General features: G+C 40.8%; 2 protein-coding genes across 2 annotated transcripts; one reads left to right on the top strand and one right to left on the bottom strand.

Moving 5' to 3' along the window:
• Positions 1-11,874: 11,874 nt before the first annotated feature.
• On the bottom strand, positions 11,875-12,309 carry LOC124554932 (cyclic pyranopterin monophosphate synthase-like). Its single transcript, XM_047128628.1, has one exon. It carries the CDS (start codon positions 12,307-12,309, stop codon positions 11,875-11,877), a length of 435 nt encoding a protein of 144 aa, XP_046984584.1.
• Positions 12,310-63,881: 51,572 nt separating this feature from the next.
• Positions 63,882-125,768, top strand: LOC124554930 (molybdenum cofactor biosynthesis protein 1-like). Its single transcript, XM_047128627.1, has 7 exons — positions 63,882-64,010; positions 65,165-65,385; positions 69,542-69,797; positions 83,524-83,748; positions 92,953-93,098; positions 101,940-102,025; positions 125,713-125,768. Exons 1-7 carry the CDS (start codon positions 63,882-63,884, stop codon positions 125,766-125,768), a joined length of 1,119 nt encoding a protein of 372 aa, XP_046984583.1.
• Positions 125,769-144,179: the final 18,411 nt, after the last annotated feature.

Genomic DNA, 144,179 nt, shown 5'->3' with positions numbered 1-144,179 from the left:
GTCTTTCCGCTCCCGGGATTGGAATGACTCCTTACCCTCTCCCTTAAAACCCACATCCTTTCGTCTTTCCCTCTTTCCTGATGAAGCAACCGTTGGTTGCGAAAGCTAGAATTTTGTGTGTATGATTGTGTTTGTTTGTGTGTCTATCGACCTGCCAGTGCTTTCGTATGGTAAGTCACATCATTTTTGTTTTTAGATATATTTTCCTGCATGGAATGTTTCCCTCTTATTATGCGTTCAGTTAACTAAGTAGAAATCAGTAATATCTTATCTCAGTGAGGAACTTGAAACTTTCAGCACAGGTCAGGAGCATGTAGAGGTGCTCTTCCTCTACTTGAAAAGAACAGTTGACCACGCACTGAGTAGATAGGTTCCTAGTAGAACAGTTCATAATGGGATGGAACCTCCGTGGTATACAGTCACTGTAAAGAAAACTTCTAAAGGAACAGAGATTACTGCATAATAGGTGTAAAACAAAGTGTAGGATTATAGATTGAGAGACGCTGGATGAAACATGTTTGGCTGTCAAGAGAGCAATGCATGAAGCCTTCAATGACTACTGTAGCAGAATATTGTCAAATGACATTTCACAAAATCCAAATAAATTCTGGTCGTATGTAAGGCCTGTTAGTGGCAAAAAAGTTAGTGTCCAGTCCCTAGCAAGTGAGACAGGAACTGAAATTGAGGGTAGCAAAGTAAAAGCTGAAATTCTGAACTCGATTTTCAAATGTTCCTTTGCAAATAAAAACCCAGGAGAACTGCCCCAATTCAATCCTCGTACACTGAAAAAATGAACGAAATAGGTATTAGTGTCAGTTGTGTTGAGAAACAGTTGAAATCATTAAACAAAGCTCCAGACCCCGATGGAATCACAGTCAGATTCTATATTGAATTTGTGGCTGAGTTATCCTCTCTTCTCACTGTAATCTGTCCAAAAAACCTTACCTAGTTTTTGGAAAAAGTTACAGATCACACCCGTCTACAAGAAGGGTTGTAGGAGTGACAAAACTACCATCCAGTAGCCATGACATCAATTTGTTGTAGATTCTTAGAAAATATTTTGAGCTCAAACATAATGAGGTATCTCGAACGGAACTACCTTCTCAATATCAACCAGCATGGTTTTCAAAAACGTAGATGATATGAAATCCAACTCTCACTTTTCTCACATAACTTGCTGAAAGCGTTGGATCAAGGCAACAGGTAGATTGTGTTTCTTGATTTCCTAACAGTTTTTGATTCTGTTCCACACCTACACTTACTGTGAAAAGTACGATCATATGGGGTATCAAGTGAAATACGTGACTGGATTGAGGACTTTTTGATAAGAAGGACACAGCATGTTACCTTGGATGGAGAGTCATCATCAGATGTAGAAGTAACTTCAGGTGTGCCCCAGGGAAGTGTGGTGGGGACCTTGCAGTTCTTGTCCATTAATGACCTTGCTGTAAATCAGGATTTTTGCAGATGATGCAGCTATCTGTAATGAAGTGCTATTTCAGAGAAGCTGCATAAATATTCAGTCAGATCTTGATGAGATTTCAACATGGTGCAGTGATTGGGAACTTGCTCTGAATGTTTAGAAATGTATAAACTTAGTATCCTGTGACTATAATATTGGTGAGTCACTGTCGGAATCTGCCAACTCGTACAAATACCTGTGTGTAACACTTTGTAGGAATATGAAATGGCATGATCACATAGGTTCAGTTGTGGGTAAAGCAGGTTGTAGACCTTGGTGTATTGGTATAATAATGGGGAAGTGCAATCAGTCTACTAAAGAGATGCTTACAAGTCATTCGTGTGACCCCCCCCCCCTCCCACCCCCCCTAGACTATTGCTAAAGTGTGTGAGACTTGTACCAGATGAGACTAGCAGGAGACATTGAATGTATACAAAGAAACGCAGCATGGTCACAGGTTTGCTTAATCCATGGGAGAGTGTCACAGAGATACTGAAGGAACTGAAATGCAGACTGTTGAAGACAGGTGTAAACTATCCCAAGAAAGTGTATTAGCAAAGTTTCAAGAACTGTCTTTAAATGATTACTCTAGGGATATACCACAACCCCCCCCCCCCCCTCACCCGCCCCCACATATTGCTCTCACAGGAGTCGTGAAGATAAGATTAGAATGATTACTGCTCACACAGAGGCATTCAGACAAATTCAGACAATCATTCTTCCACGCTCCATACATGAATGAAACAGCAAGAAACCCTGATAACTGGTACAATGGGACTTACCCTGTACCATGCACCTCCTGGTGGATTGCAGATTATAAACGTAGATGTGAACTGACAGTCTTTTACATGTGCATAAGGGAAACATCTAATCACCTTTATTTTACCAAGACAAAATTTATGATTTTCTAAAGTTTCAAACCTTGACAGGAAATAATGGATTAGGCTGTCCATAAATTATAAACTAACATTATTGTGATGATGGAAAATCTCATATAAAGACGTGAAACAAATACTAACAAAGAGATAGAGGGGTTGGCCAGTACAGCCAATAGATACACAAAACATAACAGAAAATTTACGTATCCTAGCTTTTGGAACTTTGTTCCTTCGTCAGGGAGGAGAGAGGGGAAAGAAGGGGAAGAAGAGAAAGTGGATTCAGTTACTCACAACCCAGGTTATGAAGCAACAGGGTAGAGGTAAACAGGGAGGGTAGCAAAGATGGAGGCATGGGTGTATACTCTACAGTATGTCAACATGTTGCCTTGACCTGTTTGATAACCAGGTCTGGCTCCAATTTAGTGCACACGGGACATCATCGAACAACTCCAGTGTCTCCCAAAAACAGCATTAACCATCCCTGTTTTGATGACAATGTGAAACAGGCATGGAACTTCATCCCACAAACTCATAACCAGCACAATGCATGCACGTTTGCATGCTTACATTCGGGCAGTTACACTGGATTTCAATGCATTAGTGTATCACATTTGCAATGGTGTATCTCGCACTTATATTATCCTGTGATCTTGCAATGTTAATCACTTAAATAAGTTACTTAGACATATATGTTCCTGAAATTTCATTACTCTACGTTAATTACTTTTTGGTGTTGCAATTTTTTTTTTTTTTTTCAGTGTACATGATGACTACAATAATACATTATAATGTTTCTCCAGTGGTTTCAACATTAACTTTTTAACAGAAAAGATTTTGCTTACAGTTCATTTTTAAGTTAACATTTCTAAACTTTTTAACAATCCATATTAAAGCTAGCAATAGTAACTATATTAATAATTGCTACTGTAAACAGTTACACATATGGACATCAGTTTTGAATAATGGGTTTTGAGTGTAAATAATGTTTTATGTAAGTGTTTGTATTGATACTTAAAATTAAATGTCATGTAATGAATGTCCACTGTTTTGTTGGATCAAGTTATTTACGAACGCGATGTACTGTGTTCTTCCATTAGAGAATGAGACTGTATTGTTTATCGGTTTCATTAAAAAATGCTAATAAGCTTTTAGTTAGAAAACCTTCTATAACTAGAATTATTAATATGAGAAAAATAGGAACAATGAAGGAACGGAAGATCAGTTGCAGAAACAAGAGTAGCTCTGAGTTGCAATAGTGGTTGCTTTTCCCACCCATGTAATTAACTGGCATTATCACCACTATTAACTTACCGTGGTTTCACATCTCATCTGTTCATTGTTCCCCATGTCCTGCCCTTGTGTTCACCCTTCCTATTAGACCATATATGCCTCTGTTACTGTAATCGATATGTAAACAATATTTATCACATGACCTTTTTTTGTTACAGGTTGTAATATTTGACATTGCAGCTTTTGAAAATGGAGCAGGATGTTGTGCCCTCTTTCCTATTGGAGTGTTTCTCTGTGATCAGAATTGGAGGCAGACAATTCACTTGAACTTCCATTGCTGTTGTTGATGTCTTTGAATCATGTTGTTTCTTTGTGATTAATAAAAAAATTATACAATCCAATGGTTTCTTCACCTTGTCTTTAAAAATTCCAGACCTATTGTTCAAACACATATTTTGAGAGTTATGCATCTGAGCATTTTTGTGGAAAGTGCATTTCACACATACTTTCAAGATAAATTGAATAATGACCCCCATTTTGTGTGTTGGGGAAGATAATTTGATACAGCTAAATGCATATACAGGTACACACATTTGCTCGTGCCTGAGACAAAGTGAGAGTGATTCAAAGGAAGAATTCGCTACTTTTTACCTAATTTCTGAATAACTCGTACTTTCGTCAGAAATGTCACAATGCAAAGTTGATTAGATAAAGGGACAAAAATGAGAGCAAAATATAATTTGAATATCAGAAAAAATAACCAATTAGTGTTTGTGTAATACTTTACGGCAAGCCTAAAATTAATTTTTAAGCATTGGGATATCTGGGATGGAATAACAATAATATGGAATAGGATAGCTTTCTGCTCCCCACCTAGAGGAGACACTGAGTGGCAGACTGGCACATTGAGGGAAGATTTTTAGATATTAGAAAGTATGGGACAGTCCTCATCTAGCAGGTGTGGTGGTGTGAGGCTGGGGTGGGAGCAGGTAAAGGCCTAGATATGTGAGACAGAGAGACTAGCAAAGGTTTAGGTAACGGGGTTTACAGGAGTGAAGAATATGTCGCAGCTAGAGTTTCTAGGCTTCGTTCCTGTGGCCCCACACCTCAATGCCCTCCCCTGCTCCCATTCCAACCTCACACACTATTACGTCCCCCTAGTACACTTCTCTCTGTCTGTCCACCTCCACACTCCCAACCAGCAGAGACTCCCTATGCTGAGGTGGGCTCTGTCCATTAGATTACACTCGTAAGATGAAAATAAACATTATGCAGCATGAAAGAATTATCTGTGTGGGATGGAAATATGTAGATGTGATGTACGTGCACAGACAAAAAAAAAAAAAAAAATAAAATAAAATAAAATAAAAATTACAATGTCAGAAAAATTGAATGATTTATTCAAGAGAAAGAGCTTCACAAATTGAGCAAGTTGGTCCACCTCTGACTCTTGAGCAAGTTTGGCATTGATAGATTTGTTAGATGTCCTACTGAGGGACATCAAGCCAAATTCTATCCAAGTGGCACATTGTATTGTCTAAATCATGAGCTGGTTGGGTGGCCCTGCCCATAATGCCGCAGACATACCAGTTGGGGAGAGATCCCGTGACCTAGCTGGCGAAGATAAGGTGTGGCAAGTATGAAGACAAATTGCGTGTGGGCAGGCATTATCTTGCTGAAATGTAAGCAAATGATGGCTTGTCATGACGAGAAACAAAATGGGGTTTATAATATCGTCAACAGATGTCTGTGTTGTAATGGTGACACAGATGACAACCAAAGAGGTCCTGTTATGAAAAGAAATGGCACAGTAGACCATCAGTCCTCGTTTGGCTGTATGGCAGCCAGCAGCCGGGTCGGTATCGCACTGCTATCTGGTGTGTCCCCAGGCACGTCCCTGGTCTGGAATTGCATTGACTGGAATATAATTGGCTTCAGTGATGAGTCCCACTATGAACTGAGCCTCAATGATCATCACAGATGCGTCTGAAGACGCCCCAGACGGTGGGATACCACCGTGAATGCCACATCCCATACGGTCCAACTACCAGGACTGATGATCTGGGGTGCGATTTCTTTTCGTAACAGATCACTTTTGGTCAACAGACAACTATGCTGTAAGGGTGACATGGATGTCACCCCTACAGCATAGTTGTCTGTTGACAATACTGTACATCCTATTTTGTTTCCCTTCTTGGCAAGCCATACATTGCTTACATTTCAGCAAGATAATGCCTGTCTGCACACAGCTTGTCCTCATGCTTGCCAAACCCTACCTTGGCCAGCAAAGTTGCTGGATCTCTCCCCAATTGAGAATGTAAGGAGCATTATGGGCAGGGCCGTTAGACCACCTCGGGATTTTGACTATCTACAGTGACATTTGAATAGAATTTGGCATGATGTCCCTCTGTTGGACATCCAACAACTCTATCAGCCAGAGCCAAGCTTGTATAAGGGCCAGAGGTGGACCATCTCATCCAATTTGTGATGTTCTTTCTCTTGAATAAATCATCCAGTTTTTTCTGAAACTGTAATTATTTTTCTGTCTTCACATGTATGTCACATTTACTGATTTCAGCCCTATTTGGTATTTCGATAATTCCTTCAGTACCTAAGTGTTTTTTTGAGTATATAGTATCTGACAGTTTCTTTTTTTTCAGTATGCTTGTCTGCTGCCCATTGCCTGCTCTAACTGGTGAGTAGCAATCTGTCCTATTTCATATTGTTAGAATTATCTTTTGACACTCAATATTTATGATGCAAGCAAACTGTTATTGCCACTTGACATGATGGTGAATGGTACTCTGTTAGCCATTGGCACAAATGGATTGACATGATAAAACAAGGGTCCACAGCTATTACAAACTTTTTGAATGTGATAAATACAGCTTACTGCTGTCAATACTTCTGTTAATTACATTTTTGATCGTTTGTTATTTTCAAGCATACATGTCAGGTGCTACGACACCTTTGAATTACTGCAAATGGACAAAGATGACCAGACTCATTTCTCTTCAGTAGAAACAACTATCGACAAGAGAAGAAACTTAATGTCATTCAAATCTACTTTTTCATTGGTAGAGATCTTTCACTCATGGGATTAGCAGCAGAGATTAAAAAGAAGCAGCAGCAAACAGATCCAAGGCATCCATTGTTTGGAACTCATGTTCTTCCATCACAACTCCTTATAATAGTATCAGCTCTGGAGAACTAAGTCCCAATTCATTTTCTTGTAACAAAATAGATTGCCATTACCTTGCAGTTAAAAATGGGAAGCTTTACATGAATGTCCTACATGCAGTTTTTTTATACATGTGCTCTTTGAGTTCCTGTCCTAGAATACATTAAAATATTAAAAAATGTGTAAATTAATCTTTGAAACAATCCAAACCTTTCAATGGAAACCAGGAAAGACTTAGAAACATTATCATTAAAAAAAAAAAAAAATCAAGGAAAGATAATGTAAGGAACAATCAGGGAAAGTCTTCTGTACCCTTCCTGTTGTGTACTGTGTTATTGTTATTCTTAATTTTTTAAAATTTGATAATGGCCATTAAAGACCATGCAGAATAGCAATTGCACATTACTAGAAGCTGCCTTTGCATTCTTCCTCCAACAGCCCGTTGTATTTGCTCAGCGTAGAAGCCTTTAAAGTTGTAACTCTGGTCGGTCTGAGACGCCGCCTAGATTTAATCCAGCCTGTCAAAGATCCCTTTGTCATTCCCCTGAACTACGTCAGAAACTTAAAGGTTGTTATCAAGAGTATTAAAAATCTGTTTTGTCAACCTGACCTTCAAACTTTCGTCTTCCTGGCTCGACTGGTGCAGGCAGTATTTCTCGATTTCTGAACAGCTTTTGACTTAGTGCCAGATTGATGCTTATTATCAAAATTGCTACTGTGAGGGTTATCGAGTGAAATATGTCACTGGAATTGAGGATATTTTGGTAGGAATGACTTACATGTTATCTTGGCTGGGGAGTCATCATCTGATGTAGAAGTAACCTCAGATGTGTCATAGAGAGGTATGTTGTGACCATTCCTGTTCATGTTCATGTACATTAATGACTTTGCAGACAATATTAATAGTAAAGCACTCTTTTCACAGATAGTGCATTTATCTAGAATAAAGCACAGTCTGAAAGAAATTGTACAAACATTCGTCAGATCTTGATAATTTCAAACTTTCTTTTAAATGTTCAGACATGTAAAATCGTGCATTTTGCAAAATGAAGAAAACGCAGTGTGGTATGACTACAGTATCAGGGTGTCTTGCTTGGATTAAGTCTATTCATACAATTACCTGGGTGGAGCACTTTGTAGGGATATGAAATGGAACAGTCATATAGGCCCACTCAGGGGTAAGGCAGGCGAAAGACTTAGATTTTTTTTGGTAGAATACCATAGAAATGCAGTCATTCTACAAATCATTTGTATAATCCATCCTAGAATATTGCTCAAATGTGTGGGACCCATATCAAAATGGATTAATGGGTGATTTGAACGCATGCAGAGAAGGGCAGATCAAATGGTCACAGGTTTGTTTGACCCAAAGGAGAGTGTCACAGAGATGCTGAAATAACTGAATTGGCAGATGCCTCAAGATAAGATGTACACTATCCTAAGAAAGTATGCTTACCAAAAGACGACTCTAGAATATGTTACAACCTTGTAACTATTGCTCCCATAGGGACCGTGAGGACAATATTAGATTAATTACAGCATGCAGAGAAAGATTTAAATGGTCTTGAAACATGAACAAGCTTTAATATCTGGTACAGTGAGATGTACCCTCTGTCATACTCTTCATAGTGGTTTGCAGAGTGTGGATGAACATGTAGATAGCATCAACCAGAACGCAATCAACGTGTATCTGAAACTTGAGCTTGTCCTAGTGTGTAGTGTCACAAACGTTTTGACATTATTATACATACTTCTGCCACTGGGGCAATCATAGGTAATGACTAATTTGGCAGTAATATGCAGTGCTAGATTTGTTAAAAGAAAAAAAAAATAGACTTCTTAACATGTATTTATGGGAAGTAGCACTCTATCATTTCCTATATTTCTAAGTTCCTACCGAGAGTTTCCATAGTTTGATTTAGACTTCTGAAAAAGTTATAACACTTTTCTGAGCTTTTTAAAAGTGTGAATACAACATTTGTGTCTTACCGCTTCAACTAGAGCAAAAGTTCTATTGTACCACATCTCAAAATCTTTGGGTCTAATTTTTTTCGTCATCAGCGGTATACTGTCACAAATCAAGACTTGGTTATGTGTATTGTTAGATTTTGTTTATTATTATTTACGTGGGGTGCATGAGCAATGCAGCTGACTGGGATTCACCTGCTGCAAGTCATAGACTGACTGCTGCTGTGTTCACTGCCTGGGTCAAAGGTGCTGAAAGGATGTGCTCATTGATGCTATGGAGACACTGTTCTGTGTTTTACTTTAATGACAATTATAGTCAGTTTCTTTTTGTTTTGTTTATAAGAAAGGAATGAGGACATCATTAGATCTTTTGAAGAGTACACAACATAAATCACAAAATGTTATATCTGTATTAGCAAAAAATTGGACTACATTGTATGATAGAGATGAAAAAGAAACTGTGATTAAATTCTTTCTGTGTTAGATTCCTGAACCTGCCGATCTTTGAGAGAGAGAGAGAGAGAGGGAGAGAGACAGAGAGAGAGGGAGAGAGAGAGAGGGGGATGGGATTTAATTGTATCTCCCCATGCAGCTGTAGCATTTTGGCATGTCGTACATTGGTCAGATCATCAGTAGCTTGGAGGACTCGTATGTAGGGCATAAGCAACACACACACACACACACACACACACACACACACACACACACACACTTAATAATAGTCAAGAAAATTTGCAACCGCAAAATATTGCCTCGGTACAGGTCATAGAATCTAATATACAACACAAATATTTCAATATGCATATCCAGTTACTGGAATAGTGTTATTAAGAAATCTGTTGAGAGACAGAAGTTTTTGCTTAAATTCTTATAATTTACACCAGATGATGTACAAAATAAACTCCAAATTACTGTAACAACATAGTGCACAAGGCACATATTCATTTTCTAATTACAACAATCATACCCCAAACTATAACAATTAAAATATTGAAGACCAGCATTTAATTTTAGCTGCTACAAAATTATGTCACAGGCAACAATCATTTAATTCACTTTTTTAACATAACAATTTAATTTAAAAAAGACAACAAATAACATTTTTAAGACAATATTCAAGTTTAGGTGCTGCAAAGATGCATAACAATCATCTATGTTTCAACATTCTCATAAAAAATACAACATAAAAAAGAAGACCTGATTGTAGATCATGGGTGGGCTACGTAAAATAAATGACAAAAATCAGCAGCTGTAAAAGGCAGATTTTTTTTCCAACTACAACCAATTCCTCCATTTTACAACAGCATAAATGGATGCAGCTCTTTTTCCCCAAATTTGCTGCTTCAGATTATTAGTGTCATAATGAAGTCTTTTAAGAATTAGAGGCACAAACAGATTAATAAATACAAACAAAAGCAGGAATATTCAATTTGCTCAAGGCTACCAAATGAAGGAAGAAAGGGGGCTAGGGAGGAGAAAAAAGATCACATAACAAAGAAATAAACTGCTGATTGTTTGCATCATTCCTAGACTCAAAACCCTAAGCAAAAGAAACAGTGATGATAGCATTGATTTAAAATCATGTCAGAAAAGACGGCAGCTAATTCTAGGTGATGCTCCATAAAGCCATGGTCTCACATTGTCAAACCCCTGCAGGATTGTTTGAGGGACAATGATTTGACATTGATTGTTAAGTCAAAAAGGCAATGCATCTCTGACTGAAGAAACAATCAAAAATATATTCTTTTAATGGAATATTTACATTGCGGTGTACTGATCTGAGAAACATACTGAAAAGAAACATGACTATGTTGAGAAATTTTCATTTTGTATTTTCTTATATTTGTAACTGCAGTACATGAAAAAAGTGACACTCGACATTTGAGTTAACTGAAAGATGAAAGATTAGGGTTTCATGCCCTGCCGATCCTTGTCCCCAAACGGGGACAGCCTGCAAACAGAATTCTACCAACCAGCTTGGACTGAAAACATAACACACAAGAATCGTGCCCGTGAGTGTAGATGACACTCGGAATATCACGCAACACGGATACCCGAGGATGATGTCTGTCAGAGCAGATTGCAGATGAAGCACGAAGGCAGAGGGAACAAATTACAGACCTGCTCCATCTGACGGTCAGTCTCAAGTAGCACTTTGTGAAAGCAACAACTAATGTCACCGAAATATGCGAGGAAGACAATGATGTCCGACTGTGCAAAGGACAACTCGGGAATTTCAGCAAACTTCTGGAAAAACCTGAAGAATTAAATTGACAGAAACCTGTTCTGGATTGGTAACTTACAAAATAAAACATTTTCAATCTCTGGACAAGTCACACACAAGAAAGATAATAGGCCTTTAAAAAAGAGGATACCATACAGTGTAAAGCTGAAACATGTAAATTAGTCTGGCCAATATGCTCTACACCTGAGCAAAAGTGTCAATGAAGTGGTGCACCTTTTAGGAACTGTTAAAAAAGTGTCATTTTACATCAATGAACACAGCAATGACAACCTGATCCTAGGAGAAAAGAGCTGATACACACTATTTATTTAAGAATGAACACTTCACCTTAACTTTCACAGCATGGGACCATCAAAAATTGAGACAATAGAGCAACACAGAGGACACTACCACACAGCTGGGGGAGGGCACAGAGAGAGAGAGAGATTTGGAATTCGGTACAGTTACGTTGCAAATTTCAAACTCACAGTTATTCATCTAACAGATGTGCTTTTTAAAGGTACGGTTCAAGAAATGCTGCACATGCAATGCCTGGGATTGTAGCGACGCGACTGTACTTTGGGAGGAGAGTGACAAAAATTCTGACAGTGACAAAACAATGAATGTTAGTGAAGTTAAGAGTGTCTTACATGAAAACTGCAACTGAAAGCTTTGTTTTTGTGTGTAATTTATGTACAGTGTACTACAAAAAAACTGGTTAAGGGTAAATCACATTTTGAAAAGCTTTTGTAAATGGGCAACTTGACAAATTATTTTTAATTAAGTTTCTCTCTTTTTCGAAATTAAAGGTGAAACTCATATTCAGGCCAATTCGATGTGTATATAATTTATGATAACTATGAACAGACTTTGAAATTTGCCTACATCACACCAGGTATACTTAACTTATTTCACTGCCCCACACAGATGCTCATGTCCGGTGGAAGTCTCCTCTAGTTCCCCCACTTTTGGCCAGAAGCATTATTTCAGATATCACAATGTCATGACTCACAGCTTTGCACATATCGTACACTGTTAAGGCAGACACCGATACAGCAGTGAGAGCTTCCATCTCCACACCCGTCTGCCCTCTACACTTTGCCGTGCCAGTTACAATCACACAGTTGAGAGCAGAGTCCAGTTCAATGTCCACAGCCACAGAGGATAAAGATATGTTATGACACAGAGGGATAAGGCTGGACGTCTGCTTGGACCCCACAATTCCCGCCAGGCGAGCAACGCTAAGTACGTCACCTTTCTTCAGGCCATTTTCTCGTACGAGTTTCATCAGTTCGGGTCCCACAAAAACCTTTGCTCGTGCTGCAGCAGTCCGTTCTGTCACCAGCTTCGAACCCACGTCGACCATTTTCGCCCTGCCGGTCCGGTCAACATTAGTCAGACTTCCGGACTGTGCTCCCAAACTGCAGAAACGGCAAGAGAAGACAGAGGGCTGTGCTCTGTGTGTTTGTCTTGTTAGGAGTCCTGTATTGCACATAATGCTTGGGGTACAGGGAAGAAAAAGAAACTGTTTTCTAGATTCAGTCACTACACTCAAATTATGTGACAACAACTGAGACATCTGTGTATCCGACACAAACAGGGGCGAAATATTGGTATCTGAGAAGAAGTACTTTTGAAAATCTTGTTTCTGAAGGTTTAACAACTTCCGACTTTGTGCCTTCACAACATCACTACAGCCATCAAGTTCAGTGCCACCTGGAACAAAAATACAAGCTGTAACAAAGAACTCTTCATAATCTGAAAATAGGTTAACTACAAAAGAATTTTTAAGCATTCGTGTTGAAACACCCCCGATTAATTCCTTTACTGGATTTTGGGTAATTTACCAAAGCCACAAAACAGTTAATTATTATGATATATGACCGTGTGCTTACTGGATGAAAGGCTATTGGTTGTTCTGCGTTGTTCTGCTGTGGTTTCGGGAGTATTTCAACCGAATGCGGCTGTTCTGAGACGGAATAGCTAATGATTGAAAGTTTGTCTATTATTAAGTATCACAAAGGTTGCGATGTACAACTGATATATATTTCCTACTAACACACAAATTCTGAGGCTGTTGCTACCTTTGCCTTACACGTCTAATTGTGGTTATCTCTTTTTATTGATTGCTGATTTTCAGCACTTTATCACAGGCAATGCTGATGGTTAACATTCACAACAATCCTCACTGCAATCCATGGTTGTTGCTGGCTGACGCGGTTGACACGAAACACGTAATTTGGCACTTGTCACTTTCTGTTTCATATCACTCGCGAATCGGCATTAGTGAGAGTCAACCCCACGACGATCAGGGGGACGTGCTCACTCGTCATACTCCAGTGAATTTTACCGTTTACAACTCACTAGACGACCATTCTTGGCCGTCTTTCCCACTCTACTTCTCACTCGACACTCTACCATACTACTGCGCACTCAGCACTAGTCTCACTGCCTACTGCAGCGCTCGACAATCGACTCCTGTCCGCTATCGACCTGGGCGTCAGATACTAGAATCTGTGTTTGTGGGATCACGGATCCCTTACAGTGTTCAAGACAAGTTCTTTGGATCTTAATGATCTGTGATGATTCTTTTCTTTCCTAAGCTAATGTCGAAAATCTGTTTTGTCTGCAGAAGTGTGCAATATGAATATTACACAAAGTTGATAGGAACATCTCACATAAATCTCCTCAGTGGCTGTAGATTTCACAATCTTGCAGGAGTGGATATAAGGGGAGGTCATTGCAATGATGATAACTACCACCCACTTCCCAAACAACATATTATACTGGGGTGCCCTTAAGAAGGCAGCAGTGTGGTTCATTCCGTGCAGAAAGAGATGGGGAATGCTTTATGGTGCTGTCTGTGTGTTCTCTCTCTCTCTCTCTTTCTCTCTGTCCCACGACTCACATTTCAGCTACTTCCAACCCTCGTATCTGGCACAGGCCACTGTGTCTGCTTCTGACTCTGCCTAGTAGAATTTATGCGGTCGGAAAGCTATCGCTGTTGCTTTCTATTGTAATACTTGTCATGTTTCCTTTATGCCAGCCATTGTGAACACTAATGGCTAAGTAACCTCACCATACCTAAATGCCTTGTATCGTACACGCACCCCAAAATGCACACTACAGACAGATGTGGCAGAACGACACGATGTCTTTATATTTTTTACTTCACCAATTTCCAAATGCACACATAACTTTTGGAGAAGGAGGTAGCATGGAAACAGAAGTGTGTCAAAAATGCCAAGTTCTTCCAGCAATGACAAGCTACATGTAATAAAGGACACTTTTCAGTTGCTCGTGCTAGGGTCTGCCCACAAGGACATGCTTTTGGTCTGATTGACAACATTCCAGCCGGGTAAAGCTGCACACCACTGGGTTGAACATACCAGGTGTCAACAACAGATCCGATACAACAACAACAGAAAGAATGACTTCCCGAACACAGTTGGAAATCATTGATAGAAACAGTATTCCCCTCATTCACATGTGTTTGCAGACCTCTGTTCAGTCATAATGTTTATTGAAATGATGATGGTGAGCACACACTTTGACAGAGTTCAACTTGGTTGTTACGTGATTGTTCAGATTTTTCCTTATTTCCTCCTCCCTTTTCTCTTCCCAAAATCGTTTCATTCATTGACTGTGTTCTTGTTTCCTTTGATATGTACATATTTTCTCTGTTTTCTTCCTTCCCTTTACTTCAAGTTTTATGTTCATAATTTTGATTCTGAATTTGTCTCTTTCATTCATCATTTCCATTCTGATTCCTGCTCGTTTTAGCCTTCTTCTATTTCTTGAAACCAACTGGTTTTTTTTGATTTAGGCATTTACTACATCCTAAATCCCTTTGTGAATCTGTTGCTGTTCATTGTGTGTATGTGTCCACAGAATGTTTGTGGGTGTTTTCTGATTGTGACTGAGTCTGCCTCTGTGTTCTTATAATTCTCTGGTTGATCTCTTCATCCATATGCCATCTCTGTACACTGCTCCAAAAAATTTTCTGAGGATTTTGCATTGTATTCTTTCTGCTTTGTGGTGCCTGGTCCTCAGATTGTGGTCATTTCTGATGCAAAGAGTGCTTCTGATACTATAACTGTATTGTAGCGCATGTGTTTGCCTTGTACTGAAATGTTTCTTTTATTATAGTGTGTCCATGTCAGTTTCTACACTTTCTGAAGTTCTTTTGTTTGTCCTATGTTTTCTTTCTTCTTTGATCCACCTATTTGTATTGTTACTATTATATTGAATAATTTAATATATTTTTGTGTGTTTATTATTGTTATTAAAATTGTAGATGTCTGTCGTATGCTAACAGTGAGGTTGCTAGCGAGTTGCATTTTTGAGGGAAGCTGGGTGAGGGGGGTGGAAACAATAACAAACCATCACTCCCCCAACCCCCCCCCCCCCCCCAAATAACCAAACCCTGGGTGCCAATACATTTGCTCTGTATAGGTGTTTGTGCCAAGAAGTAAGAGTCAATTTAGCAAAAAAAGGCAAAGGAAAGCTTCATGTTCTGGCCCACATCAAAACCAGATGACCAACCACAGTGTAATCCTCTGCAATGGCATCACTGAAATCAGTATCGTGGGGGGGGGGGGGGGGTGAGTCAGCACACCCTGTTCTGGTCACTGCCAGCTTTCTTGACCTCAGAGTCACTACGCCTCAGTCCAACAGTTCCTCAATGGGCATCACAAGGCTTGGTGCACCTCGTTCCAGTCCTCCCACCAAGGAAAACTACGGGCAGTACTACGGGTGAGTCGCAGCTGAGCAGCTGCCTTCCCCCTGTACCTGCAGTAGCTGCGAGAGGATATTTGTGTTACATATACGCTAAAACTGGCGTAGATGCCACAGGACACTCTTTGGAGTGTCACTAATAAGCACACGCTGCTACACACTTGACAGTGCTAGGTGGCCAAGAGTTCTGGCTCAAAGTTCCTGCAACTGTGGTTGGAACTTCCCCAGTGTGACTCTCCCATTCTTTAATAGGGTATTTCAGTGTCCGGGGCACGTTCACATTGGACAACACTGTCCAGTACAGGCCTGCTGTCCACCACCCGTGCTCTCTTGCACTGTGCATTGCATCTTGCACAAGTGAGTCATAAGGACTCCCCTCTTCTGTATGTACACTAAAAAAGCAAAATTGTCTTTTCAGACGAAAAAGTAAAATTGTCTCATATCCACATTCTATCCTTAAAAGTATCCTTATGTCTGGGAGACGGCAGATCCACCGAGCAGATCCCACCCAACGACCCGTAGCAAGACTGCAGCACAAGAGGCAGGAGTGCCATCTGTTCCCTTCAATGTTTCTGTCTTGCTTTGCCACCTATCAGTAAGTGATGAACCAGCTAAATCTGGACTTTGCTGCCACAAATCAAGAAGCAATGGCTCGGAGACAGCATGAGCTCATTGTCCAACTGACGGGTGGAAGCAACGCAACAGCAACAGCAACACCAACACCAGTCACACCACCAGTGAATATACTAGAGAGGCCCTCAATATCACCGCAGTAGTCCTCGAGCTGGAAGTGACAGCTCCGTGGAACAAAGATGGACCTTCGAAGCTGGTGGGTCCAAAATGGAATCAGCAGCAACATACACGAACAACTGAGCCTACTGACTCACACGGCAAATGCAGCGTGCTTTTACCAACACCAGTTCTGAGCATCGGTAATATGAGCGCCCATACAAACAATTTTGCAGCACCTCAACTACACAACACTAACCCAGCCGCTACGCAGAACACTACACCGACTGGCTTCCCACTGGTCATAATACACAATTACACTTGCCCCGGCAAGCTAAAAAAGACATTTGTAGAATGTCACTCCCCACAATATACCAAACACAAAACTCACAAGGGACCATGTATCACTGTATGTATGCAACAAAACAGATTGCACAAATCTCCTGAAATTCGTCAAAGTTGGGGGAATTGAGTATCATAAATATAGCACCCAAGGGGGAAAAACTCGAATGTACATCATGAAAGGAGTTGACACCACAACCCTCAATGACATTCTTCATGGTATAATCACAGCTCTCAGCTGGGACTGTGAGAGCATGAGATGAATTCTGGGATTCGTGACACACAGACTGCAGCCAAACTATTTAGTGGATTTGGACGACACAGCTTACTCCTGCAACTTTCTGACGCAGATGCTCCTGCTTCACATGGTCGTAGTAGAAATATACACACTTCCGTGTGTCCCCCAACAGTGCCACCACTGCCAGCAGATTGGCCGTGCGGCACCCGATGTGAACTGGCACACAGTGCTGCAAATGCACTGGTAACCATGTAGCACAACACTTTAAACTTGGTACAACTATCAAATGTACCAAATGTGGAGGGGTCCATGTGCAAACTACAGATGGTGTGCAGCATACAAAGAAGCTCTAAGGTGCAAAAGTGCCAAAGACAGACAAGTGGTAACCAGAACAGCTCCAAGACACTCCCCACCCCCCAACCAGTAAGGTGTGGAATCTCTTTTACTGGCATTGTCAGTGGAAGTGGATGAACTGAGGATGCACAGAGCTCCACAAACTCATGGCACACTCCCACAACAACAGAACCACAACCCACACCTGCAATGCTAGAAACTGCCCCTGTACTGATGACAACACTGCCGGTCCCGGACAACACCAAGTCAACTCTGTCTAGGCCAGATTGTGACACTCGTGATATCACAGAAGACACACCCAAACTAGGGCAACCACAAACACACGAAATGAAACAGAGGTACCCAAAAAACAAAAGAGGGGACACTATCACACCACAACAAATACACCAACAACAGACCAGACAAACATAGGAACACATTAAAAGGAACAATGTAACCGTAACTCACACTCTTGCCCCCCTCACCACAGCAATAACACAGGTGACCCCAGATGAAATACGAACCATGAATAACACACAAGCCAGCCCATCCAGTACACCAACATAAGGACCACCAGCCACCAACACCACCGCCAACACTTTGGCTGACATAACAAACATTCTCACCACAATCAGAGGCATAGTGGAGACACTATTCCCCACTCACGTGGCTTAAGATCCTCTTGAGGCTCTTCATCATAACGCATGCACAAACTCATGACGGCTACACCCAGCCATTGCATGGCTGCTATACAAACTGCTATCACCACACCGCCCACACTCTTCCATAGATAATACACCACAAAACACAAACAACAGTACTTTGACTCAGATGCTATTCTGGAATGCAGATGGGATTGGCAACAAAAGGGCAGAGCTAGCTGCATTTATGGAGGAGAAGGGAATCTGGAATGCTCTCATGAACAAAGCTTAACTCCAGTCACACAAACAACTACTATTCCCAAGATATTACATCTACTGTACTGACCACCTGAAGGCACAACTGTGGGTGGAACAGCAATCATCATATATTGAGACAAAGAATACACAAATATTAAGATCCCTGAACCTGCAAGACTAGAAGCCACAGCTGTTAGGGTCAAGTCAACTGAGTGAACACTACATTGATATCGATATACAATTGATCTGGTAATATCATAACAAGCGATATCAGCACAATACTCAACATAGCATAGTGACTAATAGCCACTGGTGATGTTAATGCTAAACACTCTGCTTGGAACTAACAAAGATCAAACACCATTAGCAAAAAAACTATGCGAACATGCACTGCGCCCAAACTACATTACACTAGTGCCAGCTGAGGTGACACTTAAAACGGGGAACAGAGACTAAATGTGATAGACATTAGATGTGATTGGCATTATAGTCACAATCAACATTGAAATTATACATGATTTGGCCTCACCAAACACCTGTAATACTTTACTTGGAAGAAACACAGCAGTATGATGCATCTCACAGGATACTGGGCTACAAGCGTGTGAATTGGGCATTGTTCAAGGAAATGCTTGAAAAGTCATATCCCACAAATTCCCAAAATTACACAAAGCAGGAAACTTGTTGAAGCTGTCAAAGCCCTTACCACCGCCTTACAGACCAGCATACTCCATGGAGGAGAAGCATGAGCTGATGACCAGAACACTAGCAACATCATTCACACTGAATCTGGCTCCTTCCAATCCAGCACTGCTACTTGAAATGAACCAGGAGGTTACATGGCTTGTAACCCAGCCCACGTGCAATGTAACAATACATACTGCTACACATGAAATTACACAGGTTATTAAGCACAAAACAGCTAGAAAAGCTCCTGGTCCCAATCACTTTCAAAACCGTGTCACCCAGGAGTTCACAAATAAAGCTATAGAGCATCTCACACATATGACGAATACCATTCTAAAACATCAACACTTCCCTGTCCTGATGTTCAGGAAGCCAGGGAAATACCACTCCCTACCACAAAATTATGGAGCCATCAGCCTGCTGAGCTCCCTGAATAAGATTGTTGAGAAGATGATTCTCAAACATCTTACTATGCACTGCAACACCAATCACTCGCTGAGACTGGAGCAATTTGGATTCTGCAATCACCACTCCACAACACAACAACTCCTCGGTGTAGTAGAACATATTACACACACCCCCAACACCAACAAAGCTACAGGAGTGCTGTTCTTGGTCTTCAGTCATCTACGGCACAATCGTCTCATTCGCAAACTCTGCACTGCTAGTCTCTCCAACGAGTTCATGCATCTTACACACTCATATCTCACCCACAGAAGCTTCAACACCGACGTTCAGGGCAAACAGTCAACACAACACAGTATACAAGTGGGAGTACCCCAAGGAAGCATCCAAGGGCCCCTCTTGTTTAATCTCTACGTCAATGACTTTCCAACTGAACAAAACACAATGGCAACCATCTATGCAGATGACATTACCATCCTAGTGCAAGACTGGAAACCATCAGGCATAATTTGCAACTGCAAACAAAACTGCCTAGCTGGAACGACAGTGTGTTAAAGCAAATGCTGACAAGTGTGAAGCAGTTCTGTTCACTGACAAACCATAACAACTGCACAATCATTAAGTGTTCTGGCATACCCACAAGCTCTGGAATGAAAATTAAGATTGCAAGAGCTAAGAAGGCAGTGAACACACTGTCAGCGAATAGCCCACTGGCAAGGACCACACCACGACGGGAGCAGGCCCCTAGACAAAGAGAATATAAGTGCCGCTCCTGCCAGCCTCGGCCACTCAGTATTTGGACAGGATTAGGACAGTATACGGACAGGCCTAGCGGTGAATGCTACAATAACAGTTATTAGTGATCCACAAACTGTGTGTCAAACTTGCACGAACATTGTACATAGCAAAGGACTCGGATTTATACTGCATGTCGCCTATTGCTTGCGACACCATTGTAAATTCCAGGTTAAGCATTGTCAAACTTCTTATTTGTAATAAAAACTATTAATGTTGTTTGCTTGAATTGTTGTATAGCATTTTGAGAATGCAGCATCCTTTAGGCACCCTATATGAGATGAGTGGGCAGGACCCCACATTAAGACTGAAGACAAATAACACTACACACACGCCCAATACGTTTCAGTGTGAAAGTCAAATACTTCAGTGACTGGCCAACTGAGCAAATGCAAGGCTCAAACAGTGTTACTCTAAGCTCAACAGGTAAAGCACACTGAATAGGAGGGTATCGAGGTCTGTGTACATGATACTGATTAGATCCATGATGATACATGCAGCTGCAGTCTGGGGTTACGTGGCTCTGACCGCCTGTGCCGCCTACAGGTGATACACAACGAAGTGCACCACAGTCCACACACACTGTCGATCTTCACAGAGAATACTGCCTTGAGACTCACACACAGATATTCAAAAAACTCACCACACGACTGTAAAGGAACTTGAGACACTCTGACAATTATTTCATTCTTAACCTGGGAAACTACGACCACAACCACGGGTGAAAACACAACTGCTGAAAAACACTTCTATCTAGGGACAATTAATCACCTGTGGACAGCACAAGCTCACAGACAAAATAAACACTGGTGAATCCCTGCATTACAGCAAAACTAAATGGCATTGCCAGCTGCAAATATCTAGCTGACCAACTGGCAATACGGGAAAGCAGTATTGCACACTAAACATAAACATATCCAACCAAACCTCTTTATGGCCAATTGACCACTCGTATAACGACCTTGGCATGTTACAAGTACAGATGCTGCAGGTGGCCCAGGAGACACTGAGGTGCACAGCCCAGGAGTACCCCTCCTCAATAGGACTGACACTCGTAAAGAGTGTTTTAAGCTGCGACAATGGTATCGAGCATCGCACGATACCCAAAACTAACGACAACCTCACCCTTGCAGACAGAAAGAAACTGTTACTGCTCTTACTATCTGTCCAGACTATTGCAGAAGTTCTTTTCCTTTGGTGCTTGCCTCGGCACTTTTCTCCCTCTGCCCTTAAAACTGCTACGTTCTGCTCACTTCTCAACCACTTCTGTCGCCTCAAAGTGCCTGTATTAGTGGGTAATCCTACGGACAACATCATGACCCCACATCCTGTGCACTTCTCAATTGTAACGAAGCAAACGGAGGTGATGGTAGAACTTTGGTGATGGTCACCATGTCAGTGTGGGTGTGGAGTAGCTTCGCCCCTTAAAAAAAAAGGCATTACCACGAATTGGACCTGGGTCCTCCACATAGCAGCAAGATATGCTGACCTTGAGCTGCTGAAATGGACAAGAGAGAATTTAGCATTAATTGCAAAGTTTGCAACCATAACAATCACAATATAAATAATTTCCATAGAGAATATGCATTGAAGCTTAGGGTTAAGAAAACTGTTTTATATTCAGGTGCAACACCCTTTTAACATCTGCCAGCCGACATTAGGAGCAGTCGGGAAATCCCCAAATATTCAAAATTAAAGTAAAAAATGTTTTATTAGCCAGTACACCAATAATTTACCTGGATATGTGAATTTACCTACCTGTCCCACCTCAAATACACAACACACAAACACTTTCTAACAGAAGACCATATTTAGCCATGCAACATATTCTCTAGGAGCAGACAGGAATGCCTTTTGAAGCGGTGATTACATCATAATAATAGCCTATGTGCAGGTACGGTTGGTCCTCCACAGAACAGAAACTACTGTACCGGTCCCAACGTGGCATTGACAGCATAAAGGGCATTGCACAAGAAGGAAGTATATGAATTTATCAGAATAAGTTTAGATGACAGTGTCCTGTGAAAAATTAAATGCCCATTTAGCATGCAGTATTAAATCAAAATAGTGGCAGAGCAGTTTAAGTAGCAGAGCATTGGCTTTTTTCAAGTAGTTGCTTCTCTGTATATTTATAAAAATAAAATGATGTAGAACTGATCCTCTTGAATAATGATTAATGTGAGCAGATTAGTAGTAGATGAAAATGTTTGTTAGTAGTTCAGTGGCACTTCTCACTTACTCGTTTTACACCCCTGAAGGCTCTCATCGGTGATGGAGCTGTTGGAATATTACATGTGAATGGATGGCTGAACTCGATAATTTTCAAGGTATTCAATATTCTTGTACAGTGCATTCAAAACAAAGTTATATAAAAATGAAGAGGGATGTGTACTTCATAAACTGGCTTGACAACAAGTACACAACGAAGCAGTGTGATGTAGCTTACTCAAGGACCTCAGTTTCGCAGGAGACCCTGAGGCAACAAGTACACGCATCATGTTTGCTCACTGTTTTTTATTGCCTGTGCTCGAGCACAGTATGAAATGTATTAATTTTTATGGAGTCAGCTATCCGTCCAATTTCCTTCTCCAATCTGGGGCTGCTTCCCATCTCTAATTAATTTGTCGTTAACAGGATGTTAATTGTAATATTCCCTTTATTGAACCCATTTTCAGCAAATTGCTAAGCTGGTAATCTTCCTTTCTGTATTGAATAATAATAGTAACTCTGACATTTACATGAAGAGACATACCAGCAACAGCATTTAGCTGTCTTTTAAACTTCATTTGATGCATCCAGAACATTGGAGATATACTGCAAAGTCAGTAGGACATATTTACTGAGAAAAATCATTCACGACACACTTGCTTCCACTGAACGCATCCACACCCATTAATGTACAGGCAAAAATCCACAAAACCTAACATTCTAGAAGTGGAACAAAATGAATAATATTTTTCAAATACAGTGCTTAAAAAAGTTTCACACTGCCCCCACAGCTTGCAAACTTTGTTTTTAACCCATTTGTGGGCACATTTTTTGTAGCAGCCCTGTAAAGTTAATTGTTTTGGTATCATTTTAGAAGTTTCAACTAAATTTAATTTTTGATTATTTTATTTTTGTGATTTAGGAGCAAAAAACTATAGTAGTAAGTATACTTCCCACTGTCTTTAGTAAGCTGTTATGAGTTACTACTACATGTGAAAAAAAGGAATTTTCTGTTTTTATTTGACTATCTATTTTACAATCCTAGAAACTTCATTTAACACTACTTAAAGAAACGAGCTGAGGCAAGTCACAATAGCATATATTGCAGAATGAAACAATGTGTTCTGTTGTAACAAGTGACAACAGGACTGATGTCATGACAAACAGGTACCAGTGGTTTAGCATATTATCACAAAAGGTCAACCACGTCCAGAGGAGGTACAACATTTTCCCAAGAGCATAGTAAAACAACTAAATTAGTGGTAAGTATGGTCAGTTGGTGGTAAGTATCTTTTCTGCAGTCCAAAAAAGAAATTAATTTTGTGGTAAGTATATTCTTCTTGTATCATGGAAAAATTACTTTGGTAGTAAGCATACTTCCCAGTGGCCTTCAAAACAACATTATTTGGTGGCACGTATATTTGCAACTGCTTCTGAAAGGAACAAGTGACATTTAATGACAATTAAAAGCTACATTTCATAACAGACAGAAAGTTCAGCTGGTGCAGCAAACTAACATCAGGTGCCAGGTGCATACAGAGCTCATATGATGTGTTCTCAGGAATACAGTAAAGAAATACAGTTGATGGTAAGTACACGTCCCACATCCTGTGAAATGGTAAAATCAGGAACTTCTCTCAAAATATATCGAGCGAGGTGGCACAGTGGTGAGCTCACTGGACTCACATTCAGGGCGACTAACAGTTAAAGTCCATGCATTACTCTCCTGTGGCAACCTGTTCATCTCAGAGTAGCCCTTTCAACCTACAGCCTCAATTATCTGCTGGATGTATTCCAATCTCTGTTTTCCTCTACAGTTTTTGCTCTCTACAGCTCCATCTAGTCCACCCAGACTTGGGATTCCTGAGCTTTCTCTAAATCAGTACAGGCAAATGCCGAGATGGTTTCTCTGAAAGGGCACAATAAATAGCCTTCCCATCCTTGAAACAATCAGAGTTTGTGCTCAGACACTAAAGACCTCAGTGTTTATGGGACATTAAACACTTATCATCCTTCATTTCTCCTTTCTCAATATTCTTTTGTCCACCAGAAATCACTAAGTACAACTGACTGTGTAATGTAGGTGAAAGCGAACCTGCACTCTCATTTACTTTAGCAGAGTGCATTGTGTCTCCATTCGTTAATGGGACAGTGTGACTCACGTGGGCTGTACAGTCTGTCGACCTGCTGCAAAGAGTCACTTAAGGCTTTTACTGGTCATGAGAGATATACTTAGCAGTAGCTGTGTTTCTTTACTGCATTTATGGGAATATATTGAACCACTTCTGCATGCTCCTGGCATCCAGTGATAGTCCGCTGCACCAGTTTACTTTCTTTTTGTTATGAAATATAGCTTTTAGGGCTGTGAGAAGTATACAGCCCACCAAATAACAGTGTTTTAATGGCTCTTGGAAAATATGCTTTCCATCAAAATAGTTTCTCAAAATGGTTTGGGAAGTACACTTACTGTATTTACCCAAATCTAAGCCACACTGGAATCTAAGCCGCACCTGAAAAATGAGACTCGAAATCAAGGAAAAAAATTTTTCCCGAATCTAAGCCCCACTTGAAATTTGTGACTCAAAATTCAAGGGGGAGAAACGTTTTAGACCACATCTCCAAACCGAAACAAAGTTGGTCCATTTAGGTCGAATGAATGACGATACAGCTACAGTAGTTTGGTGCGTGTGGTAAACTTAGCAGTTAAGCTTTACCACGTAGTCATTGCTATGCGTCAGGCTCTCCGTCCGCATTTATACTAGAGAGTCTTTTTCAAGTGCTTCGTCTGGTTTGAATTGATTGCTTATTTTTCTTTGATCTGATAAGTGCCGTTCTCTTTGTTACATTACAAATGTAATGTATTGCGAATATATAGAAAGAAGGATCCTTTATTGTATGATTATATGATAGCGGAACAAACACTGGCAGCAGTTACTTCTGTAAAATATCTGGGAGTATGCGTGCGGAACGATTTGAAGTGGAATGATCATATAAAATTAATTGTTGGTAAGGTGGGTACCAGGTTGAGATTCATTGGGAGAGTGCTTAGAAAATGTAGTCCATCAACAAAGGAGGTGGCTTACAAAACACTCGTTCAACCTATACTTGAGTATTGCTCATCAGTGTGGGATCCGTACCAGATCGGTCTGATGGAGGAGATAGAGAAGATCCAAAGAAGAGCGGCGCGTTTCGTCACAGGCTTATTTGGTAACCGTGATAGCGTTACGGAGATGTTTAATAAACTCAAGTGGCAGACTCTGCAAGAGAGGCGCTCTGCATTGCGGTGTAGCTTGCTCGCCAGGTTTCGAGAGGGTGTGTTTCTGGATGAGGTATCGAATATATTGCTTCCCCCTACTTATACCCCCCAAGGAGATCACGAATGTAAAATTAGAGAGATTAGAGCGCGCACGGAGGCTTTCAGACAGTCGTTCTTCCCGCGAACCATACGCGACTGGAACAGGAAAGGGAGGTAATGACAGTGGCACGTAAAGTGCCCTCTGCCACACACCATTGGGTGGCTTGCGGAGTATCAATGTAGATGTAGATGTAGATGTATAGGTGTTTCCATCACTCTAAGCTCAAAATGCATTATAGGACTGTGCCATGCATTGTTTGTCGCATTCTGATTATGCGTGTTTACGGCCTGTCGCCGCTCGCGGGATGGCTTGCTTTTGCGCACGCTACCGCCGCTTACAATTAAAAAAAAAAAAAAAAGAGAGAGGAATCGTCTCATCAGTGAGACAATGGCAAGAGACTGCTATTTGTTGTTACTTACACTGCTGGTTTCTTTGATAATGATCAACAAGAACCATATAATAGACTGCATATGATAGATGTTCCAAACGAAAGTTTAGCGAAAAATTTTCTCCGTTTGAAAATTTTTGCAGACGCCTCTTTAGTGCATTACATTCTGCACAGAAATTAGAGCCATCTTAGGTTTAAAAATCTAGTCAGTTGCCGTGCTTCATTTCTGACTGTATCACTATTCAGCATAGGAATAATACGAATATAAACATGACATGATATATATATTCTTCCGCGTTTGCTGTTGTCTCACTCTAGTTTCGTAGTTTATTAGGAAGACAGGATTTAAATGAGATAGCAGGAATCACGTAGGAATACATGGCAAAATGTTTACATTCGTATTATTCCTATGGTGAAGAGAATACTGCATGTGATTCACAATTCATAAAAGTAGCTATTAACAACCATCTCTTGTCAGAGGTAGGACAAAAATTCAGAACGTAGACTTGGCCATATTGACAAACATCCCAAACAGTCTTCCAGTCGGATTTTCATAGTACATTGAAAGGCTGCAACATTCAGAGATGAAGAATATGGAATTTGTATTTACTTTGTTGGATAAAGTATGAAAATGCAGTGGTCGAAACTCGGGGCAGAGAAAAAAGCTCGTCTTCCACCCCCCCCCCCCCCCCACCCTCCACCGTTTTTTTTTTAATTTGTTTACTGACGCAGAGGTTTTGGCGCCAGTATTTATCTTTGTGCCTGCAAAGCATGCCTGTGTAGTGCTACATATATTCGACGGCAGAAGTTAGTTGTGGCGGCACCTACCAACATTTTTCAGAACTTCCGCTTACTTTGCACTTGATTCTAAGCTGCAGGTGGTGTTTTGGATTACAAAAACCGGAAAAAAGTGCAGCTTAGATTTGAGTAAATACGGTATTACACAATTATGTCTTTTGTGAATCTCGGGAAGCACACTTGCCAACCACTTAGTGGTTTTACAAAGGTTTTGGGAATATATATTACCATCTGTTGATGTACCTGGTATCTTGTGATAGTACACTGTACCAGATGCATAAAAATTGCTACAACAAACAGTTTTTGTTTGTTGTCAGATCACTACTATCGTCACTTGTGTAGTTGGAAAAAAAAAAATTGCCTCATTTTCACAGTGGAAAATAGCAGCCCACAAAAGGGCTCTAGGAGAAATACACTACCACTACAGTTTTTGTCCTAAACCACAAAAATAAAATTACAAAAATAAATAAATAAACAAACTGATCACATGTCAAATATAACATCAAAAAATTTGACTTTGCAATGGGATTAAAGCGTTAATGCTTAAAGACTGCCCAAGCATTGTTACTTTACAGTAAGAATTTTTGTCAGCATGCAAAGTTACCACACAATTGGCAAAAGCTGCAGCGACGTCATATGAACATTCCACAGCCTTTGCAGTAACAAAATGTTAAAAATCGGCACTACAGAGATTGCTCAGAGCCAACAACAACTGACGACTGCTAACTTCAAATTATAGCTGACAGGTAGTACCTCAGGAACTTACTGTAACTGCACTGTGACTTTTTTGCAGATAATGGGGAGAGCTGTGTTGACTCACACGGTACACAACCATCTCGACACATTCAGTGGGGTCTCTAGGTGTCCATTATGTACTACAGTACAAACCCCCGGGAATGTAGTGCACAAAGAATCGTGGTGTACATGGAAACCGGTGGATGGCAAGCGACAATCTTTTTAAGGAGCACTAGTGAGAAAATTTAGAGAAATGGCTGTTGACGCTGACTGCAGAACAATCTACTGCGACTAATGTACATTCCATGTAAGGTCCATGAAGACAAGTTTAGAGAGATTAGGGCTCATTCAGAGGCATATAGACAAGTCATTTTGCCCTCACTCTGTTTGTGGTGCAACAGGAAAGGAGATTACTAGTGGTGATACAGGGTGTCCTCCAGCGGAACTTGGATCAGTGGTATTGTATTCCTTTCACAATAAGTGAAGCATTTCTTTGATACCTGATGATCCTTGTAGAAGGGTGCGGAAATGGCCAGGTACCAATGCATGTCTCAAGTGTGAAGACCCACAGATTCAGCACATAGTTGAGTCAGTCTGGTTTTGGTCTTGTGTCACCTATGGAGATCAAATGCCTCTAATAACTAGTAAGTATAATTTGAGAGCTGTGCAGTATCAGAACTGAATCCTCCAACCTACTGTTTAGCCAACAAAATGTCAAAATTTCAGCAATGGGTCTCTCGACAAATAGTGCACTATGGCATAGGTCCTGTTCTTAGCATGCATTTATTGTAATTTCCTGCTTAATGCAAAGTCATAAGCAATTGGAAAAAAGCACGGTAATTCCTGTATATAAGAAGAGTAAAAAAATGGACCCGCAACATTACAAACCAATATCCTTAACACTGGTTTGCTGCAGAATTCTTGAATGTATTTTCACTTTGATTTCCACGAGACAGAAAAGCTTCTGTTCACAAATCAGCACAGATTTAGAAATCATCGTTCGTGTGAAACTCGACTTGCTCCTTTCTCACAAGATATCCTGCAAATCAGCAATGAAGGGAACAGGCAGATTCCACATTGCTGTTTCCAGAAAGTGTTTGCCACAGTGCGCCACTGCATACTGTTGATGAAGGTCTGAAATTACAGATTAGGTTTCAAGATATGTGAATGGCTCGAGATGACTTCTTGTGTAGCAGAAGCCAGAATGTCGTCCTTGATGGTGAGTGTTCATCAGAGGCAGGGATATTGGGGTTATTCTCAGGAGTGCCCCGGGGAAGTATGATGGCACCACTCTCATTCTCTATACAGGGTGTTACAAAAAGGTACGGCCAAACATTCAGGAAACATTCCTCACACACAAATAAAGAAAATACGTTATGTGGACATGTGTCCTGAAATGCTTAATTTCCATGTTAGAGCTCATTTTAGTTTCGTCAGTATGTACTGTACTTCCTCGATTCACCGCCAGTTGGCCCAATTGAAGGAAGGTAATGTTGACTTCGGTGCTTGTGTTGACATGCGTCTCATTGCTCTACAGTAATAGCATCAAGCACATCAATACGTAGCATCAACAGGTTAGTGTTCGTCAGGAACGTGGTTTTGCAGTCAGTGCAATGTTTACAAATGCAGAGTTGGCAGATGCCCATTTGATGTATGGATTAGCACTGGGCAATAGCCATGTTGCGGTACGTTTGTATCGAGACAAATTTCCAGAACGAAGGTGTCCCGACAGGAAGACGTTCGAAGAAATTGATCGGCATCTTATGGAGCACGGAACATTCCAGCCTATGACTAAGCGACTGGGGAAGACCTAGAACGACGAGGACACCTGCAATGGACGAGGCAATTCTTCGTGCAGTTGACGATAACCCTAATGTCAGCGTCAGAGAAGTTGCTGCTGTACAAGGTAACGTTGACCACGTCACTGTATGGAGAGTACTACGGGAGAACCAGTAGTTTCTGTACCATGTACAGCGTGTGCAGGCACTATCAGCAGCTGATTGGTCTCCACAGGCACACTTCTGCGAATGGTTCTCCAACATTGTGTCAATCCTCATTTCAGTGCAAATGTTCTCTTTACGGATGAGCTTTCATTCCAACGTGATCAAATTGTAAATTTTCACAGTCAACATGAGTGGGCTGATGAGAATCTGCACGCAATTGTGCAATCACATCATTGACACATATTTTCTGTGAACGTTTGGGCAGGCATTGTTGGTGATGTCTTAATTGGGCCCCATGTTCTTCCACCTACGCTCTATGGAGGATGTTATCATGATTTCATACCTGTGCTGCTAGAACATGTGCCTTTACAAGTACAACACAACATGTGGTTCATGCACGATGGAGCTCCTGCACATTTCAGTTGAAGTGTTCGTACGCTTCTCAACAACAGATTCGGTGACCGATGGATTGGTAGAGGCTGACCAATACCATGGCCTCCACACACTCCTAACCTCAACCCTCTTGACTTTCATTTATGGGGGCATTTGAATGCTCTTGTCTACGTAACCCCGGTACCAAATGTAGAGACTCTTCGTGCTCATATTGTGGATGGCTGTGATGCAATACGCCATTCTCCAGGGCTGCAACAGCGCATCAGGGATTCCATGCGATGAAGGGTGGATGCATGTATCCTCGCTAACGGAGGACATTTTGAATATTTCCTGTAACAAAGTGTTTGAAGTCATGCTGGTACATTCTGTTGGTGTGTGTTTCCATTCCATGATTAATGTGATTTGAAGAAAAGTAATAAAATAAGCTCTAACATGGAAAGTAAGCGTTTTTGGACACATGTCCACATAACATATTTTCTTTCTTCGTGTGTGAGGAATGTTTCCTGAAAGTTTGGCAGTACCTTTTTGTAACATCCTGTATAGACTGGTGGTCCAAAACATTATGACCTGCTTAATAGCTTGTTTGTCCATCTTTGGGACAAAATACATCACTGATTCTGCGTATCAGGGATCAGACAGCTTGTTGTTAGGTTTGAGGAGGTAGGAAGCATTAGATGTCTACACACAGGTCTTGTAATTCACTGATTTGCATACGTGGTAATGATGCCCGATAGTGATCCAGATGGGTTTTTTAGGTTTACATCAGGCAAATTTGGCCACCAAGACATCAACGTGACGTCACTATAATGCTTTTCAAACCTCTGTAGCATGATTCTGGCTCTGAGACACAGACATTTACACTGCTGAAAGATGACATCGCTGTCGGGGAAGACATCAAGCATGAAGGGACACAGGTGATTCACAGCTGTCGGCATGTCTTTGATTACTACATGCAAGTGCAGGAGAATGTCTCCCAAGCATAATGCTGCTCCCACCAGCCAGCATCCGTGGTGTGCTGCACATTTGGAGCTGCCATTCACCTCAATGATGGTTTTTGTGGAGACACCTATCAACCTAGCGTAGCAAAAATGGGATTCACCCAAAGAGCCAACATTTCCATTGATTGATGGTTTAATCCGAATGGTCCTGTGCCCACTGCAATCACAACTGATGATGTTGTTGGGTAGACATGTGAACATGTAGGAGTGGTCTGCTGCGGAGATCCGTGTTCCAGAATTTACAATGAACAGTGTGCTATGGAACACTTGTGCGTGCACTAGCATTGTGCTCTTTCAGCAGAGTTGCTACAAATCACCGTCTATCCTACATTGCAGCCAGACATGCCGCCAAACCCCAAGTACTGTGAAGAGTCATGGATGTCTAACCATTTAGCACCTAGTGATAGATAGCACATGAACATTTGACCAGCATTGCCGCTTTTGAGATGTGTGTCACAGGCTTAGCATAATAATAATCTGCCATTTATCAAAATCACTTATCTCAACTGATTTCCCCATTTGCAGCCCATATCTTACCTAAGTGAGCCCCCACCCCCCTCTGCTCTATTTACATATTTTTGTTACCGCATCACATGCCCGCAATGCCACCAGGCAGCATCCAACTTGCAGTGGGCAGTGGTCATAATGTTTTGGCTAATAAGTGTACATTAAGGATCTGACAGCCAATGTGGCCAGCACTATGAGGCTGTTTGCTGATGACGCTATTGTGTATGAGCAAATGTCGCCATTGAGTGACTATAGGAGGATATAAGATGACTTAGACAAAATTTGTGATTGGTGAGATGAATGGAAGCTTACTGTAAATATAAAAAAATGTAGGTTAATGCAGATGAGAAGGAAAAAAAATCCCATGATGTTTGAATACAGCATCAGTAGTATGCTGCTTGACAGTCACGTCAATTAAATACCTAGCCATAATGTTGCAAAGCAGTAAGACATGAAACAAGCAAAATTGGTTGTAGGGAAGGCAAATGGCCAAATAGGTTTATTGCAAGAATTTTAGGAAAGTGTAGCTTATCTGTAAAGGACACAACACTAGTGTGACCCATTCTTTAGCATTGCTTGAGTGTTTGGGATCTGCATGACATTGGATTAAAGGAAGACATTGAACCAATTCAGAGATTTATCACCAGTAAGTTTGATCAGCACATAAGTATTATAGAGATGCTTCATGAACTCAAATAGGAACCCCTGGAGGGAAGATGATATTCATTTCACAAAACACTATTTAACTATTTAGGTACCTCGTACTTGAGGTTGACTGCAGGATGATCCTACAGCCACCAATTTACAATTAATGTAAAGGCCACAAGGACAAGAGAAATTAGGGCTTGTACAGAGGCATATAGACTATTGCTTTTCCTAGCACTATTTGTCAGTGGAACAGGACAAGAAATTACTAAGGTGGCTTGTGGGGTATGTACGTAATTTTAATCAGCATGATAGATACATTTTTGTACATGTTTACTTTCAAGGAACTTTGTTGTGCTATTCTTTTTTAATAAAAACAAATACAAAGCTCGTGTGGGGTATGTACATAATTTTAATCAGCATGATAGATACATTTTTGTACATGTTTACTTTCAAGGAACTTTGTTGTGCTGTTCTTTTTTAATAAAAACAAATACAAAGCTCGTGCTTATTCACTCCATTTATGGCTGATGAAAGTATCTAATGTAATTATCATCTTTCTCATGTTCCCAGTACCTCGGAAACTCTCTGTCAATTGTATTTCTTTTTATTTGGCATTTATGGCGTGGACATCTTGGAATTCACGAGCATCTATTCTGTTATCAGAAACATTACATTCTCTTCAGACCATTCTGCTGCTCAAAGATCTTGAGTTGAAGACAAAAGTTCACTGATGAAACACCAGAATTTAGCTCCTTCTCTCCTGCTCTCACCAATGCAGAGATGATGGAGACTTCGTTTGACAGTTCATCGAAGGACTGATAATGGGCAGAACATGAGTGAACACCTGTGAATGCTAACCAAATGCAACAGAATGGTGTCTGCTTGTGCTCAGCTACTGTTCAGAGCCATAGATAATTCTTGTTCATTTGTGTCCGCTCCAGTGAAAAATGTGTTTCAGACCTGCAGTCCAGTCTTTTAAGTTTAGCAGGCAGATGGATCGGTCATGTTTTGGGCCAGTATGGTGTACAGATGTCTGACACATCTCATTTCTAATAAGGCTATTTGAGGGCTGTGCAATATGATGATAGGATCCTCGAACCTACTGTCCTGTCATATAGTCGACATTTGGATGATCATTGGTTGTGTTTCAAGATGCCAATGCACAAGTACACCATGGGATACGAATGATGGAGGAAATCAAAGTCAAAATGAGGGCAGCTCAGTCTGTATTATTGTAAAATATTAGGAGAGAGAGAGTCACAGACATGATATGCGAGTTGAGATGGTAATCACAAAAAGAAATACTTTTTCGCTGTGGCAAGATCTTTTCACAAAATTCCAGTCTCCAACTTCATCCTCCAAATGGAAAAACATTTTAATTTTCATAGCACTCACCTTCATAGGGAAAAATGATCGTTATAATAAAACACAACAAATCAGAGATCACACAGAGCAATTTAAGTGTTACTTTTCCCCACACATTGTTCAAGAGTGGAACGGTAGAGAAACAGTATGGAAGTGGTTTGATAAATCCTCTGTCAGGCACTGAGCTGTGAAATGCAGAGTAGTCATATAGATGCAGACATTTCATATCCCATAAGCACGGTGGTTGTGGAGGTCTAGTGGGTAGCGCACTAGACTCCAATCAGGAGGTCCTGGGCTCGATTCCCCATAAAACATAAAAGGTGGGGAATTTTCCTTGTTCCAGTGACTGCAGGATGGCCCCCAGGTGACGCCAACCTGCTATCAGGTGACTCCTGGGGATATTTCCCAGGGGTAAAAGGAAGCTGGGGTGATAGGCCATTAACCCTCTCCCTCCTAGTGCCACAGTGAACAAAGGCTGCACCCTACCTGCTGTCAGGACAACAGCCCAGTCACTGCCTGTCATCATAGACCTTACTTTTACTTTTATGTTGTATGCATCTGAACAATTACTTTAACACAGAACAAATACGGAAATGAACAAGACCAGAATAATTAACATATTCTGTTGGATTTTCTGTTGCGGCTATATCATAAATTAAACAACAGCAGAAAGACATCTTCAATCAATTCTCTAAAATTCATGACATAAAACTATTGTATAAATCATTAAAACTCTACTGTACTCTATCGAAATTGTAATACTCCTGGGTAGATGCCAACGTTAGCATGCAGCTAGAGCCAGTGTGGACATGGTTTTTAGGCTGTTGTCAACATCCGACTAGATGAATAGCAGACTGGTATGCACACCCCACATCAGTTACATGATCCTCAAACATTTTGAAACATTCTCACACTTTCACACACGATAATATTAGATACATACAGATACAGGGTACATAACTTTCACTCTGGTGTGGGTTGGAAGGGGGGGAGGGGGGGGGGGGAGGTGGCATGGAAAGGGCATCTGGCCACAATTTACCACTAATACTGCCAAATCCACATTAACATGCTGAGACTGTGATAGCAGGGGATAAAGACTAAGAAAAAGAAAAAGTAAAATGTATCAAAGTTGTGAGGTAAAAGTCTGTGCCCACTGCCAGAAGAAAATTCACTCTAGATTTAATGTTGCAACAGTGCATATGGAGTACATGAAATGATCACATTTACAGATCAATACTGCAAATGCTTCTCAGCTAGCATGTATCGACCCGTGCCAAAACACACACATTAGTACGTGGTGTAGCCCTCACTGCTGACAGTGCAGGCACTGACTACGGCATTCAGCCGGCCGAAGTGGATGTGCGGTTAAAGGCGCTGCAGTCTGGAACCGCAAGACCGCTACGGTCGCAGGTTCGAATCCTGCCTCGGGCATGGATGTTTGTGATGTCCTTAGGTTAGTTAGGTTTAACTAGTTCTAAGTTCTAGGGGACTAATGACCTCAGCAGTTGAGTTCCATAGTGCTCAGAGCCATTTGAACCATTTTTGACTACGGCATTCAGTCGATAGTACAGATGGCAAAAACTGTCCTGAGATAAATTATGTCACACATGCTCAATCTGTTCAGATAGTTATGTAAGAGTTGTTGGTTGACAAGTTGCACGAGTCACTTCTCATCCCATGTTCCCACATGTGCTCGGTTGGAGACAAACTCGTAGAACATGCTGGCCCGGGAAGTCACTGCTCATCTTTCTGAGAACACTGAGTTTCATGGGCAGCGTGTGGGTCCTCACTATACTGTTGGAACAGTGCATTACCTTCCAGTTACAAGAATGCAAAAATAACAGGTGTAACATCATTCTGCATGTACCAAGTGCAGAAACACCACAGATGAATGAGAGTTGTAGTTTATCGCACCACAGACCATAAGGCCTGGGGTGGGGCCACTGTATCTTGGGCAAATGCACTCTACAAGAGAGTGCTCACCAGATTTATGTCATTTGCTGATACGACCATCACTTGCGTGTGAGCGGAATCTGCTTTCATCACTTACAACCATGGCGTGCCATGCCATCCTCAAATAGATCCTCTAATGGCACCACTCGAACCATGCATGTCAGTGCTGAGGCACGATTGGAGGACAGGATAGATGTGTGCACGTCCGTAACGCAACTGGCAATAACTGCTTCGCAACAGTTTGTGTTGACACATCTGGGGCTCACAAGACCTTTTATCTGTGCTGTGGTAGCCGTACGATCTGCAACTGCTGCCCTTTCAGTACAACAATCCTAGTGAGCATCTGTGCTGTGTGGATGTCCAGAACCTCGATTACGTGTGTGAGAATGTTTACGTGACTACTGATACTAGCAGCGTTGCATAACTGATGCAGCACATCCAACTTGTGTGGAAATTCCCCCGAAAGGACCATCCTGCCACTCGGAAGCCCACAATTTGACCCCTTTTTAAACTCACTCGTTGGCTATAAGAATCACGAGTGTGCCTTCCTGGCATGGTTGCCTGCTTGCTTCACATGTCTGCATCACACTGGCTATGAGCATTTCCTATTAAAGGGTAGACACATATAGCACTCTGATAGCTATGCCATTACACTATCTGTTGGCGGATGACACTGAAACCATTGCCAGTACATCTACTACTCCCAGGTGACATACGTTGTCATCGGAACAAAATTGACATTGTATTTCCAGGCGTACAATATAAGCTGTATCAGCAGAAATATGTGACTAAAAAGATGCTAGCCTTACATTATTCTTGCACATTATCATTATCTTTGATGTTAATATGACAAGAAACATGAAAAATGCAATATCGAAAGTGAAGTTCATGGGAGAGATCCATGAACTGTTCAAAGTAAAGACAGGAGTGAGGCATGAGGAGAAAATAATCAGGACATGGGACAAAAGAGACAGATGGGTGAAGACTGAACCGTCGCCCTCCAAGTGCCGTGCCAAACAAAGAAAGTTGATGATTGAAATTTTAAGAACCTGCTCCAGCAAAATGCTTTTGCTTTATTGACTGCCACCATAATTCACATGCGATATCTGTGGCATGCACTTTCCTGTTTGCTAATAATACAAAATGAGCTGCCCTTCTTTGAACTTTTAAATGATGTCCTCTGTCAGTCCTATCTGGTAAGGATCCCACACCATGCAGAATACTCCAAAAGAGGACTGACAAGTATAGTTGTAGATAGTCTCTTTAGTAATCCTAATCTTCTAAATGTTTTACTATTAAATCACAGTCTTTTGTTTGCTTTCCCACTGCATTATCTATGTGAGCATTCCAATTTAAGTTATTTGTAAATGTAATTCCTAAGTATTCAGTAGACTTCACAGCCTTTAGATCTGCGTGAATTATCGTGTGACCAAAATTTAGTAGATGCCTTTTACTACTCATGCGGATGACATAACAATTTTTATTATTTAAGGTCAGTTACCACTTTTTGCATCATATGGATAGGTAGCCTAAATCATTTTGCAGTTCATTTTGATCATCTGATCGCTTTACAAGACAGTAAATGATTTGCAAGACTGTAAATGATAGCATCATCTAAGAGGACTGCTCAGATTCTCTCTTAAATTGTTAATGAATATCAGCAACAGCAGGTGGTCTATAACACTTCCTTGAGGAATGTCAGATATCACTTCTGTTTTACTTGACGATTTTCCATCAATTAATATGAACTGTGACCTTTCTGACAGGAAACCACACATCCAGTTGCACAACTGAGACAATACACCATAGGCACACAATATGATTAGAAAATGCTTGTGAGGAACTGTTTCAAAAAGTCTTCTGGAAATCTACAAATATGGAATCAATTTGAGATCCCCAGTCGACAGCACTTATTACTTTGTGTGACTAAAGAGCTAGCTGTGCTTTAAAAGGTCGATATTTCTGAATCTATCTTGGCTATTTATCAATGAATCATTATCTTTGAGATAATTCATAATATTCAAACACAATATATGTTCCAAAATCCTAATGCAAATCAACATTAGTGATATGAGTCTGTTATTTAGTAGATTACTCCTCTTTTCTTTCTTGAGCATTGGTGTGACCTGAGCAACTTTTCAGTCTCTAGGTATGGATCTTTATCAAATGAGCGGCTATATATGATTTCTAATGGAGCTATTGTATCAGCATTCTCTGAAAGAAACATAATTGCTTTATGGCACTGAGGAGAGCTACTACTAAGTTACTCACAGTTGCAGTTGTTCTTGATTTGAATACTGCAATATTTACTTTGTTGTCTTTGGTGAAGAAATTTCAGAAATCCATGTTTAGTAACCCTGCTTTAGTAGCACTGTCATCAGTAACATTACCACAGCTATTGCGCAGTGAAGGTATTGGTTGTGTCTTGCCATTGGTGTACTACACATGCAACCAGAACCTCTTTGGATTTTCTTCCAGATTTCAAAACGAAGTTTCACTATGGGAACTATTAAACACATCTTGCACTGAAACCCACCCTAAGTTTCGAGCTTCAGTAAAACATTGCTAATCTTGGAGATTTTGCATTCTTTTAAATTTTGACATGCTTTTTTTCATTGCTTCTGCAGCTGAGTTTTGACATATTTTGTGCACCACCCTTTTAATTTATTTGGTATCCTTTCAATTTATTTGGTATATATCTCTTAATTGATGTCGATACTATTTCTCTGAATTTAAACCATCTCTGGTCTACACTTACATAGTCAGACTTGAAGGAGTAGAGACTTAGTAGAGACCGTCTTCTTGGAAGGCATCAAGTTAATTTTTATCTGCTTTCTCATTAAATGCCTTTTGTGTAGGGCTGGAAATTAATAGAGATAAGGCAAACAGAATGTGCAAAGTAAGTGGAAATTACTCGTCTCTTCCCCGATTACAGTGCAATAGAAGATATTACAAGATGTTGACAGATTGCCATATCTCGGTAGCTTTATATGTAATAATGAGGTCACAGATGCAGAAATCACCAGCAGAACTGGAAAATTGGTCCATATGGCAATTAGGTCTGTAATATGTCAACAAAGCTTTGACTGTACTCCTTTATCGTTTATATGTGTGAGACTTGGAAAATGTCAGTAAAATCAGCACACAGTCTCCATATTTTTCACCAACAATGCTATAGATGAATTCTGAAGATGTTAACCCAACCAAGTTACAAACGATGAAGTGCTGAGAATACGAGGTCTACACAGCCTGCACAAACTTAATGTTGAAAGAAGACTGAAGATTGCAGGTTATGTTCTACGCATGTAAGGTGGAAGAATCCCAAAATCAACACTGTTGTGGAAATCAATGGACAGATACAGATGTACAGGAAGACCTGTTAACACCTGGATCTTTTGCAATGAATCTTCAATGCATGGACACAAACTTGGAGGAAGGTGAGAACTTGGCAGCTGATCGAGTGAACTCTGTGAAACCAGTTCCTTGTATGGTACACAGCAAATCTGAGTAAGTTAGTAAGTAAGTAAGTAAGTAAGTAAAGTAAGTACAACTGGGGATTTTGCAAAACTGTTGGATGATCGATATTATTGTCTAGATTTGACACTGTTGGACTTCTACCTTTTCCTTGATGTGTATTCTTCAAATTGTGAGTTTTATGAGAAAGCTGATAGGTACTTACCAACCAACCTTCCCTCACATGAACTGACATTGTCTCTTTATAAATTCTACTGTGCTAACAATCATCCACTGAGAATCCTCGACTAGGTCTCCGCAGCTCAAATGAGCCAGTTTCTTTTAAATTTCTGTCTTTGGCTATAATTGTCTTCCAAGTATGGTGACACAACATCCTGTCATGAAACTTTTGCCTTTACACTTTTTTACTTTTCTGGACACTGCCTTTTTCTGCACTGTGCACTAAATACACTATGTGAGTAACGCCCAATCTCCAACAACCAATCGTGAACTGTAAACAGTTGTAAACTCTACCAGGGCACATAACAAACAATTAACATTTGTGTTTTAGTGTTCTAAGCTGTGAGGTCATCAGTGGACAAATAATTTAGTACTTATTCCTGGACAGCCAGAGTGGCCGTGCGGTTCTAGGCGCTACAGTCTGGAACCGAGTGACCACTACGTTCGCAGGTTTGAATCCTGCCTCGGGCATGGATGTGTGTGATGTCCTTAGGTTTGTTAGGTTTAATTAGTTCTAAGTTCTAGGCGACTGATTACCTCAGAAGTCGCATAGTGCTCAGAGTCATTCGAACCTATTCCTGACGTGCTGTTGTTTGGAACAACAACTGACATGATCCAAAATATTACTTTCTTTTATTATAGCTTCACTTTTATTTTGTCTAATGATTACTAATTTCAGTATCAAATTCCATCATCAAGCCACTATATGATCAGAAAGCATAGTGTATCGTTAAAATATTGTTTAATAAACAGATTACCGTTATATCATCATTCCTTAAAATAATGTCCAAAGTGGAAGGACAGATGATTAATTTTGAGTATATACAAAAGTCAGAGTACTGAACCGGATATGAAAGAAGGAAAACCAGAAGGGCAGTGAGAGACGGGTGCCTTCTATCACCTTACTTCCTTAATATGTTCATCAAGGAAGTAATAACAACAACAAAGAAAAGATGGCCAGAATCAAAAGGTAATTTCTGGAATACGCCAAGGAAATGTGATAGGATCATTACATTTACAATGTATATAAATTATCCAGTAGAAAGTGTCAGAGGCTCCTTAATATTGTTCACAGGTACTACACTTGTCCATCAGAAAGTAGCAACAACAGATGGCAGTATCAATTTGCACAATGACCTGCAGAGGATTGGTGGCAGTTGACCCTGCACATAAATAAATGTAACATATCACACACACACACACACACACACACACACACACACACACACACAGAAAAAGAAATCCAATACTGTACAACTACACTATTAATGACAAATTGCTGGAAACAGAATCTACCATAAAATATCTAGAAGTAACTATCCAGAGCAACCTTAAAGTGGAATGACGACATAAAACAGCAATAGAAAAGCAGATGCCAGACTAAGATTCTCAGGAAGAATCTTAAGTGAATGTAAATTACCCCCGTGTCCTTACCCAGTAGGACTGACAGAAGAGAGAAAGAAGATCCAATGAAGTGCGGAGTGTTTTGTCACAGGATCATTTAGTCACTGTGAGATCATTACAGAGATGCTCAGCAACTCCAGTGGTAGATGCCATAAGAGAGCAGTTGTGCATCACGGAAAGATTTACTACCCAAATTTTGAGAGAGTAGTTTCCGAGAAGAGTCTGACAACATAATAGTTTCTCTCATATACAATTCACGAAATGATCACGAGAAGAAAATTTGAGAAGTTAGAGATAATACAGAAGTGTACTGACAGTCATTCTTCCCAAGCACTGTTCACAAGTGGAACAAGGCAGAGGGGATCAGTTGGTGGCATGAGACGTACCCCCTGCCACACACAGTTAGGTGGTTTTTGGAGCATGATGTCGATATGGAAATTTAATTGCATGCATATACACTGCAGATTGATGACATCACAATAGTAAATCAAAGTAGGAACTAAATAAAATGTTTCAGGCCTTAAATCAAGAAGTGGTAAAACTAAAGCTAAATATGAATACAAAGAAGACAAAAGTTATGGCTACGGACAAGAAAGGAGGTGGAGGTTGAACTGACACAAGAACAGGCAATGAGCAACTCAAGAAAGGAACTGAAATTTAGTATCTCAGTAGCATTTTGCAAGAAAACAATCAATATTTCAAAGCATTCAAGAAAAGAATAGCACAGGTGAAGAGTTCCTTCCAAAATAAGAAGAAGCTGCAACTGAATAAACATATCAGCTTCCACATTAACAAAATATTTGTAAAGACCTTTGTGTGGAGTGTTCTGACACACAGATGCAAAATCTGTACATTAGAAAAGCCAAAGGAAGCTCGCCTCAAACCTGCTGAAATGTGGTTCTGGAGGAGAAATACAAGAACTAGCTGAATTGACAGAAAAATCAAAGGAAATAGGAGAGAAGAAAGAACCACTGAAAGTTATAATCCAGGGCAAAGCAAAATACACTGGACACTTAACTGGAGATGATAATCTTTTAAAAAACATTTCTGAAGGCAAGATCGTAGGTAAGAAAACAAGGGGATGACTGAGAACATCCTACTTAAACAATATGATCAATGAATGGTATTTTCATCACGCATGGAGATGAAGACAACTGCTGGAGAGAGGAAGCTGTGGCTGCAGAGACAAGGTTTAACCTTTTGGAAGAGTAAGGACAAACTAATACAAAATATGAGTCTGCATGGTAGCTACATATGGAATAAATGACAACTTCTTGTGTGCAGTCATCTAGTCTCTTACCCCAGTAGGTGTCTTATCTACTAAAAGTAAAGGTCACTGTTATGCTTTCAATAGATGTGAACTGCACCCTGAAAATGGTATGTCTAGTTTGCAGTTGTACAGAAGCTTTTTATTTTGCAAAATGGTTCAAATGGCTCTAAGCACTATGGGACTTAACATCTGAGGTCATCAGTCCCCCAGACGTAGAACTACTTAAACCTAACTAACCTAAGGACATCCCTGCCTGAGTTAGGATTCGAACCCGCGACCGTAGCAGCAGCACGGTTCCGGACTGAAGTGCCTAGAACCGCTCGGCCACAGTGGTCAGCTTTTATTTTGCAAAGAAATTTTTGATAATAAGATGAACTGATGCTGGTACTCGCTACTGAAACCAGTAGTACTTAGACACAACAAAAATGTGACTACAGAATTAAGAATAATTTTTCCAAACTATGGAGTATTTTTTTCAAATCAACACCACAATAGAGGAAACTTATTTTAAACTAAAGACACAAAAGAAAAAAAGAGAAACTGTAAAGATCTTGAGTCTCATAAGACTCTCCTGGGAGGAAAATATAAGATATTTAATTGATAAACTTGCAAGGCACACTTTTTTATGTTGTATAAACTATGAAACTGTTAGCATCGTCAGCTAAAATTTACTTCTTCTGTCTTAATATACCTTCCTTCACTTACAGCTGCAGTGTGGAGACAGGGGTGAGGGTGGGAGCAGGGATGGGGGTGAGGGTGAGGGCGTATTGCTTTAAAATGGTGATTATTGTGTTGATATTCTTAACAACAGATTTATATCTTTTGCTTATGAAAGTCTGCATGCGATGACAGCTGCACTAGTAATACCTTCACAGGGTCGTATTCAAGTTGCAAGGCTAGATCTATGCCAGCCATGACACGCTCCCAGCCTTTCCTCCTCATGATCTGGTTGTAGCGTCGGGTCTGCAGGGTGTCTAAGCTGATGTTCAGACCGTCAAGCCCTGCCCTCTGCAAGGCAACCAGCTGTCTTGTCAACATGAGGCCATTGGTTGTCATTAAGACACTTTTGAGATCTTTCATTTCCTTCAAGGCACCTGTGAAACAGCAAATTATTCTAAAGAAACTGAAACAAATAATTTGTAACATTGCTGCTGCATATGAAACAAAACTCCAGTTGATAAATTGAAAATACAAATTCCTTAAAAGTCAACTGTACATTTGCCCTAATACCAAGAGATATGAAGGGTAAATAAACTGAAGTGAAGAATGCAAGTTAAGATAGCAATGAAAAAATAATTAGAGGCATAAGATCACCTACTGCAACAGGGAAATGGGAATCAATATGAACCATTACCCATCTACTGTCAACTCATTCCATGTCTCCATGCACACTGTATAAACCACTGTGGGTTGTACGACAAAGTACATTGTTGTACCACACATTACGGTTTTTCCCCATTCAATGCTCATGTGGAGTGTGGGAAGAATGATTCTTTAAATGGTTCTGTGCATGCTGTAATTAATCTTGCCTTCATGGTCCCTATAGGAGTGATACATATGCGGTTATTGTATAATCCCTAAATACCTCACTTAATACAGGTTCCTGAAATTTCATAAGTTAGGTTTTGTCATATATTTGGCATCTATCTTCACTTGTCTGGCATTTCCAATTTTTAGTAGCTTCTTGATGCTCTCCCATGCATCAAATAAATCTATGATCAATCATGCTACACTATTTTGTATACATTCAATGTCTGCCATTAGCCTTATTTGTTATGGGTCGTACTTAAGCAATATTCTAGAATGGGCCACACAGGTATTTTGTAAGCAATGTCCTCTACAGACTGATTGCATTTTCCAGTATCTTACCAATGAATTGAAGTCTGCATTCTGCTTTGCCTACAAGTGAGTCTATGTCACCATTTCATTTCATCCAGATATTTGTATGAGTTGACCAATTAAAACTGTGATTATTTGATAATGTAGTCATACAGTACTGTCTTTTTTTTTGTTTTGTGATGTGCTCCAATTTACATTTCTGATAACTTAAACTCAGTTTGCCTATCTTTGGACCAAATTGAAATGTTATGATCTGACTCAAATTTGTGCAGATTTTTTTCAGGCAATAATTCATTATAGACAACTCTATCATCCAGGAAAAGTATGAGGTTCCTTATAATATCGTCTTCCAGAACATTAAGGTACAACATTAATGTAATGGTATAAATTACTATAACTGTATAAATAAGTTTATAAGTGTGTAAAATACATTGAACTATTTGTTACAACAAAATATTGTACCAGTATACTCAGCAAGATGTTAAATCAGCAGATAGCTACATTTTATGTTCAACATTTTGTGTACAACATATATGCTGGAAAGGATTTATACCCAAATTAAATAAATCTGAAGAAATGGTAGTGTGTGTCTGGAAAAAAAATCCGTAAAAACTCATACAGTCCAATTTGCTATTATGTCACTGTTACTGAAATATAATACAAAGTAACTGAATTTGATGAACATTCTCAGAGTGCAATATGCCTCAGAGTGAAATGCACAGTAATGTCAACATTATTTTTGAAGGCTATGTTTGTGAAAATGGATGAAAGCAAACCACACATTTTGTCCTCAATCTGCGGAAGCATTATGCACTGTGAAACACTGTACTGCTGTTCTACATAAAAGCTGTCTCATTGCCAACATCTTTCCCCTGCTGGCTGTTCTACACTTCTCATCATTGATTCAACACGTTGTAAGATATTTTATGCTGTATGACACCACAGTCCAGTCTGGTTAGGACAGCATAAAAATAATATATGAATTTCAGTATTGAAACTGGAACAGCAGAACAGTTCTCATCACACTGGATATCAAATCGAGGTTGGATTACAGCCATGGGTACATCATTTCATGCTACTCAACTGTATGTCATATGTCCGAGTTCTTCAACTGTAGTGGCTGGCGACTGGTGGCTGGCGACTGGTGGCATACCCATCTCTTGGCATCCTGTGAACAGACGTTCTCCACAGGTGACAGATTTGAAGAAAATGCTGGATGCGGCAACAGTGGAACACTCTCTGTATCGAGGTAGCTCAGTACAGCTCAGGTGATGTGTAGTCTTGCATTATCTTGTTAAAAGATAACATCACGGAGCCCTTGAAAATAGGGCACAGCGATAGGCCTTAACAAAACACAAATGCAATGGCTGCTGTCCAAATTACTGGCTATGTGAACCAGAGGTTGTGACATGTATCCAGTTGCACCCCATACCATCACATCACATGCTGGACCCGCATGGGAATGACAGGTACAATCTGGCCAGGTCTGTTGGCATCAGAGCCTCCACACACAAGTACATCAATTGTGATGATGTTGCAGAACCGAGACTCATCTGATACAATGACACAGTGCCATTCCTGTGTCTGGCATTGTTGTCAGTTGCACCGCTGTCAGTTCAACTCTCTCTAGAGCTGCATTAATGGCTTGACAGTCTGTGCTGCTCCAGATGCCATCACATTGTATGTGTGGATACTTGTCTCACTGTATACAAGCCCACTTCCTGACTAAATGTACACAACTTCACTGCAGGATCATGTACGCATGAGCAAACACTTGTCTGCCCTCTCAGGTGCTAGTTGGATGGCACTACGGAGGCCCTGCAAGGCATTTAGCATGGCCCTCCTGAACCTACCAATTCTATGTTCGCACAAAATGAGATTCTGAGCAATGCAAGCAGCAATATAGTGAAACAATAAACCAGAGTCTCACCAGACCATGAGCCTGCCACTGCCAAATCTGGAATGCTGATAAACATTTCTCCTTCTTCCATTATGCTTAACACGGTCTTTGTGTACACAACCAACACTGAAATAGAATTTCTGAATGAGAAACCGGCTTTCTTGCATACAGAATATGCATGTTAGTGCTGAAAAGTAATGCCTCTGAATTTTTTATTCTGTTCTCAATATCGGTCGAGGTATGACACGTCACGCATATTACTTGGTCAACTTTCCCACTTCACTGACTCGTGGCACACCCCCCTCCCGCTAACAGATGGAGTCGCAATAGGCAGCCCACTCTGACCAGAGATTGTGAATATGTTTACGGTGCACTTCGAGGAAGAGGCCCTGATGTCATCCAAATGGAAATCCATCTTCTTCTTCTTCTTCTGTTATGTGGATAACACACTTGTCATCTGGCCTCATGGAAGAGACAAACTTCTTGACTTCTTTGTACATCTGAACTCCACACGCCACAAAATCAAATTCACAATGGAGACCAAAGAAGAGGGAAGACTACCATTCCTGGACATCATAGTCAGGAGAATAACGGATAGCACCTTGTGCCACAGCTTGTATCTGACTCTATAAAACACATAAACGCAGTTCTCCCTATGTCACTGTGAATAATTTCAATAACAAAAAGTGAGATGAATGTTGCAGCGTACATTTAATTTCCACTTTGGCTTTGCATTCAAGATCAGTCTTACCTTAGAGTGCAACATTACATCTTTGGTTAATTTAATTATATGTTCATTAGATTTTGGTTATAAGGCACGTTTTGCTGCCTAATGTTTCATCTCAAAATACTGGAAACAATCCATGGAGGAAGAGGAGTATGTAAGACTTTGGTGGACCAGGTTGGAAGAATCTGTGAATTTCAATACTCTGTAGAAGAGCTCAATCATTTGAAAATAACTTTCAGACCTTGTGGCTATTCTAACAGATATACATAGGGCACTACATTCTAAAATATTTGCATCTTTCAGTGAGAAACAAGCAACTAGAGGAAAAGTTCTGTTGCCATTTGTAAAAACTGTCGCAGATAACGACCTCCGTGTGCTATGAAGAGAAGGTATTGACGCAGTGCTTAAACCAAACTGAAGACCACAACAGCAGCCATACTCAAGCAAATTGCTATGCAGTAGTTTCAGTGAATTTGACAATGATGTGGCTGCTTTCATTGTGGCCCAGTCATATTGTGGGGTAGGGAATGCCAGTGACTGGGCTGGATTTGTAGGTGACAGATGGATTTTTGGCAAAGCCTTGTATCAATACCTCCTTAATTATTGAGCTGAAAAACTCTAAAAAACATTCATACAGTAAAATCGCACAAAAAAATTTCCTATTTCAGCAGGTATTGTGCCTTCTGTTTCTTTTTCATTACAAAAACATATTGATTCAAGTTTATAGAGTCACAACTATGTCACTGTGATTTGTGTAACACACATTCTGGAACATGTTCCAAGAATGTCATGAAACAGACAGCTTTAAATACTTACTCTAGCTCATCTTTCAAGACTTGCATGCCAACAACAACACCATCTATCCAATCTGTTTTTATTTCACTTTCATGTTAAGATTTCTCCACAAAGGATGTCATCTGCCATGTAGGCAGTGCAAGAGGAAATTCCACACTCACATTTGGGTAATCAAGTGGATTCTGTGTCTTGTCAGAACCAAGTACAATCAACCCAATATCATCTTTACCACTGGTAAATATCTGGAAACATATTAAATGGTAAAAATAAGTTTTGTTTATAACAAGTTGTATACCAATAAAAACATGACACACAGATACTCTTTATAAAATTATTTAATTGGATAGATAAAAAATCTACTCACCAAGCAGTGGCAGAACACACACATAAAAGACTGTTGTGATAGGCAAGCGTTTGGAACCAGTGACTCCTTCTTCAGGCTGAATGGTTGCAGGGGAAGCAAGAAGGGTGAAGGAAAAGGACTGGAGAGGTCTAAGAAAAGGGTTAGATTTTGGGAAAGTTACCCAGAACCATGGCTCATGGGTGACTTACCGTACAGGATGAGAAGGAAAGACTAATTGTTGGAGACTGCATCGGGCAAGATTCGGAAACCTGAGAGCTTAAAGGTGGAAGACAGGGTAATATGCAAGACAGAGATTACTACTAAAACTGTACATGATTTAATAAGAGTGAGAAGCTAAGTGTATTGTATGCAACAGCTGTGGGAGGGGGCAGTGAAAATAGACGGAAAAGACAATGAAAGATGTAGAAAGCTAAAACGGAGTGAAGCAAAGAGTAATTACAGTGAAGAAAAGCTGAGACAGGAGAAATTAACGTAAATTGAGGCGAGGTGGGTGGTGAGAACCAAGGACACATTGTAGTGCTAGTTCCCACCTGCGGAGTTCTGAGAAACTGGTGTCTGGCGGATGAATACAGGTGGCATGTGTGGTGAAACAAGTGCCGAAGTCATGTATGCCATGTTGTAGAGCATGCTCTGCAACAGGATATTGTGAGTTTCCAGTATATACACTATGACTACGCCAATTTATCCTAACTGATAATTTGGTGGTAGTCATGCAGATGTAGAAAGCTGAACAGTGTTTACATAATAGCTGGTATATGACATGTGTCGTTTCTATTTCTCGCCTGATCCGCAGTTCTGTGTGACTTTCCCAAAATCTACACCTTTTCATGGAACTCTCCAGGCCTTTTCCTTTACCCTTCTTCCTTCCCCTTCAACGCTTCTGTCTGGAAGAGCCACTGTCTTTTATGTGTATGTTCTGCTGCCGCTTGGTGAGTAGATTTTTTATCTATTCAATTAAATAAATTTATCAGTAATTTATTGTTTTTGTTGTTATAGTTACTCTTTATAACCTACTTAAAATACATCACGTACCCTCCTCTCCACAATTCTTCGAACACATAGTTTTGCCTTTTGTAAAAAATCACTGCGTTTCTGTATAACATACTTGGAGTCAAAGTGTCCAACATCTATTACAATTATAAACAGATGAAAGAAAGTCATTGTATTTATTGGCAGTATTACGCAATCAAATATTTTGAAAGAGTTCCAGTGGTATAAATTTACAATATCTTACAATTAAATATATACGTTTATTCTTTATATCAATTCTTAGCAATAATATAATAGTATAAATTGCAGAAGCAATATAGCCAATTTTAATGTAATGACTGCAATACAAATACAAAATAACAGCGGTAAGTTATAACAAATGAGAGAGAGAGAGAGAGAGAGAGAGCGAGAGAGAGAGAGAGAGAGAGAGAGATAGAGAATGAGGCATTTAGACAATGTTTCATTACAGTGTGAAACTTATTAGAATTAAAATGAAGCCATAGTGAATTATTACATTCCAAAAATAATAATTATTGTGTTCTTTCACCCCAAAATAATACATTCATTAGGCAATGTATACTTTTAATTTCAGAAATTTTTACAACAGCTCTGAACTTCACAGTTTCGATGAATTTATTACATGTGTCAATGAATGAGGGTTGATAACATTGCTTTAGTCATTCAATTGTTCATCATGTGATATTCGCAATGTTCTTAATAACTTCTTATGTAAAGTTCTATCATCAAAAAGATAATCTACGTAAGTTTTAAAAGTCGCGAATCTTTAAACAACAACTTGAAAATGGGTATATCAGAATTTTATATACATTCTAGCATTGCTAGATTTACTTTTAAATTTTAAAGTATATGAGCAGATTGAGCGACTTTCCATCCAGAAAATTTGCTGTTGGCAAGACCTCACTACAAAGAAGAATGGTCTTTCCGGAGTCAAATGCTAAAAAATTCATAAATACCAGCATTGTAAGTGATACAAACAGGTATTAAGCACTGGGCATAAATATCGTTCTGCTTGATTTGAAAAAAAGTAGGTAGATGAAAGAGTAAATTGGGTGCAAGGATTGAACATAAACTCACCCAAATTGCAAAGGTTAAAAAAAAAAAAAAAAAAAAAAACAAGAGGGGTCACTGCTCAAGAATTGAGAACTGCCCCCCCCCCCCCCCTTTTCTTTTACAGGCCTGCTTTCACTTTTCAGATGAGACCATGTCCCCCATATGTGAAGAAAATAGCCAATATGTAAAGAGAATTACAGATAAAGCGTTTTCTAGAGTGAGATTTTCACTCTGCAGCATAGTGTGCACTGATTTGAAACTTCCTGGCAGATTAAAACTGTGTGCTGGACCAAGACTCAAACATGGTGATCGTAAACACAGACCTGTGCTGCCATTTTGGGAGGTAGATCTCGTATCTGGAAAGAGGAGATGACAGTTAGGGTACTATGGGTGACAAGCTGCCATCAATTTTTGATGGTGCAGAACCCACAATAGTGGAACTGCTGCCTAGTCCAAAGTCACCTGTTACCAGTCTTACCCCACAATAGTGTATCGAATCCAGATGTAATGTCGAAGCTGATAAAAAGTCATATGAGAGATTCCTGTAATCTAGGTGTGACTGCACCAGTGCTGCATACAGCCATATCAAAGTAGAGTGGAACACACCGTGGTCGGTGTCGCTGAGGCATAGAAGAGCATTCAGGTGTGACATACATGTCTGCTTTAGTTGACAAAGACGGGGAAGCCATGTCAACTAGGCATCAAAGACCGGTCCTAAAAAACACAATGACAGAAATGCATAACGTAGGTCATGGCAGCCAAGAAATGGAAGCTATGAGTGAAAGCCCAGGATTGTGCTTGGTGTATTGCTAGCTGCATTCTGCCTCCAGCAATAGCCGTCGCGGATGAACAGAAAAGATGGGGACACCATATGTCATGCAGCTGCCGCCAGATCATTGATAGCCACAAAAAGGAGAGTGACACTCAAAACAGAACCTTGTGAAAGCCCCTTCTCCTGCAGGGGGGGGGGGGGGGGGGGGGGATGCTACAGGAGGCACCAACCTGTACCCAAAAAGTGTGACATGGAAGAAAGTTCTGGATAAAAATCAGGAGTGGGCCATGGAGGCCCCACTCCTTTAAGGTGGCAAGGATGTTATGGCACCATGTTGTATCATAAGATATATATGCAGATCAATGAAAACTGCAACAAGGAACTGATGCTGAGCAAAAGCTGTTCAGATAGCACACTTCAAGTGGACTAAATTATCTTCATTAGAGCGCCCTTGGCGAAAAGCACCCTGGATCGAAGCCAAAAGATCCGGGGATTCAAGGACACAACACAGCCTTCGACTAACCATATGTTCAAGTAACTTGCAGGACACTGAGTAAACAATCTGGACGACAACTGTCCGTTTGAAGAGGCAATTTATCTGATTTCAAAATTGGAATATCGGCATTTTCTCGCTACTGGGAAGAGAATTCTGCATTGCACCAGGGATGGTTAAAGAAAGGCCAGGTACACTGATGGAAAAATTTGCAACACCAAATAATAATTTATGTAGAGTAATGAAATACCAGGAATATGTGGTGTCACCACCAGACACCACACTTGCTAGGTGGTAGCTTTAAATCGGCCGTGGTCCATTAGTACATGTCGGACCCGCGTGTTGCCACTGTCAGGGATCGCAGACCGAGCGCCACCACAAGGCAGGTCTCGAGATGCGGACTAGCACTCGCCCCAGTTGTACGGACGACGTAGCTAGGGACTAGCAAGTGTGGTGTCTGGCGGTGATACCACATTAAGAAGCTTTGGCTCTCGTGTTTGGTGTTACTAAGTTCCATGATTTCTTGTATGGTCGTCACTTTACCATCATCACCGACGCACAAACAGTTTGTAAATATTGCTGAAACAATGCAGGGGCGGATGCACACCCGAATGGCAGTCTTTTGAATCGGTACAAGCCAAGATGCGTGTTAACCACCAAGACGCGCTGGGATTCGGCGTCCACTGGGATTTGCAAGTACGCATCTGCTAGGTCCAACTTCGAAAAGTATTTACCCCGTCCGCTGGGCGCACTGCACGGCCCAGTAAACTGCCCTCGCACGCGTCCGCGCAGCTGCCGCCTCGCTCTAAAGCAGGTGTGCCGTGACAGCATACAACTGCAGTGAAATCATGCCCGCGGTGTGCTACTAGACATTTGCGTGAAAATTGCCCGTCACGCCAAGCTATTTGTTTTTACTGTAATAAGAAAGGACATGTTCAAAGTGTTTGCCAGAAAAAGCTCAGATCAGACACTCTTAATCATTCAAAGCCCTTTGCTTCGCACCGGAATCGAACCAAGAATACTCAGGCTCGTGCACCTTCGCCCATGGACATTCATGTAGTTAATTCCACTTCGTCCAGTGCCACTGTCTCTAACAGTGACTGTGTTCGTCCCACAAATGCTGTGCGTCGACGTTGCCGGAACTCGCGTCAAGTCGCAAGTGCTTCTGTACCAGTGTCAGTTCAAATTGCATGAGACAGTCGCTCTTGTCGTCACCAGGACACTAAACTTTTTGTAGATTTGGACTTAAATGGCAAGGTCATACCATTCCAGCTTGATACCGGAGCTGCAGTTTCATTGCTCAATCATGACACGTACAAACAACTGGGCAAACCTCTGTTGCGTGCCGCAAATGTTAAGTTAAATAGTTATTCAGGTCAGAATATCCCTGTGTTAGGACAGTGCACCCTTCTTGCAACATACAAGGGGCAAACAAAACTTGTGTCATTTTACGTTCTTCGTTCTTCTACTGCAGTGAACTTGTTTGGTTTAGATTTATTTCAGTTGTTTAACATGTCTATAGTAAATCAGGACCTATCAGTGAACCAGCCTGTACCTCCGTGTACAGCGCAGAAATTCATTCGCTGGTCTATTTTCCTCTCGCATTACCGCTACGATATCTTTTATCAGTCCACTGCTAAGCACGGAAACGCCGATGCGTTGTCCCGTTTGCCTGTTGCTGAGGATAGAGCATTCGACTCTTCCGAACTTGCTTGTATGCTCATTGATTCGGAAACCGATGACGTGGTCAAATCGTTTCCGATTGATTTTCGTCGTGTAGCTACAGCCACAGCTGCTGACCCGGTCCTTGCTACCGTTTTGCGTTTTGTTGCTACGCAATGGCCTTTGTCAAAGTCTCGGATCGAGGATCCGTTGGTTCGCCGATTTTTTGCTCACAAGGAGAGACTTTTTGTTCGACGTGGTGTTTTGTTGTTGCGTTCTGATAATGATCAGTCCAGAGTCGTGGTCCCACGTTCGTTACAGTCCTCTGTTTCACGGCTTCTTCACCAAGGACATTGGGGTATAGTGCGAACGAAACAACTTGCTCGTCAGCACTGTACTTGGTTCGGCATCGATGCTGCGATTACGAATATGTGTTCTTCTTGCATGGCGTGTGCCGAACAACAATCAGCACCGCCGCGGAAAATATTTGCATGGCCAAAAGCCACTTCCCCTTGGCAACGCTTGCACATCGATTTTGCTGGTCCATTCTGGAATGCTCGGTGGTTTATTCTGGTAGATGCCTTCAGTAATTTTCCTTTTGTTGTCCGGATGTCTTCCACGACGTCAACTGCCACCATCCAAGCGTTGTCTGCTATCTTTTGCATTGAAGGTCTTCCGCAGACTATTGTTTCTGACAATGGCCCACAATTCATGTCCGCAGAATTTCAGTCATTCTGCCAGGCCAATGGTATTCAACATCTGACATCCGCGCCGTTTTCGCCTCAGTCAAACGGTGACGCTGAACGATTGGTCCAGACTTTCAAGTCACAGATGTTGAAGTTGAAAGAGTCGCATTCTCGGGAGGACGCGTTGTTGCTCTTTTTGTCTTCGTATTGCTCGCAGCCCCGAGATGGTCGCTCGCTGGCTGAGTTGCTCCACGGTCGTCCTCATCGAACCTTGATGTCTTTGCTGCACCCGCCGGATCAGGTTCCTGTGCAGCGGCAGACTTCTGCTTTTGCTCCAGGCGACGTTGTATTTTATCGCAACTATCGAGGTTCACGGCGTTGGCTCGCAGGGCGCATTCTTCGCTGCCTCGGCCGCGCGATGTATTTGGTTTTGGGGGCCTCTGGTGAGGTGCGTCGGCATCTCAATCAGCTGCGCCTCTGTCGTCGCACGGGTTCTGCCGCTCCCCGTCTGCTTTCAGCGACGGTGCCGTCCGGTCAGCGCCCTGGGGACCCATCTACTGGCTCGCCTCATCCCCAGGTGTTACCGACGATGAATTCCATTTTGCCCCATGGCGACGCGCCGCTGCCGCCTCCGCCGCCGCCGCCGCCTGTCCTCCAGCCGGCGCCGCCCACAGTGGACGCTTCGCTGCAGCCGCCAAGCGCCTCCCTGGGTCACGCGCCACCGATCGCTTCCCGTGACCAGCTGTCCTCCACCATGGAACTCTTGCCCGCTCCGGACCACATGGCGTCTTCGCGGTCGACCCTTCAGCCCCTCCTGTCTCTTTATGGGCACATACACTGCATGTTGACGTGCACCCTGGACTAGGTTTTCAGGCGTTTCCTAGATCCCCTCGCACCGAATGGCTGGGTGCGGGTGGCACAGCCTCGCCTGTTGTTAGTTTCCCCACCTCATCGCATACGTCAACATGGGGTCCTCCCCACGGCGGGCGGAAGCCTTATAACACGACCGTTCGCCGATTTGCGGGGGAGGAATGTGGTGTCACCGCCAGACACCACACTTGCTAGGTGGTAGCTTTAAATCGGCCGCGGTCCATTAGTACATGTCGGACCCGCGTGTCGCCACTGTCAGGGATTGCAGACCGAGCACCACCACAAGGCAGGTATCGAGATACGGACTAGCACTCGCCCCAATTGTACGGACGACATAGCTAGCGACTATACTGACGAAGCCTCGCTCCTTTGTCGAGCCGATAGTTAGAATAGCCTTCAGCTAAGTCAATGGCTACGACCTAGCAAGGCGCCATTAGTAACATTGCATGTATCTAAAGAGTCTCACTTGTATCACCACATTCCCCAGATGTACCAAAAGGATGGATTAAAGTTAAGTATTACAGAAGCTACGTACTTTTCTGTATGGCATTCATTACGTATCCTGTTTCAGATCTCACGCCCATCTGCATGAGCGTAGCACATGCCTTTCGGCTTCCTCTCATTGTGTCTAGGCTGTCTTGTCTACACACAACAGAATATATTTGTTGAGTCAACGTATGTAAAGTGATTAACGTTGCAGGATCAGAGATCAATGTGAGTGTGAGATAAGCCACTGCAAATGTAAATGCAAATGCTGGTACGCCGTTGTACACTTGTCATGTGTCAGTTTGTGGGATGGAGTTCCATGCCTGTTGCACTTGGTTGGCCAATATAAGGACAGTTAATGATGTTTGTGGATGGGTTGAAGCTGTCATCAGATGATGTCCAATATGTGCTCGATTGGAGGTAGAGCTGGTTACCGAGCAAGCCAAGGCAATATGTTGACACACTATAGCATGTTGGCTTACAACAGCAGTATGTGAGCAAGTGTTATCCTATAGGAAAACACCTCCTGGAATGCTGTCAGCGTTCGTGGGATTCATACAGACAGTTTTGTCAGTGGAAAAGCGAAAGCCATTGTTGATGCTCCAGGAGTGCCACTAAGTGAGACAGGTTCATAGAGAACTGCAATAGAAGGCAAAATCGTCAAAAAAAAAGGGAGCCGGAAATGCCCAGTGGGAGACAGGCCATTATAGGGTTAATGGCGATAGCAAAGAGAATGACACTCAGAATGGAACCCTGAGACACACCATTTTCCTGGATAAAGGTGTCCGACAAGGCAGACCCTTCATGCACCTCGAAAACTCAGTCTTTTAAAAATGTCTGAAGGAAACAGGGTAGGTGGCCATGGAAGCCCCACATGTGAAGAGTATGGAGGGTACTAGCTCTCTAGCAGGTGTCATAGGCCTTCTCCAAATCGAAAAACACGGCGACAATCTGGGATTTCTGCAGAAATCCATTCATGACTTTGGTGGGCAAAATAATGAGACGGTCCACTGCAGAATGCCGTGTTGAAAGCCACACTGTGCATTCATCAAAAATTGTGATACTCGAGCCACCATATCATCCGGGCATGAATCATATGTCCCATCACCTTGCGAACACACTGGTAAGAGAGATGGAGTGGTAGCTAGAAGCTAATTTCGGCAAGAGCTGGATTTCCATTAATAAATTGAGTTGAAGTCTGCTGTTGTGGTCTTCATCCAACTACTGGTTTGGTGCATCTCACCAGCCTATTCCAGCCTTTGTAAGCCTCTTCATCTCTGCATAGTATTTCAACCTAAATCCACTTAGAATGGTGAACCACCATTCAGAGAATAACTTTTTAACAACACAGTTTGACTTCTGTAAAGGCTTCTATACTGAGAATCAAACATAATATCTCACAAATTCAATTCCAGTAGAATTAAATAGTGGAAATTATCCCCTCTGTAATCTTGCCAAAGCCTTTGACTGTTTAGATTAAAAAATTCTGTGAGGGGAAGCTAAAATAGTATGGCATTAAAAGTCTTCCCCTTGCATGGATTGAGTTGTACTTTAACTACAGAAAATGGAATGTCACATTAACAAATGATAAGACAGGAATAAGATTAAACTCAAAAAGGGAGAACATAAAATATGGTGTGGCACACAGTGTTTGCTGCCAAGTCCACAAAAATGATTTACTTCCGGCACTGGAGGGCTTAGGAAAAACTCTAATGTTTTGCAGTGCCACAAACTTATTGATGCAAGATCTAAGCTCATCCATACCAGAAACATCCAGGAGAATAACAGAACAGGCGTGTACTGATCCACAGGTACCAGCTTAATGCCTAAAAACTTGTATTGTGCAGTTCTAAAGAAATAAAAGTGACTTATAGATACGAATATCAAAAGTAGGGATAAATGGGCAATTAGGCTCCCGTGTTCTAAGTTCCTGGGTATGCAGATACCACTCACGTGTGAGTTTAGGATGAACTCAGCAATTCAGAACTGCAATACTAGAAGCAAAAATAATTTCCATATATGAAAACCTAACATCAGGGTTGCCACAAGTTTCTCCAAGTGAAATTCCCTGATATCTCTGATTCCACAGACACATTTTAGAATTTTTCCCCGACAAATTTGAGGTCTCAAGGGGAGGTAAAGACATAAGTCGACAAAAGAATGTAAGGGCTTTGTATTTATCCCCCATTTTGTTTTAGGGCGCAAAAACAACTAGGGTCATATGTGTCCATGCCAAAACTGTGAAACACAAAGGTGAGGAGAGGAGTTAAAAATGATTACATGTCAATGTTTAATGACAGGAGAGAGGACAGCTACAATCAGGGATGTGGAGAAAGGTCTATGAAGTACGCAATAGGTAAATGGAGGCCCAGAACTAAAAGTTAAATGGCCTTCACCATATTGCTACAACTGATAAGAAGTAAAACACGGTCGACAGCCCACGCATTGTTCACTAAAACGGCCAAAAACTCAGATGGCAAACCCAAACGGGAACGTAAACGGTAAAAAAAAAGGGCACCCTCTCAGGAAACAGCAGACAGTTAAAAGTTGGGTGCAATGTACACAAAGTAGTGGGGGAGCACCACTTAACAAATGGTGATGGCTAAAAAGGCAGTGCCCAATATGCAACCTAGTTAAAATGACCTCCTCGCCGCAGGACGACTGAGAGGAGGTTGTCCAAGCCACTGGAAGAGGCTTAATAACCCAGAGCTTATTCCTATGAATGGAGGACCAGTGGCGATGCCAAAGTGACACCACCTCCTGACAGAAAGCAACAAGAGATCATCAGAGGGAATGCAAGAATTATTGGGCTGAAGTACGAGGAATGCAGCTTTGGCAGCAGTGTCAGCAACCTCTTGGACCGATATGACCTGGAACCGACGTAAACATCACAGTGGCTCCATAAAAAGTGAGCAAGTGGAAGCTTTCCTGGAACCGGTGCACTAAGGGATGGACAGTCTACAGTGCACAGAGGCTTTGAAGGGTGCTGAGAGAGTCTGAGCAGTGACACAGTTGAAAAGAGTATGTCACCAAATGTACTCCATGATCTGATACAGGGTGAAGAGCTCTGCTGTAAATACTGAGCAATGTGCCGGAAGTCAGTACCAAAAAATGTTGGTTGACGTTGAAGGCACACCTGACACCATGGTCAGTCCAAGAGCCATCAGTGTACACAAAGATACTGTTGCAAAAATCCATGCATAGGTCGTGAAACTGAAGGCGAGCCTGAAGGTCAAGGTGAAGATGGGCTGCCGCATGAAGCCAAGATGGTGAAGGGTTCACACCCATCGAAAAAGCTGCAGGGAGCATGAAGTCGGAGGACCAAGATAGTTTTGTATAAAGCAGGAGCCTCAGGAATTTTGTAGTTTCAATGAATGGAAGAGCAACAGGCCTAAGACGTCCGGTGGCTGCACGAAAAGCATTATTCGACACATTGGCATTGCTGTCAGGCTTCCTCAGAGCCATAATCCGTTGGTAGCAGGCACCCACTGCAGTAGTAGCCCTCAGGTGGCCTGAGCAAGGTATGTCACTGATAGTTCCTGTCCCTCTCTATCTCTTCCATGTCCGAACAACATTGCTACGGTTCACTCCACGATGTCTGGACACTACCCTTGCTGAGAGCCCTTCTTGGCAAAGTGTAATAATGCAGATGCAATCGAACTGCAGTAAGGATCATCTAGGCATTGTTGAACTACAGACAACGTGCCCTGGATTCCTCATGTCGACAGCAGAAGAAAGCCGACACTTCTGTAGGACCTCATGGAGCAGGATCCTCTTGCCTCTGTGCCCTGTAGCAGTGAGTTTTCGCAGACTGACACTTGGCAGCTGCCGAGGTGACACCCCTTCCTATTGTCCTCATCGTGACTGTCCTCCAATGGAACTTTTGCAGACTTTGATCCAACAAAGAGGATTTATGACTGCTTTTAGAATCGCAGCTTCTACTTGTACTCTGCCTTCAGGAAACAAAATTGCATCCTCACGACTGCTTTGAGCTTTTGTATTTCTTCCTGGTCTGTTTTGACCTTCCGCTCGAGGTTGGCATTCTGTCTCATGAAGGAGTCATGCTGCTCATATGGGATGACATTCATAGTCAACCCATCCATCTCCCTGACTACCTGTCATCAAGCTGTTGCAGTCTGTCTTTTCCTTCCTCACTTGAACTTTTCCCTTTCTACCATTTACATCCCTCAATCATTTGATGTCACCAGGTTCGACTTCCTCCAGCTTATTGGACAGCTTCCTCGCCGATTTCTGCTGCTTGGGGACTTTAATGCACACCATCCCATTTGGGGCTCTTCCAGAACCTATCCGAGAGGTGCCCTCTTCGCTGCCATTCTTAATCAACTTAACCTTTTCATCTTTAACACAGAAGCACCCATGTTGCTTTCAGACTCGTCGCACTCCTATTCCCATTTGGACCTTTCCTTCTTCACTGCCCGTCCTGCACATCATCTTGAACGGTCCGTTCTTTCTGACACCTACTCGAGCGACCATTTCCTGTGTGCTATCCATTTGCTGACTCCTACCCCACCTCCGTGCACATCGAAATGGCAGCACACTAAGGCTGACTGGAGACTTTACCCCGCCCTGGCGACCTTCAACGAACATGATTTCCACAGTTGTCACAGGTGGAATTTCTTACAAACATTATCCTTACCGTCGCAGAACATTCCATTCCTCACACTTCCTCTTTACCATGCTGTGTCCCAATCCTTTGGTGGACTGAAGCCTGCTGTGATGGAATTCGCATTCTTCAGGATAACCAAAAAGGTAGCTGAACTTCATTCACTAGTTCTTTTAACAGTTTCACCCCCCTCTTCCATCGTGTGCACCAACTTCCGATGGTTCTCTGGGAGCAAGATCCATTCCCCAATTTTCATCCTGACAGTAGCAGACAGTATCATCGTGTACCATATTGCTATCTCCAACACCTTGGGTCGCCATTTTGCAGAAATTTTGAGCTCCTCCCACTATCATCCTGCCTACCTCTATTGGAAATGGGCAGAGAAGACTCAGGCAATACCCTTCTCTTCTCAGAATCGTGTGTGTTACTGTGCTGCCTTTACTATGTGGAAGCTAGCTCACGTTCTCACTTCATCTCAATCCTCTGCCCTGGACCAGACACTGTTAATTTTCAAATGTTGCAGCACCTTTCTCTTGTGGGCAAGCACTTTTTGCTTAATACGTACAACCGAACCTGGGCAAGGGGCATGTTATTAAGCCACTGTTGTGAAGCCACTGTTATACCCACACCTAAGCCCGGTAAGGACAAACAACTTCCTTCTGGCTATCACCCACTTTGTTTACCCATGTCATGAATGGTTTTCTGTGGAAATCCCAGACTGGCTGTGTTTTTCAATTTGGAGAAAGCCTACGACATTTGTTGGGGACTAGTATCGTTTGTACTCTCTACACATGGCGCCCACTTCCTGTCTTATCATTTGTTAATGTGACCTTCCATTTTCTGTAGTTAAAGTACAACTCAATCCATGCAAGGGGAAGACTTTTAATGCCATACTGTTTTAGCTTCCCCTCACAGAATTTTTTAATCTAAACAGTCAAAGGCTTTGGCAAGATGACAGAGGGGTTAATTTCCACTATTTAATTCTACTGGAATTGAATTTGTGAGATATTATGTTGGATTCTCAGTATAGAAGCCTTTAGAGAAGTCGAACTGTGTTGTTAAAAAGTTATTCTCTGAATGGTGGTTCACCATTCTAAGTGGATTTAGGTTGAAATACTATGCAGATGAAGAGGCTTACAAAGGCTGGAATAGGCTGGTGAGATGCACCAAACCAGTAGCTGGATGAAGACCACTACAGCAGACTTCAACTCAGTTTATTGATTGAAATCCAGCTCTTGCCGAAATTAGGTCTCTGTCTCTCTCTCTCACTCTCTCTCTCTCTCTCTCTCTCTCTGACACACACACACACACACACACACACACACACACTCACACACACACACACACTCTTCCTTCTAGCTACCACTCCATCTCTCTTACCAGTGTGTTCGCAAGGTGATGGGACATATGATTCATGCCCGGATGATATGGTGGCTCGAGTCTCACAATTTTTGATGAATGCACAGTGTGGCTTTCAACACGGCATTCTGCAGTGGACCGTCTCATTATTTTGCCCATCCATGTCATGAATGGTTTTCTGCAGAAATCCCATATTGTCGCTGTGTTTTTCGATTTGTGAGAAGGCCTATGACACCTGCTAGAGAGCTAGTACCCTCCATACTCTTCACATGTGGGGCTTCCATGGCCACCTACCCTGTTTCCTTCAGACATTTTTAAAAGACTGAGTTTTCGAGGTGCATGAAAGGTCTGCCTTGTCGGACACCTTTATCCAGGAAAATGGTGTGTCTCAGGGTTCCATTCTGAGTGTCATTCTCTTTGCTATCACCATTAACCCTATAATGGCCTGTCTCCCACTGGGCATCTCCGGCTCCCTTTTTTTTGATGATTTTGCCTTCTATTGCAGTTCTCTATGAACCTGTCTCACTTAGTGGCATCTTCAGCAATGTCTTGATTGTCTTTACTCCTGGAGCATCAACAATGGCTTTCGCTTTTCCACTGACAAAACTGTCTGTATGAATCCCACGAATGCTGACTGCAAATTTGTATGTCCATCTGGTTATTTGACCTGTTGTGCTGCCATTCACAAACAGCATTCCAGGAGGTGTTTTCCTACAGGATAACACTTGCTCACATACTGCTGTTGTAAGCCAACATGCTATAGTGTGTCAACATATTGCCTTGGCTTGCTCGATAACCAGCTCTACCTCCAATCGAGCACATATTGGACGTCATCTGATGACAGCTTCAACCCATCCACAAACATCATTAACTGTCCTTATATTGGCCAACCAAGTGCAACAGGCATGGAACTACATCCCACAAACACACACACATGACACATGTACAACAGCGTATCAGCATTTACATTTACATTTGCAGTGGCTTATCTCACACTCACATTGATCTCTGATCCTGGAACGTTAATCACTTTACATACATTGTCTCAACAAATATATTCCTGGTATTTCATTACTCTACATTAATTATTTTTGGGTGTTGCAAATTTTTCCGTCAGTGTACCTGGCCTTTCTTTAACCATCCCTGGTGCAATGCAGAATTCTCTTCCCAGTAGCGAGAAAATGCCGTTTTTCCAGTTTTTAAATCAGATAAATTGCCTCTTCAAACGGACAGCTGTCGTCCAGATTGTTTACTCAGTGTCCTGCAAGTTACTTGAACATATGGTTAGTCGAAGGCTGTATTGTGTCCTTGAATCCCCGGATCTTTTGGCTTCGATCCAGGGTGCTTTTCGCCAAGGGCGCTCTACTGAAGATAATTTAGTCCACTTGAAGTGTGCTATCTGAACAGCTTTTGCTCAGCATCAGTTCCTTGTTGCAGTTTTCATTGATCTGCGTGTATATCTTATGATACCACATGGTGCCATAACGTCCTTTCCACCTTAAAGGAGTGGGGCCTCCATGGCCCACTCCTGATTTTTATCCAGAACTTTCTTCCATGTCACACTTTTTGGGTACAGGTTGGTGCCTCCTGTAGCATCCCCCCCCCCCCCCCCCTGCAGGAGAAGGGGCTTGCACAAGGTTCTGTTTTGAGTGCCACTCTCCTTTTTGTGGCTATCAATGATCTGGCGGCAGCTGCATGGCATATGGTGTCCCCATCTTTCCTGTTCATCCACGACGGCTATTGCTGGAGGCAGAATGCAGGGAGCAATACACCAAGCACAATCCTGGGCTTATACTCATAGCATCCATTTTTTGCCTGCCATGACCTATGTTATGCATTTCTGTCATTGCGTTTTTTAGGACCGGTCTTAGATGCCTAGTTGACATGGGTTCTCCGTCTTTGTCAACTAAAGCAGACATGTAGGTCGCACCTGAATGCTCTTCTATGCCTCAGCGACACTGACCACGGTGTGGTCCACTCTACTTTGATATGGCTGTATGCAGCATTGGTGAAGTCACACCTAGATTACAGGAATCTCTCATATGACTTTTCATCAGCTTCGACATTACGTCTGGATTCGATACACTATTGTGGGGTAAGACTGGTAACAGGTGCCTTTGGACTAGGCAGCAGTTCCACTATTGTGGGTTCTGCACCATCAAAAATTGATGGCAGCTGCTCACCCATAGTACCCTAACTGTCATCTCCTCTTTCCAGATACGAGATCTACCTCCCAAATCGGCAACACAGATCTGGGGTTAAGATCACCAAGTTAGAGTCTTGGTCCAGCACACAGTTTTAATCTGCCAGGAAGTTTCATATCAGTGCACACAATGCTGCAGAGTGAAAATCTCATTCTAGAAAAAGCTTTATCTGTAATTCTCTTTATGTATTGGCTATTTTCTTCACATATGGGGGACATGGTCTCACCTGAAAAGTGAAAGCAAGCCTGTAAAAGAAAGGGAAGGGGGGGGGGGGGGGGGCTGTTCTCAATTCTTGAGCAGTGACCCTCTTGTTTTTTTTTTTTTTTTTTTTTTTAACCTTTGCAATTTGGGTGAGTTTATGTTCAGTCCTTGCACCCAATTTACTCTTTCATCTACCTACTTTTTTTCAAATCAAGCAGAACGATATTTATGCCCATTGCTTAATACCTGTTTGTATAACTTACAATGCTGGTATTTATGAATTTTTTAGCATTTGACTCCGGAAAGACCATTTTTCTTTGTAGTGAGGTCTTGCCAACAGCAAATTTTCTGGATGGAAAGTCGCTCAATCTGCTCATATACTTTAAAATTTAAAAGTAAATCTAGCAATGCTAGAATGTATACAAAATACTGATATACCCATTTTCAAGTTGTTGTTTAAAGATTCGCGACTTTTAAAACTTACGTAGATTATCATTTTGATGATAGAACTTTACATAAGAAGTTATTAACAACATTGTGCATATCACATGATGAACAATTGAATGACTAAAGCAATGTTATCAACCCTCATTCATTGACACATGTTATAAATTCATCGAAACAGTGAAGTTCAGAGCTGTTATAAAAATTTCTGAAATTAAAAGTATACATTGCCTAATGAATGTATTATTTTGATGTGAAAGAACACAATAATTATTATTTTTGGAATGTAATAATTCACTATGGCTTCATTTTAATTCTAATAAGTTTCGCACTGTAACGAAACATTGTCTAAATGCCTCTCTCTCTCTCTCTCTCTCTCTCTCTCTCTCTCTCTCTTTCTCTCTCTCTCTCCCTCTCATTTGTAATAACTTACCGCTGTTATTTTGTATTGGTATTGCAGTCATTACATTAAAATTGGCTATATTGATTCTGCAATTTATACTATTATGTTATTGCTAAGAATTGATTTAAAGAATAAACGTATATATTTAATTGTAAGATATTGTAAATTTATACCACTGGAACTCTTTCAAAATATTTGATTGCGTAATACTGCCAATAAATACAATGACTTTCTTTCATCTGTTTATAATTGTAATAGATGTTGGACACTTTGACTCCAAGTATGTTATACAGAAACACAGTGATTTTTTACAAAAGGCAAAACTATGTGTTCGAAGAATTGTGGAGAGGAGGGTACGTGATGTATTTTAAGTAGGTTATAAAGAGTAACTATAACAACAAAAACAATAAATTATTGATAAATTTATTTAATTGAATAGATAAAAAATCTACTCACCAAGCGGCAGCAGAACATACACATAAAAGACAGTGGCTCTTCCAGACAGAAGCGTTGAAGGGGAAGGAAGAAGGGTAAAGGAAAAGGCCTGGAGAGTTCCATGAAAAGGTGTAGATTTTGGGAAAGTCACACAGAACTGCGGATCAGGCGAGAAATAGAAACGACACATGTCATATACCAGCTATTATGTAAACACTGTTCAGCTTTCTACATCTGCATGACTACCACCAAATTATCAGTTAGGATAAATGGGCATAGGCGTAGTGTATATACTGGGAACTCGCAATATCCTGTTGCAGAGCATGCTCTTCAACATGGCATACGTGACCTCGGCACTTGTTTCACCACACATGCCACCTGTATTCATCCGCCAGACACCAGTTTCTCAGAACTCCGCAGGTGGGAACTAGCACTAAAACATGTCCTTGGTTCTCACCACCCACCTCGCCTTAATTTACGTTAATTTCTCCTGTCTCAGCTATTCTTCACTGTAATTACTCTTTGCTTCACTCCGTTTTAGCTTTCTACATCTTTCATTGTCTTTCCCGTCTGTTTTCACTGCCCCCTCCCACAGCTGTTGCATACAATACACTTAGCTTCTCACTCTTATTAACTCATGTACAGTTTTAGTAGTAATCTCTGTCTTGCATATTACCCTGTCTTCCACCCTTAAGCTCTCAGGTTTCCGAATCTTGCCCGATGCACTCCCCAACAATTAGTCTCTCCTTCTCATCCTGTACGGTAAGTCACCCATGACCCATGTTTCTGGGTAACTTTCCCAAAATCTACCCCTTTTTTTAGACCTCTCCAGTCCTTTTCCTTCATCCTTCTTGCTTCCCCTGCAACCCTTCAGCCTGAAGAAGGAGTCACTGGCTCCAAACGCTTGCCTATCACAACAGTGTTTTATGTGTGTGTTCTGCCATTGCTTGGTGAGTAGATTTTTTATCTATCGAATTAAATGATTTTATAAAGAGTACCTGTGTGTGATGTTTTTATTGGTATACAACTTGTTATAAACAAAACTTATTTTTACCATTTAATATGTTTCCAGATATTTACCAGTGGTAAAGATGAAATTGGGTTGATTGTACTTGGTTCTGACAAGACACAGAATCCACTTGGTTACCCAAATGTGAGTGTGGAATTTCCTCTTGCACTGCCTACATGGCAGATGATATCCATTGTGGAGAAAGCTTTACATGAAAGTGAAATAAAAACAGATTGGATAGATGGTGTTGTTGTTGGCATGCAAGTCTTGAAAGATGAGCTAGAGTAAGTATTTAAAGCTGTCTGTTTCATGACATTCCTGGAACATGTTCCAGAATGTGTGTTACACAAATCACAGCGACATAGTTGTGACTTTATAAATTTGAATCAATATGTTTTTGTAATGAAAAGGAAACAGAAGGCACAATACCTGCAGAAATAGGAATTTTTTTGTGTGATTTTACTGTATGATGTTTTTTACAGTTTTTCAGCTCAATAATTAAGGAGGTATTGATACAAGTCTTTGCCAAAAACCCATCTGTCACCTACAATTCCAGCCCTGTCACTGGCATTCCGTACCCCACAATATGACTGGGCCACTATGAAAGCAGCCACATCATTGTCAAATTCACTGAAACTACTGCATAGCAATTTGCTTGAGTATGGCTGCAGTTGTGGTCTTCTGTTTGGTTTAAGCACTGCATCAATACCTTCTCTTTATAGCACTCAGAGGTCGCGATCTGCGACTGTTTTTACAAGTGGCAAGAGAACTTTTCCTCTAGTTGCTTGTTTTGTCACTGAAAGATGCAAATATTTTAGAATGTAGTGCCCTATGTATATCTGTTAGAATAGCCACAAGGTCTGAAAGTTATTTTCAAATGATTGAGCTCTTCTACAGAGTATTGAAATTCACAGATACTTCCAACCTGGTCCACCAATGTCTTACATACTCCTCTTCCTCCATGGATTGTTTCCAGCATTTGGAGATGAAACATTAGGAAGCAAAACGTGCCTTATAACCAAAATCTAATGAACATATAATTAAATTAAACAAAGATGTAATGTTGCACTCTCAGGTAAGACTGATCTTGAATGCAAAGCAAAAGTGGAAATTAAATGTACGCTGCAACATTCATCTCAGTTTTTGTTATTGAAATTATTCACAGTGCCATAGGGAGAACTGAGTTTATGTGTTTTATAGAGTCAGATACACACTGTGGCACAGGGTGCTGTCCGTTATTCTCCTGACTATGATGTCCAGGAATGGTAGTCTTCCTTCTTCTTTGGTCTCCATAGTGAATTTGATTTTGTGGCGTGTGGAGTTCAGATGTACAAAGAAGTCAAGAAGTTTGTCTCTTCCATGAGGCCAGATGACAAGTGTGTTATCCACATAACAGAAGAAGAAGAAGAAGATGGATTTCCATTTGGATGACATCAGGGCCTCTTCCTCGAAGTGCACCGTAAACATATTCACAATCTCTGGTCAGAGTGGGTTGCCTATTGCGACTCCATCTGTTAGCAGGAGGGGGGTGTGCCACGAGTCAGTGAAGTGGGAAAGTTGACCAAGTAATATGTGTGACGTGTCATACCTCGACCGATATTGAGAACAGAATAAAAAATTCAGAGGCATTACTTTTCAGCACTAACATGCATATTCTGTATGCAAGAAAGCCGGTTTCTCATTCAGAAATTCTATTTCAGTGTTGGTTGTGTACACAAAGACCGTGTTAAGCATAATGGAAGAAGGAGAAATGTTTATCAGCATTCCAGATTTGGCAGTGGCAGGCTCATGGTCTGGTGAGACTCTGGTTTATTGTTTCACTATATTGCTGCTTGCATTGCTCAGAATCTCATTTTGTGCGAACATAGAATTGGTAGGTTCAGGAGGGCCATGCTAAATGCCTTGCAGGGCCTCCGTAGTGCCATCCAACTAGCACCTGAGAGGGCAGACAAGTGTTCGCTCATGCGTACATGATCCTGCAGTGAAGTTGTGTACATTTAGTCAGGAAGTGGGCTTGTATACAGTGAGACAAGTATCCACACATACAATGTGATGGCATCTGGAGCAGCACAGACTGTCAAGCCATTAATGCAGCTCTAGAGAGAGTTGAACTGACAGCGGTGCAACTGACAACAATGCCAGACACAGGAATGGCACTGTGTCATTGTATCAGATGAGTCTCGGTTCTGCAACATCGTCACAATTGATGTACTTGTGTGTGGAGGCTCTGATGCCAACAGACCTGGCCAGATTGTACCTGTCATTCACATGCAGGTCCAGCATGTGATGTGATGGTATGGGGTGCAACTGGATACATGTCACAACCTCTGGTTCACATAGCCAGTAATTTGGACAGCAGCCATTGCATTTGTGTTTTGTTAAGGCCTATCGCTGTACCCTATTTTCAAGGGCTCCGTGATGTTATCTTTTAACAGGATAATGCAAGACTTTACATCACCTGATCTGTACTGAGCTACCTCGATACAGAGAGTGTTCCACTGTTGCCGTATCCAGCATTTTCTTCAAATCTGTCACCTGTGGAGAACGTCTGTTCACAGGATGCCAAGAGATGGGTATGCCACCAGTCGCCAGCCACCAGTCACCAGCCACTACAGTTGGAGAACTCTGACATATGACATACAGTTGAGTAGCATGAAATGATGTACCCACGGCTGTAATCCAACCTCGATTTGATATCCAGTGTGATGAGAGCTGTTCTGCTGTTCCAGTTTCAATACTGAAATTCATATATTATTTTTATGCTGTCCTAACCAGACTGGACTGTGGTGTCATACAGCATAAAATATCTTACAATGTGTTGAATCAGTGATGAGAAGTGTAGAACAGCCAGCAGGGGAAAGATGTTGACAATTAGACAGCTTTTATGTAGAACAGCAGTACAGTGTTTCACAGTGCATAATGCTTCCGCAGATTGAGAACAAAATGTGTGGTTTGCTTTCATCCATTTTCGCAAACATAGCCTTGAAAAATAATGTTGACATTACTGTGCATTTCACTCTGAGGCATATTGCACTCTGAGAATGTTCATCGAATTCAGTTACTTTGTATTATATTTCAGCAACAGTGACATAATAGCAAATTGGACTGTATGAGTTTTTATGGATAATTTTTCCAAAGACACACTACCATTTCTTCAGATTTATTTAATTTGGGTATAAATCCTTTCCAGCATATATGCTGTACACAAAATGTTGAACATAAAATGTAGCTATCTGCTGATTTAACATCTTGCTGAGTATACCAGTACAATGTTTTGTTGTAACAAATAGTTCAATGTATTTTACACACTTATAAACTTATTTATACAGTTATAGTAATTTATACCATTACATTTATGTTGTACCTTAATGTTCTGGAAGACGATATTATAAGGAACATCATACTTTTCCTGGATGATAGAGTTGTCTATGATGAATTATTGCCTGAAAAAAATCTGCACAAATTTGAGTCAGATCATAACATTTCAAATTGCTCCAAAGATAGGCAACTGAGTTTAAGTTTTCAGAAATGTAAATTGGAGCACATCACAAAACAAATAAAAGACAGTATTGTATGACTACATTATCAAATAATCACAGTTTTAATTGGTCAACTCATACAAATATCTGGATGAAATGAAATGGTGACATAGACTCACTTGTAGGCAAAGCAGAATGCAGACTTCAATTCATTGGTAAGATACTGGAAAATGCAATCAGTCTATAGAGGACATTGCTTACAAAATACTTGTGTGGCCCATTCTAGAATATTGCTTAAGTACGACCCATAACAAATAAGGCTAATGGCAGACATTGAATGTATACAAAATAGTGTAGCATGATTGATCATAGATTTATTTGATGCATGGGAGAGCATCAAGAAGCTACTAAAAATTGGAAATGCCAGACAAGTGAAGATAGACGCCAAATATATGACAAAACCCAACTTATGAAATTTCAGGAACCTGTATTAAGCGAGGTATTTAGGGATTATACAATAACTACATATGTATCACTCCTATAGGGACCATGAAGGCAAGATTAATTACAGCATGCACAGAACCATTTTTGAATCATTCTTCCCACACTCCACATGAGCATTGAATGGGGATAAACCATAATGTGTGGTACAACAATGTACTTTGTCGGACAAACCCACAGTGGTTTATACAGTGTGCATGGAGACATGGAATCAGTTGACAGTAGCTGGGTAATGGTTCATATTGATTCCCATTTCCCTGTTGCAGTAGGTGATCTTATGCCTCTAATTATTTTTTCATTGCTATCTTAACTTGCATTCTCCAATTCAGTTTATTAACCCTTCTTATCTCTTTGTATTAGGGCAAATGTACAATTAACTTTTAAGGAATTTGTATTTTCAATTTATCAACTGGAGTTTTGTTTCATATGCAGCAACAATGTTACAAATTATTTGTTTCAGTTTCTTTAGAATAATTTGCTGTTTCACAGGTGCCTTGAAGAAAATAAAAGATCTCGAAAGTGTCTTAATGACAACCGATGGCCTCATGTTGACAAGACAGCTTGTTGCCTTGAAGAGGGCAGGGCTTGACGGTCTGAACATCAGCTTAGACACCCTGCAGTCCCAACGCTACAACCAGATCATGAGGAGGAAAGGCTGGAAGCGTGTCATGGCTGGCATAGATCTAGCCTTGCAACTTGAATACAAACCTGTGAAGGTATTACTAGTGCAGCTGTCATCGCATGCAGACTTTCATAAACAAAAGATATAAATCTGTTGTTAAGAATATCAATACAAGAATCACCATTTTAAAGCAGTACGCCCTCACCCTCACCCCCATCCCCGCTCCCACCCTCACCGTTGTCTCCACACTGCAGCTGTAAGTGAAGGAAGGTATATTAAGACAGAAGAAGTAAATTTTAGCTGACAATGCTAACAGTTTCGTAGTTTATACAACATAAAAAAGTATGGCTTGCAAGTTTACCAATTATTGTCAACATGAGGCCATCGGTTGTCATTAAGACACTTTTGAGATCTTTTATTTTCTTCAAGGCACCTGTGAAACAGGAAATTATTCTAAAGGAACTGAAACAAATAATTTGTAATTGGTATCTTATATTTTCCTCCCAAGAGAGCATTATGAAACTCAAGATCTTTACAGTTTCTCTTTTTTTCTTTTGTGTCTTTAGTTTAAAATAAGTATCCTCTATTGTGGTGCCATTTTGAAAAAAATACTCGATTGTTTGGAAAAATTATTCTTAATTCTATAGTCACACTTTTGTTGTATCTAAGTACTACTGGTTTCAGTAGCAAGTACCAGCATCAGTTCATCTTATTATCAAAAATTTCTTTGCAAAATAAAAGCTGACCATTGTGGCCAAGCGGTTCTAGGCACTTCAGTCCGGAACCATGCTGCTGCTACGGTCGCAGGTTCGAATCCTGCCTCAGGCAGGGATGTCTTTAGGTTAGTTAGGTTTAAGTAGTTCTAAGTTTGGGGGACTGATGACCTCAGATGTTAAGTCCCATAGTGCTTAGAGCCATTTGAACCATTTTGCAAAATAAAAAGCTTCTGTACAACTGCAAACTAGACATACCATTTTCAGGGTGCAGTTCACATCTATTGAAAGCACAACAGTGACCTTTACTTTTAGTAGATAAGACACCTACTGGGGTAAGTGACTTGATGACTGCACACAAGAAGTTGTCATTTATTCCATATGTAGCTACCATGTAGACTCACTTTTTTCGTATTTGTTTGTCCTTACTCTTCCGAAAGGTTAAACCTTGTCTCTGCAGCCACAGCTTCCTCTCTTCAGCAGTTGTCTTCATCTCCATGTGTGAAGAAAATCCCATTCATTGATCACATTGTTTAAGTAGGATGTTCTCAGTCATCCCCTTGTTTTCTTACCTACGATCTTGCCTTCAGAAATGTTTTTTAAAAGATTATCATCTCCAGTTAAGTGTCCAGTGTATTTTGCTTTGCCCTGGCCTATAACTTTCAGTGGTTTTTTCTTCTCTCCTATTTCCTTTAATTTTTCCGTCAATGCAGCTAGTTCTTGTACTTCTCCTCCAGAACCACATTTCAGCAGGTCTGAGGCGAGCTTCCTTTGGCTTTTCTAATGTACAGATTTTGCATCTGTGTAACAGAACACTCCACACAAAGGTCTTTACAAATATTTTGTTAATGTGGAAGCTGATATGTTTATTCAGTTGCAGCTTCTTCTTATTTTGGAAGGAATTCTTCACCTGTGCTATTCTTTTCTTGAATGCCTTGAAATATTGATTGTTTTCTTGCAAAAAGCTACTGAGATATTGAATTTCAGTTGCTTTCTTGAGTTGCTCATTGCCTGTTCTTGTGTCAGTCCTACCTCCACCTCCTTTCTTGTCTGTAGCCATAACTTTTGTCTTCTTTGTATTCATTTTTAGCTTTAGTTTTACCATTTCTAGATTTAAGGCCTGAAACATTTTATTTAGTTCCTACTTTGATTTACTATTGTGATGTCATCAATCTGCAGTGTATATGCATCCAATTAAGTTTCCATATCAACATCATGCTCCAAAAACCACCTAACTGTGTGTGGCAGGGGGTACGTCTCATGCCACCAACTGATCCCCTCTGCCTTGTTCCACTTGTGAACAGTGCTTGAGAAGAATGACTGTCAGTACACTTCTGTATTATCTCTAACTTCTCAAATTTTCTTCACGTGATCATTTCGTGAATTGTATATGAGAGAAACTATTATGTTGTCAGACTCTTCTCGGAAACTACTCTCTCGAAATTTGGGTAGTAAATCTTTCCGCGATGCACAACTGCACTCTTATGGCATCTACCACTGGAGTTGCTGAGCATCTCTGTAATGATCTCACAGTGACTAAATGATCCTGTGACAAAACACTCCGCACTTCGTTGGATCTTCTTTCTCTCTTCTGTCAGTCCTACTGGGTAAGGACACAGGGGTAATTTACATTCACTTAAGATTCTTCCTGTGGATGTTAGTCTGGCATCTGCTTTTCTATTGCAGTTTTATGTGGTCATTCCACTTTAAGGTTGCTCTGGATAGTTACTTCTAGATATTTTATGGTAGATTCTGTTTCCAGCAATTTGTCATTAATAGTGTAGTTGTACAGTATTGGATTTCTTTTCCTGTGTGTGTGTGTGTGTGTGTGTGTGTGTGTGAGTGATATGTTACATTTATTTATGTGCAGGGTCAACTGCCAGAGCCTGCATCATTCACCAATCCTCTGCAGGTCATTGTGCAAATTGATACTGCCTTCTGTTGTTGCTACTTTCTGATGGACAAGTGAGAGTACCTGTGAACAATATTAAGGAGCCTCTGACACTTTCTACTGGATCATTTATATTCATTGTAAATGTAATGGTCCTATCACATTTCCTTGGAGTATTCCAGAAATTACCTTTTGATTCTTGTCATCTTTTCTTTGTTGTTGTTATTACTTCCTTGATGAAAATATTAAGGAAGTAAGGTGATAGAAGGCACCCGTCTCTCACTGCCCTTCTGGTTTTCCTTCTTTCATATCCGGTTCAGTACTCTGACTTTTGTATATACTCAAAATTAATCATCTGTCCTTCCACTTTGGACATTACTTTAAGGAATGATGATATAATGGTAATCTGTTTAATAAACAATATTTTAACGATACACTTTGCTTTCCAATCATATAGTGGCTTGATGATGGAATTTGATACTGAAATTAGTAATCATTAGACAAAATAAAAGTGAAGCTATAATAAAAAAAAGTAATATTTTGGATCATGTCAGTTGTTGTTCCAAACAACAGCATGTCAGGAATAGGTTCAAATGGCTCTGAGCACTATGCGAGTTAACTTCTGAGGTCATCAGTCACCTAGAACTTAGAACTAATTAAACCTAACTAACCTAAGGACATCACACACATCCATGCCCGAGGCAGGATTCGAACCTGCGAACGTAGCGGTCACTCAGTTCCAGACTGTAGCGCCTAGAACCACACGGCCACTCCGGCTGTCCAGGAATAGGTACTAAATTATTTGTCCGCTGATGACTTCACAGCTTAGAACACTAAAACGCAAATGTTAATTGTTTGTTATGTGCCCTGGCAGAGTTCACAACTGTTTACAGCTCACGATTGGTTGTTGGAGATTGGGCGTTACTCACATAGTGTATTTAGTGCACAGTGCAGAAAAAGGCAGTGTCCAGAAAAAAAAAACAAGTGTAAAGGCAAAAGTTTCATGACAGGATGTTGTGTCACCATACTTGGAAGACAATTATAGCCAAAGACAGAAATTTAAAAGAAACTGGCTCATTTGAGCTGCGGAGACCTAGTCGAGGATTCTCAGTAGATAATTGTTAGCACAGTAGAATTTATAAAGAGAAAATGTCAGTTCATGTGAGGTAAGGTTGATTGGTAAGTACCTATCAGCTTTCTCATAAAACTCACAATTTGAAGAATACACATCAAGGAAAAGGTAGAAGTCCAACAGTGTCAAATCTAGACAATAATATCGATCATCCAGCAGTTTTGCAAAATCCCCAGTTGTACTTACTTTACTTACTTACTTACTTACTTACTTACTAACTTACTCAGATTTGCTGTGTACCATACAAAGAACTGGTTTCACAGAGTTCACTCAATCAGCTGCCAAGTTCTCACCTTCCTCCAAGTTTGTGTCCATGCATTGAAGATTCATTGCAAAAGTTCCAGGTGTTAAAAGGTCTTCCTGTACATCTGTATCTGTCCATTGATTTCCACAACAGTGTTGATTTTGGGATTCTTCCACCTTACATGCGTAGAACATAACCTGCAATCTTCAGTCTTCTTTCAACAATAATTACGTGCAGGCTGTGTAGACCTCGTATTCTCAGCACTTCATCGTTTGTAACTTGGTTGGGTTAACATCTTCAGAATTCATCTCTAGCATTGTTGGTGAAAAATATGGAGACTGTGTGCTGATTTTACTGATATTTTCCAAGTCTCACACATATAAATGATAAAGGAGTACAGTCAAAGCTTTGTTGACATATTACAGACCTAATTACCATATGGACTGATTTTCCAGTTCTGCTGGTGATTTCTGCATCTGTGACCTCATTATTACATATAAAGCTACCGAGATATGGCAATCTGTCAACATCTTGTAGTATCTTCTATTGCACTGTAATCAGGGAAGAGACGAGTAATTTCCACTTACTTTGCACATTCTGTTTGTGCAATTGAAAGGATACCAAATAAATTAAAAGGGCGGTGCACAAAATATGTCAAAACTCAGCTGCAGAAGCAATGAAAAAAAGCATGTCAAAATTTAAAAGAATGCAAAATCTCCAAGATTAGCGATGTTTTACTGAAGCTCGAAACTTAGGGTGGGTTTCAGTGCAAGATGTGTTTAATAGTTCCCATAGTGAAACTTCATTTTGAAATCTGGAAGAAAATCCAAAGAGGTTCTGGTTGCATGTGTAGTACACCAATGGAAAGACACAACCAATACCTTCACTGCTCAATAGCTGTGGTAATGTTACTGATGACAGTGCTACTAAGGCAGGGTTACTAAACACGGATTTCTGAAATTTCTTCACCAAAGACAACAAAGTAAATATTGCAGTATTCAAATCAAGAACAACTGCAACTGTGAGTAACTTAGTAGTAGCTCTCCTCAGTGTAATAAAGCAGTTATGTTTCTTTCAGAGAATGCTGATACAATAGCTCCTTTAGAAATCATATATAGCTGCTCATTTGATAAAGATCCATACCTAGAGACTGAAAAGTTGCACAGGTCACACCAATGCTCAAGAAAGAAAAGAGGAGTTATCTATTAAATAACAGACTCATATCACTAATGTTGATTTGCATTAGGATTTTGGAACATATATTGTGATTGAATATTATGAATTATCTCAAAGATAATGATTCATTGATAAATAGCCAAGATAGATTCAGAAATATCGACCTTTTAAAACACAGCTAGCTCTTTAGTCACACAAAGTAATAAGTGCTGTCGACTGGGGATCTCAAATTTATTCCATATTTGTAGATTTCCAGAAGACTTTTTGAAACAGTTCCTCACAAGCATTTTCTAATCATATTGTGTGCCTATGGTGTATTGTCTCAGTTGTGCAACTGGATGTGTGGTTTCCTGTCAGAAAGGTCACAGTTCATAGTAATTGATGGAAAATCATCAAGTAAAACAGAAGTGATATCTGAAATTCCTCAAGGAAGTGTTATAGACCACCTGCTGTTGCCGATCTACATTAACAATTTAAGAGAGAATCTGAGCAGTCCTCTTAGATGATGCTATCATTTACAGTCTTGCAAATCATTTACTGTCTTGTAAAGTGATCAGATGATCAAAATGAACTGCAAAATGATTTAGGCTACGTATCCATATGATGCAAAAAGTGGTAACTGACCTTAAATAATAAAAATTGTTATGTCATCCGCATGAGTAGTAAAAGGCATCTACTAAATTTTGGTTACATGATAATTCACGCAGATCTAAAGGCTGTGAAGTCTACTGAATACTTAGGAATTACATTTACAAATAACTTAAATTGGAATGCTCACATAGATAATGCGGTGGGAAAGCAAACAAAAGACTGTGATTTAATAGTAAAACATTTAGAAGATTAGGATTACTAAAGAGACTATCTACAACTATACTTGTCTGTCCTCTTTTGGAGTATTCTGCATGGTGTGGGATCCTTACCAGATAGGACTGACAGAGGACATCATTTAAAAGTTCAAAGAAGGGCAGCTCATTTTGTATTATTGGCAAACAGGAAAGTGCATGCCACAGATATCGCATGTGAATTGGGGTAGCAGTCATTAAAGCAAAAGCAATTTGCTGGAGCAGGTTCTTAAAATTTCAATCATCAACTTTCTCCTCTGAATGTGAAAATATTTTGTTAGAGCCCTCTTACATAGGGAGAAATGATCATTGTAATAAAATAGAGAAATCAGAGCTTGTACGGAAATATTGAAGTGTTTGTTTTTCCTCAAATGCTGTAGGGGAGTGGAATGGTAGATAAAGAGGTTGAGGGTGGTTCTCTGAACCCTCTGCCAGCATTTAATTGTGAATTACAGACTAGTCATGCAGATATAGATTATGTAGATAGGCTTTCAATATTGTGCACTGATTCTCTAATTTTATACATTGCTCAAATACTTTCGTGGCGCTTTGGAGTGACCTCTTTAAAATAACACTTTACCAGTGTTCTTAATATGTATTTTGGTAACCAGGTTGATAAGAAGTTACAACAATACTCTCTTATTACTCCCCAGTTTTGGGTTTTGTTAATGAACAAAATCGCCACAGTGTTCCATAACAATTACGGGCTGAAGTTTCCTGCTGATGGAACCAATATGATTTTCTGTGTTTCTGAGCATACAGGTTGTGTACGCTGTTTGGAGTCTGGTGTATGCTGAATCAAATGTTTTTATTGTTGTGATCTTCCATCTGAAGATTGGTTTCATGGAGTTGACCATGCTAGCCTATCCTGTGTGACCCTCTTCACCTCTGCATAACTACTGCAGCGTACAATAACTTGAACTTGCTTACTGCAGTCAGTTTTTGGTCTCCTACAGTTGTTACCCCCATTATATTCACAGAGGACCACATATTGTGGAAATTGCATATTGTAATGTAGGATGCAATAATAACGTACGGAAAGTTTCTGTTGAAAATTACGAATTATTTAGGAATAAAGGAGATGGCTCACCAAAAGGCAGAAGCACTGTCTCATCGATAGGCACATGAACAAAAGATATGTAGAATGAGATTTTCACTGTGCGGTGGAGTGTGCACTGATATGAAAATTTCCTGGCAGATTAAAACTGTCTGCCGGACCAAGAGTCGAACTTGGGACCTTTGCCTTTCATGGGCAAGTGCTCTACCATCTGAGCTATCCATGCACGACTCACAACCCGTACTCACAGCTTTACTTCCACCAGTACCTCGTCTTCTACATTCCAAACTAAAAGGTACGTTGCTTGGCGAGCTTCCAGAATGCACTTTCTTTTTCTAGCTGTAGGAAAAACATGCGCACGAGCACACACACACACACACACACACACACACTCACACACACACACTCACATGCGCATGCACGTCTCCTTATTTTGTGGTCGCTCAACTGCCAGCTCTTTACTGGCCCACGGTGAGTGTTCTGGAGTGAGGTGGGGCTTTAGAGTGGGGTAGGATGGGGTGGGTTGAGGCAATGTGAGGGATGGAGAGAGATGGGAGGGGTTTGGAGGGAAGCATTTAGTGGCTCGTGGGAGAGTGGGGAGCCATCTGTGGGCTAGCTAGGGGTGCAGGTAGAGGGGTCAGGTGACAGACAGCTGGGTACTCATAGATTAGGGTGTGACGTGAGATAACAGCACACAACTAGCTGATTGGGAGGGGGGGGGGGGAGAGGGGGGGGAGGGGCGTGTGTGTGTGTGGGGGGGGGGGGGGGAGGGGGCTGGGAGTTAACTTGGATTTAGACTAGGAAGCAAAGGATGTGCTGTAAGTATGGCTACGAAAGTTGAGTATTCTTAAATAAGACCAGCTGGTGCCAATGTATTGGAAAGTAACTGGCACACAAAGTGCAATTGTGGCTCCTTTTTCTTTATGAATTTTAAATAGTCTGCAGAGCAAATTGAATTAGGAGGATCAGGCATTTGTGTGGGTCTAGGAAAGTAAATTGTAGGGCCAGATAAAAGGCGCGCAAGACAGGAGGGGTACTACTGCTCATCACTGCTGTATCGTGCTACTAGTACGTGTCTGTGTGAGTGCACCGAGAGTGGTGTTGCCGTACTTGCGTCTTTAAATTGGTCACCAACTGATCATTGCAGGCTGGCTGCTGGAGGCCGTCTCTGGGAGCCAAGCGTGCCGTGCGGTCCCTGCCATGCCATCTGCTGGCGACTTGCACATATGTAAGTGTGGAACAGTGCTGACTGACTCTCTGTGTGATTCTAGTTTGTAATGTGCACATCAGCGTTCTGTGTCTTGTTGAGTCCTTAGAGGCATATTGTTCGGAGGTTATTATTAAAGCCATATTTGTGCAACTTGGATCACACTTCAGTATTACTTGGTTAGTACATCACCACAAACATAAGGACCGGGGATGTACATGCTTTGACAGTTTGCTACGTCTCTTTCTTCTAGGACTGACATGGTAGCTGCCTTGCATTTCTTAATGACTCTGACCTTGTCAACCACAAACCGAATCGTAGTACAGTCATGATTTCCCTGAAGAGATTACATGACAGCAGAGACTTGTAAAATTGTGTTACCCATTTCTCTAGCCAGTGAAGATTCATTCTATACCTTCAGATACAGTGTCATGTAGGAGTAGAACAGCAAGAAATACGTAGCTCCTCTAACAGTAATGACAGTTTATCACCTCCCAACACTACATGTGCCAATGTTTCAGTGCATTTTTGAATATATTTGTTAACAGATTCATCAACACAAGAAAAATTTATGATCTCAGTAGCATCTTATTTCTTAACTCATACTTTACTATTCATCAGAATCTTCATCGCTGCTCTTTGATTCGTCAGAGTTCCCTGCTGTACTTTGTTTTATTTCATAGTCAGAATTAGTTGAAATACCACCTATCGTATTTACTCAAATCTAAGCCGCACTCAAACCTAAAAAATGAGACTCGAAATAAAGGAAGGAAAAAAAAAAATTCCCGAATCTAAGCCGCACCTGAAATTTGAGACTCGAAGTTCAAGGGGAGAGAAAAGTTTTAGGCCGCACCTCCAAATCGAAACAAAGTCAGTCCATTGTAATATGAGACACAATTTAGTTCGAGTGAATGACGATACAGCTACAGTAGTTTGGTTCGAGTCGTAAGCGTAGCACTTAAGCTTTACCAGGTAGCCATTGCTATGCGTCAGGCGCTCCGTCCGTATTTATACTGGTACCCTTCCTTTTTCACGTGCTTCATCTGGTTTGAATCGATTGCTTATTTTGCTTTGATCTGATAAGTGCCATTTTCCTTGTTATAGGCGTTTATGTCACTCTAAGCTGAAAATGCATTACTGTACTGTGTCATGCATTGTTTGTCGCATTCTGATAGTGCGTGTTTGCGGCCTGTCATCACTCGTGGCATGGCTTGCTTTTGTGCACGCTACCGCTGCCTACAATTAAAAAAAAAAAAAAAAAAAAAAGAGAGAGAGAGAAATTGTCTCATTAGCGGAACAATGGCAAGAGACTACTATTTCTTGTTACATACACTGCTGCTTTCTTTGATAATGATCAACAAGAACCAAATAATAGACTGCTTATGATAGAACATGTTCTGAACGAGAGTTAGGCGAAAATTTTTCTCCATTTGAAAATCTTTGCGGCCGCTTCTTTAGTACATCAAATTCTGAACAGAAATTAGAGTCATCTTAGATATAAAAATCTAGTCAGTTGCCATGCTTCATTTCTGACTGTATCACTATTAGGCATAAGAATAATACGAATATAAACATGACACGATACGTATATTCTTCCGCATTTGCTGTTGTCTCACTCTAGTTTCGTAGTTTATTAGGCAGACAGGATTTAAATAAGATAGCAGCAAACACGAAAGAATACGTGGCAAAATGTTTATATTCGTATTACTCTTATGATGAAGAGAATACTGCATGTGATTCACATTTCATCAGGTTCCTATTAGCAACCATCTCTTCTCACAGGTAGGAAAACATTCAGAACGTAGAGTTGGCCATATTGACAAACATCCCAAACAGTCTTGCCAGTCGGATTTTCGTAATACATTGAAGTTCTGCTACATTCGAAGATGAACAATACGGAATTTGTATTTACTTCTTTGGATAACGTATGAAAATTGTCTTCCACCTTTTTTTTTTTAATTTATTTACTGACGCAGAGGTTTTGGCGCCAGTATTTATCTTTGTGCCTATGAAGCATGCCTGTGTAGCGCTACATATATTCGACGGCAGAAGTTAGTTGTTTCAGCACCTACTGACATTTTTCAGAACTTCCACTTGCTTTGCACTCGATTCTAAGCCGCAGGCGGTTTTTTGGATTACAAAAACCGGAAAAAAAGTGCGGCTTGGATTTGAGTAAATACTTCTTAAGTATTATCTTTCAAGTCAACACCTGCTAATCTGTGAGACCGAAATGATGAGCCATACTACTCTATTTCACTGTGCCTGTTTGTTTCATTTGTATAACATTTTATTCCATCATAGATGCTGCACTTACAGTTTCATAGATGCATTGCAGCAGCAGACACAATAAAAGTAGCAATCAGCAGTGCTTAGTTTGTTGAATGGGTAAAAAATATGCCATTGTCCCAGTTCCACATATCCCCAAAATTTGATTCTGCCAAATTCTGTACTCTCTGAAATCGAATGTTTAATCCAAAGATGAAAGTGAACAAGTTTGATGCAGTATTGCTAATATTGTTTATTACGCATCTTGCTGAATGAAGAGCATACCGTGTCTTTTCTGAAAGGTTTGGAGAAGTAATGCACATACCAGTTTTCTAAAAACTTACATTGAGATTGTGCTCTCCTTCCTCTTGTACAAATTAGTAGAGCCCTTTGGATTACTCCACAATATGCCTCTTGGCAAGGTGGTAACGACAGTATTATGAAAAGGATAGATTGGCACTCACTGTATAGTGTAGATGTTGTGTTGCTGGCAGGGGGGGGGGGGGGGGGGGGGAAACACCACCTATTAAACACGTAAGCTTTTGGTGCAAACCCCCCCCCCCCCATTCCCACACACACACACGCACACACACACACACACACACACACACACACACACACACACACACACACACACACACACACACACACACGCGCGCAAATGCAGATCACACATACATGACCACTGTCTCTGGCTGCTAGGGCCAGACTGGGAGCAACTGCGCATAATGGGAGAAACAACGGTCATGGGTGTGTGTGTGTGTGTGTGTGTGTGTGTGTGTGTGTGTGTGTGTGTGTGTGTTTTGTCCACTTTGGAAGAAGACTTTCTGATCGAAAGCTTACTTGTTTAGTAGTCTTTTTGTTGTGCTTGTCTGTGACCTAACATTTCCTGTATACAGTGAATAGCAATGTATCTTTTTTATAATATGGTCATTATTCCAGCCTAGATTTTCTATTGTTTGTTTCCTTTTAAGACCTTATAAAGACAGTTACTGACAATTTCTTTTTTTCTTATTGGAGAAAAGTAAAACCATATGGGGGCCAGACGTAGATTGTAAATGAATATGGAATAGAGTATTTTTATTCTCCCTGTATGCAGTGTCAATAACGTCACCTCACACACTTCGTTTCTGGCAGCACCTCCTTCTCAACACATGACTGTCCCCCACCACCTCACCATAGTCTTCAAGTTATATCCTATAGCACTTCTGGGTGGACAAATAGATGAAGGATGTAGTTTAAAACAGTATAACTAAACTTAAAAGTCAAACTGCCCTTTTATAGAGACTGCCATCATTATTTAAACATACTAAACAACATCAAAACAGTCAAAAGAAATTTTTTTTCAAAAGAGCAGAAAATTGTAGTGAAATTCATGAAAGGATTGTTTTAAATTGTTATATCTTAAATCAATAAGTATGTCAGCATTTCCCAGGATTTTCTGGCTTAATTAAGACTAGGTCATGCCACCACAGTGGTCAGACAGTGGACTTGCCTTCGAGAGAACAACGGACCCGAGACCCATCGGGCCACCAAAATTTGGGTTTCCCTTGATTTCCCTAATTGATTTAAGGCAAATGCTGGGATGGTTCCTTCGAAAAAGATGACATTCGGTTGAGGAAGCTAATTTCTGTGGCAGGTCTGATGACACAGTGCTGGTGGAAGCACGAGTATTTCAGAGCACACCAATCATTGCACATTGTTAAACATAGGGCTGTGCTGTAGACAACCCCTGTATGTTCCCATGTTGACAACACTGTTGAATTACAATTTCTGTGGCTCAGGAGCATTGAGATTGGGCAGTGAATCAATAGAAATGTGTCATCTGGTTGAATCATTTGTGTTTCGCATTATACCTGCTTGACGGTTTTGTGCACATACACTGTCAACAGAGTGAATTGGTGCTTGAAAGGTGCACTTTGCTACAGACTTAGGCCAGTGGGAGCAATATTATGCTATGGAGGACATTCACCTGGTCTTCTATGGGTCCTGTGGTAGTAACTGAAGGCTCCATAACAGCTTTGTTCTGTGTGAACATTATTGTGCACTGTCCGCACTCTGTCCCTAATGAAGGTGACATGTTTCAACAATATGACTTTCAGTGTCACGAGGCCAGAATCAAATTCACCCCTTCTGAATCTGATGGAATACATCTGCGATGATATCAGATACCAGTTCTGCACCCAGAAACCACTGATCTCCAATTTATGGGAATTACATGACCTGTGCTTAGACATGCGGTGCTGCATAATGCTGGGAACATACCTCACATAATGTTGGGAACATACCTGAAATTTATTGAACTTGTCCCACACAAAATCACTGCTGTATTGTGTTCCAACAGTGGACAAACACATTATCAAACAGGAGGTCATAGTGTTTTGTCTCATCAGTTTATATATTCAATGCTTGAATGAAAGGTGTGCTCTTTTCCTTTTTTCTGCCATTGCGTGTATGTGTAAAGCAGGATGTTCTACTATATGGGCTTGTTTATATGAAGGCTGTCAGTGTTACTACCTGCACAGATACTAAATGCTCCTTTTGTGAAGACCTTTTATCTTGAGAACACTTTTAACTTTGTTTCACAAATGGCAGCACAGTTTCAAGAAAGCTTCATAATTTAATGTAATAGTTAAAATAATACCTTCAGCAAAAGATGTGTGCGTTGGAGTGGGAAAAAGGATTGGAGATGTATGTAGTTTAATTTTCTTAAATTGTTAAGAAGGTTAACAGTTTGGCATGCTAAGATAAATTCCCACATTCTCTAAAAAGAGAGAAAAAGATTAATTTAACAGAATCAGTGAGGTATACAAATATAACAACAGACTTGTAGAACCATTATTTTGTAGGTTAGATTAGATTAGATTCAGCTTTTGTTCCAAGACCCAAAACATGAGATGATTCTCATGGGTGAGTAACATGCCAGAAAGTATAACATAAAAAATATAAAACATTTGAATACCCTGATCATTTGTCAGGAGATTGTCAAACTAGGTGAATACAATACAAACTGTAACAGCTAATATTTTCAGAATTGATACGCTGTCAGACCGAAACATTGTTATGCACTATTCATAAATTTATCAAACAAAAAGTACATAATCTTGACTGTTATGACAAAGTGCTCTCAGAACTGAAATCTAACAGACATTCTTATTTAAGCTGGCCTAACAGCCACTGTTAAGATATTCATGTATAGAGTAGGATGAGTTGCCTATCAAAAAGTCTTTCAAACTCTGTTTAAACCATGCTTTATCTGATACCAAGTTTTTAATGGTGTCTTTCTTCCACAGATAAATTGTGTTGTAATGCGAGGTTTTAATGAAGATGAAGTGTGCAGTTTTGTGGAGTTAACAAAAGAGAAAAATGTTGATGTAAGATTTATCGAGTACATGCCTTTCAGCGGCAACAAATGGAATGATGGGAAGATGGTCTCCTTTAGTGAAATGCTCCAAATAATTAGAAAGCAGTGGCCTGATTTTGATCCTCTTCCCAATGGGCCCAATGATACCTCAAAGGTACGTGCAGTATTACATATGAACATACATTGAAAATAATTTAATGTTTATGACTTACTACCGATCACAAGAATACTTCACATCTGCTGGTGGTATGAGAGATGGACTGGTTTAGTTACATATTTCTCATCCCATTCAGTAAGTCTGTCCTGGCCTGGGTTTCTCTGCAGCTTCTCTGCAACTCTCCCCATTTCCTAAACCTTGACAATCCTTTTATTTCTTCCCTTTTCCTTCCCCTTCATTGTTTCTGCCAGAAGAAGAAGCCACTGACTCCAAAAGCTTGCACATTTCCATAACTTTAAGGGGAGTTAGAAGGGGAAAACATTCTTTTTCACTTTTTTGGGTTTTTATCTGATTATAAAATTTGCAATTCTCCAACTAAAATGATATGTATATTACTTATAAACTTGTGTGGGAAGTATTTTATTTTATTTTCTAAAATATAATCTACACCAGTTGAAAATGTTAAAATTTTTACATGCATAACGTGAAGACCTAATAAAATCGGTAATTTCTTATATACAGGGTAGTCCATTGATTGTGACCGGGCCAAATATCTCACGAAATAAGTGTCAAACGAAAAAACTACAAAGAAAGAAATTTGTCTAGCTCGAAGGGGGAAACCAGCTGGCGCAATGGTTGGCCTGCTATAAGGCGCTGCCATAGCTCAAACTGATATCATCTGTGTTTTTTTTTAAATAGGAACCCCATTTTTTATTACATATTCGTGTAATACGTAAAGAAATATGAATGTTTTAGTTGGACCACTTTCTTCGCTTTGTGATAGATGTCGCTGTAATAGTCACAAACATATGTTTCATAATTTTAGACGAACAGTTGGTAACAGGTAGGTTTTTTAAATTAAAATACAGAATGTAGGTACATTTGAACATTTTATTTCGGTTGTTCCAATGTGATACATGTACCTTTGTGAACTTATCATTTCTGAGAACGCATGCTGTTATGGCGTGATTACCTGTGAATACCACATTAATGCAATAAATGCTCAAAATGATTTCTGTCAACCTCAATGCCTTTGGCAATACGTGTAATGACATTCCTCTCAACAGTGAGTAGCTCGCCTTCCGTAATGTTCGCACATGCATTGACAATGCACTGACGCATGTTGTCAGGCATTGTCGGTGGATCACGATAGCAAATATCCTTCAACTTTCCCCACAGAAAGAAATCCGGGGATGTCAGATCCAGTGAACGTGCGGGCCATGGTATGGTGCTTTGACGACCAATCCACCTTTCATGAAATATGCTATTCAATACTGCTTCAACCGCACGCAAACTATGTGCCGGACATCCATCATGTTGGAAGTACATCGCCATTCTGTCATGCAGTGAAACATCTTGTAGTAACATTGGTAGAACATTACGCAGAAAATCAGCATACATTGCACCATTTAGATTGCCATCGATAAAATGGGGGCCAATTATCCTTCCTCTCTTAATGCCACACCATACATTAACCTGCCAAGGTCGCTGCTGTTCCACTTGTCGCTGCCATCGTAGATTTTCCGTTGCCCAATAGTGCATATTATGGCGGTTTAGGTTACCGCTGTTGGTGAATGATGCTTCATCGCTAAATAGAACGCATGCAAAAAATCTTTCATCGTCCCGTAATTTCTCTTGTGCCCTGTGGCAGAACTGTACATGACGTTCAAAGTCATCATCATGCAATTCATAGTGCATAGAAATATGGTACGGGTGCAATCGATGTTGATGTAGCATTCTCAACACCGACGTTTTTGAGATTCCCAATTCTCGCGCAATTTGTCTGCTACTGATGTGAGGATTAGCTGCCCCAGCAGCTAAGACATCTACTAGGGCATCATCATTTGTTGCAGGTTGTGGTTGGTGTTCCACATGTGGCTGGACGCTTCCTGTTTCCTTAAATAATGTAACTATCCAGCGAATGGTTCAGACACTTCGATGATGTCGTCCAGGATACCGAGCAGCATACATAGCACACGCCCCTTGGGCATTTTGATCACAATAGCCATACATCAACATGATATCGACCTTTTCCGCAATTGGTAAACGGTCCATTTTAAAACGGGTAATGTATCATGAAGCAAAAACCGTCCGCACTGGCGGAATGTTATATGATACCACATACTTATATGTTTGTGACTATTACAGCAGCTGGCCGGAGTTGCCGAGCGGTGCTAGGCGCTACAGTCTGGAAACGTGCGACCGCTACGTTCGCAGGTTCGAATCCTGCCTCGGGCATGGATGTGTGTGATGTCCTTAGGTTAGTTAGGTTTAAGTAGTTCTAAGTTCTAGGGGACTGATGACCTCAGAAGTTAAGTCCCATAGTGCTCAGAGCCATTTGAACCATTTTTGACTATTACAGCCCCATCTATCACAAAGCGAAAAAAGTGGTCCAGCTAAAACATTCATATTTCTTTACGTACTACATGAATATGTAACAAAAAATGGGGGTTCCTATTTTAAAAAAATGCAGTTGATATGAGTTTGACCTATGGCAGTGCCATCTAGCAGGCCAACATAACGCCATCTGGTTTCTCCCTTCAAGCTAGACGAATTTCATTCTTTGTAGTTTTTTCATTTGATGCTTATTTCGTGAGATATTTGGCCCGGTCACTATCAATGGACCACCCTGTAGAAAGCTGTGGATTGCTGTGTTATAAAGGTTAAATTATGTGTTTGCATTGGTAGCACTGTCAAAAATAGTATCGTATCTTTTCATAGTATAAACATGCTTTGTATATCGAAGTGCTAACGTTCTTCCGAGGAAAAGTGACGAATAGACTGGTAAATCTCTCAAAAAGTATGACTCCAAAATGAAGTGTTTTTAAGAAATGTGGGTTTCATGGTAATAAATTTTTGTATAAAGAGAAACTTTGCGTTCAGCATGTGGTGTGTGAAGTTACAGACAACGAAATACTGGCAAACTCATGAGTATCTAGCGAAACACCCATTAGTGCTTCGAAGATTAAAATGAAACATATTGATAACACAGTTATCTCAAAACAAAACTCATGTAAACGGTAGGTTAGGTTATATTCTGATACATTTACACAACCTAACAGGGGTGTTATGTGAATGTGTGTGCTGTATGTATGTGGAGGGCCAGTTAGTTTACATGAAGACATTGAGGTATCAAATGGACTAGCCAGGAAACGTATCATTAATTCTGCCAGTTGTAAATATACTCATTCATTTTGGAATTCTGATAAGTGTAAAGATAATTATTTTGAAATAAATGTTAGGTGGTTTTATGTATTGAGAGCTATTGGCAAAGGTTACACTGCAGCAGAAACAATGTGTGTCATGATGTATATGCCACGCCCACTTTTTAAAATGGACAAGTATGCAGGATTTATTGGAGCTGCTGTGAAATCTGCTGCATGTGAGTCAATTAAGTGTGCTGCAAATGAAGCTGCTGAAATAAACGATGGTATGATTGACATATCCGTAGCTTTTGGGGCGCTTGATAGTAGCGCAGCTGCATTTCTAAGAATTCTGTTGCTACAGTGACCAGTGTGGATACTGGAAAGCTAATAGATTTCCAGATTTTAACCAAACATTGTTATAAGTATAAATCAGGGCATGAAGAAGGGCATATCTGTGACAGAAATTATGAAGGACAACTAGTCGTACGGAGGCCTGTGCAGCTGTTGAAATTTATAATCGATCTGTAAACTAAAGGGGAGTGTGTTACACTAAGTTCTTAGGTTATGCAGACTCAAATGCATATAACAGTGTAGTAGCCACTCAGCCTTATGGTGAGAAGCTTATCACAGAACTGGAATGTGTTCGTCATGTCCAGAAGAGGATGGGTACCAGATTGAAGAAGTTGAAACAAAGTTTGAGAGACAAGAAACTTTCAGGTGGTAAGACCATAAGAAGCAGGCTGACAGACAAAATGATTGATCAACTACAACAGTATTATGAGATTGCCATTAGAAATAATACTGAGGATTTGTTGAAATTGAAGCAGGCAGTACGGGCTACCTTCTTCCAGAGACTGTCAGCTGATGATAAACCAGTACACCATCTTTGCCCTCCTGGATCTGGTTCATGGTGCAATTACCGCAATGCCCAGTACTCAAACAGGTCATACAGCCATAAACATTCTATCCCAGCAGCAGTTGTGGATATCATAAAACCTGTTTACAGAGACCTGGCAATCTGGAATTATTGAAGAAGTGTCTGCATTGTCAGACTCAAAATCCCAATGAGTCGTTCAATAATCTTATAGTGTCAGTGTTGTCGTAACTGCCGTCTGCGTCATGTCTGCTGTGCAGCGAGTTACGCTAATTTAAGTATTAACTCTATTTTTCTTACTTGTCACTTCTTCTTCCATATGTTTTTGCTTTTAGGAAGCTTTTTATTGTCGAGTGCTAGTAATAGTGTTCCATAGATTTTGTGTTTGTTTTGAATACAGTCAGAGAGAGTCCGTTTAGTAAGCCATAGTGCCAGTAGTGCTAGTGTTTGTTTTCAATACAGTCCAGAGACAGGTAGGGCTATTTTCATTGTTTTCTACAGGAAGTGTCTAGTAACCACAGTTTAGTCAACTATCAGCCACCTTTAGTGAATTAGCAGTCTAGTTATAAGTTGATTAACTCTCTACAGTAAATTGATTTCTTAGGATGGATAGGATGTGTGACTGCTGTGTATGGACACAGGTGGAGCTGGCCACTGTTCGCGAAGAGCTGAACGTGTTGATGGCCGCGGTTACCCGTCTTCAGGCTGCTGCCTTGGAGTGTAGCGGCAGTGGGGAGTCTGGTGCTTTGCATGGTACACCCCAGGTGATACATGCTTCACCCACTGACCCTTCTGTCGACACATCTTTGCGGGTACCGGGCGCGGTTGGGCCACCCTCTTCCCAAGGGGAGTGGTGGGTTCAGCAGCATTCGCGGCGCACGAGGCGGAGGGTCAGTGTGGAGGCTGGCTGTGTGGCATCGCCCGTTCTGCCTGTGAGTGGACATGTGGCCACTCCTTCAGCAAGGTCTGAGCAGGCACATGGGGGGAGGGGTTTATTAGTTATTGGGAGCTCCAACGTTAGGCGGGTGATGGAGCACCTTAGGGAAATAGCGGAAAGGTCGGGGAAGAAGGACAGTGTTCACTCTGTCTGCTTGCCGGGGGTCTCATCCGAGATGTGGAGGAGGCCGTGCCAGCAGTGATAGAGAGCACTGGGTGCACCCGACTGCAAATTGTTGCTCATGTCGGCACCAATGACTCCTGCCGTCTGGGTTCAGAGGTCATCCTCAGTTCATACAGGCGGTTAGTGGAGTTGGTGAAGGCGGAAAGCCTCGCGGGGTGGAATCTCAGCTAGCTATTTGTAGTATCGTTCTGAGAACCGATAGTGGTCCTCTGGTTTGGAGCCGAGTGGAAGGCTTAAACCAGGGGCTCAGACGATTCTGCGGAGATCTGGGGTGCAAATTTCTCGACATCCGCTATCGGGTGGAGAAATGTAGGGTCCCCCTGAATAGGTCACGCGTGCGCTACATGCAGGAAGTGGCTACAAGTGTAGCGGAGTATGTGTGGAGTGCACATGTGGGTTTTTTAGGTTAGAGAATTCCCTCCCTAGGCCCGACAAGACACCTCCTGAGATGCGGCAAGGTAGGAGTAGACAAAATGCAACAGGGAATAACAATATTAATGTGCTAATAGTAAACTGCAGGAGCGTCTATAGAAAGGTCCCAGAACTGCTCTCATTAATAAACGGTCACAATGTTCACATAGTACTAGGGACAGAAAGTTGGCTGAAACCCGATGTAAACAGTAATAAATTCTAAACTCAGATTGGAATGTATACCGCAGAGACAGGCTGGAAAGTGAAGGGGGAGGCATGTTTAAAGTGATAAGAAGTGCAATAGTATCGAAGGAAATTGACGGAGATCCGAAATGTGAAATAATTTAGGTGAAGGTCACGGTTAAACCAGGCTCAGACATAGTAATTGGATGTCTCTATAGGCCCCCTGGCTCAGCAGCTGTTGTGGCTGAGCACCTGAAGGATAATTTGGAAAATATTTCGATTAGATTTGCCCAACATGTTATAGTTCTGGGTGGAGATTTTAATTTGCCCGATATGGACTGGGAGACTCAAACTTTCATAATGGGTGGCAGGGACAAAGAATCCAGTGAAATTTTTTAAGAGCTTTATCTGAAAACTACCTTGAGCAGTTAAACAGAGAACTGACTCATGGCGATAACATATTAGTGACAAACAGACCCGAACTATTTGAAACGGTTAACGCAGAACAGGGAATCAGTGATCATAAAGCGGTTACTGCATCGATGATTTCAGCCATAAATAGAAATATTAAAAAAGGTACGAAAATCTTTCTGGTTAGCAAAAGTGACAAAAATCTGATTTCAGAGTACCTGATGGCTCAACACAAAAGTTTTGTTTTAAGTACAGATAGTGTTGAGGATCAGTGGACAAAGTTCAAAACCATCGTACAATATGCGTTAGATGAGTATGTGCCAATCAAGATCATAAGAGATGGAAAAGAGCCAGCGTGGTACAACAACCGAGTTAGAAAACTGCTGAGGAAGCAAAGGGAACTTCACAGCAAACATAAACATAGCCAACACCTTGCAGACAAACAAAAATTACGCGAAGCGAAATGTAATGTGAGGAGGGCCATGCGAGAGGCGTTAAATGAATTCGAAAGTAAAGTTCTATGTACTGACTTGGCAGAAAATCCTAAGAAATTTTGCTCTTATGTCAAAGCGGTAGGTGGATCAAAACAAAATGTCCAGACACTCTGTGACCAAAAAGGTACTGAAACAGAGGATGATGGACTAAAGCCGAAATACTAAATGTCTTTTTCCAAAGCTGTTTCACAGAGGAAGACTGCACTGTAGTTCCTTCTCTAGATTGTCGCACAGATGACAAAATGGTAGATATTGAAATAGAGGGATAGAGAAACAATTAAAATCACTCAAAAGAGGAAAGGCCGCTGGACCTGATGGGATACCAGTTCAGTTTTACACAGAGTATGTGAAGGAACTTGCCCCCCTTCTTGCAGTAATGTGCCGTAGGTCTCTACAAGAGTGTAGCGTTCCAAAGAATTGGAAAAGGGCACAGGTCATCCCCGTTTTCAAGAAGGGACGTCGAACAGATGTGCAGAACTGTAGACCTATATCTCTAACATCGATCAGTTGTAGAATTTTAGAACATGTATTATGTTTGAATATTATGACTTTTCTGTAAACTAGAAATCTACTCTGTAGGAATCAGCATGGGTTTTGAAAAAGACGATCGTGTGAAACCCAGCTCGCGCTATTCGTCCACGAGAATCAGAGGGCCATGGACACGGGTTCCCAGGTAGATGCTGTGTTTCTTGACTTCCACAAGGCGTTCGATACAGTTCTCTGCAATCGTTTAATGAACAAAATAAGAGCATATGGACTATCAGACCAATTATGTGATTGGATTGAAGAGTTGCTAGATAACAGAACGTAGCATGTCATTCTCAATGGAGAGAAGTCTTCCGAAGTAAGAGTGATTTCAGGTGTGCTGCAGGGGAGTGTCGTAGGACCGTTGCTATTCACAATATACATAAATGACCTTGTGAATGACATCGGAAGTTCACTGAGGCTTTTTGCGGATGATGCTGTGGTATATCGAGAGGTTGCAACAATGGAAAATGGTACTGAAATGCAGGATGATCTGCAGCGAATTGATGCATGGTTTAGGGAATGGCAATTGAATCTCAATGTAGACAAGTGTAATGTGCTGCAAATACATAGAAAGAAAGATCCCATATCATTTAGCTACAATATAGCAGGTCAGCAATTGGAAGCAGTTAATTCCATAAATTATCTGAGAGTATGCATTAGGAGTGATTTAAAATGGAATGATCATATAAAGTTGATCGTGGGTAAATCAGATGCCAGACTGAGATTCGTTGGAAGAATCCTAAGGAAATGCAATCCGAAAACAAAGGAATTAGGTTACAGTACACTTGTTCGCCCACTGTTTGAATACTGCTCAGCAGTGTGGGATCCGTACCAGATAGGGTTGATAGAAGAGATAGAGAAGATCCAACAGAGAGCAGCATGCTTCGTTATAGGATCATTTAGTAATCGCGAAAGAGTTACAGAGATGTTAGATAAACTCCAGTGGAAGACTCTGCAGGGGGGATGCTCAGTAGCTCGGTACGGGCTTTTGTTGAAGTTTCAAGAACATACTTTCACCGAGGAGTCAAGCAGTATATTGCTCCCTCCTACGTATATCTCGCAAAGAGACCATGAGGATAAAATGAGAGAGATTAGAGCCCGCACATAGGCATACCGACAATGCTTCTTTCCACGAACAATACGAGACTGTAATAGAAGGGAGAACCAATAGAGGTACTCAAGGTACCCTACACCATCAGGTGGCTTGAGGAGTATGGATGTAGATGTAGATGTAGACCAAAAAATGTTTTTCTTGTAATGAAGACACTAAAGTGGGGGTCAGTCATGCTGTTATTGCTTTTAATGATGGCAACATTGGTAGCGTGAAAGTGCTACAACATATGGGAATTAATTCTGGAGCAAACTGCATCAGAGAATTTGAATGGATGGACAAAGTTTGCACTGGTAAAGCAGAGTATGCAGCACAGTTGGCCACTACGGAGTCCAGAAAGAAGAAAACAAGAAAAAACTTAAAAAAGATCAAGAGGATGATATACAGTATGGTGCAGGGTGCTTCTGAGTGACTAAAAATAAAATGTTAAGCATATATTGAGTTACAGTCTATTAAAACTTTAAAAACTCTTCCTGAAAATTTACATTTTGTCTTGCATTTTTCCCTAAATCTCAGTAACTAATTCGAATAGCGAATTCAAATTTTCAGTATGTATCCTGAGCCTTCTGAACTAAAAGAAGAACATAATGTTATGTATAAATAAAATTATTTAGAATAACATACAAAAAAGTACACAAAATTTTAACTGTGTGATTAAAAAATTGTATTTCCAAAAGCAGTGGCTGAAATGCAATTATTGTAAGACTCAGAACATATAGTTTAATGTCCTGTAAAAGTTTCTTGTCAATGGCTACAGTTGTTCCTGAAATACGGGGAAGTTAAGTCACTAAATTTAACATTGTCAGGATATGGCGTTCAAACTCCCCTTAATGCACATTTTCTCCTTCCTCCACTTGGTGAGCAACACATTTATAGTATTTTCACAACAGCAGTAGCTATTTTCTTACAATTTCTTTTTGCAGGCATACCATGTGCCGGGCTTCAAGGGACATGTGGGATTTATTACCTCAATGAGTGAACACTTCTGTGGCACGTGCAACCGTTTACGGATAACAGCTGATGGCAATTTGAAGGTGTGTCTCTTTGGGAATTCAGAGATATCTCTCAGGTGAGTGATGAAACATAGAATAATCGTGTCCAAGTGAAAATTCATGTGAGGAAACCATAAAATTACTAGAAGACTGACAGACTGATCAGTATTTTACCTCCAGGAGGTGAAATTCCAAAACTTCTTATAGACACATTTGTTCCTCTTGTCCTCACATTAGTCATGGAGTCCGAGTGACCTTTGAGACCTTCAGAAACTTATCCCTCTTTCCTCTCTCATTAAGGAACTGATAGTTCCAAATGCTGAGTATAGAATAATACTTTCAAACTGTTTGCCATGCACATTAGGTATGTGGTTGGTATATGGAAGAGATAAACTGCAGTTAAATCCAGCAGGTATGAAATGAGTAATCTTTTCTTGAAGTTTTCAGCTTGCACTCTCCTCCCTCCCAGACATACAAACCAGATACCTCTAGCTAAATAATTTGTGAGCATATATAATTTGCCTCTGTCAACATCATGTTACACTAACCTATTTGTGAGATTAAATTAAAGGAAAGTAATCAGAACTGGAAATTATGTAAAGACATTTTTAGTTATGTCCCTATGTTGTAATAAAGTTAACACAATATTTCTGTCCATGTGATGGTAACTATGATTCGTCAGCCACTGTTGCCGAGCGGTTCTAGGCGCTTCAGTCCAGAACTGCGTGACTGCTACGGTCGCAGGTTTGAATCCTGCCTTGGCTCAGATGTTAAGTCCTATAGTGCCCAGAGCCATTTGAACTGTGATTCATGATTATCAGAGTCTATATGTTCCAAATAAAAATTGGAACTTCATGTGTATAAATGTACAAATTATTAGACAATGGGACCAACAACTAACACTTTTAAATTGATGACTAGACTAAGAGATTAATAATAGGAAAAAAACTGCAAGATACTTGGCGATAAGTTTGCTTCAGGACAAGGTAAGGGGGGTGAGGGGTGGGAAGAATCAGCTCTCTCTTTGTGAGCATACCAGAAATCCTTTATCAACCGAAGGTAAAATAAGATATAAAAATACAGGGTCAAACAATTAATTTAAGTATCTTAAAAACCAAATGACTAATAAAATTGGAAGCTAAGAAAAGTAAGTTCGTAGTAAGTAGGGTGAAACACAAGGGGCTGCAACATATTGCCATTGTTGTTTGACTTGTCTATCAAAGAAAAAAGAAATGGATCAAAACAAAATAAAAGTGAGAATGGAAATGTATCAGAAGCAAATAGGAATAAGCAAGGAACATATTCTTTAATAAAAAAAAACAAAAAATGACCTGTGAGGCAGATGTTCCTACAATTTTATGTTCATAGCACAGCAGTCTGTGAAAGCAAAATATTTATGACATTGAAAAAAGAAAATCAGTGAGTGAAAAGTGTGTGTAGGTGAATTGTGGTGAAAGACTGGATATTGGAACTTCTGTTAGGCTGCCCAGTATTAGTTAACTTGGTAGTAAAGGAGCAAGTTTTCAAGGGCAGATAACTGTTTGACTACGTAAAATAGAGTGGGAGTATGGAAAAGCTAGTCCAAGATAGGATGAAAAAGATAACAGCAACTTAAAAAATGAATTGATAAGTTACCATGAACCCCATTCCAATCTAGTGAATGCAGTGGTTGACAATATCTTGTGACATTCGCCTATAAGGCTCAAACAATAATTGCTAAATAAAAATACAAAATGTTGACAAGACTGTATCGAAGCTGTCACTCTCTTTTGAAACAAGGGTGTTTAAACCAACAAACACGCAGGAAAGCAGGGACAACTCGGACACTAGAGGAGGATAGGAAGTATCATTGAAGGAGTGAGCATAAACCGTGTGGAATATGTGTGGTACAAGTAAAAAAAAAAAAAAAAAAAAAAAAAAAAAAAAAAAAAAAAAAAAAAAAAAAAAAAAGAAGAAGAAGAAGAAGAAGAAGAAGAAGAAGAAGAAGAAGAAGAAGAGGAAGTGGAAAAATCTTGATCTGGAAACAAGGGAATAAAAATTTGCCACGCGAAGAGACAATATGGTACTGTGCTGATGAGTGTGTACAAGTGGTGATATACAATATACATTGATAAAGGAACTCTGCATTGGGCCCAGAAGACCACGCAATGCCCTTCGAGAGATGTCCTCTACTATATATCTATGGAGAGTTAGGGGGTCAGTATACAACTCTCCAGGCTGTTATCAACTTCCAGAAGTTGAAGACACTGCTTCTCACTTGAGTAGCTCCTCAGCTGGAACTACAAGCAGAGTGTACCCTATTCCAGTCCGTCCACCGAGCAGAATTTCCCGGCTCTACAAGGAATTGAACCTGATCCCTTTCTATGGCACCCCTGTGGCATACTGACTGCATAGCTGTGGCAAGAGTCATAATATACACTTGTGAACAATTGAGTTATAACTATTCTGTTTATTGGGGAGAGAGTATGTATATTGCACCGCGAATGAAACAGTTTAGTGTATCGTAAATGGAATGTATTCAGACCTTGTACTTGTTGTGTGAGAGCGCGGTGTCTTAGACACTTGTAGTGTTTGTCTTAGCATGTACGGACCAGTGAGCCTTACTTTCTAGTATTTTTAATTATATATCATTACTGGTGCCTCTGGCACTTTTGTGCTGCAATAGCAATAGCTTGCAATAGCAAACATTGAGTCAACCATGGTTTTTGGATTAGAAGAAGAGGTCAACTGGGTTGACATTGGGAATAGAGTGATGGGAAGTGGACAATAAGCAGTTATATCGAAGGGTGCATTATTTGATATGTTCAGGTTAATTATAAAATGTGGATTGGAGAATTTTTCACGTTGAGCAGAAGTAAGTTTACAGGACCAGATGTCAAATTACACATGATCCGTGTGAATCCCTATAGTCAGCATGAACACTGGCACACAGAATAATTTATAGGTAGCCTTGCTGTATATAAAAAATCAGATTTGTGCTGAACTGTCATGAACAAACTGTCACTTCTCTGGAATAAATAGACTCTGATTTGTTAATTACATCTGTGTAAATGAAAAATATAGGAAAACATAGATTCCTGCTTACTGTAAAGCAGACATGTTACATTGTAGACAGGCACAATTAAAAAGGCACTTACACAAAGCTTTCGGTCACAGCCTTCATCAGCAAAAGAGATACAGAGAAACACACACATTCATACACACAGGCAAGCACATGTCACACAAATATGACTGACAACTCCAGTAGCTTGCCCCTAGCTGCTGGACTTGGCAGTTTTTTTTTCTCTGTGTGTGTGTGCGTGCGTGCGCGCGTGGAGTGCTTGCTTGTGTGTTGTGCCTGTGTGCAACTTTGTTTTCTTTACGGTAAATAGTGATCTATCTTTCCCTGCACTGTTGATATTCCTACCTGGAATTTCCATTGTTTAATCAGTGTAAATAAGAAGGACACAGTTACATATATTCTGTCACTTGAAGACTAATACATGGAGTAAGTGGACATTATTTTTTATTGCAGAGGATCTTTGTCACCACTAATTATTAATTTTGTGTTCCAGTTAATTAGACATGGTTTCATCCTTTCGTGGATGTGCTCTTTTTGTTAAATCTTCCTGCAAAAGATCTGATTTACTTCAAATTAATAAACCTGAGTATTCTGAAAAAGGAGGTGCAGCTTACAGCTGCAGTGTGACAGTTGATCACAGGGTGATTTTATCACTGCCATATCGTGGGTAACCATGGCTCGAGACACTTATTCTATAAGGGTGTGTAGTCATTGGGCTTTCTTGTACCACAGTGTCAAAGGTGTACTGTGAGCAGATTTACTCAAGGAAAATACTACCACAATCAGCAGAGTGAACTGCTATGGGCAACAGGATATCATTGACAGGGGTTACCACTGACTAGCATGGCTTTAGCAGCGAACAGGTGGGCCACAATGTAGCAAATGACTCACCAACTCAGTGACATTCAATAAACAGTAACCATTCATGCCACTGGGAACTGTCACCTCTTTGTGGGATACAAAGATGCAATCTGCACACTGCTCGTCACAGTTACAAAGATTAGCATTGGTTCGGAACAGCACCAGGGGATGCTCGAAGCATGCAGGAAGGTCGTCTGTCTGATGATTTGCGGTACATATTGCCAAGGTGGCAGGGTGCAAAATAAGGAGTGATCAAAAAACTTCCATTTGAAGGCTGCATAGTTCAGACCAGTATGCCACACACACACACACACACACACACACACACACACACACGCACACTCGCACACACACACACACACACACACACACACACACACACACACACACACACACATATCCATCCGCACATATACCCTGCTTGTGTCTGTATATGTGCGGATGGATATATGTGTGTGTGTGTGTGTGTGTGTGTGCGAGTGTATACCTGTCCGTTTTCCCCCCTAAGGTAAGTCTTTCCACTCCCAGGGTTGGAATGACTCCTTACCCTCTCCCTTAAAACCCACATCCTTTCGTCTTTCCCTCTCCTTCCCTCTTTCCTGATGAAGCAACTGTGGGTTGCGAAAGCTTGAATTTTGTGTGTGTGTTTGTTTGTGTGTCTATCAACATACCAACGCTTTCGTTTGGTAAGTTACATCATCTTTGTTTTTAGATATATTTTTCCCATTTGGAATGTTTCCCTGTATTATATTATATATCAGTGCTTTCCTCTCCCACAACTATCCTGTAGACCTTGTCCACAAACAGATCTCCCAAACAATACATTCCTCCCCAACCAACAACAATGTTACTACCCCCAGACCACACAGAAGCATCCCCCTTGTCACCCAATATTATCCTGGCCTCGAATACATCAACTAATTACTCCGCCACGGATATGAATTTCTCAAGTCAAGCCCTGAAGTGAGATCATCCCTTGACAATATTCTCCCCACACCACCCAGAGTTGCCTTTTGCCGACCCCCTAACCTCCGTAACATCCTTGTCAAACCCTACAATATTCCCAGACCACCTTCTCTACCCAGCGGTTCCTACCCCTGTAACCGACCCCGATGCAAAACCTGCCCCATGCATCCCCCCACAACCAACTACTCCAGCCCCGCTACTGGTATAACATACACAACTCAAGGCAGGGCCACATGTGAGACAGCACGTCATTTATCAGCTGACATGCCTGCACTGCACAGCCTTTTACATTGGTATGACGACAACTAAACTGGCTGAGCGCATGAATGGGCACAGACGAACTGTCCACCTAGGAGATGTCCAATACCCAGTAGCGGAGCATGCCCTCCAGCATAATTCTAGGGACCTAGGAACCTGCTACACCATATGTGCCATTTGGCTTCTCCCACCCAACACCAGTACCTCGGAACTGCGGAGATGGGAACTTGCACTCCAACACATCCTTTCATCCCGCCATCCCCCTGGACTGAACCTATGTTAACCAACCTCACTCCCATTTACTCTTTAGTCTTCTCCTCTTTCCCTTTCCTCTTTAGCCATTCACGCATCTTTTTATCCTACATAGTTGTGTTTATCTTTATACTATGTACCTCTTTACTTCTGTATTCATCCTCCTTGGTTTGAAGCTGGCACAGTAATTACAGTAGAATATCTTTGGCTTCCCTCTGACATCCATGCCTCCATCTTTGCTACCCTCCCTGTTTACCTTTCCCCTGTTGCTTCATAACCTGGGTTGTGAATAACTGAATCCACTTTCCCTTCTTCCCCTTTTTTCCCCTCTCTCCTCCCTGATGAAGGAACGAAGTTCCGAAAGCTAGGATACGTCAATTTTCTGTTCTGTTTTGTGTATCTATCGGCTGTACTGAGCTGAGGTAAGTACTCACCAGGCCCTCTATCTCTTTGTTAGTATTTGTTTCATATATATAAACACACACATACACACACACACACACACACACACACACACACACACACACACACACACACACACACACACACACACACACACAGGGTGATGCGTATTAACATTTAAAAACCTCCAAAGCACTGTAGATGACCCTGAGACAAGTAATTTAATACAAGACACATGGGATTACAAATGTTGGATACGATACAAATGTTGGGAAATGTGTCAAAAGCGAATGACAAATGTCACCAGATGATGTACCTTGCCATGCTTGCAGTGGTTGAGCCTCTTGGTCTGTCACACTTGATCATCCCAACCCAAGTCAAGTATTCATATCGTTGTGGCTACGGATACATGTGTGCGACTTTAGTGATGGCGTTCAGGATTTGCGTCTTGCATCTGGCAGGCAGTATTTTTTCATTGTGTTAAACAATTATGTATTTATATTGAAGTGTATTATTTTATTTATCGGTCTTGCAGTTTCCTTGATTTCTTGCAAAGTACAGTATAATGAAAACCTACCATATTGCATAACAAGTAGATGAGTGTAAACTTCAGAATAGCATCATCGCCATTAAATGACCTTTGTTTTCTTTACTAACTAATGTCTGTAAACAAAAAGAGAAGTGACAGAAGCAAAAAACACAAAATCAGAACTGCTTTTGCTTGATTACAGCAGGGACAGTAATTTTGTAACATCTACATTTACAACAGATCATATTTACAAAATGTTTTGAAATTTGCTCTGTTTTCTCAAATGAAAGTATTGCACTGCTCAATCATTCCTTTACATTCAACCCCGACTGCTGCACATGCTGTGGGGTATGTCATCTGGTTACGTCATATGTTCAGTGTTTCTCACCAATTTTTGGGGTATTTTGAAATTTACAAAAAGGCAAATGCAGAAAGTTATCACATTTTGCTGCACAATACCTGTGTCACAGAAAAATAATGTATACAAATCTTCTCAGATTGGCCACTGAATAACTTTGTGCAAGCCTCGCAATATTTCACCAACACAACTGTTCGTCATCTTCAGGTAGTGGTGGGTCCTGTCATCACTGCTGCAAGATGTGACTGGTGATATTCGCACAGCAGAATTGAAATTTGTCAGGCTAGAAGCAGGAGTACGAATGTGTGGACAGGCACTCCCAGTTGGATGGAAATGCCATTCATAGTAGCCTTCTGCTTATGTGTTGTGGGCAATGACTGCACTTCTGGACACTCGTGTGGTTAAAAGCTGAATTAACTCTCTGCAAGGTGCTGCATCAGGTCATACATCGGAGGATCTGGTTTCTACTGTTTTAATTTCATGGCAGTCAGTGCTGGATTCTGGGCAGTGCTTAGTCAAAATTCCATATTCCTGTTGGTAAGATTGCCCACCGTATGGCCTCTTGGGAAACGTGTGGTGCCCTGTATTCAGGCAGTGCTCTGCTACCACTAATTTACTGGGTGGCATTTTTGTCAGTGCTGTTGAACACAGTGTTCTTGCACAATGTGAGGTGTCTGCCCTATATAAGATTTCCCATAATGGCATCAGATCTTATATATGATCTATGTTTTCTAGGGTCAAGATTGTCTTTAACTTAACACAAACACTTCCTTAGTTTCGCTGGTAGACGAAAAACACACTTGATTCTGTTTCTCCTAGCGATTCTTTCTATTTTTGAAAACATGCCACTGAAATATGGCAAGAAAGCCATTTGCAGTGCTTGTCTAAGTATCTTCATTTACATCCCTACACTGAACTTGCTTTGCTCAGAACACATTGCAAATCTGTTTACAAGAATAAACGTTCTGCTGCAACACTGTTATTAGGTTTTACAGTTCACCAGGCAAACTGTTGGTATCTGAGATCACGTGTGCTCTATGTGCCAGGGAGTGTAAGACACTACCACATTGTGCAGGGTGATGGCAACTTTTGGACCGCAAATATAACTCTGCGTGTATCAGTTTGCAGTAGAGACTATGCCCCAGTGTTCTGTCAGCTTTTCTTCAAACTGTGACATCCAGGAATGGTAAGCTGCTATCTTTTTGTACTTCCACAGTGAACTGAATATTCAGATGGAGCGAGTGCAAATGCTGCAGGGACATAGGTAGTGTCTGTATTATGTGGGCCACACCACAAATGTCTCTTCAGCATTCTGCCAGAAGGAGGAATGTTGGATATTTACTAAGGGAAATAGAGGATCTCCCATGGGAACACTGTCCACTTGATTAAAGTAGTTGGTGTTACATAAGAAATAGGATGAGGTATGCACATGTTTAAACAGCACCACAATTTCTTTCTCAAACTTGCTGTTAATAACCTCTAATGAGGGCTGCAGGGGCACTTTTGTAAGTAATGATATAACATTTGAGCTAACTAAAAGATCTGAAAGTTCTAGTTTAAGCATCTTCAGGTATTCTATGAAATCCTCTGAATTCTAAATATGATGGTCATAGTCATCCACATGATAAATTTCAAAGCTGTCATGTGGAAATTGCCAGTTGCATCTTGCAGCAGTGATGGTGGAAATCACCACCACCTGTAGATGCCAAAACGTTGTGTCACTGAAATATTGAGGGAGGGACTTGCATAATGTTATCTGGTGGGGAACCCAAAGTGTTTTTGCAACAGATCTATCAGGCAAGCCTGAAAAGTCACATATACTCCAAGCAGTAAGTACCTGTCGTAAAATGATCACATTAGTGAGCTTGGCAATTAATTAAGAGTTTATCAATAAATTTGGCTTCATTTTGCAAGAAATTGTGCTGTGTTCCAGTACTCCCTCTTCAACAAAACTAATGTCAGTTTCTGCTCCACCTCTTCAGCCCAAGATCCTATGTACACTCTTGAGCATTTGTGTAAGATACCTGTTTATTTATAAAAATAAAAGTAACTTCTATCATGACTTTCCCATTCTTGTCCAGTGGGTTTGTTATCCTGCTGTTGCCTACTGCAGACTACAAGATTACTGTTGAAGATTTCTGCAAAGTTTTTCTTCCTTTTTAGTGTACCAACATTTCACTGTGTGGTAATTGCCTGGTACTGTTTAACGGGTGTTTTAACAGTTGTTTCAGAGATGCAATACGAAGCAAATGCAGTGAGGATGACTTGCTTGCCATGATTTGGGCAGCAGTGAGAAGAAGGAAGAAACAACATCGAGGTAAGATACATTACAGCAAATGTAACTCTATAGATAGAAAGAAAATTTCTGTTTAACAAGTCATAGCAAACATAAGAGCAAAATAGAACGAAAAACAACAGTGATAGAACCTGTGTTTTTTGTGTAAACTTGGATTTAATTTTTATTTAGTATTCATTCTGATTAATGCCCATTGGTCAACAAGATATTTCAGCCCTAGAATTTGGTTCTGCAAGGTCCACCAGATAACCATATATGGCTGTTGTAACTCCTTTATTGGACTTCAGAAGTTTTCCAGCAACAAATCTTTTTTTTTCTTTCTTTCTTTCTTTTTTTTCTTTTTTTAAAAAAAAGCTAAAATGCAGAAAACATCATAAAGCAAACACTCACAGAAAAGCATCAGTGTCCTTGAAACAATGGAAACTCCAGTAGGAATTTCAACAATATTGGAAAAGGCAGATTACTACTTACTGGTGAAGGCTGTGGCTGAAAGCTTTATGTAAGTGTCTTTTAATTCTGCCCATCTGCAGCCTAAGGTATCTTCTTTATGGTAAGTAACAGTCTGTCTTTTCCTTCATTATTCATTAGTGTTCTTTGTTTTTATTGCTGTTTAGCAAGCATCATGTGGTATATAAGGGATGCGAATAGCGTCAGATGAATCATCACTCTGGAGGATATGAAGGTGCTGCATATTGGTGTGAGACAGCATTATCTGATGAGAGTTTGAAAGAAACCTCATTGTGGATGTCCATTTGGTCGCCTGGTTAAACCTTGCAACATCTGTATTTTTGGAGTATTTGGATCTGACAGTGGCCTGATGTTGGAAAGTAAGGGCATACTCGTCATCAATGTTCCAGTTGACTACATGAGACCACTACAAGGGAGCATCACTGTGTAGTGTACTGAGTACATTGTAACCTGTTCACATCTGTGACTGCCATCTGAGAACAAGTACAGTAAACTCTCGTGCAGCTACACTTTTGGCTAGCTAGATTGACACTTGACAAGTTTCAGTTTGCGTGCACCTGGAGCCAAGCATTTGCTGGTGTTTTTTGGCAATCTGCTGCTAATCTGTGCACTGGTGTGTGTCAAAAGTCCAAGTATCGTCAATTCGTGCATGTGTTGGTTGAAGCTCTAGTGTGTTTCTTATTCGTATTGCATGGTTTCATGCCACTGCCATCTATTGGAACTCCTTGGTAGTACAGTACATACAGTATTGTTCTATGCAGCGCAATGTAGCCCTGTCAAAACCGACAATTAGAGTGCGCTGCCTAACACTTTCCACTTGTTGTCGGTACATCAAAGCTGAGTGTGTAACAGTGAATGTACAACACCCTGTTGTGTTGCCACGTGGGCTTGGGTAGAACAGAGGAAATGGCATAGATGTATCGAATGCTTTCATTTGATGGCTGCCACAGCCTGGTTTCAAAAGTCAAAAGTTTGTCTAGTGCATCTCGAGTGTTGTCAAGTTGTGCATCTGTGTGTTTCTGATTTGAGGTTTCGTGCTCCCACTATGTGCCTTAAAGTGTCCAGAGATAAAAGGGGCCAAAAACCATAAAGGACTCAGTCGAGTGTCTGTAGAAAGAACACTGAACGTGACTACAGGCACAAAACATAAAATGAATGTGATCTTGTTGGAAAAAGAGCTTCACACTTTGCAGAGAATTGATGCTGGTGAGCCACCCACAAAAGTTGCTGCAGAGTAGGAGTACAATTACTGATCGGAAGACAAATTGATCAGGAATTTAAAAATTTTGTTCCATCCAAGCATTGGGCAGCGCAGTGAAATCTTGAAAAGCAATGAGAAAAGGTGCACATCCTCAGTTAGAAGAGGCATTATTTTTGTGGCACGAATAAATAAGAGCCAAAGGTGTGTCAGTTTCAGGTCCTCTACTTTGTCAAAATGAGCTGATGAGCTGATTGAAGGAAAGAAGCAAGAATTGCTCGGAAGTAATGGCCAGCAGGATCGTTTCAAGAAGCAGCATGGCATTCATGAAATTGCCATCAGTTCCAAATCATTATCTGGGGATGAAGCTGCTACACTGATTTTAAGAAGAAACTGCACACAATCATTGACAAAGGAGGTTATACTGGCAATCAACTTTACAAATGTGATGAAACTGGGTTGAATTACAAAATGCTGCCAATGAAAACCCTTGCCTCTAAAGAAGAAGAAATGGCTTCAGGATACAAAAAAATCCAAGAAAGATTTACTGTCCTTGCTTGCAGTAATGCCACTGGCAATCATAAACTGTGTCTTACTTTAATTGGCAAATCCAAAACACCAATAGCATTTAGACACCAACCAACCAGTTTGCCACTGAGGTACATGAGTCAGTCTTAAGGCATGTATGAACAGTGCCATCTTCAGAGAGTGGTTCCAGGCAGAGTTTGTTCCAACTGTAGTAAATTACATGGAAGGAAAAGGACTTCCTTGAAAAGTGCTACTTCTCGTGGACAATGCTCCTTCTCACCCAGGTGATCTGCAAGATGGGGATATCAAAGTTGTATTTCTCCCACAAAATGTCACATCTCTATGTCAACCGATGGACCAAGGTATTCTTGAGGCGATGGAAAAACATTACAGACGCAAGATGCTGGAATAATTAATAGGTGTGATTGATGCTGCAGATGATTTTGTGGAAGCTCTTAAAAAAATCGATGTTTTAAGTGTCATTCATTGATTGCTGAAGCTTGGAATCTAATTCCTCCAGTTCCTCTTGTTAGGTCTTGGAAAAATACTCTTAGATCGTAAGGCAACCTAAGTGGTGGGAAGGAGGAGGCAACACCGAAACTCAAGCTGACATAATTTTGGTGAATTTACTGGAGAAGCTGGTTGTAAAGACACACACTTCGAAGACATTGAAGAGTGAATAGAAAATGGCATTTTTTCATGTGACTGAGGATGAAATGGTCCAAATTGTGACCGATCATAAAGTGTCAGAAGACTATGTTTCTGATGATGAATCAGAGAAAAATATTCCTCACACATTCTGTTATGAAGTGATCCAAACTGCCCTGGAGTACATCAGCCAACAGGCGGAGACGATTTATCTTGAAATAGTTTGATTTCAACGTTGGAGATGTATTGTTGCAGCAATAGTTTCTCAAGCAAAAAAACAAAAGAAAAAGACGTTTGTGACTTCGTTACCAAAAAATAAACTCTAATGAAGCATCCTAGAACTTCTATGTCCATAACTTAAAAAGTTTTTTTTTTTTTAATTTTCTTGAAAGTTCCTCTAGACAGACTTTTTGTTCCTTTGAGTAATCTCTAGATTTGTTTCATAATTTTGTTCAGTAGTTTATTTTTTACTCAAAAGAGTAGGTAATAAAATTAAAACTCCTGTTATTTCCTGCTGCCAAATAAGGGAGATTTTTTCTGTAAGAATGCAAAATAAACGAGCTTTGTTATACAGCACTTAAAAACTTTGAGTTTTCAATCATAGTTTGGTGCCTTTTTAACATGTCAACACAATTTTTTCAGTAAAAAAGTGCAGGGTTATTTGCAACCATATCAGTAACGTTTTACATACCCTACGCACATTTTACGATCGTATTTCACAATATTGATGCAATTTGGAGTGTTCACATGTGAAAACAGGGGGACTTTGATTTATCTGAAATTTTTGTTATCGGAACCGGCCACCGTCCCGATCATTTAGGATAAACAGGAGTTCACTGTAATAGACTCCTTGCAACATGCTGTGTCATACTGCTAGGAGCAGCCAGACTATGGAATTGCCGTCCTGCACATAGGCTGCCATTAACACCCAAGCAAATGACTGCATGTGAAGTGGTGCCATGATCGAGAAGTACGGACTGCTAATGAATGGTGTCACATTATGTTCACTAATGAGTCCCAGTCCTGCACTGCTCCAAATGACTATCGTGGAGAAGTTCGACAGTGACCCGGGGAGATGGGGAGAGGTCCCATTCTTCCACATTTTGGGGGGGGGGGGGTCACAAAGCAGTCCCATGGTGTGGGGAGCCATTGGGTATGACTTCAGGTCACGGCTTGTAATGGCTGAGGGAACTCTGATGGTACAGCAGTGTGTAATAGTATTGTGGTGCTATTTTTCAACAGGCCAGTGCTTGTCCACATGTAGTGTGTGTCTCTTTAAGTTGTCTGCGTGATGTTGATATACTCCTGTGGCCAGCAAAATCCCCATATCTGTCCCCGATAGAACATTATGGGACCAACATGGACGTTAACTCCATCCCACTGCCTGTATCCATGATTGCAATGTCCAGTTACAACAGTTGTGGATCACCTTTCTCAGGAGGGTATGCAGCAGCTTTACGACATCCTCCCGCACTGTCCAGGCCAGACAGGGTGCATTGCTGTGTTGATAAGTGGGCTCAAACTGATAAGTTCTGTGTAAATTTGACTCTGTTTTGTTATCACTGAAATAACATCGCATACCCTCTAAATTAGCTATGTTTCAATTTGTTTTCTCCCCACCTTCTGAGTGTCTCACTTTTTTTCAAGCAGTGTAATTTAAGACAGACATAAGTATATGAAAATGGGATGGCATAACACATTGCTATTCAACTATGCCCCTAAGAAAATTGTAAGATAATGGAGAAGAGCAGGTGCACTATTACACTGACTAGAATGTAAACTTAAAGATAGAATTATATTGTGTAACCTATACCGATGATGTAATACTAATTGACAAAAACATCACTGATGTGCTAAAGCAATTTGAAATATTAAGGGAGCAATCTAGGAAAATTGGACTAATAATTTCACCCGGATAAAAAATTAATGGACGATACCAAAATGGCACTGGGTGAACTTATATAGGCAACAACATAGTATTCGGTGATAAAGAGTTTAAATAATTAGGTGAAAAAGACCACTGAACATCATAATGAAAAGAAGGCATAGAATCCAGACTTCAGAAAATACAAACTGTCTCTCAGTTAACTAAAAGTATTTTTCCTGGAACTCTAAAATCTAACATTGCACAACAGTGATCAAATTAGAATTTCTTTATGCATGAGAGAGACTCTTTGTCCAACACAAGACATGAAAACAGCAAACTGAATTAGAAGAATGTAAAATTGTAGTAAAAATCTTAGGTCCAAGAATAAAAGTTGGAATACATCACACAGAACCCAGTGTGAAATCTCCAGGCAAATTCCTAAAAACTCTTGTTACAATGTGTCTCCAAAGAATCCAACTTGTGGGACATACAGAAAGAATGTATCCAAACAGGCAGCTCATTGGATTCCCACATACTTGAAAAATAAGATCCAACTGATGAAAACAAACAGGAAGAGACCTTACGAAATTGGAATCACCACATTTACAGTATTCTGATGTAGTGATGAGTCACACAGAGTGCAGTTTCACAGTAGCTTGATCGATGCTTGTACTTGTGTATGTAGTATATGCAAGTGTGTACAGCGTCTCTTCTGGTGTACTCACAATATGCTAATTTAGTGGCCGAGCAGTAAACCGGATCCCTACTCGGTTCCAGTGTGCTGTGCTAATTATTCTTCTTCACTATACATTTATGCTTGGAGCTGCAAGAGAGGCCATTTTCCGGATAGTGCCACAAAAACAACAAATTCTCAGATATCAGTTTAACTTAAACTCTTCAACATCATAGACAACATTTCACATTAATATGTTGCAGAACACTAGATTAGTGTTAAAATTGCCAGAGTAAACATTGTTCTCCATGTGACAGATTGTCACCCGATGTCCAAAATCGATAAATTTTATATCTCTGCACAGAGAAGCAGCTGGTTGCTCATTGTCATCTGTGGTGCTAATCAATGGGTCGAGCTCGTTGCTGGCACAGCGCCACCTCAGAGTAAGTGGCCCCTCATCCCAGCAGGTGGCGATGTTTAAACACCCGTATAGCTCCCAAGACTTACTGTGTCTGTGGATAACTCCGTCTCTGCACAGAACTTCCCACATTTCCCACACAGTGGGCCCTTGTGTCTCTTACACACAATAAATCTTCAAACTTATTTCATTGGCTAAGTTAAATTTCGAGTGTGACGTGCTATTTCGTAAAAAATAGCAAACGGTAGACATGGATGTTATTGTGACACTTTCCTAAGGCAACATTTGTGTATTACACTTGTAGAAGTGCACTGCAACATAAAACAGTAGACCGTAAGTTCAAACAATGGAAACTACAGGTTGGAATATCAGCAGTGTAGGAAAAGATAGAGTGCTAATTACCATAAAGATGGCACGTTAAAATGCAGACAGGCACAGTTAAGACACTTACACATAAGCTTTTGGCCACAACCTTCATCAGAAAAAGAAATAGAAATACACACCATTCATTCACACAAGCAAGCACACCACACACACACATGACCACCAACTCAGACAGCTCAGGCCAGAATGCTAGCCTGTAAGTTTGCTACACAATAAAATAATTATTCTGAGCTACAAGAAAAATGGATTCAAAGAACTAAACTGCTTGAAGAAAAAAAAGGGAAGCTCCCTGAAGCAACGTAGTTTCACGAGTGTGCATACCAGTGGTAAATTATGAGAGTCGCAACTCTCTGAAATGGATAAAAAGGTCACCAGATTGCATTAGCTTTGTTTGTGTCTCGGATTGTTACCATGAATGGTAGGAGCTATAAGAGATGTGAGGAGCGTAAGATGTTGAGTGATCCCTGTGAAGGACACAGATGCCCTGTACTTCTGTGAGTCAGCATTATCAGCACGTAACAAAATTTGAAGGGGCCTAATTGTGTGTCTCCATTTGCCAGGCTGATTGAATTATGCAGTATGCAGATTTGTGAGACATTCAGATGTGGTAGTGTCCCCATGTTGGACTGCTTGGGTACGTAAGGGCGGCTTGCTTGTCAGCAAGCTTCCGGTTGACCGTGTCTGACGAGCCCATGGGAGAATTGCTGCAAGTACGCCGAGCACATTGTAACCCTTTCACACCTGCACCTGTCATGTGATCAGCAGTGAGTCACATTCTACAAGACCCGCGATGACAGTTGTCAGTGAGTATGACAACGACATAGGGAGAGGGCGTTTGGGGCAGCATCGGATATGACTTCAGGTCACTCTGACAGCACAACAGTATGTCATGGACATCCTACATCCTCATTTGCTACCTCCATGTCCAACGGAGTTACAAGAGACAGAGCAGTGAAAACATATCCAGTTGTTGACTCACAAAACGGTTTTGAACTGTGACGCATGTAGTCTTAAGTGAATCATTCATACAAAAAGAAAAGAAGAGGAAGCTAAAGTCAGAATGTGAAAAAATTTGAGAATGGAATAGATATTTGAAGACTTCACACTTGAAACTCCCAGTTTTCCTATTGTGAAAGTGCCTTTGTGACCATATGCATTTCACTGATGATAAACTTTTTTTTCCCCCTGGGTCTTGGCTCCATATTTTTTCATCTGGTTGAGTCAGAATACTTGCATAGTATTTGTGAGGTATTGTTTCAGTCTTGCAAGCTAATCTAAAATACAATCCCTTTTGCATCCTAGAAAACAATGACCACTCTTTCTCTCCGATTAAGTCACCTTGGCTATTTTTGTGCAACTGCTGTTTCATTTCATCCACGGGAACAGATTGGTGCATAGAATCAGTTGTGTGTCAGATTGTCCCAAATTGTTTTTCACATTAGGTTGTAGTGAGGCTTCAACAGACATGCCACTCACTTTCTGGTATGGCCACGGCATCAACTGTTTTGCACATCTTTTTAATTACTGATCTTGCAATATCACACTGTGTTCTTTCTCAGCATTTTCATATTTGATTGTAATTCTAGGAAGTAGTTCATGAGTCATCTTACAGAGACATATGCCACATATGAATTCAGCCACCCATTCCTTAACTGTTGACTATGAAGGAACTCCCCCCATGAACCATGGACCTTACCGTTGGTGGGGAGGCTTGCGTGCCTCAGCGATACAGATGGCCGTACCGTAGGTGCAACCACAACGGAGGGGTTTCTGTTGAGAGGCCAGATAAACATGTGGTTCCTGAAGAGGGGCAGCAGCCTTTTCAGTAGTTGCAGGGGCAACAGTCTGGATGATTGACTGATCTGGCCATGTAACATTAACCAAAACACCTTGCTGTGCTGTTACTGCGAACGGCTGAAAGCAAGGGGAAACTACAGCCATAATTTTTCCCGAGGACATGCAGCTCTTCAACTTGACTAGAAGAAGAGATCGGTTGGTAGGACATGTTTTGAGGCATCAAGGGATCACAAATTTAGCATTGGAGGGCAGCGTGGAGGGTAAAAATTGTAGAGGGAGACCAAGAGATGAATACACTAAGCAGATTCAGAAGGATGTAGGTTGCAGTAGGTACTGGGAGATGAAGAAGCTTGCACAGGATAGAGTAGCATGGAGAGCTGCATCAAACCAGTCTCAGGACTGAAGACCACAACAACAACAACAACATGAAGGAACTGACTCCTAATAAGTAAGATGATGCCTGTAGAAAAGTACAACAAAACAGTAATCTCAAAAAAGGACAGGATAGACAGTACATTCTGTAGGACATATTCAAAGTGATTGGTAAAAGAGACTTGGTGTGTTAAATGCAGCTTTTGATTACATGATAATTGAATTGGATAGATAAACAACCTACTTGCTAAGTGGCGGCAGAACACACACATAAAAGAAGATTATAATTAGGCGAGCTTCAGAGCCAGTAGCTCATTCTTCAGGCAGAAGGGTTGAAGTGGAAGGAAGAGGGGTGAAGGATAGGTCTAGGAAAAAGGGTAGATTTTGAGAAAGTTACCCAGAACTGCAGATCAAGGGCTGACTTTCCAGATGGGATGTGATTCCACATCTACATACATACTCCACTAGCCACCATATGGTGCATGGCAGAAGGTACCCTGTCTCACTACAATAGTCTGAATAAAATTACTTGATAGTTGACATCAATCACTTGCTGCAACAATGTTGCCACATTGGCTACCAGCTACCGTTTGGTTACAGGTGACAACAAACAAGCAGCTCACTTCACAAATTATGTTAAATGTTTAACACAGAGCAATTTTTCTAGTGGCTGGTGCAAGGTATGTCAGAAATGTTGGATACTCTGTCGACTATTGATTTAAAGTGACCAGTGACTGAACTGGGGCAGACGACCCATTTTGTATCCCTGACTGTAAACTTGTGTCCTAACCCAGCCGAGAAAATTGTGGTCAACAGTCTGCAGCAGTACTAATATCATGATCGCTTTGTTCATGGCAATTAAAGCTAACCCTTAAGGGTAAACTCACGACAACAAAAACTCAATTTCAGGGCTGAAAGCAAATTGAAATTTCTCCATGTCATTTGTTACCTGTAACTATCCTTACACTAGCTGCACATGCTGCCATGTTAGAAACCAGTGAACAGTCCATGTGGGCACTTGGTCGTGGATTATAGATGACTGAGGCAGATTCCAAATGAAGAAATAATGACAGGAAGAAAAATAAGACCAAATAGAACAGTCAAAACAATGATGAAAAATGATGCAGCAAATTATTAAAAATAAAAAAAATATATTTAAACCAATTAATTGAATGAAAATAATAATCACACTCTTTTGGTTAGATTTAAAAATAAAAATTTTGCTACATTGATGAGATTCAAACCTACAACATGCTACATATTAGATTAATCTGCCAACCATTGTGCTATGCCACAGCACTGCATGAAGTATTTATATATGTGAATGTAGTGACCCAGTTGCAACTATGAATTGCAACCTTAAAAATTTCAGTTTCACGCAGTGTAGTGAAAAGCTTATCTAATGTAAGATGATCTCTGTGAATATGATAACTATATGTATGATACTGAATCACACCTTGTGCTGAGTTATTCAGTAGTGTTTGGTTAGTGCTATGAATGAAATGTGTGTCTTTCATTGGCATTGTTAATGTGTGTTGTTTTTGGTGTAGGTATCGCGTGTCATGAAATACATAATAAAAGTGTCGGGCTCGTAATTCGGGATACAAATACATCAAGAAAGAATGCTGAACCAGGAATTGGAAGTGACTGGCCAAGTTTGGTGGAGTTTGGCAACAGCAGACAGTTCAAGTGTGACGCTGACTACTCTTATTGGCGTTTGAAGTGCCAACTATCAAGTAATTTTATTTCAACTGTAGTCAGTTCCTTTCCCGTTCCATCTGCCAATTGAGTGAGGAAAAAGTGAATGTCTATATGCCTCTCTATGAGTCCTAATTTGTTGTCTCTTATCTTTGTGGTCCCTACGCATAATGTATGTTGGTGCAAGCAGAATTGTTCTGCAGTCAGCACAGTGTTCCTCAAAATCCCTCCAGGGATTCCCATTTGAGTTCCAGAAACATCTCCATAATACTTGTATGTTGTTGTTTCAACCTACTGTTAACAAATCTAGTATCCTGCCTCTGAATTACCTCAATGTCTGCTTTAATTCGACCCCTTGCGGATACCAGACACTCAAACTGTACTCAAGAAGAGATCACACTAGCATCCTATATGTGATGTCCATCACAGCTGAGCCACACTGTAGTAAAATCCACCCAACAAACAAAAGATGATTATTCGCCTTCCCTACCATGACCCTCACACGTTTGTTCCATTTCATATCACATTGCAATGTTACGTCCAGATATTGAAACAATGTGACTTCTTCATTCATGACACTACTAATGCTGGATTCTGGCATTATGGATTTGTTTTTCCAACTCATCTGCAGTAACTTATATTTTTCTACATTTAGGGTTAGCTGTCATTTATCACACCAACTGGGAACTTTGTCCAGGTCATCTTTTATCCTCCTAAATCACTCAACGATGACACCTTCCATACACCACAACATCATCAGCAAACAACCACAGATTACTGTCCACTTTGTCCATCAAATCAGTTATGCACATAGAAAATATGAGTAATAGCGCTCCTATCACACATCCCTGGAACGATCCTAATGATACCCCAGTCACTGATGGACACTCACCGTCGGGATAATGTAGTGGGTTCTATTACTTCAGAAGTCTTTGAGCCACTCACATGTCTGGGAATGTATTCCATGTGCTTGTACCTTTGTTAAAAGTCTGCATTGAGTCATTATGTCAAATGCTTCTCGGAAATCAAGAAATATGGAATCTGGGTTTGTGAATTTTGTGATGGCAAAGTTAGAGGAGCAATGCATCTGCATTAAATTTTGTGTGAAACTCAAGAAAACCTTTACAGAGACACACCAAATGATGCTGGGAGCCTATAGCGATGAGTACTTAAGCCATACTCGGTGTTACATATTATTCACACGTTTTAAAAATGGCTTTACAAAAGTCAAACATGATCCTTGTTCAGGACGCTCTTAGATGTCCACTGATGATGCTTGTGTCAGGAACGTCAACGAAATTGTGTGTGCCAGTCGAAGATTCACTGTCCGAGAGATTGTAGAAGAATGTAACATTTCAATTGGATCATGTTATGAAATGACACAGCATCTTGGAATGCATTGTGTTGCCGTCAAGTTCATTCCACGCTCATGATTCAAGACCAAAAAAACTTTTTGGATCTTACAGATGAGACTGAGATGTTCCTTGTGAGAATAGTATGACCCCTGCAGACTTCTTTTTATTTCCAAAGGTGAAAAGGATGAAGTTTTGCAATGGTAGATGAGATAGAAGAAAATTCGCAGACGGCACTTTATGCGACCCAGTAAGATGTGTGTCAAGACTGCTCCTGGAAGTGGAAATGATATTGGGAGCAGTGTATCAATTTTGGAGTAGAGTATTTTGAAGGAGACAATCCATAGTAACTAAAAGATAAGCATAGAAAATTTTGTGGACAAAGTTCTGGAATTTTTTGAACAGACATTGTATGACAAAAGGGCATGCTGAGTTGCCCATGAGTGATGCTTTGTACTGATTTGTGGACATAAACTTATTGGTCTCTATGAAACTGATTAGATTCAAACCCAGAATATGTTCAAGAATTCTGCAGCAAACTGATGTTACGGGTATTGGTCTGTAATTTCGCGGGTCTGTTCTTTCGCCCTTCGTATATACAGGAGATGCCTCTGTATTTTTTCCCCAGTTGCTTAGGTCTTTCTACTGGGTGAGAGATTCACAATAAATACAAGCTAAGTAAGGGTCCAGTGCCATATAGCACTCTTTGTAAAACCAAATTGAGATTCCATCTGCAACTGGCGACTTATTTGTTTTTAATTATTTCAGGTGTCAGGGATGCTTACGAGGGTGGTTTGAAAAGTTCTTGAAACAGAATAGAAAAAAAGTACTTATGTCACTGAAACTTTTTTGTTTTTCAATGTACCCTGCTTGTAGATTAATTCACTTGGTCCAACAGTGTTCCAATACCTTGATCCCATCTCGACAATGATTTTCCTCCAGGCCTACAAAATAGTTGTCAACTCAGGCTATCAATTCTTAATTTAAGTGAATCTTCATCCACAAAGAAAAATTTTCAGTTTAGGGAAGAGGCACGTGTGGCAACAATTCATACCTTAGTTTGTGTAATTTTACCATGGCGATGGCACATGCGTGCGAGCGTGCATTGGCTTGATGCTAGATGACTTTCTTCCTTATTAAACCTGGCCTTTTTCTCATATCTTTTGTTGCAATTTGTCCAGAAGGTTAGCATAGTATTCTCCAGTAATTGTTTGCCCAGTGGGGAGATAAAGTACAAACAGAATCCCCTTCTCATCCCAGAACACTGATGCCATGATCTTCCCCGCTGAAGGAATTTGGTGGCGCATCCCAGAACACTGACGCCATGTCCTTCCCCGCTGAAGGAGTTTGGCGATGGAGATTCAGCATGTTTCCAATGCTTTGATTGTTGCTTTGTCTCTGGGGTATAGTAGTAAACCAAAGTTTCCTCGTGGTCACAAACCAGCACAAAAGTTCTTGTTTGTTTCTCCTAAAACAGGCCAAACAGTGTTGTGATATGTCCATTCTCATGTGTTTTTGACCCAGCATCAAGAGTCGCGGCACCCATCTTGTGAATACCTTTCAGATGACATCTGGCAAGCGTGAGCAATTTCATGCACTCTAAATTGGTGATCCTCCTTGATCATTATGCGCACTTTTGCAATGATTTCTAGAGTAGTGACACATCTTGGCTGACCTATTCATGGATGATCATCATCTAAGCTCTCCTGACCAAATTTAAATTCATTTATCCACTTGGCAACAGTTGAAGACAAAGGAGCAGAGCCCCTGGTGTATTCTGGAAATCGGCATGAATGTCCTTCGCTTTCATACCTATCTTTATGAAGTACTTCATCACTGCTTGAATCTCTACCCGTCCCCCCCCCCCCCGTCTTTGCAGATCACTACACAGGAACAACAACAGAGCCGTGTCACTGCCACAGCTCTCTTCCAAGAGCACTGACATGGCACATGTTTACAGGTGATTGTTGTTAGGTGTCTTTGTGCTATTGTCAAATGACGGTATGTTTATATGATTCTCTTGCATGAATTATTTCTTAAATGTAAAATTTAAAACATTTATCTCCTACTGCCACACCAGACTGGTCAAGTGACATGATGGAAACCTTTGACTCACTTAGTGATTTTACATAGGACAATAATTTCCCCTGCTTCTCAGCCAGATCTTTTGCTGAGGTATGACAGTGGTAGTAACCTTTCCTTGTTGCCATTTGGCATTCTCTTTTGAACCAAGAGTGCAGTAGCTTTTCCTTCCTCAGTATTTTCCGAATTTCATTGTTAAACCACAGTGGCTCTTTTGCATCCTTAATTCGTTTACTAGGTACAGACTTGTTGAGAGTGCAATTCACGATCTGTTTAAGCTTTGACCATAATCTCTCTACGTCCATCTTAATGGAACTAAGTGATGTCAGTTCTGTCTAAGTGAGATGCTAACATCTGCTTATCTGCTCTTTCTGGCATGAACGTTTTCCTAGCCTTCTTGACTGATTTATTAATTTTTGTAACCTTAGTTATTATGATGTTATCATGATTATTAATCCCCATCTCTATGCTGAAGTCATTGATGATATCTGGCCTGTTTGTAACTACAAGGTCTAAGATATTTCCATTGCATGTGGCATGGCAAACTAGGTGCTCAAGACAATTTTCGAAAACCACATTCAAAAGTGCTTCACAAGATTGACTGCACCCCCTGTAATGAAGCCATAGGCTACCATCTATACTCAGTAGGCTAAATTAACCTCCAACTAGTATTGCATGATCTAGGTATTGACGTGCTACTGTCTGTAGACTTTCTGTGAATGGCTCCAAAACTGTCATAGCAGAACCGGGTGGCTGATTAAAACATTCATTAATTAACTTGATTTCACGTAGACTTGTTATATGCAACCAGATAACTTCACTGTCACAATCAGCTTTGACCTCAATAGAGACAATGGACACTCCCTCTCCTACAGTGTCTAACCTGCCTTTCCGATATATATTCCATTAATCACTAAATATGTCAGAGCTTTCTACTCTGGGTTTCAGCCAGCTCTCAGTCTCTGAGAATAATTTGAGTGCGAGACTTTCCTGGATGGCAGTAAATTCGAAAACTGTGTTACAAGTACTTTGACAACTGATAAAATTTTGACAATCTACACTGGAGTGAATTCAAAAGATAAACCTCAACCAACATTGAATGTATCTTGGTGATAAAGAGCCCAAATAAATAAATAGATGATTTTATTCCATTTCATCTGATTGAATGAAACACACACAGCATAACTACTCAGAAAACAACTATAGTGCTGATTACATTTACTATCATACATGTAGCACTCTGAGAACATTTCACCTTGTCATAGTAGTCCTGTGTTTTGGGACTAGGCAGTGCTTCATTTCACAAAGCGAAAGGAATGGCTTGTGTGTGTAAAAAAAAAAAAAAAAAAAAAAAAAAAAAAAAAAAAAAAAAGAAGAGGAAATAGTGGTTGCTGGTGTTTTTAACACTATCATTCAATTTAGTTCCTATTGTGAACTTTGCAGCTAGGATATGTAAATCCTCTGAGACTGCTATTGATAATATCTTTATGAACAAATCTAGGGGAAAAAAGTCATATCACAAAACCAATAGTAAATGGACTATCTGATCACAACGTGCAGCATCCTGTGTTAAATGTTGAAACTTGTCAGGATAAAAAAAATATTAAATCTGAGTACAGGAGGATAATAAATAAGCCAGAAATTGAGGAATTCAGGAAATTGCTCAAAGACATGAACTGGAGAGATGTTTACCTGACTCAAATGGAAAATACAAAGCATTTATTAATAAAGTTACCTCCTCTTTTGAAAATTGTTTTCCCCTAAAGGTAACTCAAATCACACAGAAGTCAAAAGATAAACCATGGATTACACAAGGAATAAAGATATCATGTGGGGAAAAAGGAGACTGTATCTACTATCTAGGAACATTTCTGATATTAGCATTGTAATGCATTACAAAGAATACTGCAAAATATTGAATCAAGTAATCCAGAAATTGAAGTAACTTTATTAAGAGAAAAAGATAATTGTATCAACAAAATAAGAACTGTATGGGATATAGTGAAGCCAGAGAGAAGTGGGGCCAAAAAGGAAGTAGAACAGATAGCTCTAAAAGTAAATGAGGCTTTGGTAACAAGTGCATGTAGTGTTGTAAATCTCTTAAGCAAGACTTAATTTTTGTTACTGACGGCTCGGGGTTATCAGGTTCGGTGAATGGTGCAATGGAGTATCTGGGACCAGTCTTTGAAGAACATTGTGTAGAACCTATTCGAGGAACTTTGAATTCCGACCATTGCTTCTCAGTATACTTACTCCTTAATGAAATTTGTTGCAAGTTACATATCTATATTTCCAACAAATAGCTCAATACATATTATCAATACTAGGAATAAGAACAATCTACATAAAGACCTAAAATCACTTATGTTGGTCCAAAAGGGGGTCCAATATTCAGGAACACACATTTTCAATAAATTACCAGCACCCATTAAAAACTTGGTTTCAGATAAAGCACAGTTTAAACAGAGTTTGAATGACTTTTTGATAGGCAATGCCTTCTACTCTATAGATGAATATCCTAACAGAGACTGAAAGGCCAGCTTAAGTAAAAATATGTTAGATTTAAGTTTTGACAGCACTTGGTTGCAACAGTCAATATTAAGTATTTTGTGTATGATAAATTTATTAATAGTGCATAACAATGTTTCATTCTGACAGCGTATTAATTCTGTAAATATTAGCTTTTCCAGTTTACTGTATTGTATTCACCTATTTTGACAATCTCGTGACAAATGATCAGGGAAGTATTCATTATATTAAAATGTTTTGTGTTATACATTCTGACATGTTCCACACCCTCGAGAATCATCTCATTTTTTCGGTGTATGTAACAAAAACTGAATCAAATCAAATCCAATCACCATCTCTCGTCATGTAATAACTTCACTTCTTCTTCTTCCCTTGTCGTCTCCTGTTTTTCCAGTACTCGTCCATCTCCTCCTCATGTTTTTCCCCCTTTATTCTATTCGTGTTGTTCTCAATCCCCTATTTCTTCTGCATTGAAAGCCTTTTATTTTTATTTACTTATTTTTTTTATTGAGGTGAGTCTCTACGGACTGCGTGGTAACAACCGACTTCACTCTAGTGTCCAGGTCTTGTTCTTGCTCCAGCTTTGACTTCCTGCCAGTATCTTCTGAGCCCCTCCAAGAAGTGCCTTTTTATGCTCTTCAGATAATGGTCCTCACTGTCTTTCGGATGTTGATGCCATGTTAAAACCTTGGTAGTTGGTCACCAATCTTCAAAATTTGTTCCTTTCAGGAATTTCTCTCTGAGATTCCAATCTGCTTAAGATCTTTTTCACATTCTTTGAACCATCTCGGCCTCGTTTTCTTAGATAGGATGAAACTCCGTATTCTTTTTGTTAGTCAATCACCGTCCATTTTCATGAGATGACCATAAAATAACAATCATTTCTTTGTAATGGATGCTGTGATAGGTTCTGTCTCACTGCACGTGTCCTCATTTGCTCTCATTCGTCATTGTCCATCGACCCATCTATTACCTTAGGATTTTCCTTAATATCCTACACTCACGCTTTTCCAGCCACTCAGCTTGACCTTGTCTATTCGTGGTCAAAGTTTTGGATGCTTATAAGCCCTCAGGTTGTACAACTGTATTATAATGTTGGAACTTGGCCCATATACTCATAGACTTTTTGTTATAAGTATTCTTTGTCAGTTGGTATGCTTGGTCTAACTTCCTCATCCCGACAATTGCTTCTTCTTTTAATCCATTCTCCTGGTGGATGACTTCACCGAGATACCTGAAATTCTTAACTCATCCGATTTTTTCCCAGGTTGGTTATCTTCCATTCAGGTCCGTCACAGATGTTCGTCATATATTTTGTCTTTTGAATAGAGATCTGGAGTCTAACTTTTTTCATCAATTTCTGACAGCCTATTTATCTTGTTGATTGCTGACTCTATGTTGTTAGCAAAAATGGCCAGGTCAGCCGCAAAATCTAAGCAGTCAATGCACACCCCTTTGTTCTTAGGACCAAGTCTGAACCACTCTTCATTTGTTTCTTCTTGGGCTAATAACTTTCTCCACTCTCGAATGACCTTTTCCAAGACACAATTGAAAAGGAGAGGGATAGTCCATCTCCTCGTCTTATGTCCGTTCTGATTGTAAAGGGTTCAGATACCTCACCCATAAGTTTAATTTTCGACACTGTGTTAGCAAGAGTTTGTTTGATCAGCTTTCTTGATGTATTATCCACCCCAAACTTTTCCAAAATATTCATTAATGCATGTCAGTCGATGGAGTCATATACTTTCTGAAAATCAACTAACATGACCACATAGTTATTTCTTCCAATTTTTTTTTGTACCTCATGATGTTCTTCAGGTTAAAGATCTGTTCTGCGCAAGAATCACCCTTTTGGAAACCAGCTTGATAGTCCCCAATCAGTTGGTTACAATGATCTTCTATTCTATTCTGTATCACTTTCGAGAGAATCTTATATGGAACAGATACTAATGAGGTACCCCTATAGTTATTGACATTCTATTTATCACCTTTTTTGTGTAGACGATGGATTAAAGCTGACTGCCATTCAGTTGGTATCATCCTACCTCTTCAGATCTCCTCAAAAAGTTGGACTAGTATATCTAGAGTTTCATTATTTGCCAGCTTCAGTAGTTCCACCACTATTGAATCCTCTTCAGCTGCCTTATTATTCTTAAAGTTGTTGATGATCTCTTTGGTCTCCTCTTTACTAGATGGAGATGAGGGGTAGTTTGTGGATTGGGGCACATACAGCGAATCTTTCTTTCGGTTCATCACAATTAAGTAGGTTTTCAAAGTAACGAGACATTATCTTGCAGTTTTTTTGTTGGTCAGGCCGAGTGTGGTGTGCGTACTGTAAGACCTTCAGTGCACACACCATCAGATTATTTGACTTGTTGCTCTAACAAAGTAAGCGAGTGTCAGCAATATGTCTCGTGGCCTTATCATGGCGTATTTATCTTCTGCCATTAGGTCAGACGATAGAAATGCCACTTGCACGCTGAGAGTAGCAGATTGACGGTGACCAACTTTAAACAGAACTTGATTAGTTTTCACATACATTTATTAAAATAATAACAAATATAAAAATTACTTAACTTGGTTCTGGATGCTATTTACAATTGACAATCTGAAGTTCCTTTGGTATTGATACATTAATCTTATTCTCACATATATCTCGGGTACTTGACGAAAGTGTCTATACATTTATCTTCATGGCAATGTACAGGAATATGGTAATCTTATTAGGCGCAAACTGAATCTTGACTATGGACTGGCACAGACAATTGTAGAACTCGTACAGACTGGTACAGACTAATGCAGACTGGTACAGACTAATGCAGACTGGTGCAGACAAATGCAGACTGACTGGTCGAAGGTCTTTACACTCGTTATAATACCTCGCACGTTCATGTATCACTGCGCGAGTGTGATGCGCGAGGAGAAAGTGTTCTATCTTAGCAGCAATCTCATTGGCTGTGTTACATATTAATACGCGAATCGGCGGAAGCAGAATTTGGTCCGTCTCTGTGGCAGCGCCATCTCGTAGTGCGGAGATGGACGAGTGCTGCGCCTGCGCTTTTGTGCTTAGCGGGGCTCACTCTAGTGGGAAATTTGTGTACGCGCTGAATACACGGAACTATGTACACAACACTGAGCTTTCCATTTTCGTCTCTAAAACAAAAACTAGGGGCTTGGTATCCTTTCAAATTCGATTTGAACGTCTGATAGAAGTCTCTGACATTGTTTATCTGGAAACGCTGATCGATCTGTTATAACTGCTGTTTCTCATGCAACTGCTTAGCCCTTCGTAGAGTTCTGGCTGCATATTTTCGAACTTCATGGAATACATCAAAATCATCAGGTCTCCTGGTAGAGTTCCACTTTTTCCATGCACTTGCTGTTTGGCCCACCACCTCACCACAAACCTCATTCCACCATGTATGATTCCTCTTTTTAGCTGTCAGGATTTTAGTATTAGCTGCTTGTTGGATCATGGAGTCAATGTCTGCCCATTTATGGGATTCAACTGTCAGTTACTGGTGGCATTGTTCCAATATGTTTTGATTGATTTTGAGCTTCGCAATATCATATTTATGAATTTTATTTCTGGTTTTCACGGTCTTATTGAGAGGGATGAAATTAATTTTGATCTTGGAGAGGTGATGATCCTTTTAAATTCAGTATTTTATCTGTAAAAAGGTTTCTTTCTATTATTTCTGATTGTTTGATGTTGTTTCTTTCTTATTTCTGTAATCCATGCAATCATTGATTGCTTCTTCCAGAACTACTCATTCAGTAGAGGTCTCTAAAAAAGATTAATCTTCTTTTAGCCATTACTTCTGATATTTTCTCAAAATTTTTGTAGATCTCCTCATTACTTCTCATTTTCCAGCCATCTGTAGCTTGTATTGCAACCATTATTTTCTAATAATGCTCCTTTGAGGAACCTCTGTTCTGTCCAGCTTATAGTTCATCATTAGGCATCCTCAACCATATAAACATCCTGGTCATACCACTGTGGGATAGTGTCTTAGTTTTGTTTTTTTAGTTGTACATTTCTTGTTGTAAATATCCTTTGTCAAACGATTTGCTCTCTCCAGTTTGCTGACTCTTGCATCTACTGTTAATTCTTCTAGTCCATTTTGTTGTACAGTTTGTCCAATATATTTAAATTTACTTCCTAATGCTATTTTACATTTTTGTTTTTCTAAGAGTGTTGATGCATTGTTTGAAATTGTCATCAATGTTGTTTTTTCGGCTGAAATTTTGGGACCAGCTCCCTTTGCTATTTCTTCCAAAAGATTTCTTTCAATAACTGTCTGCCAGATTTTTTGAAAGTATATCAGAATCATCTGCAGAAGCCAGGCAGTTTACCTTAATTCCATTTGTTTTTCATCCTAAAATTATTGGTTCAATTTTGTGATTTTTTTTTCTCCAAATTCCAGATACTTTCTATTTTTTCTAGAATGCAGTGTTGCAGTAAAGGTGATAAACTGTCCCCTTGTCTAACATCAGTTTTTATTTCAAATGGTTGAGATACTTCTCCCATAAATTTAGCTTCTGCCATCCTATTTGCTAGTGTTTTGAGGATTATGTTTGCTTTAACACAAAATTCTTTGATGATTTTACCTATAATTTCTCTGCCTACCAAATCAAATGTTTTCTTGAAACCTATACATGATACTATTATAGGTTTGGTGATTAACAGTATGTGGAGAATTATCGATTTTCTAATAAACATCTGTTCTGTGCAGGGTCTTCCCTTTCTAGAGCTCCTTGAGATTCTCCCAGTTATTTGTCTAAAGTTTCTACAACTCTGTCCAGAGAATTTTTGATAATATTTTGTATACCACTGGCAGAAGTGAGGCATCTCTGCAATTGTTGACATTTTGTGTTTCCCCTTTTTTTCATAGCTGTGGATTAATGCTTTCCATAATCTCTTCAGCTTTCCAAATGTTCTCAAACAGCAGTTGTAGATCATTTGTGTGTTCTGACTATTTCAATAATTTTTCTGTAGTGGAGTCTTCATTTGTTGCTTTGAAGTGTTGGAATGATTTGATGGCTTCATGAATTTATTGTTCTGTTAGTGGAAAATCTTCCTCCAGATGTTGTGGGACTGCTATTATATATTGCTACAATGTGCTGTTATTATTATTGTTGTTGTTGTTGTGGTTGTTTGGTTGCCTGTTCTTCAGCACTATCTTTCTGTTTCGTTTATCTATTTGCCGCCATTTTAGCCCATTTACCGGTATTTTCAGCTTGTTTTTCACTTATTTGACCTTTTGGTGGCTCCTCTTGAAGAGATCTTATTTCTCAGCATTTAAAATTACATCATCTGCTGCTCTTTTGCAACTGAATTTCATCATGTCCATCTTCCTTGACTCAAGATCCTGAATTTTCATCCTTAATTCTTGAACAGTCTCATTTCTCTTTTTGTGTTTTCCAGATGAAGAAACTTTTGGTCCTCAAAGCTAAGATTAGTATCAGTTTTTTTATTTGTTTCTGCCTATGGCTGCTATATCTCTTTAGTTAGAACAACTGGAACGTGCTTCTGACATCAAATGTAATAGTTGTGTTACTAAATGTGACACTTCTGTCACTCAATGTAACTGGATTTTCTCTTTGGATGCTGTCAATTGTCAGGATGAGCATTCTAAAGCATTCTGTCAGGGTGAAAATATTAAATAAATTAACTTTTCTCTCTTACAGCATGTGGGCAGGGTGGGTTCTCCCTTGGCTCGGGTATAAGGTCGAATGAAACATCATTTTTACATAAGATAACTTTTATTGAAAGTTTCGTACAACTGTATCTTACTGGATGTTCTGGTTCGGAGAGCGGCAGCCGTGTCGTTTGCGTGGCCTTGTGCTGCGACAGCGGCGGCGGCGGCGGCGGCGGCGGCGTCTGATTACGCGTAGCGGTGTGTATCTCGTGTCGCCGTCTCGCCCAGCTGACCGGAGACGCGCAGCGCGAGGTGGCCCGTTTAATTATTGCGAGCGACGTCGTGCATCGGATGGTGATACCTTGAATGTGGCGTCCCAGTGTTTCTCTTCTCTAAGCGGCCGCGTGTGTTGTGCGTCGACCAGCGTAGCGGCGCGGCGGGGCAAGGCCAGTGTCCCGAACTCGAACCACGGACTCCCGCTTGCCAGTCTTCGGCTGTCAGGTCTTCATCCCAGCTCACAGGTGACTGCTGAGGTGAGGCCGTCTCCTTCCCGTCCTCACGAGTCACCCGGGTACGTAAACATCAGACTTCCAATACCTTTTAACTTCTGTCTTCTGGCGCCGCGGCTGCTGCTTGCTATTCCACTACAGCGGCGGACTTGGTGCGTCTGTGCATGATGCAGTCTCTTCTTGCATGATGGTCTTCAGCACCGAAACTGACTGAAAACTACTGCTACTCTTCTTTTCTTCCTTCGTCTCTCGTCTTCGTCTCCGTCTGTCTTCATCTGTCTTCATCCGTCGGGCCCACCGCGTCTCGCGTATTTATTCACTTCAGTTCACTGGGGGTGAACGACTTCACGGCCATTGCCTCTTCTGTCACGTTGAAAAGCTTCTCGAAGAATCTTCTTGACCTCGGTCATTGGCTCTTGGAATGTAGGCGAGGGCCTCTGATCGCATGTGACGACTGAGAAACACGTGAACCGGTCATTGCCTCTTCCGTCACGTTGAAAAGCTTCTCGAAGAATCTTCTTAACGTCGGTCATTGGCTCTTGGAATGTAGGCGAGGGCCTTTGCTCACATGTGACAACTGAGAAACACGTGAGCCGGTCGGGCGATGCCCTGACGGCTGAATCGACAGCGCCCGCTTATGTGGAACTGCTGACTACACGGTCATTGTCTCTTCTGTTCTGCTGTTCTGCACGCTGAATGCCAGTATGTAACTCTCTAAACTAAACCAAGTTTTCCATTTATATTCTAATTTCTAGTTCACTTTGATTTCACTAATTTATTTACTTAAGTAACACTCAACAGAATATTTTCTCTCTCTGTATTTGATTATAGTCTAAGTTTGAATATTTTTATAAGTACATTTATTGCTGTAGCAATGAGTAAAATAAATTGTATTGCACTGCCTGTAGCATGTAGCACCATTTTGACTGTTAGTCCTCTTGCTGTACAAAAAGTAGCTTTGATGATTACTTAATGCAAATATTTTGTAAGAGCTGTGGAATGGTTAGTATCTGTTTATATTTTTCTGATTAATTCAAGCTCGTCAATGCACATCCTCTGTTAAGGAAATATTTGAACTGAATTTACTGTGTGTTAAATATAAGCAGTGGATCCATTGGGGTAGTCTTTTTGGTAGAAATATGTCAAGGTGAACAAAACTGGAGATGAAATTTCCTGGCAGATTAAAACTGTTTGCCCGACCGAGACTCGAACTCAGGACCTTTGCCTTTCGCAGGCAAGTGCTCTACCAAAGCACGACTCACATCCGGTACTCACAGCTTTACTTCTGCCAGTACCTCGTTTCTGCTGCAGAGTGAAAATCTCATTCTGAAAACAGGAGATGGTGAAGGAAGAGAGGGAAAAGATCAACATTTGCTTCTCATCAGCAATATAACTGGGTTGCAACATTCAGTGAAAATTATCTGTGACAGGAAGTTGTCAGAAATACATTTTTTGAAGAAACTTTATGTTTGTATAAGCATTTATTAAATTTAAAAAGTTGGATTTCATCTGTTAATACAAAAGATAATGTTTTGCATTGCAGGCATGCTAAACCTGTCAAAGATGAAGAATTGGCCAATGATTCTTATTGGAGGATAACAGTGTGTATAACTTAAACTTGAGATTCTTGAAAATAAAGCTAGTCAGTATTTCTTAACAGTACTGATTTAAATACATCTAAAGATCGCTGTTACCTAAATGAAAGTTGACGAGCAAAGTCTTAGTGGACATTTGTATAAAATTGTCATAGGTGTTATTTACAAGAAGAGTAAATAGTTTCAATAGGAATGTGGTGAGACATTTAACAAATGTCATGACCACACATTAATAGGACCTTATAACACTACCATTATGATATTAGTATGCTTTTACGTAAATAACAGAAACCCTGTCTCTATGTTGCCACGTATAACCCTCTTACTAAAATTTAATTTAGTTTCCAAATAAAATACACTATGGAAGGATAGTCCTGTTTATAGGAAAAGATAATCAATAGAGTTATCCTTCTTACAGGATTTACCATGTGTTGCATCTAATGGATAAGAAAATTTGACTATTCACTTCTTTTCCTAAGATCTTACCCAGTGGCTAGATAGAAACACAGTATGAATAATAATATACTGAAGCTAGGACAACTCATTTCCAAGTTCATTTAGTGGTATGAAACATGTACTTAATGGTCACCAACCTATCCTGGCAATGAAATAGTGAAGTATTGGAGAAGCAGAAATGTGAATTTTGCCTACTTTCTTGCTAGTGTTTAGTTTGGCTCTTCAAATAAATTACCCCACTTAAACAATTTTGGGCTACATCTTTATGCATTATGTTTTTAAAAAAGAAAAAGCCCAGTAGATAACTTCGAGGAAGGTAAAAAAAGTTAGCCAGGGTGGGGGGGACAACCTTTAGAAAAGCACTTTCCATAATCAAGAAACTTAAATACTTAGACACTAAAGCACACACTTTTTAATTGAACATTTCACTTAAAGAAAACCTCTTTCTTGGTGGAATTAACTTTCAAAAGCTATCATTCTTTGAACTAATTCTGTATAGCCATCTAACAGTTTTTAGTAACTTGGCTTCACTCTGATTGAATTTTATGTAACCAAACTACAACACTTTGCAATAGTTAAGAAAACATTTTTATTATTTACACTAAAGCTATTTAAATGGTGCCTCTTTATATTAACTTGGAACTTCATAAGTCTGTAAAACAGGACACTCGGATTAATCAAACACCAGGAAGGAACCCTATACAGATGTATGATTAGGATGAAATAACAGGGTGAACCAGTTTCCGTAAAGTTCAAGAATGATTATTAAAACACAGTTTAAATTAATGGTTCATGCCCTACAAAGGTAAAAATAGAAAAAAATCTTATCTGTGGGCTGTACGCTTGGGTGTGGCGAACAGTTATGACGGCTAAACTACCCACACTACAGCCTGCAAGTTTCTTGCTGTATGGGCTCAATTTCTCTACTTGGCTTCATTCAGTTTTACATACAGTAGCTCAACAACTCGCAGCTATGCTGCAAGCTGTTTGCAGTCTTCAACCGAGGCATTTTTATGAAAATTTGCAGGCAAAGCTTCTGCTCCACAAAGGAGTTACCTCAATCACTGCTGCCTACAGACTGTGTGACTTACTTCCCGCACTTGCTCAAGGTAGCACGCCAATTCGCCTTTCGAACCTTTTCCACTCTCCATAGCCATTTTCGTTTCAAACAAAAGCACACTGGCTTTTACATAACGCCTATTTCTTATATTGTTCCTAAGCATGATCAATTCTTAAATTGTCAAATTTACATCAACATGAACAATTTATACACACAAACATTTTTAAATACAAAATGTTATCAAAAAATTATTTAGACCCTTGGTATCCTTTGTAGAGGACTTGGGCAGGTTTGTCATATCCTAGTACACATTATTTTGTTACTTCCCTTCAGATATTCCATTTAGCTACATCTACAATTATTCCCAATGTTCAGCGTTTTGAGGTGTCCAGTGCGGGTTCCTCTCCACTTCCTGGGTGTATCGTATCGAGTTAGCTCCCAGGAGCCTCTCAAACCACAAACTCTTAGAAGATTCACTCTTCTTGTACTTAAGTCAGCATTGTCACTTTTGTATTCAATCCCAATGCAATTTCTGTGTTTCATAGTCAATGTGAAGGTCCAAGGGATACAGAAAACCTGCACTGGTGCATCAGAATCCAATACTGGTCTCCCAGGAGCCACTGAAAGCACAAACTATAAGAAGATTAACTCTTCTTGTACTTAAGGCAGCATTGTCTCATTTGTATTCAATCCCGATGCAATTACTGTGTTTCATGGTCAATGTGAAGGTCCAAGTAATACAGTAAACCAGCACTGGTGCATCGGAATCTAATACTGGTCTCCCAGGAGCCGCTGAAAGCACAAACTCTTAGAAGATTCAATCTTCTTGTACGTAAGTCAGCATTGTGCAATAAGTATTCAATCCCGATGCGATTTCTGTGTTTCATGGTCAATGTGAAGGTCAAAGGGATACATTTAACGTTCACTGGTGCATTGGAATCTAATACTGGTCTCCCAGGAGCCGCTCAAACCACAAACGCTTAGAAGATTCACTCTTCTTTTACTTAATTGGCATTGTGCCTTTTGTATTCAATCCCGATGCAATTTCTATGTTTCATGGTCAATGTGAAGGACCAAGGGATACAGTAAACCTGCGCTGGTGCATCGGAAACTAATACTGGTCTCCCAGGAGCCGCTCAAACCACAAACTCTTAGAAGATTCACTCTCCTTGCACTTAAGCTGGCATTGTGCCTTTTGTACACAATCCCGATGCAATTTCTGTGTTTCATGGTCAATGTGAAGATCCAAGGGATACAGTAAACTTGCACTGGTGCATCGGAATCTAATACTATTCTCCCAGGAGCCGCTGAAAGCACAAATTCCTAGAAGATTCATTCTTCTTGTACTTAAATTGGCATTGTCCATTTTGTATTCAATCCCGATGCAATTACTGTGTTTCAAGGTCAATGTGAAGATCCAAATGATACAGTGAACCTGCACTGGTGCATCGGAATGTAGTACCGGCCTCCCAGGAGCCGCTCAAAGCACAAACACTTAGACGACCACTCTTCTTGTACTTAAGTCGTCACTGTGCCTTTTGTATTCAATCCCGTTGCGATTTCTGTGATTCATGGTCAATGAGAAGGTCCAAGGGATACAGTAAACCTGCGCTGGTGCATCCGAATCCAATACTGGTCTCCCAGGAGCCGCTGAAAGCACAAACTCCTAGACGATACGTTCTTCTTGTACGTAAGTCATCATTGTCCTATTTGCATTCAATCCCGATGCAATATCTGTATTTCATGGTCAATGTGAAGGTCCAAATGATAGAGTCAACCTGCACTGGTGAATGGGAATGTAATACTGGTTTCCCAGGAGCCGCTCAAAGCACAAACTCTTAGAAGATTAACTCTTCTTGTACTTAAGTCGGCATTGTGCATTTGATTTCAATCGCGATGCAATTTCTGTGTTTCATGGTCATTGAGAAGTTCCAAGGGATACAGTAAACCTGCACTGGTTCATCGGAATCCAATACTGGTCTCCCATGAGCCGCTCAAACCACAAACTCTTAGAAGATTCACTCTTCTTGTACTTAAGTCGGCATTGTGCATTTAGTATTCAATCCCGATGCGATTTCTGTGTTTCATGGTCAATGTGAAGGTCCAAGGGATACAGTAAACCTGCACTGGTGCATTGGAATATATTACTCGTCTCCCAGGAGCCTCTCAAACCAGAAACTCTTAGAAGATTCACTCTTCTTGTACTTAAGTCGGCATTGTTCATTTTGAATTCAATCCCGATGCAATTTCGGCGTTTCATGGTCAATGTGAAGGTCCAAGGGATGCAGTAAACCTGCACTGGAGCATCGGAATCTAATACTGGTCTCCCAGGGGCCACCCAGAACACAAACTCTTAGATGATTAACTCTTCTTGTACTTAAGTCAGCAGTCCCTTTTGTATTCAATCCCGGTGCAATTTTTGTGTTTCATGGTAATGTGAAGATGCAAGGGATACAGTAAACCCGCACTGCTGCATTGGAATTTGATACTGGTCTCCCAAGCGCGGCTCAAAGCACTAACTCTTAGAAGATTCACTCTTCTTGTACTTAAGGCGGCATTGTTCCCTTTGTATTCAATCCCGATGCAATTTCTGTGTTTCATGGTCAATGTGAAGGTCCAAGGGATACAGTAAACCTGCACTGGTGAATCGGAATCTAATACTGGTCTCCCAGGAGCCGCTCAAAACACAAACAGTTAGAAGATTCACTCTTCTTGTACTTAAGTCGGCATTGTACCTTTTGTATTCAATCCCGATGAAATTTCTGTGTTTCATGGGCAATGTAAAGGTCATAGGGATACAGTAAACCAGTACTGGTGCATCAGAATGTAATACTGGTCTCCCTGGAGCTGCACAACCCACAACCGCTTAGAAAATTCACTCTTCTTGTACTTAAGTCGGCTTTGTCACGTTTCTATTCAATCTCGATGCGATTTCTGTGTTTCATCTTCAATGTGAGGGTCGAAGGGATACAGTGAACCTGTGCTGGTGCATCGGAATCTAATACTGGTCTCCCAGGAGCCGCTCAAAGCACAAACTCTTAGAAGATTCAATCTTCTTGTACGTAAGTCAGCATTGTGCATTAAGTATTCAATCCCGATGCGATTTCTGTGTTTCATGGTCAATGTGAAGGTCAAAGGGATACATTTAACGTTCACTGGTGCATCGGATTCTAAAAATGGTCTCCCAGGAGCCGCTCAAACCACAAACGCTTAGAAGATTCACTCTTCTTTTACTTAATTGGCATTGTGCCTTTTGTATTCAATCCCGATGCAATTTCTATGTTTCATGGTCAATGTGAAGGACCAAGGGATACAGTAAACCTGGACTGGTGCATCGGAAACTAATACTGGTCTCCCAGGAGCCGCTCAAACCACAAACTCTTAGAAGATTCACTCTCCTTGTACTTAAGTTAGCATTGTGCCTTTTGTACACAATCCCGATGCAATTTCTGTGTTTCATGGTCAATGTGAAGATCCAAGGGATACAGTAAACTTGCACTGGTGCATCGGAATCTAATACTATTCTCCCAGGAGCCGCTGAAAGCACGAATTCCTAGAAGATTCATTCTTCTTGTACTTAAATTGGCATTGTCCATTTTGTGTTCAATCCCGATGCAATTACTGTGTTTCATGGTCAATGTGAAGGTCCAAATGATAGACTCAACCTGCACTGGTGAATGGGAATGTAATACTGGTTTCCCAGGAGCCGCTCAAAGCACAAACTCTTAGAAGATTCACTCTTCTTGTACTTAAGTTGGCATTGTGCATTTGATTTCAATCGCGATGCAATTTCTGTGTTTCATGGTCATTGAGAAGTTCCAAGGGATACAGTAAATCTGCACTGGTTCATCGGAATCCAATACTGGTCCTCCAGGAGCCGCTCAAAACACAAACAGTTAGAAGATTCACTCTTCTTGTACTTAAGTCGGCATTGTCCCTTTTGTATTCAATCCCGATGAAATTTCTGTGTTTCATGGACAATGTAAGGGTCCAAGGGATACAGTAAACCAGTACTGGTGCATCAGAATGTAATACTGGTCTCCCTGGAGCTGCTCAGCCCACAACCGCTTAGAAAATTCACTCTTCTTGTACTTAAGTCGGCTTTGTCCCGTTTCTATTCAATCTCGATGCAATTTCTGTGTTTCATGGTCAATGTGAAGATGCAAGGGATACAGTAAACCTGCACTGGTGCATTGGAATCTAATACTGGTCTCCCAAGAGCCGCTCAAATAACAAACTCTTAGAAGATTTACTCTTCTTGTATGTAAGTCGGCATTGTGCATTTGGTATTCAATCCCGATCCAATTTCTGCGTTTCATGGTCAATGTGAAGGTCCAAGGGATACAGTACACCTGCACTGGAGCATCAGAATCCAATACTGGTCTCCAAGGAGACGCTCAAATCAATTTCTTAGATGATTAACTCTTCTTGTACTTAAGTCGGTAGTCCCTTTTCTATTCAATCCCAATGCAATTTCTGTGTTTTATGGTCAATGTGAATGTCCAAGGGATACAGTAAACCTGCATTGGTGCATTGGAATCTAATACTGGTCTCCCAGGAATCGCTCAAAGCACAAACTCTTACAAGATTCAGTCTTCTTGTACTTAAGTCGGCATTGTGGTTTTTGTTTTCAATCCCGATGCAATTTCTGTGTTTGATGGTCCATGTGAAGGTCCGATGGATACAGTAAACCTGCATTGGGTCATCGGAATCTAATACTGGTCTCCAAGGAGCCGCTCATACCACAAACTCTTTAAGATTCACTCTTCTTGTACTTAATTTGGCTTTGTGCCTTTTGTATTCAATCCCGATGAAATTTCTGTGTTTCATGGTCAATGTGAAGGTCCAAGGGATACAGTATACCTGCACTGGTGCATCGGAATCGCATACTGGCCCCCAGGTGCCGTTCAAAACACAAACTCTTAGACGATCACTCTTCTTGTACTTAAGTCGTCATTGTGCCTTTTGTATTCAATCCCGATGCAATTTCTGTGTTTCATGATCAATGTGAAGCTCCAAGGGATACAGTAAACCTGCACTGGTGAATTGGAATCTAATACAGGTCTCCCAGGAGCCGCTCAAAGCACATACTCTTAGAATTCTCACTCTTCTACTACTTAAGTTGGCATTGTGCATTTGTATTCAAGGCCGATGCAATTTCTGTGTATCATGGTCATTGAGAAGTTCCAGGGGATACAGTAAACCTGCACTGGTTCATCGGAATCTAATACTGGTCTCCCACGAGCCGCTCAAACCACAAACTCTTAGAAGATTCACTCTTCTTGTACTTAAGTCGGCATTGTGCATTTAGTATTCAATCCCGATGCGATTTCTGTGTTTCATGGTCAATGTGAAGGTCCAAGGGATACAGTAAACCTGCACTGGTGCATCGGAATCTAATACTGGTCTCGCAGGAGCCGCTCAAACCACAATCTCTTAGAAAACTCACTCTTCTTATACTTAAGTCGGCATTGTCCCTTTTGTATTCAATCCCCATGCAATATCTGTGTTTCATGGTCAATGTGAAGGTCAAAAGGGATACAGTAAACGTGCACTGGTGCATCGGAATCTCATACAGCTCTCCCAGGAGACGCTCAAGGCACAAACTCTTAGAAGATTCACTCTTCTTGTACTTAAGTCAGCGTTGTTCCCTTTGTATTCAATCCCGATCCGATTTCTGTGTTTCATGGTCAATGTGGATGTCCAAGGGATACAGTAAACCTGCACTGGTGCATCGGACTTCAATACTGGTCTCCCAGGAGCCACTCAATTCACAGATTACTAGAAGATTCACTCTTCTTGTACTTAAGTCGACATTGTCCCTTTTGTATTCAATCCCGATGAAATTTCTGTGTTTCATGGGCAATGTAAAGGTCCAAGGGATACAGTAAACCAGCACTGGTGCATCAGAATCTAATACTGGTCTCCCAGGAGCCACTCAAAGCACAAATTCTTAGAAGATTCACTCTTCTTGTACCTAAGTCAGCTTTGTTCCATTAGTATTCAATCCCGATTCGATTTCTGTGTTTCATGGTCAATGTGGATGTCCAAGGGATACAGTAAACCTGCACTGGTGCATCGGACTTCAATACTGTTCTCCCAGGAGCCGCTCAATTCACAAATTACTAGAAGATTCACTCTTCTTGTACTTAAGTCGACATTGTATCTTTTGTATTGCTCCGAATGCAATTTGTGTGTTTCATGGTCAATGTGAAGGTCCAAGGGATACAGTAAACCTGTACTGGTGCATCCGAATCTAATACTGGTCTCCCAGGAGCCGCTGAAAGCACAACTCTTAGAAGATTCACTCTTCTTGTACTCAAGTCGGCATTGTGCGTTTTTTATTCAATCCCGATGTGATTTCTGTGTTTCATGGTCAATGTGAAGGTCAAGGGATACAATAAACCTGCACTGGTTCAACGGAATCTACTACTGGTCTCCCAGGAGCAGCTCAAACCACAAACGCTTGGAAAATTCTCTCATCCTGTACTTATGTCGGCATTGTCCATTTTGTACTCAATCCCGATGAAATTTCTGTGTTTCATGGACAATGTGAAGGTCCAAGGGAAACAGTAAACCTGCACTGGTGCATCGGAATCTAATACTGGTGTTCCAGGAGCCGCTCAAATCACAAACTCTTAAAAGATTCACTCTTCTTGTATTTACGTAGGCATTTTGCCTTTTGTATTCAATCCCAATGCAATTTCTGTGTTTCATGATCAATGTGAAATTCCAAGGGATACAGTTAACCTGCACTGGTGCATCGGAATCTAATACTGGTATCCCAGGAGCCGCTCAATGCACAAACTCTGAAGTGATTCACTATTCTTGTACTTAAGTCGGCATTGTCCTTTTTGTATTCAATCCCGATGCAATATCCGTGTTTCATGGTCAATGTGAAGGACTAAGGGGTACAGTAAACCTGCACTGGTGCATCGGAACCTAATACTGGTCTCCCAGGTGCCGCTCAAAGCACAATCGCTTATAAGATTCATCCTTCTTGTACTTAAGTCGGCATTGTCCCTTTTGTATTCAATCCCAATGCAATTCCTGTGTTTCATGGTCAATGTGAAGGTCCAAGGGATACAGTAAACCTGCACTGGTGCATCGGAAACTACCACTGGTCTCCCACGAGCCGCTCAAACCACAAACTCTTAGAAAATTCACTATTCTTGTACTTATGGCGGCATTGTCCCTTTTGTATTCAATCCTGGTGCAATTTCTGTGTTTCATGGTCAATGTGAAGGTCCAAGAGATAGAGCAAACCTGCACTGGTGCAACGGAATCTAATACTGGTCTCCCAGGAGCCGCTCAGAGCAGAAACTCTTAGAAGATTCACTCTTCTTGAACTTAAGTCGGCATTGTGCCTTGTGTATTAATCCCGATGCAATTTCTGTGTTGCATGGTCTATGTTGGCGGCCAAGGGATAAAGTAAACCTGCACTGGTGCATGGGAATCTAATACTGGTCTCCCATGAGACGCTCAAAGCACAAACTCATAGAAGTGTCACTCTTCTTGTTCTTAAGTCGGCATTGTCCATTTTGTATTGAATGCCGATGCGATTTCTGTGTTTCTTGGTCAATGTGAAGGTCCAAGGGATACAGTAAACCTGCACTGGTACATCGAAATTTAATACTGGTCTCCTAGGAGCCGCTCAAAGCACAAACTCTTAAAAATTCACTTTTCTTCTACTTGAATTGGCATTGTCCCTTATGTATTCCCTCCCGAAGCAATTTCGGTGTTTCATGGTCAATGTGAAGGTCCAAAGGATACGGTAAACCTGCACTAGTGCATCGGAATCTAATACAGGTCTCCCATGAGCCGCTAAAGCACAAACTCTTAGAAGATTTACTCTTCTTGTACGTAATCGGCATTGTGCATTTTGTAATCAATCCCGATGCAATTTCTGTGTTTCATGGTCAATGTGAAGGTCCAAGGGATACAGTAAACCTGCACTGGTACATTGGAATGTAATACTGGTCTCCCAGGAGCCGCTCGAAGCACAAACCCTTACAAGATTCACGCTTCTTGTACTTATGTAGTTATTGTTCCCTTTGTATTCAATCCCAATGCAATTTCTGTGTTTCATGGTCAATGTGAAGGTCTAAGGGATACAGTAAATCTGCACAGGTGCATCCAAATCTAATACTGGACACCCAGGAGCCACTCAAATCTTATACACTTGTAAGATTCACTCTTCTTGTACTTAAGTCGGCATTGTCCCATTTGAATTCAATCCCGATGCAATTTCTGTGTCTCATGGTCAATGTGAATGTCGCAGGGATACAGTAAACCTGCGCTGGTGCATCGGAATCTAATACTGGTCTCCCATGAGCCGCTCAAAGCACAAACTCTTAGAAGAATCACTCTCCTTGTACTTATGTAGGCATTGTGCCTTTTGTATTCAATCCCGATGCAATTTCTGTGTTTCATGGTCAATGTGAAGGTCCAAGGGATACAGTAAACTCTGCACTGGAGCATCGGAATCGAATACTGGTCTCCCAGGAGCCACTCAAATTACAAACTCTTAGATGATTAACTCCTCTTGTACTTTAGTCGGCAGTCCCTTTTGCATTCATCCTGGTACAATTTCAGTGTTTCATGGTCAATGTGAAAGTCCAAGGGATAGAGTAAACCCACGCTGCTGCATTGGAATCTAAAACTGGTCTCCCACGAGCCGCTCAAGGCACTAACTCTTAGAAGCTTCACTCTTCTTGTACTTAAGTCGGCAATGACCCTCTTGTATTCAATCCCGATGCAATTTCTGTATTTCATGGTCAATATGAAAGTCCAAGGGATACAGTAAACCTGCACTGGTGTATCGGAATCTAATACTGGGCTCCCAGGAGCCGCTCAAAGCACAAACTGTTAGAAGATTCACTCATCTTTTACTTAAGTCGGCATTGTCCCTTTTGTATTCAATCCCGATGAAATTTCTGTGTTTCATGGGCAATGTGAAGGTCCAAGGGATACAGTAAACCAGCACTGGTGCATCGGAATCTAATACTGGTCTCCCAGGAGCCACTCAAAAGCACAATTTCTTAAAAGATTCACTCTTCTTGTACTTAAGTCAGCATTGATCCCTCTGTATTCAATCCCGATTCGATTTCTGTGTTTCATGGTCAATGTGGATGTCAAGGGATACAGTAAACCTGCACTGGTGCATCGGACTTCAATACTGGTCTCCCAGGAGCCGCTCAATTCACAAATTACTAGAAGATTCACTCTTCTTGTACTTAAGTCGACATTGTATCTTTTGTATTGGTCCGAATGCAATTTGTGTGTTTCCTGGTCAATGTGAAGGTCCAAGGGATACATTAAACCTGTACTGGTGCATCCGAATCTAATACTGGTCTCCCAGGAGCCGCTGAAAGCACAACTCTTAGAAGATTCACTCTTCTTGTACTTACGTAGGCATTGTGCCTTTTGTATTCAATCCCAATGCAATTTCTGTGTTTCATGATCAATGTGAAATTCCAAGGGATACAGTAAACCTGCACTGGTGCATCGGAATCTAATACTGGTCTCCGATGAGCCGCTCAAAGCACAGACTCTTAGAAGATTTTCTCTTCTTGTACGTAAGTTGGCATTGTGCATTTTGTATTTAATCCCGATGCGATTTCTGCGTTTCATGGTCAATGTGAAGGTCCAAGGGATACAGTACACCTGCACTGGAGCATCGGATCTAATACTGGTCTCTCAGGAGCCGCTCAAAGCACAAACTATTAGATGATTAACTCTTCTTGTACTTAAGTCGGCATTGTCCCTTTTGTATTCAATCCCGATGCAATTTCTGTGTTTCATGGTCAATGTGAAGGTCCAAGCGATAGAGCAAACCTGCACTGGTGCAACGGAATCTAATACTGGTCTCCCAGGAGCCGCTCAGAGCAGAAACTCTTAGAAGATTCACTCTTCTTGTACTTAAGTCGGCATTGTGCCTTATGTATTAACCCCGATGCAATTTCTGTGTTTGATGGTCAATGTTGGGGGCCAAGGGATAAAGTAAACCTGCACTGGTGCATCAGAATCTAATACTGGTCTCCCATGAGACGCTCAAAGCACAAACTCATAGAAGTGTCACTCTTCTTGTTCTTAAGTCGGAATTGTCCATTCTGTATTGAATGCCGAAGCGATTTCTGTGTTTCTTGGTCAATGTGAAGGTCCAAGGGATACAGTAAACCTGCACTGATTCATCGAACTTTAATACTGGTCTCCCAGGAGCCGCTCAAAGCACAAACTCTTAAAAATTCACTCTTCTTCTACTTGAGTTGGCATTGTCCCGTTTGTATTCCCTCCCGAAGCAATTTCGGTGTTTCATTGTCAATGTGAAGGTCAAAAGGATACGGTAAACCTGCACTAGTGCATCGGAATCTAATACAGGTCTCCCATGAGCCGCTCAAATCACAAACTCTTTGAAGATTTACTCTTCTTGTACGTAATCGGCATTGTGCATTTTGTAATCAATCCCGATGCAATTTCTGTGTTTCATGGTCAATGTGAAGGTCCAAGGGATACAGTAAACCTGCACTGGTACATCGGAATGTAATACTGGTCTCCCAGGAGCCGCTCAAAGCACAAACCCTTAAAAGATTCACCCTTCTTGTACTTATGTAGTTATTGTTCCTTTTGTATTCAATCCCAATGCAATTGCTGTGTTTCATGGTCTATGCGAAGGTGTAAGGGATACAGTAAATCTGCACAGGTGCATCGAAATCTAATACTGGACGCCCAGGAGCCACTCAAATCTTAAACTCTTGTAAGATTCACTCTTCTTATACTTAAGTCGGCATTGTCCCATTTGAATTCAATCCCGATGCAATTTCTGTGTTTCATGGTCAATGTGAAGGTTCAAGGGATACAGTAGACCTGCACTGGTGTTTCGGAATCTAATACTGGTCTCCCAGGACCCGCTCAAAGCACAAACTCTTACAAGATTCACTCTTCTTATACTTAAGTGGGCATTGTGCATTTTGTTTTCAATCCCGATGCAATATCTGTGTTTGATGGTCCATGTGAGTGTCCAAGGGATACAACAAATCAGCACAGGTGCATCGGAATCTAATACAGGTCTCCTAGGAGCCGCTCAAAGCACAATATCTTAGAAGATTCATTCTTCTTGTACTAAAGACGGCATTGTGCCTATTGTATTTAATCCCGATGCAATTTCTGTGTTTCATGGTCTATGTGAAGGTCCAAGGGATACAGTAAACCTACACTGGAGCATCGGAATCTAATACTGGTCTCCCAGGCGCCGCTGAAAGCACAAACTGTTAGAAGATTAACTCCTCTTGTGCCTTTTGTATTCTATCCCGATGCAATATCTGAGTTTGATGGTCATTGTGAAGGTCCGAGGGATACAGTAAACCTGCACTGGAGCATCGGAATCTAATACTGGTCTCGCAGGAGCCGCTCAAATCACAAACTATTGGAAGATTCACTCTTCTAGACTTAAGTCGACATTATTTCTTTTGTATTGGTCCCCATGCAATATCTGTGTTTCATGGTCAATGTGAATGTCCAAGGGATACAGTAAACCTGTACTGGTGCATCGGAATCTAAAACTGGTCTCCCAGGAGCCGCTCAAAGCACAAACCCTTAGAAGATTCGGTCTTCTTGTACTCAAGTCGGCATTGTGCCTTTTGTGTTCAATCCCGATGCGATTTCTGTGTTTCATGGTCAATGCGAAGGTCCAAGGGATACAATAAAGCTGCACTGGTTCATCGGAATCTAATACTGGAGTCCCAGGAGCAGCTCAAACCACAAACTCTTAGAAAACTCTCTCTACTTGTACTTATGTCGGCATTGTCAATTTTGTATTCAATCCTGATGAAATATCTGTGATTCATGGTCAATGTGAAGGTCCAAGGGATACAGTAGACATGCAGTGGTGCATCGGAATCTAATACTGGTCTCCCAGGAGACGCTCAAAGCACAAACTCTTAGAAGATTCACTCTTCTTGTTATTACGTCGGCATTGTGCCTTTTGTATTCAATCCCAATGCAATATCTGTGTTACATGGTCAATGTGAAGTTCCAAGGGATACAGTTAACCTGCACTGGTGCATCGGGATCTAATACTGGTCTCCCATGAGCCGCTCAAAGCACAAACTCTTAGAAGAATTACTCTACTTGTACGTAAGTCGGCATTGCGCGTTTTGTATTCAATCCCGTTGCAATTTCTGCGTTTCCTGGTCAATGTGAAGGTCCAAGGGATACAGTAAACCTGCACTGGAGCATCGGAATGTAATACTGGTCTCCCAGGAGCTGCTCAAAGCACACACTCTTAGATGATTAACTCCTCTTACACTTAAGTCAGCAGTCCCTTTTGTATTCAATCCCGATGCAATTTCTGTGTTACATGGTCAATGATAAAGTCCAAGGGATACAGTAAACCCACGCTGCTGCATTGTAATCTAATACTGGTCCCACAGGAGCCGCTCAAATCACAAACTCTTAGATGATTAACTCTTCTTGTACTTAAGTCGGAAGTCCCTTTTGCAATCAATCCCGGTGCAATTTCTGCGTTTCATGGTCAATGTGAAGGTCCAAGGGATACAGTACACCTCCACTGGAGCATTGGAATCTAATACTGGTCTCTCAGGAGCCGCTCAAAGCACAAACTCTTAGATGATTAACTCTTCTTCTACTTAAGTCGGTAGTCCCTTTTGTATTCAATCCCGATGCAATTTCTGTGTTTGATGGTCAATGAGAAGGTCCAAGGGATACAGTAAACCTGCACTGGTGCATCAGAATCTAATACTGGTCTCTCAGGAGACGCTTAAAGCACAAACTCTTAGAAGATTCACTCTTCTGTTACTTAAGTCGGCATTGTCCTTTTGTATTCAATCCCGATGCGGTTTCTGTGTTTCATGGTCAATTTCAGGGTCCAAGGTATAGAGTAAACCTGCACTGGTGCATCGGTATCTAATGCTGGTCTCCCAGGAACCGCTCAAAGCACAATCACGAAGAAGATTCACCCTTCTTGTACTTAAGACGGCATTGTGCCTTTTGTATTCAATCCCGATGCAATTTCTGTGATTCATGGTCACTGTGAAGGTCCAAGGGATACAGTAAACCTGCACAGGTGCATCGGAATCTAATACTGGTATCCCAGGAGCCGCTCACAGCACAAACTCTGAAGTGATTCACTATTCGTGTACTTAAGTCGGCATTGTTCTTTTTGAATTCAATCCCGATGCAATATCTGTGTTTCATGGTCAATGTGAAGGACCAAGGGATACAGTAAACCTGCACTGGTGGATCGGAATCTAATACTGGTCTCCCATGAGCCGCTCAAAGCTCAAACTCTCAGAAGTTTTACTCTTCTTGTACGTAAGTCGGCATTGTGCATTTTGTATTCAATCCCGTTGCAATTTCTGCGTTTCGCGGTCAATGTGAAGGTGCAAGGGATACAGTAAACCTGCACTGGAGCATCGGAATGTAATACTGGTCTCTCAGGGGCCACTCAAAACACGAACTCTTAGATGATTAACTCTTCTTGTACTTAACTCGGCTATCCCATTTGTATTCAATCCCGATGCAAATTCTGTAGTTTCATGGTGAATGTGAAGGGCCAAGTGATACAGTAAAATTGCACTGGAGCATCGGAATCTAATACCGGTCTCCCAGGAGCTGCTCAAAGCACAAACTCCTAGATGATTAACTCTTCACTGTACTTAGGTCGGCATTGACCCTCTTGTATTCAATCCCGATGCAATTTCTGTATTTCATGGTCAATGTGAAAGTCTAAGGGATACAGTAAACCTGCACTGGTGTATCGGAATCTAATACTGGTCTCCCAGGAGGCGCTCAAAGCACAAACTGTTAGAAGATTCACCCTTCTTGTACTTAAGTCGGCATTGTCCCTTTTGTATTCAATCCCGATGAAATTTCTGTGTTTCATGGTCAATGTGAAGGTCCAAGGGATACAGTAAATCTGCACAGGTGCATCAAAATTTAATGCTGGACACCCAGGAGCCACTTAAAGCTCAAACTCTTGTAAGATTCACACTTCTTATATTTAAGTCGGCTTTGTCCCATTTGTATTTAATCCCGATGCAATTTCTGTGTTTCATGATCAATGTGAAGGTCGAAGGGATACAATAAACCATCACTGGTGCATCGGAATGTAATACTGGTCTCCCATGAGCCGCTCAAAGCACAAACTCTTAGCAGATTTACTCTTCTTGTACGTACGTCGGCATTGTGCATTTTGTATTCAATCCCGATGCAAATACTGCGTTTCATGGTCAATGGGAGGGTCCAAGGGATACGGTACACCTGCACTGGAGCATCGGAATCTAATACTGGTTTCCCAGGAGCCGCTCAAAGCACAAACTCTTAGAAGATTAACTCTTCTTGTACTTAAGTCGGCACCCCATTTGTATTCAATCCCGATGCAATTTCTGTGTTTCATGGTCAATGTGAAGGTCCAAGGGATACAGTAAACCTGCACTGGTGCTTCGGAATCTAATACTGGTCTCCCAGGACCCGCTCAAAGCACAAACTCTTACAAGAATCACTCTTCTTATACTTAAGTGGGCATTGTGCATTTTGTTTTCAATCCCGATGCAATATCTGTGTTTGATGGTCCATGTGAAGGTCCAACGGATACAGTAAACCAGCACAGGGGCATCGGAATCTAATAGAGGTCTCCCAGGAGCCGCTCAAAGCACAATATCTAAGAAGATTCACTCTTCTTGTACTAAAGACGGCATTGTGCCTTTTGCATTTTATTCCGATGCAATTTATGTGTTTCAAGGTCATTGTGAAGGTCCAAGGGATACAGAAAACCTGCACAGGTGCATCGGAATCTGATACTGATATCCCAGGAGCCGCTCAAAACACAAACTCTGAAGAAATTCACTCTTCTTGTACTTAAGTTGGCATTGTCCCTTTTGTATTCAATCTCGACGCAATATCTGTGTTTCATGGCCAATGTGAAGGACCACGGGATACAGTAAACCTGTACTGGTGCATCGGAACCTAATACTGGTCTCCCAGGAGCAGTTCAAAGCACAAACTCTTAAAAGATTCACTCTTCTTGTACTTAAGTCGGCATTGTGCTTTTTGTATGTAATCCCCATGCAATTTCTGCGTTTCATGGTCAATGTGAAGGGCCAAGGGATACAGTAAACCTGCACTGGCGCATTGGAATCTAATGCTGGTCTCCCAGGGTCCGCTCAAAGCACAACCTCTTAGAAGATTCACTATTCTTGTACTTATGGCGGCATTGTTCCCTTTGTATTCTATCCCGATTCGATTTCTGAATTTCATGGTGAATGTGGCGGTCCAAGGGATACAGTAAACCTGCACTGGTGCACTGGAATTTAATACTGGTCTCCCAGGAGCCGCTCAAATCACGAACTATTAGAAGATTCACTCTTCTTGTACTTAAGTCGACATTGTATCTTTTGTATTGGTCCCCATGCAATATCTGCGTTTCATGGTCAATGTGAATGTCCAAGGGATACAGTAAACCTACACTGGTGCATCGGAATGTAATACTGGTCTCCCAGGAGCCGCTCAAACCAGAAAATCTATATGATTCACTCTTCTTGTACTTAATTTGGCATTGTGCCTTTTGTATTCAATCCCGATGCAATATCTGTGTTTCATGGTCAATGTGAAGGGCCATGGATACAGTAAACCTGCACTGGTGCATCGGAATCGTCATTTGCCCCCAGGTGCCGTTCAAAGCACAAACTCTTAGATGAATCACTCTTCTTGTACTTAAGTCGGCATTGTGCCTTTGGTATTCAATCCCGATGCAATTTCTGTCCTTCATGGTCAATGGGAAGGTCAAGGGATACAGTAAACCTCCACTGGCGCATCGGAATCTAATACTGGTCTCCAAGGATCCGCTGAAAGCACAAACTCCTAGAAGAATCATTCTTCTTGTACTTATGTCAGCATTGTCCATTTTGTATTCAATCCCGATGCAATATCTGTGTTTCATTGTCAATGTGAACTTCCAAATGATACAGTCAACCAGCACTGGTGCATCGGAATCTAATACTGGTCTCCCAGGAGCCGCTCAAAGCACAAAGTCTTAGAAGATTCACACTTCTTGTACTTAACTCGGTATTGCGCATTTTGTAATCAACCCCGAAGCAAATTCTATGTTGCATGGTCCATGAGAATGTCCAAGGGATACAGAAAACCTGTACTGGTTCATCGGAATCGAATACTGGCCTCCCATGAGCCGCTCAAAGCACAAACCCTTAGAAGATCACCTCTTTTTGTACTTAAGCCGGAAATGTCCCTTTTGTATTCAATCCCGATGCAATTTCTATGTTTCATGGTCAATGTGAAGGCCGAAGGGATACAGTAAACCTGCACTGGTAATCGGAATCTAATACTGGTGTCCCAGGAGCCGCTGAAAAGACAAATTCTTAGAAGACTCGCTCTTATGGTACTTAAGTCGGCATTGTCCCTTTTGTGTTCATTCCCGGTGCAATTTCTGAGTTTCATGGGCAATTTGAAAGTCCAAGGGATACAGTACACCAGCACTGGATCATCGGAATCTAATACAGGTCTCCCTGGAGCTGCTCAACCCACAGCCTCTTAGAAATATCACTCTCCTTGTACTGAAGTCGGCATATTCCCGTTTGTTTTCAATATCGATGCAATTTCTGTGTTTCATGGTCAATGTGAAGGTCCAAGGGATACAGTAAACTTGCGCTGGTGCATCGGAATCTAATACAGGTCTCCTGAGAGCCGCTCAAAGCGCAAACTCTTAGAAGATTCACTCTTCTCGTACTTAAGTCCTCATTGTTCCCTTTGTATTCAATCCGGATTCGATTTCTGTGTTTCATGGTCAATGTGGTGGTCCAAGGGATACAGTTATCCTTCACTGGTGCATCGGAATTAAATACTGGTCTCCCCGGAGCCGCTCAA

This window comes from Schistocerca americana, chromosome X (genome assembly GCF_021461395.2).
Source record: "Schistocerca americana isolate TAMUIC-IGC-003095 chromosome X, iqSchAmer2.1, whole genome shotgun sequence".
Taxonomy (NCBI): domain Eukaryota; kingdom Metazoa; phylum Arthropoda; class Insecta; order Orthoptera; family Acrididae; genus Schistocerca; species Schistocerca americana.
Note: the sequence above shows the minus strand (reverse complement) of the source record. Positions and strands in the feature narration are given on the sequence as shown.

Bases quoted from the DNA above. Each gene is read 5' to 3' on its own strand.
- LOC124554930 (XM_047128627.1), top strand. From the start codon at position 63,882: ATGACTTTCTTTCATCTGTTTATAATTGTAATAGATGTTGGACACTTT. The intron at 93,099-101,939 runs GTGAGTGATGAA...CAGTTGTTTCAG, and splicing joins AATTCAGAGATATCTCTCAG to AGATGCAATACGAAGCAAAT. The intron at 102,026-125,712 runs GTAAGATACATT...TTTGCATTGCAG, and splicing joins AAGGAAGAAACAACATCGAG to GCATGCTAAACCTGTCAAAG.
- LOC124554932 (XM_047128628.1), bottom strand. From the start codon at position 12,309: ATGGTCGACGTGGGTTCGAAGCTGGTGACAGAACGGACTGCTGCAGCA.